This window comes from Copidosoma floridanum, unplaced genomic scaffold, assembly GCF_036245765.1.
Source record: "Copidosoma floridanum isolate Cflo_tuat_1 unplaced genomic scaffold, Cflo_Japanese_pri ptg000014l, whole genome shotgun sequence".
Lineage (NCBI taxonomy): Eukaryota > Metazoa > Arthropoda > Insecta > Hymenoptera > Encyrtidae > Copidosoma > Copidosoma floridanum.
In genome coordinates, this window is record NW_028321891.1 from 2,782,448 (window position 1) to 2,904,343 (window position 121,896).

Genomic DNA, 121,896 nt, shown 5'->3' on the forward strand with positions numbered 1-121,896 from the left:
GTGAGTCGAGTCGAAAAAAAAAAAAAAAAAAACCATTACTTGAGCGTCGTTAAATGTTATCGCTCTGCGCCAAATGCTTGACGAGAATATTAAATGAGCGACAAAGTCACAAGTACCGCGGATGGATAAAAATGTATGGAAGAAACAAAAACAAAAAAATGGTGTTTAGGCTTACCTAAACCGAGGAAAGAGGGTAGATTGCGCATCATGATTTTTATCTGGTTATTTTATTAACGTTGCCATGATGTTTTTTATAAAGCCTATTACAAGATATAATTAGACTTATATCATTGGTATCCACAAACTATGAAAAATATTTAGCCTTGCAAAATTCAACGACGTGTCCACCTAGAAGCATATAATTATACACTTCGTCACGTAAGACCGTTAAGTCGTTCCGGAAAAAAGCACAAATGATTATCAAGTAATTTTTTTTTTCTCGATGGAAAACCCTTAAAAGTTTGGAAAAAAATCTCCAACGGTACTTACGGGAAAGTCAGACGAGAATATACACACACGCAGTGCCGATCGAAACGTTGGGGCGTTAGAAAAGGAAAAGCAGCTAACGGCGCCGCGACGCGCGCATGCGGCCAATGCGTTACTCTCGACTCGCGGATAAGAGAAAGAAAGAGAGTCGGCGGCGCAGTCATCTCCGGGACTTTGTTCATGACAGTTACATTATAGGGTCGGCAACCTTTCTAGCCTAGCCTTTTTTTGTCTGTATGTACTCCGATGTGCGCGAAAGCTACGCCCATTTGTCTTATTTTTCTCCAATAGTACTTGTAAACCCTTTGTAAAATTATTCGTTATCGTCGCAATGAAGCTGCGTTTCATCGTTAACGAGGAGTATCAGAATCACGGTTGTTTTCCCTGCCTATACGTGCGCTAAACTATACTGGGGGAGGCGTAACGCGACGTACACATAAACACAGAGAGATATACCTTGGATACCGACTGATACGACAGCTGACACTGCTGGTCTTTCCGATCTTCGACTGAAGTAAGCCATGCATTTTTTTTTTGCAACTATTTTGCCGCAGCTTTTTTTTTCACGCGACAATTTCGAGTGAAAGTACAATTCAATGGTTTTTGTAACCGGAGACTGACAAAAACGCGCGTGTGTTATTCGCGTTTTTGCTTTGGCTCGCTTTTTCTCTCTCGGTTAACTGGGTCACTGGCCCATTGAAGACCGGTGAGCAATGCAGGGCCGGTGGTGTTCCGTTAGTGCAGCTGTCAGCCTATGATATACTTATTGTACTATATTTTGTGGGTAACCCTTTTTTTTTCTCTTCTAATCGAAGAATAACAAATGTCTCAAGTTTTGCTTGTTAACAAAATTAATGGTGTTCAATAATTTTTTTTTATACATGTGCACATGTTTCTATCGGCTCCAAATCACGTGATTGCGTTTCATCGATCGAGGAATTTTTTAAATATTGACCTAAGAAACCATGGTTTGTTATCTATAGGTGATGCTGCGAATTTTCTCAACTAAGGCTGTGTATACATGGAGTCTTGAACTTCCAGGACCAGCCATAAGCCCGTGTGAGTGCGAGTGAGAAGCAAGAACATATACTCTCTTTTTCGCACTCGCACAAGCATATGGGTGGTCCTAGTTATAATATAATATGCAGCCTTAGAGTTTAAGAAATGGGGGTTTTTTTTTTCAAAACTGCCGTGGTATTCCAATTCCTCTTTCCAACACAATAACATGGTTAAATGATTATGTAATTTTAATAATTCCATTTGTCATCTCAATGATTTAAAACTATCATTTCCATCGACGAGTTATTTCCAAAAACAATTTCAACAAAGAACCGCTCGTGCATTTATTCTTCCACACACAGTGATCCATCCACATTCGTATATAACGTATCTACATGTTTCACATTGACCGTTCAACTGTACACTTACCAAGTTTTTCCATGTTGTCTTTTGATTATCCGTGACCGCGCACAATTAAATTGATCGACAACATCGTGTTGCGTTTACTCTGTAACAACGGAAAATGTTCGATATCGCGCTTCAATGATTTACGACGAATCCATTTATCGTTGCAGCAATAACTTGTTCTTCAATGACTCGTACGTCTCGAATGGACCGAGTTCCATTGATTAATCAATTAACGCCATGTGTGTGTGTGTGTGTGTGTGTGTGTGTACATCACTTTTCAAGGCCGCGATAACCACTTGTAAGAATATTCTTATAATATTATTAATTACCACGAGGAGAGAGAAAAGTATGAAACGAGTTGCATCTGATTCTTGATTCCGAAATTTGAAAATTAAAAAGTTTTGCACGGCGAAAGTGTACGGTACTATGTGTACGTGGTTTGTTTTTTTTTTTTTTCGTTTCGCGCGAGTGTGTTACGGCGGGACGACGCCAAGGGGCGGGAGAGCAAAGAGGCAGGAGAAAGTCGATACTTACGCGCGCAAAAAAAAAGCTGTAAAAAAATTTTTGAAGAAAGCGTCGCTCTTTTTGCACTGGATTCGCGCGAGTGCGTTTGTCGACAGTTACGAGGGTATGTGTGATACAGTAATAGTTTTTCGTTTGATTTTTCGGTCAAAGGGATGTATATATCTGAACTAAAGACATTAGAGCTCATCGCTACAATTTGCTCATATACTCATACACGCGAGGTTATATATACATCATCTATAAATGTATTGAATAAAAAAATTAAAAAAAAAAAAATTCATACGAATGTAAATTCGTTACATTGGTGGCCGTTAAATTTGAGTGAAACTCGGACCCGTCACCAACAACCAAGCGATGCATCAGAGACGGCGCCTACATGTATATACCGATGAAAAGTAAAAGTATGGCCCGAGGCCTCATACGTATAATAAACGCACACACGGAGATGGACATAAACTCGAACATCCACTGCATAATTATACTTATATGTATACAAATCAAGCGTAACTGAAATAATGGCAAAATTGCACTTTCGTCGTTTATTGCCGTTACAGAATTCTTCATATCGGACATAAAGGCGTTAATAGCTCTTTCTAATTTTTATTCGCATGTACATGAAATGTACGTTCTCAAAAGTGCTTGAACGGAAAGTGCGTAATATCGAGAATCAAACTTGCGACAAGTGCACTCAACAGTTAACAAAAATGCTTTCAAAATTGGCATTGAAATTGTAAAAAAAAAAAAAAAAAAAAAAAAAGCGATTCCATCTTTGTTGTTATCAGAAATGTTTTTAGCCGTTGCGAAACGTATAGGTACGTATTATAATGTACTAATGCATTGTCGCATGTCACGCCAGTTGAAAAACAGGTTTTTTCTCACTGAGTATGGATTCGAAAAAAACGTACATCCTAATGCGCTTCAATGACACTTTGTATACACATATTTAAAATAACTACACCAAGTCGATTGAGCACAGGGGCCGCGTGAAAAGTTTTATAACCAGGTGGGTGAATGTTATTATTTTCTTTTTTATTGCACTAACTGTAATTTTTTTTTTTTTTTTTTTTTCTTTAGTCCTGCAATACGGAGTGTTAACCCTGCGCGTTGCGCATACTTGAGGACTTGGTGCTTTCAAAGTCTGCTGTCAAGGTTTCAACGATGCATTTTTTCCTTTAATTCTGATAATCGACAAAATTGAACAACAATTCTTTGGTTTGATTTTAATTATAGCAGGAAAAAAAGTACCATCGAAAAAATGAAGGAGTTAACACTTAATGCGTCAAATGTAATTACGTGCACTACTCGTTGCGGGTTTTATGTTGCCACGAAAACAGTGCAAAGTGGCAATTCATTTATATGACCTATAAAATTTCTTTTTGCAAAAATTACGCTCATATTCCTCATGACGTGCAAAGGATTGAAGCTAAACCTATTAGCCGTATCTGTATTTTCTTAATTTAAATTAGTTATAAATCGCCGTAGAGTTCAAAATGAATATTCGGTTTTTTAAGAGTTAGCAAGTTTATCTGGTTCATTGGTCTTTGGAAAAAAAAAGTATTTACTAATAACATTTTTATTTATTTAGATCAAGAAGTAAATACTACGCCTGAAATTAACAAAGACAATCGTTTTTAATGAAAACAGTGATATACAATTCCTACTTTGAAGTGCAAACACGTAACTGTAGTTAAAATAAAGTTAATGGAAGGTTAAAAATAAAGTTTTTTACTAAATAGCTAATTAATCGATTGAGTCATTGTACATTAAGAAATTTCAGTCACTGATAAAGTAAGAGTGACCAACGATATAAATATAAGTATAATGACATGCATGTAATACTATTAATTTAATATTTGAAAAATACAACTCAATGATTTATTAACAAGCTTTTTTAGAAAAATAGTTGCTCAAATGGTCTTTAAGGGGCCGCTCTCCTAGTCGGGAGCTAAAATTTCGATGAAATAATTGTTAAAGAACGAAAGCATTATTTCTTCTATTGCACCGCGATTATACAAAAACTGCAACCTCAGCCGTATAAAAATTCTCCCTGCCTTTATTACACAAAACTGCTGTTGTCTCAAAATCTGTCCAAAGCTCGTCCGGCATACCGAGTGTTGGCAAAAATAAAAAAATGAAGCCAAAGATTTTCTCGCTTACCCTCGACACAGCTCGTCATGTAATACATCGTATGCGGCTCTTCCATCAGCTACACGTGTACACCAACACGCGAGATCTCGCGAGCCAACTTCGAGATCTTTCGTTTCAACCTACTTAAAGATTTCGAAAGTTATAGGCAAGAGGCTTGCGCTCCGCGCTGCTCTTTCATCGTTTGCGGACGTATAGGTATGTTGTACAAGCGAACGCAAAGGAGGAGAGAACAAAAAAAGCCACTGTTCGAGCTGACTGTGCTAATGATGATTAATAAATCTATTGAAAAAAATAATTGAGAACGATGGAAAGGAAGATTTTTTATACCTATATACCTACTTTAGCTGGGGCTTATGTTTTCTTATGACACTCAGAGTGACTCACCCTACTGAATTAGACTTTTTCATTAGAGGCGTCATACAAACATAAAATATTACTTATGCCTGTACCTGGTTACTATAATGTTTGCTCGATTATTTAATTATAAGCATTTTCAAAACAAATAGTATTATTTTGATATCCATTAACATTTTTTAGTTACAAAAATGATTTTTTTAATATTTTTTTTTTTTTTTTAATTTTGTAGCGCACAACGGGCCGAGCGAATAATAATTCAGTGTCGGCGGTTAATTGAAAAATTTTTTTGTAAGAATTCGTCACTGCGAAAAGTCGTCATTGCGTTGCTCAACGTGCCAAATATGCGAGTGCGCGTGCGATAAAAATATGCGTGCGCGTGCACATTAAACATCGAAATTTTTGCGTCTATTTGTTCATTCTTTTATATTTCACTCTATTTCCCATCTCTGCCACTAACTCGAAAGTTACGCAATTTAATTACTACATATACATGACTTGAAATTTTACTATTTGCATGGGAAACGTACTCAAATCTGCGCCGAGATTTTGATGATCGTTTTTCGAAACCAAAAAATAATTTTACTCAGAATAATCGCATTGTTTCTCATCGTAAACTCTTATAAAAGAGCTATGCATTTGAATTGACAAATCTGGTCCACTTCGCTTGGCACTCTGTAAGAATAAAGAAACCTTTTTTTTAATAAAATAAATTTTTAAAAAAGGGCAAGACACTTTTACTGGTATAAGACAACGTAAGTATAATTAACAAAGATCCAAGGCCTACCAAATTAAAAATTTTATGTGAGTTACCGAACTAATACACAAATTAGATACAGTTAATGTATTTTCCTACATAAAATATTATGTAGGGGATATTTTTATTATAATTATTTTTCAACATAATTTTGTTACTTCGTGTCTAAAATAATTTTGAACGATGCATTACCACCCCATGTGCACAAGAAAATATATTATGCGAAAGTCACGAGTTGACGTGCTCATGCGACATGTGACCACTGTACCGTTCGTTCTTTGATTCACCAACTGAACGTGGACATGCCGTTTTTGGGGACTATAACTGCTTGGACAGGAATCAAGTGTGACGGATGTGCGAAATTTTCTTTTTAGCGCGTGCAGTTGTCAATCGTGAAAGTCTACCGACGAGTCAAACATTTTTTACTCGTTGCGAGCGAATTAGTGAGGAATGAGGAAGAAAAAAAAAAATTTTTACGAGTCGAGTCAGTTTTATGTTTCTATAAAGAAAAAAAGCTCGCAAAGAACAATGTTTCACAATATTAAACCTCATGAATTTTTAATCTCACTTCTAGCGAGGAAAGCACATTTTTGTTCTTGATTCACTTGAGGTTATTTGTATGATTCAATAAAAAAGGGCCAAATGCCATTCGTAGAATTAGTCTCTTTTTTTCTACATTGGGACAAACGTGCCCCTATATTTAACTGCTGTTTGTATTCTACGATCGACTCACCGCGTTTCAAAGATGCCCAATCGGATGGTCAAATTATAATTTTCGAATTGTACATGTATACCGTGGCAGAAAAAAATCAAAATATCCTCGAATGGCTAAAAAATTTAAAATAGTTAGACCCCTCCGATTCGATGCAATTGGTAGCCGAAACACGTGTGCAAAATGACATTTTCAAGTTAATTTAAAAGGACACACGCTTCGAGGGCAAACCACTGTACAAGCATGTATATTCTATAAAGCACGACCTCTATGCGCCTCGATCGAGAGAGGATTTATTTTATCAGAATTTGTTTAATTCTTTCATCTTCTCTCTGGGTTTTACAAAAAGTCATGTAAATTTTTCAAGATGATAAAATAATTCTTTGTTGATTCCATTATTTTCCAATACCTTACTTCTGTTAACGAAACACCCAAGAAAAAAAATTTTGTTTCGTTTATCTAGGAAAAGGTAAAATCGATTACAAATATCTGCAAACTCTAACGTGATTACAAAATCAACGTAGGCCAGCGCGTAAAGAATAATTACATTAATTACAATAGCGTCAGTATTTTGCTCTCCGCTCCGGCGCTGCTCCTTTCGAAATTGCGCAACGCCTTTTAATAAGTCGTCGATCTAGCTGTACTCGACCTTGACGTAAAAAGTTATGTCTTATAAACATACACGTGCAACCATACGAAAGAAATTCAAAGCGCGTTTCTTCGCATGTATGATGGATATTTTGTGTGATGCGGAAGTACCAGTGAGTTTCAGAAGGTATTTATGACAGGCAAAGACTTTTATTGTACACTTTTTGTGCCATCGAGTTTTTTTTTTTTTTTTTTTTACTGCGTTAACTTTAGTTGGAGGGCACGTATTTACCATATTAATACTGCACCATGTCGTAGGTGCGGGTGTGATATAAGTCCATTGTCTTTTGGAAATTTTTTTTTACCAATAGTTTCGGAGATGCACATTTAAACTGAAAAGCGATCCCTCATTAGGTTCATAATTATATATACTAATCTCGTCCAATGTACACAATATCGGATAAAACATTTGTGTGGGCCGAGTACAAATGTTTTGCGTAAGAAAATACCCCAAGTTGCAATGTAGAAGTATAATAATTGGTGTGGCTTGGCAAATTCACACAAAGGATTTAACCACGTGATTATGAAGATTTAGGACCTTTCGTATTGGAATTCCGGCGACTTTTATTGCGGCTCCTGGAATTCACAGGCAAAGAAGAGGAAACGCGAAATGTTTGACGTTAATGACGCGTCAGCTGTTATCTCACGTTCAGCCGTCGACTTTGACACTTTGCCATCGGTCAACTTCATTATTATTCCACGTTTTTTCAGTTCATTACGTATACGCGCGAGATTGTGATCTGAATATATGTTAACCTCATTTTAAAAGCACTTGAAATTTTTTTTTTTTTTTTTTTTGTAAGTACCTTTTTTTCCTGAATCAGTAGGAAAAAAAAAAAAAAAATTATTTTAGTCGAAAATGTTAAAGTGCATAAATATACCACCATATTATTGCATTATTATTAAAAAAATATAGCAAATATAAATCCTGACTTGATTCTGGCATAATACGTGACATTGTCTTTTTTTGTTGTCTTGAATATTTGACATTTATTTAAAGTAAACATTAAACTATGATTATCAACATAAAATTTTAATCGCGGCTACAATTAATGTTCTCGAAATTTTGTGACCTCACAGCCGTTGGGCACAAGTGCTCCCTTAACATTCAGTAGTAGCTCGGCACCAACACAAGACGCGCGTGTAAGTACGCGAGTTTTACTTTCAATATTATTTTAGGAATGTGGAAGCAGATTTGTTTATTAAAAAAATAAAAGCACAAAACAAGATAAAGTCGATGATATAATAATAAACTTTCCTTAGTTATGACTGCCAATAGTGCTTATTTAAAACGTTACTCAATGAAAACATTAGCTCATTTAAATTCATGGGCATTATTATTTCTTAAAAACGTGATATTTATTAATAGTCTAGAAAATTGTGTGAACGAGAAAAATTCAATAAATATTTATTCTAGTGAGACTTTATCATACATATATAAACTCTTATTTGAAGCCTCGTGTCAACGAGGTTGCGTCTAGTTTTAAATCTTACATCGTATGGAACAATTTGCGTTAAAATTTTTTTTTCGTTCACGAAGATCTATCGTGTAATTGATGGATCTCATTCACGGTGAAATTTTTTTTTTTTTTTTTTGTAAAAAATTTAGGTAATATTCGTCGTCTTGCACATGGACGTAGAGAAACACGTTTATGGCTGTCCAGAAAAATTCAACTAAGTAACAAATGCAAGTAGTAAGAATATGCTGCAACGAACGAGTATGTAAATAAAAGAGGCAATTAAAATGTTTAGGAAAGTTTACTATTATATCATCGACTTTATCTTGTTTTGTGCTTTGATAATGCGTTGGTTTGCACAAAAAATTTACATCTGTTAGCCTTTCAAATAATTGACTGTTTATGTGTTTATTATTCATTTACATGTGGGTTTTTTTAAACTGATCATACAATTTTAATTTATTTAAAAAAAATTTTTTTTTTAAATTTTTTTATTCGACAATAGAGATTTTTTAAAACGTTTTCGGTAAGTTTTTGTTGCGAATGGTTTTAAAAATCATTATCGATTTAAAGTTAAATTAATAATATTTAAAAACTCAAGGTGTGAAGAATTCAAGTAAGAGGTGTATTTACTCGAGATCAAAGTCTGGCTGCTGCGTTGGCAGAATTTTTTCAAAATCGTTAATTACGCAAAGGCGCAAGTACACAGATAACTGCGCTCGGCTCTAGTTAACTACAACTATGAGCTCATCGTCTTATTTCTCGATAAAAATTATTATCAAATTTTTTTTCTCTCATCAACGTAAAGATTTTCACTCGTTGTTTATGAACGTCTGTCGGACGAGAAAGCTGATTGATTAAAAAAAAAAAAAAAAAAAAAAAAAAAAACATCAATGTTTTTGCAACAAATGATGACAAAGCAAACGCTGCCCACCAAAAACTCGAGCGTACACGTGCATGCGACTCGTAGTGTGCGGAAGGATGTGCAAGATCGTTGACCCTCGCACACGTGCGTTTGGTCACGTAGGCCCTTCCGCTCAAAACGCGAAAGTCCTCTTCTCCCCCTTCACTGTGGAAATCAGAGATGCTGATAAAAAGAGGTTCTTCTTAGGCGACTCGGCTAACTCGTTTTCCACGGAGACAATGAAATTTCGAACAAAATTAAGTACGTTGCGCGACAATCAAGATTTATTGCGCTTTTTCGCAGCTGCAAAAAATAAGCAGAATGAGCGATGTCGGATTTTTAGATATCAGAATCTCTCGAAAGAGGAAAGAGGAGAAAGGAGGGGGGGGGGGTAAATGAGAGAAAAAGGCGATAAACGCGGGAGCAGAGGTCAGAAAAGTTTCTGAGCGCGCATACGTGCGTTGTCGTGGGTTCTCGAAAAAATTGCGATCTCGAGAAACGAATTTCCCCGCACGCGAACTCACGTTTTTCCGGTTGTGGCAATTTTTTGTATACATCAATCGGACACTCGTGATACGTTGCGAAACTTTAAATTTTACCGAGTTTGCAAGCAACCGTTTAGCGAAAAATCCTCTGTACATTTTTTTTATCGATGCGTAAAAAAATCAAATGTCAATATTTACGATTTTAGTGCGAACCAATGGCATTTGCAACACATCGCCTTTTTCTATATCGCATAATCAAACTTGGGTACAGGTAGTTGTTTCAATTTTTTGAAGTGTTATTTTTTGTCTGAAAATAATTCTGTTTATGGTAAAAAAAAAAAAAATGTTTTTCACTTCTGCCATAATATATTTCTTAGCAAACATTTTCCAGCTAAAACAATGTAGTACACATGAGAGAAAAAATAACTTAAAAAACAAACGCTTGACAATAAATGTTGGTGTACAAAATAAACTGCACTTATCTGTCGGAACCGCATTTTCTACATATTATGCTGAAAATAGTGACGAATAAAAAAATATACCGTAAAAAAGAAAAAAAGAAATTTTTTTCATGTACGATAATTCATAATATATAATCGAGCCAAGGTGTAAAAAATGTGTTTACAAAGGAAAAATCAACAGTTGATTGCGCATTAGAAGATTAGAAAATTTTACGCTAATCAAACGGAGATGAGCAATGCAACTCGCGGTCGCCGTCACGGAATTATGTCACGCACTCAATTCAACGCCAAAGATTTCGCAATAACATTATGTTACCGCGACCGGGTACAAGATAACGCGCCGCATTGTCAAGGTTCGTCAATTACATAGGAGACTATTGCACATTGCATCGTCGTATACACAAAGAGAAAAAGTCCAGTTGTCGTCATATCGCAATGTGTACTACACCACGGCGTTCGATGTGCTCACTTGTGCGACAACGTGAAATAAAGAGCGATTTATCAACGACGCGCGCGTGTGAGTCACTTCCCGACCTAACGCATCTCTCAAGCTTTGTTTGCCGAACGATGACAAAAAAAAGAGTTACCAAAATTTCTGGGCTAAAATCATTAACTGGTATATATCATTCCATCGTCCATACATGGACCAAATTTTTACCATTTCATTGCCGGACAGAAATTACCACTGTGCAATCAGTAAAAATTACTGTTTATAATAACAAAAATTTATTTAACAATGGATAAAAATCTCTGTACGACAGAGTAGTATGAATTTGGGGTGTCACTGTGGCACAATAATTTTCATAATTATTTTCTCTCAATGGACCTACGAAAAAAGTACAACTGTCCGTAGGACCGATAAGAAGCGATTAAAGACTCACTAGTTAAGTACATGTCAACGACTTACATTTTAGAGAGGTTTTTTCCTTTGAAAAATTCAGGCAAAAAAACTCTTGAAGGGGCATCATTGGTCCTTCAGCGCGCACATATCTGTATGGTCGCAGTAAAATCTACAAATACTGTTGTCCACGTGAACTTTTACAACGAGGTAACTGCGAGCACATAATGAAAATTTAATACACGGTAAGTATATCTCAAAAGGAAGAAGGAAAAAAAAAAAAAAAAAAAACATAATCGCGATGCACCTGACGATTAAGTATAAGCTCGAGCAGTTTACAATACACTGTGTGCACGCGGAGAAAAATAATTGAGGAGTCAAAGCACGTGCTGGTCTTTATTGTTGTTATTATTATTGTTATCATTTTTGTTTCTATACTTTGGAGCTTTTTTTTTTTTTTCTTTGTCGTGTGTTTTGTTTTTCTCTCTTTCCGTATATGAATTATCGGGAACACACACACACACCATCAATGTTGTGTCATATGTACGAGTAACAATGCATACGATAAATTTTTTTTTTTTTCCACGAGTCATAACATATTTTATTGTCACCAGAAGCGCGGTAGGTATATCTTTCAGCACGAGCGAATCGTGAAAATCGAGCACGTGAGATAAAGAAAAAAAAGAAAAAAATGTCAATCGACTCGGTGAGCGTTGGATACACCTAGTTTCGCACGGATTGTTATGCGGCATATTGGAGCAACGGTAAAACCCAATCTACGAAAACCCATTCGGTCACAACACCTCCTCTGCGTGATATTACACGTGTAGCACCGATGTATAGTAAACAGCAATTTTTTTTTTTTTTTTTTTTTTTTTTTTCAATTCATCGCGAGTCTCTGTTCTTAAACTTCACGTGCAAAGTTACGTCGAGCTGCAGCGGCAAAGCGTTATCGCAGACACACACACACACACAAGTCCCGCAGCAGCTGCACACACATAGCGAGCAAAGAGCGCGTAACTTAAAGTCGCGCGGGGCGCAGCGGCCAGAGAGTAAAAGACTCACCGTCGTCTCGGGCGCCCAGTGCCTCCGCGAGCGCCGACTCCTTCAGTTCGTTCTCGGAGCTCCGCTGGCCCGCTTCGCAAAACGAGGGCGCCTCCGCGGACTGTGTATTTCCCCCCCCCCCTTCGTTCCAACGAAAAAGTCCGCACTTTGGTACCCACCAAAAGTTTACTTACGCTTTCAGTCTCCGTGTTTCGTTAAGTCGTGACTTTTGCAAGCTCCCTTCGCTGGATCGGCTTCGGAGTTCAGAGGTGAGTCTTTTGCATCCGTTCCCACACACGAACCTTCATTATACCCACTTGCTCTCGTAAAATATACTTTATTCATACCGTTTACTCGTTCCCCGTACCCTGCAAATTTAATTTAATTTATTCCCAACGCTCGAGGTACGGTGAAAACATCGAAATCGGCAATAAAACAATAGAAAAAAAAAAAGAATCAATTTGCCACCGTTTGTGAATCACGTGAAAAAGCGTCACGCGTATATAAAAATTAAGCTCGCATCCTCGTCATATCACGTAGGTACATCCCCAATCGAGTTCATGTTTAAAGACGTCATGTGCACAATACACGTATACATATGTATATAATGCACAGTCATGTATAAAAGGTGGACGCTCGAGTCAACAAACACACACACACGCGCGCGCACGCATATGTTTTACAACAAATAACGCTGCTGCGGCGAACGACGTCCGTATCGATCGTTTGATTTTATTCGCCGAGCGTGCAAGCGCCCGAATGAATGTACACTACTTTTCTTCTCCGAGTTTTCAAAGTATATTTTGTCTTCTGCGTGTTCGTAGGTATATATGCTCGTGTGTACGTGCTTTTGTAACGGCGAACGTTTGAAGGTGACCCGCAATCACTGCAAGCTCCCTATAAAACCGAAAAAACCGTTTTTTTTTTTTTCTTTTCCCGTTCTCTTTTTGGCCATCGCGCTCGTTGTAGTGCGCCATGATTACGCAACTTATCGATACAGGTATAATGTGTGTCGATATTACAATAGCGACGATGCACGCGTTGCTTACCTCCGTTTGTATCTATATAATATGCTCCTCCGAGCGAAAATGCAAGCGCAGTACTTGTGCACGATACACTTACCGGTGTAATCACGCCTTTTGTTTTGCGGTACCATATAAATATACACTCGTTACGTTTACATTGCATATCGAGTGACCGATTTGGGGAAGAAAATTGACAAAAAAGCTTGAACGGAAGATCACCGATGTCTTACACACTGCAGTACTTTTTTCTTTTGTACACGCATGGGTGCGCGGTCTAGTGATTTTCCGAGAAACTCGAAAATCGATCGGCTCGATTAATGTATTGCTGCGCGCTTGAAATCGATTTTTTTTTTTTTAATCCGCACCTACGGATCGTCGTGTACTTTGGTACGTATACTCGAAACAAACGCGGCTTGCTGTTCCTTGTTAGTTCGTGCGCCTACTACCTTGGATGCGAGGTTGATTTTTCTCTCTTTCTCTCTCTCTTTTGCACGTATAAATATTTTTTTAATCGAGAAAACGTAAAACATGCACATGAACTATCATCGCGGCGATGCTTTCGGAGCGACGCAGTGCGAGCAAACAACAAAAATCAAAATAACAGCAGTGCCGAATTTTTCGGCGCAAAAACAAGCGCGTATACCTAATGCACGCATGAAAATCGGCATCGGCAAAACACAACGAAGCATAGATAACGAGTGTATAGTCTTTTCCCGGGGCCAATGAACTCTCTTGTCCTGTGATTTAAGTCTTTCCAATTAGAAACGGCGTAATCAGGGGACATTCTCGCGGAAATTTTTTTTTAAAGCTTTCGTGGGACTCGCGGAAGAAAAAAATCGGTTACTCGCCATACGCGTGCCTCGCGCCCTTGAAGCTCTCGTCATTCACTCTCTTCTTCGATAAAAGCCCCGAGAGACAGTCGGACGAGCAAATCTTGGTGCAGCGCGCGTGGAAACGCAGATTTCGCTGCTTATCTGTCTGTTTTTTCGCCGTCATATTTGGCAGAAGATTGTTTTATTTGACTCTCCGAGCACGCGCGACACGTAAATTTCTGGTGTATATATATATGTATGCGCCCGTAAGATGGACACCGGGAAACGCCGTGCGCGCAATCATTACCTCCGAGTGTCGACTTGTCTTTTTTTTTTCTTTTTTTTTTTTTTTTTTCTTTCTTGTGTGGTATCTGACGCAAAGTTGGAATTTTTGCGTGACGCGGAGTTGCACGCTTGTTTACTCGCTTTCTCCGTCTGACTGTTACAGATAAGCCCGAAGTTCCTTGTATATGGGTCATTTTGCGAAAACCGGCTCATTTCGAAGGCTAAGATATAGACACAAAGGGGGTTTTTCATTTTTCTAACAATTTTTTTTTTCTTTTATTGTTTTTTTTTTCAAAAAAATGAGTTTTAATTTTTTTGGTCCCATTGGAACTGCAATAAAATTTTTTTTCAATATTTTCGTTATGGGGTAGCGTTACACGGGCTCGGAGAAAATCCTTTTATCCACATCATGCACATATACCAGTTACATTTTTGGCGAAAGTATTACTTTTGTCATATTCCGGGGCCATTATTTAAACAGCGTGGTAGTCTTTTTTTGGTTTTCTAAAATGTATCAAAGTAATGCTAACATTGATGACTTTTGAAAATTACTATTAATTATTTAAAAGAAGTTTTTAAAACCAAAACTCTGTAAATGGCCTTTTCAATTGATTAGGAGACATGGGAAATGTTTCTGTTTTTTACAAAATGTCCCGTGTACAATACTGGCGCTGATAGCACTGACATTTGGGCGTCTGTGTCTCGAACGTGGCACATCGATAAAATTGTAACGCGTCACGCGTACATATATATGCAAGCTCTTGAGTGATGCGTATGTGACAGAGAAAAAAATTTAAATGGCCACTCGAACCTCTGGCGTATCCGTAACAGTTGTTTTACCATTTCAGGTAGAATAGCAGATAAAGCGCATCCAGCCCCACCATGGAACTTTGTACCTGATCTCTGCACGACCCTCTGGTGACGAGCAAAGCTCCCGATCCGCACACAGAATTTGAAGTGGTTTTTTCGCTTTCTTCGACCGAACCTCTCGATTCCGAGGCGAAAAAAAGGGTTTTGCGAAGATGTCGGGAAACGGAGCCTACTGTTCGCCGTCGCGCTCGTCGTTGAGCTGCTGTCAGGTCGAGAACAGCAGCCAAAACGACGTGAACGAGGTGTGCGCCAACGGCAATGCGCAGCTCAACAACAACTATTTTGTGCAGGAGAAGCACCAGTTTCCCAAGAGGCCGGAGGTGGATCTGCAGTTTCGGGACATCACCTACCGCGTCAGATCGTGGAACCTCAAGACTCTCAAGCCAGGTTGGTTTTTTTCCCTTTTCCTTTCGCCTTTTTTTTTTTTTTTTTTTTTTTCATCGGTGCAGTTTCATTTGTTGGAATAACAGTAAAATGAGGATCGGTAACAGTAAAGGCGTCGGAGCAGTTACCTTGACATGCGGTCGTTAAGCAAACCGTAAGTGGGGAACAAAAAGCCTAACGATGCGTATACGACGGAGGCAATGGGTATATTTTTTTTTCTTCCAAACGAGGAGGAGGTGAAAAAAAAAATTACGGAGTTTAGTGGGCAGTAAAATTAGCACCGCTTTTTTATGAACTCACGCGTTGGATAATTTTAGCACCGTGTGTCATACAACGGTATCTATGTTTATACTGGAGGCCAAAAAAATGGGATCCAAGATTAAGTTTGAAAGTAATTTTTTTACGAGCAAACGGTATTGTTTCCTCGTGTACCGAAATTTCGGTGAAGATATGAAGAAAACACGGGTCGTGTGACTAATCGTTGAATCAGCTTTTTCTTCCCTTCGTCGTCGCGTCCATTGCGTTTCCTCTGGTACAAGCCCGAAAACCAGTTCCTGTTTCATACGAAGGCTCGCTCTTTCGCTTCGGTTTCACTTCGAGCGGCTCAGTTGGGCTTTTTGTTCACTGTGAACTACTTTCCTCGCGTTTTCAACTAAGAATTTTTTTTTTTTTTTTTTGCAATTAGTCGAAGCACATCGCAAGCGATGACGGGTTCATCGAGTGAATCGATTGTTGATGGGCGATGGGTTGAATGTGTAATGATTTTACTACAAAGTGCGTGGAAAAATCGTTCAAAATTCCAAACACCAGAAAAGTGTAAAAGTATAAATTGCCGATGATTCTTATGAAAAAAAAAAAAATCTCAAAAGAAAAAGGAAATTAATACCAAGTGAAAGTGTCTTGTGCAAAAATAAATAGTAACCAAGGCTTGTTTTTTTTTTCTCGAGAAATATTCGCGTGAGGTTATCGAATTTCGCCCTATTGTATATTCATGAGCAAAATTGTGTCAAAAGTACATGGGAGCAGTCTTAATTTGTGTTACGCGCTATCATAATACACGTTGTTATGCAACATTTGTATTCAGTACGAATGACGAAATCGAGCGTGTAATAGGCAAAAAGTGATAGGCTATAAACTGTGCCGCAGGACCGGTTTCTCTCACGTGAGTTACAGCCTGTCAATTTACACGCGGCATTAAAATGTTTGACCACGATAATCGGGGTACACACACTTTTTTCGTTTTGAATATTTTTTTCTCGATCGCACGCGGTCTTATTTAAAATAACTTGGAAAAAATGAGATAACATTTTCTGACGTAGGTACACACATACGAGTTTATCGAGTTATTTTCCCGGTCGAAGCGAACTTTGAAAAAAACTTCCACAGTGTCCATCACCTGAATCCGCGAGCGCGTTTTCATCAAATGCATATAACGTTCAGTAGAGAAAGTAAAGGTAGGAGGTTGTGAGAAAAAAAAAAAATGCAAGAACCCTTTTTTCTTAAGGCAGTCTCTATTGTAACGATTTGTTGTTTGGCACTGTCGTATGTACATCACTCGATCTTCCCACGTATTTATCTGATACATCGTCTCATTGAAATGTTTGGCGGTGATGCATCTACATGCGATGGAGAGAGGAGATAGGCGTCTTTTTCGTATTTATATAAGAAAAAAAAAAAGGAGCGAATTTCGTTACACACTCATCACTTTGCGCGACGCAGCGACGAAATGAAAACGATCGGGCTCGGAATGGTCAATGCGATGCTCGCTTTTAACAGATTCTATTTGAACTCTTATAGAAAAGTGCTCCCTAAACTATGAGAATCGCATGGAATGCCCCTTATCGCGTTGTTAAAATGTTCCCATTCATTTTTTGCTCTTCCGCGTACACTCACCTTAGCAAATCTCGCGTCAATCAAAAACGATCGTCACCAAAATCGAGTCCTTTGATTTTTTAACACACACGCACACAAACTCGCCTTATGACGGGCTCGCGCATCCACTTCTCGGCGTCATTGAGTATACACATAACATATATATACGTACGTATCAGCTGTACACGTAGTCGGCTGTACTTATGGTTTATTCATCCAATCGCCAAAGACGAAGAAACAACAAGTATAAGTGTATAGAGAGGCCTTGCCATTGTCTCGGCAGCGGAAGCGTGAGAATTTTCGGCCTGTAAGTATATAGTCCACTCGGTACACGTAACCAAGCGCAACTCTTGCCGCTCTCCTCTCTCCAGCAGTCTGTGGAAAAATATTTTTTAGTTCTATACTCGATGGAAGATTCGCTCGTTATTTTTCGCTGTTTGCCGTACAAAGAGAACATTTCATTTTACATACTGTATCCGATACATACGTTTACTGGACACGTGATTAAAAAAAAAAAAACAAGTTCATACGTGCGAGTAATCCACTGTTCAACGCAAAAGAACATACCAACTCGACGGCAGGTAAATCACCGCTCTGTCAAACAATTACACTTTTCTCCTGATTGAAATTTCAGCGCAAAAGCAAAATCATCCAATTGCGTGTTTATGTAGGTGTACTTATTGACCCGCGCGCACAGGACGATTTTACGCACAAGCGCGACCATAATCTTCTTTTTTGTTTTCTCCTCGAGATGCATCAGGTAATATAGTAATTCGATGATCAAATGCGATCAACAAGAGCTACACATGGAGAAAAAGAGTCAAAGGCGTAATTATGGGTATTAAAAAAAATATAATTCAACGCTATTGTGTGCATGATGTTACGCGCGCGCGCCTACACTTGCGTCACTGCAGTGGCGTCTCCCACATGTGGGTATGATGTTGTCAATATCTATATATAATTTTTGAATGATTCACTGCTCGATCATCGAGTTTACGCACGATACAACATGTGTGTATGCTCCTCTTGAAGCGTGTCTGCGATTTTGTAGTTTTGAAGAACCAAAGTAAGAAATTGAGTCTTCGGGAAAACGCGACTTGAGACTCGATACAGGATCCCGAGCACTACATCATCTCTCACGTGTCAGCGTCAATTAATTCTTACCGACAGCGATGACTATAATCGCCGTCTAAAAACACGATTCTATCTCTATTATTATACATTTTCAAAACTTCCATTGTACATACCCGACCAGTTCTTTGTCTCGGGTTTTTTCACATCTCATCATCATCGTCTTTACTTTTGTTCCCAACGAGCGAGAGGATGGACTTTGATATCACGTTTCGTTTAACAATTGATTGCCCACAGGGGAATGCAAGTTTTTTTTTTTTTTTTTTTTTTTTTTTTTTTTTTTTTTTTTTTTTTTTTTTTTTTTTTAGGAATAGCCACAATTACGTCGTTTCTGATGCGCACATTGGCAACAATAAATGCACTCATCATTACCGACACGAGGATGTTCCAAGAAGTGTCTCTGGAGAGTGTCAGTTTGACGAGTACATCCATTCGAGCTATTGAGACGTGTCGCGTAAAAAGTTCGGATTCTCTGATTTTCCTTCTGCGTGTCGCGTGCGAGAAAAAAAAATCAAAGGTTACACACGCAAGCTCAAGCAAGCTTATCTTTGTAATTTCTTCTTTTTTTTCACGATCCTTCTTCACCGCGGTGACGAGTCTTTTTTTGCTCTTCTGTCGTTCGTTTCACTTAAATCAAAATTTTTTGCCGTTTTTATAAAGAAAAAAAAAAAAGAACCAGTAGCACTTTGGTTTACACGAGTACCTGCATGCATTACCTGTTGTTTCCTGGTGAACACACGATGTGTGACTTTCAGCGCGTTGTCAAAGTTTGGTTGGCGTTTTCACTCGAGGACGAAACAAAACGAGGATGTTGAAATCTTGACTTATCGCGATCCTTGATTTATTTTATTGGTGTCTCGAGAGTTTTCCCTACATCACCTCCTGAAAGGAAAAAAAAAAAAAAATATACATATTATCTTTATAAGCTATCAACTCTGAATTGTCGGTTGTAACATATTATTGACTTTATTCATAAGAAGGAAATTAAAACTTTTTGCGCAGTTTTGCAGTATTTTTATTTAAAATGCAGCTGAAAGCTTTTGCCGCAGTTACGCCATTGTCAAAGGTTCTATTGTGTCAATATTGATAATATCAAAGGATTATTTACATATTCAGAACTTTTTTTTTATTTTTCATTGAGAACAGTTTAAAGCTTTTCGGTAAATTTCGTCACAATAATCATCCGATATCATACACATTTTTCATCCAAGAAATGCGCGTGTGAGCCATGATGTTCCATAAAACTTCAAATCAGAGGATTTATTCTCAATGCTTTATTCAGATAGAACTATTTGTTAAAAAAACATTGACGTAACATTACAATGGCTGCACAACTAAGGCTTTTTATTTGTCTCCGATGAAGACGCGAGCCCAAGCTATTATTGCGCGTAAGTTCAAAGCGAGCTGTATGCAGTAAGGTAATCGGCTTTCTTTCCATTCGAAAAGCATAAGTACAGACATTGTGTACCACGAAGGCGGTAAAAAAAAAAAAAAAAAAAAAAAATCGAAGGATTCTGCCGGAGTCGGTATCGCGCTTTGAGAAGCGTTGGTCATTATACTTTTCCATGAACGAGAGAAAAGTTATCTTTCACTTTTTTTTTTTTTTTCCCCAACTGTTGCACATGTCTGCAAGCTTTTTAAATGCCTCGGCTAATTAGTCATACGAGCGATAGGGTGTAAGGTTTTCTCTCTCCCTCGCGCGTGAATGCACTTTGTCGATTCATTTTTTATGCTCGTGTATTATCGAACCGAGGCCCCGAGACATCAATCGCAGTCAAGTGCCAGAGGATTCCAAAGGCACAGCGAGTCTTGCGTGCTGGATAAGGATTTGCGGAAATAAATCTTATGGGGTTACAAATGAATAATAATACGGATATCCTGTCGATGGTATCTGTTTTGTGTGGAAATGATTGAATTTTTTCTTCTTTCACTACTGATTACCATATTACGTGATTTTTTTTTCTTACCTCCTTGTATACATTTGCATTTAATTTGTTTGTTTTTATCACACATTATAGATGTTATGGAAACAAATACAATATTATCAATACGTACATTTTTCTCAATATCAGCATAGTAGTTTCAACTACTTTGTATTTTCAAGGAAAATAAAAAGAAAAAGTTAGCATCAGCAGAGTATCATGCACTTGAGTCTACGAAAGTATCTAATACAATTTCAAAAAATTATACAATATTAAGAGTTAGGATTGTAGTTTATTTTTTTTTCAAAGCGATAAACAAAAGTTTAAAAAAGCTTTTATAATAATTCATCCGTATCTTGAAATGGTTTTTGCCGCCAAATTTTGTTCACGTTTTAGCTACAGTTTGGTCAATGCACGTCCACGCGCAAAAGATTCCTTAGCGTCATAACCCTGAGATTACAAAATCCAATGCACTTGCGCCAAGTTGTGGTATCACATCGCAGTATGCATCACCATTTAATTAAGACTTTTAAACAACAGCTTACAATCAAAGCGTTTGATTTTCGCTTTTTTTTTTTTTTTTTTTTTTTTTTCTGCCTCAACAAAAGTAATATCTAATCGCTGTCTGCTGCGTTGCACTTGCGTCAAAGTCGGGGGATTCACCGAAATTCATTGTTGCGATTGCTTACACCGAGCGACGAGTTATCGACAGAAAAGTCACTCGTCGAGTCGGTTTTAACGCAATTTTTTCAATCATCGATGCTCATTAAATTGTAACGAAAAATTTGTAATCATCATCGCAAGTCATACGAAACTGTAATTGAAAATCATCGAGTACTTTTTTTTCGTACTACAATTATTGATTTCGATTAAAAATGTATTTTTTCTCGATAAAACTGAAAATCCATATCAAAAGTGGCCGGCAAACAAAACGATCGATCAAAAGTCATTAATCGCAACGTGCGAAGCATGAAAAGGCCGATCGCTTCTTCTGATGGTTATTTTCAGAGCTGCACCGATCGCAGCAATTACTCGCCCCAACGAACCTTCATCCCAACCCATTGCCAATCAAGGCTGGAAGTCATTCCAGACTGATCGAAACAATAACTCATTTTTGGCCTGTCCAAACCAAACCAAGTAAAATCGATGTCAATCATGAAAAGACGCATCGCGTAGGTATCAACAAAGTACGTGTGTACTAGACCACACACGTGCTCCTGCAAAAATATAACACAAACTTTTCCACCCTCGAGTGTCATAACGACACGCATAAGTGCATAGCTCTACGCTCGTAAGTGTGAGTGCGTGTAACGAGTGACCGCAATTGATAAGCCCGTCTTGTGACCTTGACCTTTTCTCTCTCGGCTTATCACCGTACTCGATGCGTACTAGTAAGCTTCTTTTTCTTAGATATGGATGGACTTTTTTTGATTTTTCTACTACAGCTCGTGGTGTAAGTAGTATATATACTTTCGCAAGATATTCGAGCCAAAGCAATGTCAAAACTGACGCCCAATTGCGATGATTTTTTTCATATTTTCGCAATGACCAATCCACACAATCCAGTAAGTTGTCACGATGACCTTGTTTTTGGAACATCCACGTGTCCATAGCGAGTAGTTTTTTTTCGTTGACATCCAGTTACACGTACTCCGAAGATATTATGCCGCACGCGACCTTCTTCCTACAGCTTGCCACACTCTGCCTTCGTAGTATGCAACGTACGAGTCGAAATTCACCGAGTCCGGCAAATTCTTTAAGCGCGCGTAAAAAAAAGCCAGCAGCCGCTCGATACGGTAAACAGTTCCATCCTCTCCCGATAAGCTCGATTACTCAATCGTCGCGGAGTCACCCTTGAGGGCGGGAAAAAACAAGATCGCGGGATCGTTGCGCTCGGCTCAAGGCCCTCTCACTGTCGGTCGTTGTCCGCGCGAGAAAAATCTTCGTTGGCGTGGTTTTTTTTTTTTTTTTTTTTTTTCTTGTCTATACTTATCTTCTCAAAAAGTTCCTTTAATCGCGGAACGAGGGAAACTTCGACGTATATACAGATGCAAGCGTTTCTCGCGTTACGTTCTTATCGGAGCATAGTCGACACGCGCTGGTGTGGTGATCAATGTCCTATTTTTTTTTTTATTCGTCTTAAAGTATCGTGCAATGGGTATGACAATAATTTTTGAGTACAAGCCCATAGATGTATACATGTGCCATGAGTATATGAAGTTCAATTATCTTCGTGGAGGACAGACCCGCAGTGCACGTGCGAAATGTGTTTTTCAAAGGCACTCGCTCGAGAATACCACCAACCGAGAATTGTGTTTGACGAATCACGCACATTTTTCGCGCTTTTTTTTCTGTCACATCCTTCAACTCGCGGCTTTTGCAGTACCACCAAATCGACATCAGCCGTGGCGATCGTTGCAAACGCGCTTGTGTATACGGAAGTACACAAGTACAAGTATACGCTATTGTGGGCAAAAGAAGGAAACGATAATTAGCGATGACTAATGTAGTCGATGTAAGCGATCGTCGTTGCGTGAGAGGAAACAAAAATAACTAAAAGGATTGAACTTGAGCGAAGATAAAATGATGGTTGCAGTGTACGTATATACACACGCGTTGATATACGCGGATTTTTGTGCAGAAAAAAAGAAAGAAAAAAAAAACGACTTTGAAGTTCAACGGAAGTGACAGAGGTATCGCAAGCCATTGCCGGCGTCTGAAAATCTATACATGTCAAATATACGTGACTCGCGAGTTTATTTTTATTTTCGAGAGGCGTCGGTTTAAAATACAGATCGTCAAACGACAAGAATAGATCGATCCTTGTATCACTAACCTTCGATCTTTTTCGTTGCGAGCACCCCGGCGCTCCTTGGAAAAAGGAATTTCGGAATATTTTTGACGCTATGAGAAAACAAAAAAAAAAAAAAAAAAAAGAGTAGCTGATATATTGATGAATTAAGTATGCGATCGTTAATTTTTGCAGCTACGAAGGAGATCCTGCACGGCGTGAGCGGAGAATTCCGGGCCGGCGAGCTCACGGCGATCATGGGCCCGTCGGGCGCTGGCAAGTCTACTCTCCTCAACGTGATGGCCGGATTTACGTAAGTGTCTAAAACTTTTCCCCCCTTTTTTTTCTGCTCCTCTCGTGATTTTTCTACAATAAATTGGAGAAATTTTCGTTAGAGCTGCAAAGATGATTTTTTTTTTTTTTTTCTTGCTGTATTTACATTGATCGAATCAATCGAGAAAAAACCCGTATTTTCTCACCTGTACGTAAGAAAAAAAAAATTAAAATTTCAGTATAGAGACAGCTGTTTTTACGTCGCACGCTTTATTGACGCAAAAAGTGTAGAAGACGTGTCTTAAGCTATACTCATCGGGAAAGATCTCCGTGAACTCTCATTACTCCGCAATAGTGCAATCAATTAAGATTTTTTTCTACCTCGGTAATAAAAATACCAACCGTCACCTGCAAACAAGTAATCGCACGTGTGATGATTAAATACTCGTTAGTACGAAAAAAAGACCTTACAGCCCACTTTGCGTAGAAAGTATGCGTTTTCCGAATCTCTTAATCGAAAAAGCCCTCGCTTACTCGCGAGCGAGAAATAAAGATAAAATCGTCGCAAAAAGCTAAAACAGAGATCGTCGTCTAGATGCGAAATCTGACACCGGACTATTAATATCTCATTAGCTCGTTCGGTGAAGTATTAAAACACCATTTTTCTACAGCACTGGTGTATACCAGTTTGCCTTGGAAAGCAACCAAGTCTTTCTTTTTTTTTTTTTCTTTCTTTTATTTCTCGACCATTTAGTTTACACGGGGATGCGGTCAGTCCGTACGGTTGTGGTGACCTATATTTTTGCGAAATTTACCGCTAAGTCGAGAGAAACTTTCCTTTTTCATGGCACACTGATGTTATTGCATCGTAGACTCCAAAGTGGAGTATACAATTAAAATTGCGTTTTATCACATTTTTATGCTGTACACATTTGACTTTTACCGATTCACCAATTGTAGCGGGGTCCGAGAGGTTGAAAATTTCCAACGTTTCTAGGAAAGAAGAAAAAACTAGTATGGAAATTAATTGAATTAACAGCGCATTCGTCGGAAAATTTTCTTTGGGGGCTCCATTAGAAGTGTAATGCACAAAAATGACATTTAGTAGTTCTGCTTTAAATAATTTCACATGCACGTACAACACTTTTCATTGAGCAATACATTACACGCAGGTGATAGGGAAATCCAGCATTTTTTATTTACATTTCAATAAATAAATTTTTTTTTTTTTTTTTTCCACCACGAATGGCACATTGTTCGCGACTCACTTAATTGTTCTCCAAAACATTTTCAGCCGACTAATTTTCACGTAAGCCATTTCATTGCTGTCAATAGAATCGTGACTCGGGGAAATTCTCGAGCGTATCCAGTAAAAAAAAAAAAAAAAATCTAAAAGTGAACTTGGTCTTCTTGAACAACTGTTTCCAACGTCCGCAGTGACGGACAATAAAAACGAAAAATCACTTCTTTCCTTCTCCACTCGTGTCCGACGACTCGGTCTTATTCAATATTCGCGTGATGCAAAAAAACAGCAGGAAAGATGTTTCTTAAACCAAAGTAGGTAGGTATATAGGTTGGACGTACGAGTAGTGAAAAAAAAAAAAAAAAAAAAAAAAAAAAAAAAAAAAAAAAAAAAAAAAAATCGTCATCCAACGACGTACACGCAAATACTCTCCTCGAGTTGATTTCTCGTACTCATCGCGAAACCCGGCACTACATGACCTGATCAGATTTTCGTTTACACCGAGCGATCGGATGGAAATCGGTTTTCACTTTTCTCGGACACTTTTTCTCCTTCCTCCTTGTATTCCGTATACGCAACTTATTGACCGCCGCTGCTGGCAATCGCTGAAAAAACACAGCCAAGTTGCGACACGCGGAGAAATCAACACCACATAAATCGGAGAACCGCGTGATGCCGGACGATCATCGACTCGTGCCCCAATGGGGGGGGGTCATATACAGGAGAAAATAGTTTAGATGCACACTCTATATATACAGATGATATACATAATCTGATGGATCGCTTCGATGTGACAGGGTACAAGGTATGGGTGGCGAGATCCTCGTGAACGGAAAGACGAGGACGGCCAACAGCCAGAGCTGGCGACGCACCTCCTGCTACATCCAGCAGTACTCGCTGCAACGCACCAAACTCACGGTCGGCGAGGCGATGACCCTCGCGGCCCATCTTAAGCTTGGCTCTAGCATCAGTTCCGGCATCAAGCACACGCAGGTTTGTTTGTTTTTTTTTTTTGTACGCTTCTACATCGGTACGTGAGTTGCATTCGGCCTTGGAACTACGATTACTTTAGCACTGCACTTTTCATCTCGAAATTGAGGACTTTAACGGCTTTATCGTAGATGCATGGATTTTCACTGGTTTGACTTTGGGGCAATAATTAAAAATACTCGAGCCTTAATCGGTATTTTGTGTACGACATGGCGTATGTATATAACGCGAGGCCCCACAGTTGCAGAGGCAGACAGTGATACAAACTGCCGATTCAAGAAATTTTTATCGGCCATGAATGTTTCGTGAGCGACAACAAATTTTAATTTCACCGCAAATCTTGCGAGGATAAGTACTGCCGTCGTTGGCCAATTCAAAATGCTCCGCTTGACGCAATAATTGTAAACCGTATGTACGTAATTAGACCGATTTCTCGCAAACTCTCGGAACAATTGAGAAATATGGCATGCGCGTGCGCGGCTCTGTTGCAACGGCCTGTTTACCATTTTTTTTTATCATCGAGGAAAAATATACTTAATGTTTAAGCTTTTTTTTTTTTTCATTTTTCGTCTGATGGTTTTGAGGTTGAATTTTTATTGGGCCTTGGGTGCGTAGGTAAACGAGATTCTCCGGAAAAAAATCGTGAAATTCGAAACAATTTGCTTAGGAAATTATGACGTTTTGAAGAAAAAAAAAAAAAAAAAAAAAAAAAAAAAAAAAACAAAAAAAAAACAAAAGAATGAAATCGCCGTACGTATGAATAAAAGTGCAGTTACAAGATCACGAGCGTTCATTGAAACTTTCGCTGATAACGCGCCGATGCAACATTCGGATTTTTCACTTGTTTCATGTGCGCGTTTACAATGTCCATTTCTCAAGCGCGATGCGATTGCGAATCGAGGAAAATTATTGTTTTTTCCGACGTCAATTGGTTTTTACTTCGACGATATCATAGTGACCCTCGCCTAGAAACGGCTTTTTGATAACAATAAAAAAAAAAAATACACAGACAAAAAAAGTAAAGTTTTTTGATAAGCCTTTACTAGTTTCCACAGTTCAATCGAGCCATTGCATAACTTAACGATGCATATGTGTTTCAGGTCTTGGAGCTGCTCGAAATTTTAGGATTAAGTCACTGTTACGACACGCTGTGCGGCAAATTATCCGGGGGCCAGAAAAAACGGCTCGACGTCGCTCTCGAGCTGCTCAGCAATCCTTCAGTATTATTCCTCGACGAACCCACGACAGGTATATATTAGAAAATCTCCGTCATACCGATTTTCCCGATGATCACACGCCGATCTCCGCGCTTTCAGGTCTCGACTCGGCGTCTTGCAGCCAATGCATAGCCCTTCTGCGACGACTTGCCCGCATCGAGCGTCGCACGGTAGTCTGCACGATCCACCAGCCCAGTGCCCTCCAGTTCGAGATGTTCGACTCGCTGTACGCCCTCGCCGCTGGACACTGCATCTACAACGGCCCCGTCGGCGGTCTCCTGCCGCACTTTAACTCCCTCGGCGTGCACTGCCCCCCTTACCACAATCCTGCCGATTTTCGTAAGTTGTTTTATTCCTTTTCTTTTTTTTTTTTTTTCCCCTCACTGTAAATTACAAACGACAGACGCTTACATGGACTCCCTCTCTTTGCACTCGTAGTTTTGGAAGTGGCGATCGGCGATTACGGGATCACGACCGACAAACTGATCGCGGCGGTGGACAAGTGCAACGAGAACCAGAAGACGATCGCCCCGCCCATCAAGCCGCTCCTGGATTCCAAACGTAAGCCTATAAGCACAGAACCGCTTCTGTTATGGATTCGAACGCGAGTGAAAACTAAAAAAAAAAATACCCACGTGTATCTTACAGCTAAAAAAGTCGATAGCAGCGAGGAAGACGACCAGCTGAGCAAAGAGGAGCCACCCCCGGTGCCCGCGAGCTTCTTGTACCAGTGCTACCTGCTGTACAAGCGCCAACTGATGAGCCTGAAGCGCGACTACTTCCTACTGGCGGTCCGGTTGATGTGTCACCTGCTGATCGGTATAATATTCGGTTACCTATACATGGGCAGCGGCTACCGGGCGAACGGCGTGCTCGCCAACTACGTATACCTGTACGGCTCGCTGCTGCTCCTCGTCTACACCGGCAAAATGGCAGTGACGCTGGCCTGTGAGTGAACAACCATCGACACGCGCCCTTCAACCGTTCGGTTATTTAAAATTTTTCTTTCTTCTTTTTTTTTTCCTCCAGTTCCACTGGAGATGCAGATACTGTCGAGGGAGCACTTCAACCGCTGGTACAGGCTGGCGCCCTACTACATAAGCATGCTCCTTATCGAGGTCCCGTTCCAGGCTGCCTGCGCGGCCACGTACCTCGCGGTCAGTTACTGGCTCACCGGCCAGCCCCTCGAGGCCGAGAGGATATTCATGTTCATGATCGTGAGCATCGCGGCGAGCTTGTGCGCCCAGGCGTGGGGCTTCTTCATCGGCGCGACCACTCCGGTCAAGGTAATTTTGGTGCTTCCACCAAACTGGAAGCGGATTTTTTTTTGTGGATTCCTGCGTTACCGGTGGTCGATGAGGTTGCAAATTTTGAATTTTCAAATCGTAGATTGCCGTGTTCGCTGGGCCGATCATAGCCGTGCTCTTCTCGGTGTTTGGCTTTTGCATTCGTTACTACGACACACCCAAGGGCTTTCGTTGGATATTCCACATCTCGTACTTCCGGGCGGGCTTCCACAGCCTCCTGATGACCGTCTACGGCCACAACAGAACTAACCTCTACTGCGAACAGTTGCCCGACGATCTGAGCTACTGCCACTACATGCAGCCGACCAAGTTCCTCAAGGAGATGGAGATACTCAACACTAACGTCGTTGAGAATCTGACCCTCATCGTCAGCATGGGTGTGCTCATGCATCTGCTCACGGCTAGCGCCCTCTGGTGCAAGCTCAATCGCCGGTGAGCTCAGTGAATGAGTTACTGCAGGTTTTTTTTTTTTTTTTTTTTTTTTTTTTTTTTTTGAACAATTTTTTGCTTGCCTAGTGTAAATTTTGTACATATACAAAGTGCCGTCGGAGTGGAGAAAAGCGAGAGTCGAGTTTTTTGTTTTCAACCTTACTTTTAACGAGCATGAGTGACTTTTTATAAATTTTTATCGCGAGTTTCGTTTTTCAGTCCACTGGTGTGTGTGTGTGTGTGTGTGTGTGTGACTTTTCGAGAGTTTCGATACAAACAGGTTTTTCCGATCGTTACCACTGTTAGGACTTCCTTATTGTTCCCGATGAATTTTTAATGGCCTTTTTTCATGTGCGTTAAATTATGTAAGTTTGAACCCTGACACAGAGTTTTTCGCTCTTTTTTATTGATGGCGCAAAGATTACTATTTATTATACCTAAGGTGGTATGCATAGTTACAGAAAATCACCATAGAAATCAATTGAAAACGAGAGGTTGAATTTTTGTACAGCAGCGTTGGTCGTTATTTTACCGTATATGATTCTGGATAGAAGAAGAGTAATTAAGGTTCTTCTTCAACAATCATACTCTCCAGCTCTCTTTACTTATGTATACATAGATATTTTATAGCTATTGTAAAAATTTGTTGATATCGTACTATAATATGTTTTTTGTGGCGTCAGCTTTAAATTATTGGCGATTATTCTAGTTCATAAGGTAAAAACACATCATTCGTGATTTGTATTGTAAATTATCGTCTTGTAGTTTTTTGACAACACTTTATGATTATTATTATGTGTAAATAGAAAAGAGAAGTGATGTCTCAATCGATTTTTTTAATATTAATGATAAAAAAGTGAAAATATAAAGATTGGGAAAACTATGGATTTTTATGATATTTTACATTTATCTAAAATCAATTAGAATATTAATACACGTTTGTAAGATTTATTTTTCTTTCTTCATATAAATAATTATCCTTAGATTTTGCGCGGTGTGCAAGTATTTCAGTATTTATCATGAGTTAAAAATAATTTCTATGGTTAAGGACAAAATATCTCGTGGACCTTTTCATTTGCCACTTGTTATACTTATTGTAGAAAAAGTAAAATAGATTTTGACTTTAAGTTATGAGAATTTAAAAATTGTAAATAAAAACTCGAAAGAGATACTTGTCAGAATGTATTGGTGAAACAAGTTAGTAAAGTACTAGTCGTAAATTAATCAAAAAATTGTATACTACGTAGATGCGTAAGTGAATTTTCTGGGTTTTATCAAACCTTTTTGTAATTACTAAATAAACATTTAAATTATTTGATAGTAAAAAGTTGTTATTCATTATTTTATCATATAATGATGTATTATTAAGTATATAAAATTAGCTTATAAAGTCTGTTATAACTAGGTAATCTCGAGAGAGATAGTGGCCATTTTCGCATAAGAAAAAATATTTCATTTGTAAAACGCATTATTAGAGTGTAGTAAAATAAGTGAGCACACCATTTACGAGAAATGAATGGCGTGGTTTATATATACGTAACAAAAATTTCTCTAAAAGTAATTATACATTTGGTGTTTGTGTTATACAAAAAATGAAATTAAAATTTTCAAACTAAATTCTTACCAACGATGAATATGTGTCACCTGAAAAAATATTATATTAAGGGAGGGAAGTCAGTTTTCTCCTTTATACAAGCTATAAAACTAATAAAAAAGATTCCACGTGCAATTTGCGACGTTTGAAAACATTTGATCGCAATTTACAGGATACAAAAAGAAGTTGTACTTTACATAAATGCGTAAGATTGTAAAAAAAATTTATTCATAGATTTAATATACATAATATAAATATCGTTTATTTATAATAGAAAAGGCTGTTCAGGTCACAACTGCATGCAACGAAAGTAATTCAATTAGCTTAGTAGTGGTGTTACAATAATTTGAAACATACATGGTTTACAAACAAGATCACAATATGTCCATGCTAGAAAGAGCATTACAAATAAGGAGATACAACTGGAATTCGATAATTTTATTTTAAGAAGTGATTAAAGCAGATACATAAAAATTTTTGATTAAAAAATCACTAGGTAACTTGGTTGAAATTCTTACGGCTGTTTCAACCAAATCCAAATTACGATTGACATATTCTTACATCTAATTGTTCAAAGAACTTGGCAGTTGCGCGAGTTTACTTCATTATAAATAGCTGAAAGGTGAAGATAATAAAACTTGTTAGAACAATAAAATGTATTATTTCATTTACATGGAGGTCCATGTATACGTGTAAATTAAATATATTAAGACACACATGTCCGCAATAGCCCCGGTCAAGCACAAGGCTGCGAGTGCATGCATGATATAACTATGACTATCTGTTACTTGTACTTGATAAGTATAGAGGTACGAGTAGTGTTGAAATTACTTTTTAACGATTTTACTTTTTTACTTTCAAGTTTAGGATATTATGGAGTATGCACATTTATAGCACCTGATTTTCTTTCGCTCGCAATATGTATTCAACAAAAAAAAAAAAAAAAAATTAAATTTAACGGTATTGCGCGAAAAGGACAACCTTAGTTTTACAAATTAAAAATTAGAAAAAAAAGAAAAGATACAGCAGAAGGAAGCTGCGAGATTGGCAAAAAGAGTTTCTTGCAACCTTGAAAACTCTGCACTTCGAGAACACCTACACCCACAAGAGACATAAAGAAAACGCACTTTTTTTGAAAACCCCGCATCTAAAAAGCGCAAACGGCCCGGGCGTCTAATACTTACTTATCTCCACGAGGACCTTGACTAATTGACTAATCGGCGAATTGCAACCAACCAGCCGGCCGTCGCTACGATGTGCGCGCCTATATACGTGCACTTGTTCCGTTCGAACTGCAGCAGCTATATAGCTTGGGATGAGGGCGTGTATTTATAGTATACGTACGGCCGGTGAAGCGAAGCGGACGAGCGATTATTTATAATATTCCGACGGACTACTGCCAAGTGGCTGATAAGATCGATACTGTATACATTGACTATACTTTTGCGCTATAATTGTATGCATGTGGTTACACCAAAGGGTAAGGGTCGAACAAAGTTGATATTGTCTTTAGGGCGCGAGAATTGGATTTGCGAAATTAACGAGTATACGTACTTTTTTCTTTCATACCCTCGCAGTGTGTAGTATTCGCGGTACGATCAGTTCGCTGGTGATAGTTTTAAAAATAATTATTTTTTTTTCCTTCTGTATTTTCATTCTGATGCGAGAAATAAGTAATCGGGACTACGAAGCGTGAAAAAATGCACTCGGCCGTGGCGTGGATGACGTGTAATTAATTAAAGTTAAGTATAACGAGCGAACGCGTCTCAAAGGTGAATCGATGATGGATGAAGCGGTTCGCGAGAAACGTTTTTTTTTTTTTATTTTTTATTATATTCCCTTTAATCGTTCATCGTCCTGAGCTTATCTTGATGTTTATCTCCATCCGAGGGCGAATTAATTTCGACGCGCGGTTATTCAACCGCGTCAGCTGCGGCTACTATTGTTTGCAAGGAAAAGATTGCACCTCAGCATCAGAGTCACTGAACGATTGCAATATAAATTCTACGACTCGATCATACCTACAAAGGTCAGGCTCGGTCGACACTCGAAGAAATCGGTGATAAATTTAACGAAAAAAAAAGAGAACGGCCCCAAAAATCTCAACGGATCCGAACGAGATACGAGCAATTAAAAAAACAAAAAAAAGAATCTCAGCTGACATCGAACCCCCTCGCTCGCAAATACCGAGAGAGAAAGAGCTCTCACTCCCACACCTCCGCACGAGCGTAGACGATAACAGCTGTTCATTTTTTTTTTTTTTTTTCATCTCCTCCAATGTACGCACATCACGGGCAAATGAACAAGCGCGTAACGTATCGGTACTATAATTGTGCGCGTAGACAACCGGCTGGCTGCGCGCACACACACATTTGCGCGCATACGATTTGTTCTCGCGCTGTGATAGTACAGCGCTATAACGCGCGTATGACGACAGTAGCTAGACCCGACGGATGCCAGGGAGCAACTTTGTCCGTGGGCATCGGTTGCACTTTGTTTCCAGTCGACTCCGCGTAGCCGAGCCAGCCGCTCGACTCTTGCCACGTGCTTCGTGACAGATATAAGTTCGCGCTTTTTTCACCCCCGTTTTACTAGTGCGTCGATCTATAAAGTGTGCAACTCGCTGACGCCGCGAGAGTTTTCGCGATGGCCACTTTGTCTTAGGGAAACGAGCGTTATGTGCTTTGTTTGGTGGTGACGGTTGTAAATGTGCGAGCGATCGGTGAAAAATCGGTAGCAAAACGGCCATGGGTCGGGAGTCCCGGCTCTGCAGGTGAGAGCCTCCCTTTGGGCCATTCCCCTGTAACACGGGTGAATGAAACAAAAATATTCCAAATTCAGAAGGGCCAAGGGGTACTTGTACTGGTGAGAAGAGAGAAAGCGAGACTCCCCCGAGGATGTCGTCGCCCGGCGCGGCTCCCCTGGGCCGGGCCAACCAGCTCAATCTCACCTTCGACGATCTCACCTACGTCGTGCGCAACCGGATCTTCCACGAGGGACGATTTTCCTTCCGCTTTCAAGGTTCGTCCTCGCGGTGTGTCTATATGTACAGGGGACGCGAGGGTGTGTCAACTGGGACTGATATTCCGAGGAATTCCTTGCATCAAGTGCTTTTATCGTCGCGCTGCTTGCGGCAGTCATTTGGGAATCCATATCAATAACAAAAAAAAAATCAACTGTACAAAAAGCAATTAACAGTGTCACGATAAGATAATTCTTTTTTTTTTTTTTTTTTTTTTTTTTTTAATGCTCGATTATTTTGTACGATTGGTATGCTTTATGTTCCGCGATGAAATTTGTCGAGCGTTCGAGTCCTGGAATTATTTTCAATTGTACACCACGAGTGTACCCTACCGTATACGTGCGATATTCAGAAAAAAAGCGGTGTAACGATGACAACAAGCCGTGCAGTTTTTTGAGTATTCAGGCAAACAAAATTTTCGCCACGTCGGATGAAAATTTTTTTCTTGTACGCTCGTGTGGTGTGTACCCTAATAGCGTTTTATTGTCCGAGCCGCGGAATGACACGCAGACTCGATGTAAACTGTTTTAATTTCGTGGATTCACTTTCGGCACAGCGCAGCAATAATTAATGGGGGGAAGCCCGAATTGATGATCGGGTTTTTTCTTTTGTTCATTAGCGTCCGTGCGTGGAATTTATAGAGCGGTCACTATCAATGAGGTCGTATCGATAAGAATTCGGTCGCTGACTTTTTTTTTTAAATTTAATCTTTACCCACACTTCGTACGAACAGAGGGGCGATTAACTCCAAAGTGTAAGAGAGCGGGTGGGCGAAACACTTGAACACAAAATCTCACTAGATATATTCAGAGATTCGCGCTTCAAATTACCGCGTCTTTTTTTACTACAGCAATACTTGTATCAATAGGTTCATTGTATAAATGCAGTACTTACAGTATTTAAATTCAAGTTATTCTGTACTAGTATTTCAATCCGCATAAATGAGCCATTTTTTTTTTTTTAAAGACTATATATAAAAAAACGATGCATTTTCTGTGTAAACCACTGTATTTATAAGTTATTGACTGATAGTACTTTACTTGAAAATGTATCATTTTTTAATGGGGTATTTATACGTACTCGTTTAAAATTAGTTAAGGTAATCGATGTGACGAAAATCAAATAGCTATATCGATGCTTCGATAGATAAGGGTCGTATCTAGATTTTTAGTTTGATATAGAGATATAATACAAGGAAAAAAGTGTTGCACAACAAATTACTATTTTGTTCAAAAAAGTAGGGACATATTTATATAGTTGTATAAAAAAGATAAATTTTCACCATTCAAGCACATCCCCTACTTTCCAGAATAAAACGCACGTAGCATCTTCTTTCTAGCTTTTCAATGAAAAAAAAAAAAAAAAAACAAATTATCTTTTTTTAAATGAAATCACCTTTAATTCCGACGTAAATGTAATCAAACGATTCTTCTTTCATCACGTTAAAGTATACAAAAGTAGCATACTTATTACACGTACATAATTAGCTGTCTGAAAAAGACTCTCGTTATACATCGAAATAGATCACGCGTATCCCCATAAAAATATCAAAATAACCCACCCAAGCTAGAGCCGCAGCACATGGCATCGTACAAGTAACTCTGCTATTACTATACAAATATAGCTGTTATATATATATAACCAACACAGCCCGTCACGTGAGCGTCATTAAACGCTATTATGCATACATCATGTTATACTCGCGAGCCGAAGTTGTAGTGGTCACCTCGTAAGTACCGCCTCAAAAGGGAGAAGATGCCATCATTTCTCTGTCTCTTTCTCGCTCTGCTCGCGCTTCGCAGCTTATCACCTCGAGATGATCGTCGCTCGAGAGTGACCAAAAAATACAGAAAAAACAGAAAAAAAAGAGATGTCACGCGGAACGAGTACTACACCCATATAGTTCCTTATCACCTTGCCCGCTCGATGATGTTGCGATTCGAAGTTCCCTTTACTCGAGATGCGTCGGTATAGGTATACGTACTGTTCGGATCGCAATACTTCTTGCGGAAACTGTTCTTACTACAATTTGCGTTACTCAATCCGAAATGGTGTCGTTTTATTTTTGTTTTTCCAGCCATCAGTGCTTGCATCTTGGACATGAACCATGTATACCCATAAATATAGAAATCGAGAAAAACAAAGCAAAAGATAGCCGTTCGCATTGGCTCTAATGGGATTACATGTTGAAATACAATAAGTCAATTGGGTCCGCGCCGGGCAATTGGGTTTAATTTCAACAAGATCGAGGTATTTTATTTTTATTGACTCGACCGCGACGAAACGTCTTTTTCTCGTCCACTGCGGGCTCGTCTTTAATTTACATTACCCACACGTACTGCGCACGTATTATCGTTGTCATTCTAGTCGCATATATAGTATACACTATGTATATACGCTTTTGGCGTACGTACGTATATTTTACTATATAGTAATGCTCAAATGCAAAACGAGTTTGGCCAATGATTTATGTGCAATTACAGGTATGTCCACATGCTGCGCACACCTGTAACGTGCGTTTTTACCTCTGTACTTTTGATGGACGTTCCGTGAGTTAATGTACGGTTACCGTTGCGGAGTGCCATTGGAAAAAAGAAAAAATGTATGTCACAATCGTAGGAAATTTATTAGTATGGTTTCTTTCTTACTCAAATTTGTGACAAACGTGGAAAGCGTTCGGTTCAAGTGTCGAATTAAATTCAAAAAAATCATAAGTAATCGAATCAACTAATAAAATAATGACGACACAAAGACATATGATTATATTGTAGGAGTTACTTGCGCGAGTTTCGCGACGAGTTAAAAACAATGTTGCTTAGCGGCTCCTTGTTGATCATAGCGAATTCTGATATGTTATTTGGACAAGTTGGAAATTTTACTTTTACGAAATTTCCCAAATCAACCTAAAGTTGGGAACGGGTAGGTAGTGCGTCAATCACACCACAGTATATTTTCAGCAAATCTTTGAGAAACTACTGAATCGATAAAATATTAATCGGACGAACAAACGCTAGACTTGATAAAGCCTCATTGAAATTAAAACTTTTTCAAGTAAAAAAACACCTTGTTATGAAACACGAAAAAAAAAAAAAAAACACATGATTTTCCAAGCGAAGAACAAATAGCTGACAATATGGTTTAGGATACACTTTGTTTTTTTTCAGAGAGGAAGAAACTACTGACAAACGTAAGCGGGGAATTTCGAGCGGGAGAATTGACGGCGATCATCGGCCCGTCCGGAGCTGGCAAGTCCAAGCTGATGGATATCCTGGCCGGGTTCAGGTAAACTCTCGAATGATATAAACCAAAAATTCCCCCATGTTGAGATCGATGATCCCCAACGTTTGCGCAGAAAGTCCAACGTGACGGGCGAAGTGCGGGTGAACGGCAGAGTGCGGACCTTGGCTGCCTTTCGCCGCTCCTCGGCCTACATAATGCAAGACGGGAACCTGCAGCCTCTGCTCACCGTCGAGGAATCCATGAGGATAGCGGCAGACCTCAAGCTCGACTCCTCGGCAGCCGCCAAGCACCACAGCGTAAGCCAAAAAACAATCATCATTTTAGCAACGGCTCCATTGTTTGCCGGGTGTCCCGAAACTTTTACGCAATTGATTGACCTTCCGACGGTTCGCTCCTTTTATCAATCCCGGAGAGAATACAAGCAACACAAAGGAGCCACGAGAAGCTCGCTGAATAATTTTCTCATTTCGGAGATAACTGGTCGGTTCAAATGGCGCACGAGTGAAATGAGAAAATTGCCCTGAGATATGGACGGGCAGACTTGCATACACATACGTATTATAGCCTCGCGCACTGAACTTGGCAGCGAGAGTCAACGTATTTTTTCACCAAAGTTTTAAATTTCCACGACTCCATTGTTCGAACACCGCGTTCGAATCAATTGCGTCACAAACGACCGACAATTGTGTGTGTCCGATACCGCCGACTATACTTCAGGTACAGCGCCGAGGTACCAACGGTTGCATACGTGGTAGGCGCGCAAAACTTGACTGAGGTGACGCCGAATGTAATACAAAGTACAATCAGCGCCACCACAGTCAAATTGAACTTTGAACTCTCGAAAGTCTGGAGAGTCGAATTGAGACACGTTTGTTTTTTCAATTAAAGATCGACGTCATAATAAAGGAGCTGGGTCTGGAGGCGGTGCGAGCGTCGAGGACGAAGAACCTGAGCGGTGGCGAAAAAAAGCGACTGGCGATAGCACTGGAGCTCATCGGCAACCCGCCAATCATGTTCTTCGACGAGCCCACCAGGTATACCAAAATATATATATACCATCGTTCACTTGGAAGGAAATAAATGAAAAAAAAAAAAAAAAATTGTTGTTTTAAATACAGCGGCCTCGACAGCGTAGCTTCGCGTCAATGCATCGGCATTCTAAAGTCCCTGGCGCGGGAGGGCCGCACCATAGTCTGCATCCTCCACCAGCCAAGCGGTGTCCTGTTCGACGTGATCGACCACTTGTACGTCGTGGCCGACAGCTGCTGCGTTTACTCCGGCGGCTCGCGGAACCTCGTCCCCTACCTCCGAAGCTTGGGCCTCCACTGCCCCACCTACCACAACCCGGCCGATTACCGTGAGTACATATACCTATAGCCACGTCCCAATGGGTCCGCGTTACCGATCCTCCGATCAGTTCTAGAGATCATAAACGGCGAGCACGGCGAGCACGTGCCCCGGATGATCGAGGCCGCGCAGAACGGACGCTCGCAACGCTGGCGGGGCACGCGCGAGGACGCGCCGAACCTCGACCGCAAACTCGCTTCCCTGGGGATAGATCGGCTGCCAAAGCTGCCCATAAACGCCGTTCTCCACGAGATCGGCGCCTCGAGCTCGGCGTACTACGCCAGGGGCTCCTTCAAGCAACTGTGCATTTTGCTCAGGCGCAACGCGCTCAAACTCTCCAGGGACAGGGTCGGTATATTATATATATATCTACGTGTAAAATTGAATCGACAATTTGTATCGATGGTTTGTACACGCTTCAGGTGCTTGTTTACTCGAGGCTTGCGGTGCACTTTTTGCTGTCGTTCCTCGTCGGTTGTTTATTCTACAAGATCGGCCAAGACGCGGCCTACGCCATCGACAACTTCAACTTGATATTCTTCAACACGATGACCTTGATGTACAACGCCTTCAACACCACGATAATAACCTGTGAGTTGTTGCATCGTTATGTTTGATGCAAGTGCGTGTATGGGTCGACTGATGGTTGGTTGTTTTTTTTTTTTTTTTCCAGTCCCGGAAGAGTTGCCGATTTTGGCGCGCGAGCACTTCAACCGCTGGTACAAGCTGCCCGCGTATTACGTGGCCAACAAACTGATCGACCTCCCGGTGCAGATAGTCGCCGTGTCGACGTACACGTTGATTTTCTACCAGATGAGCGGCCAGATACCGGAGCTCAGGAGGCTGGGACTGTGTCTGCTGATATACTTGCTCGCCAGTCTCGTCGCCCAGATGGTCGGGCTGATTTTGGGCACCATCTTCAACGTACAGGTGAGAGACTAAAACCGTCAGTTTGACAGTTTCAAGAGAATTTTCATCGCATGGTTGGGTCATTTTGTTTCAGAACGGGGTGATATTTGGGCCTTTCGCCATACTGCCCTTCGTCGTTTTTAGCGGATTTTTCGTGCACATACGGGACGCGCACCCCTACCTACAGTGGCTCTTTCACGCGTCGTTCTTCAAGTATGCCTTCGAAGGCGCCATGGTTGCGATTTACGGGTACTACTCGATTGGCTTCGATCATTTGTTTGATCGTCATTAGTTCTGGATAATAATAAAATGGTGTTTAAATGTATACGTTTCAGGTACGACAGACCAAAGATGAAGTGCTCCAAGGATTATTGTCATTACACTTCGCCAAAGACGCTCTTGGACGCGGTGGACATGAAGAACTCGAATTACTTGGTGTCTGTGCTGTTCCTCGTCGGATTGTACGTTGTTCTGGATGTGATGGCTTACTCGGTCATACGCTTGAAAATGAAGCTGCGATAACGATCGCGATACAAGCAGTGTTTGCTTGCAAAAGATGTTACTTCAAGATAACCTTCACCGTAGAGTTTGAATGAGTCTGTTGATGAAAAAGTGGTATAAAAGTGGTTCGAGTGAAAGTGCGTAAAAGAACAGAAATGCCAGTGAAAACTACTGACGATAAAATAATTTTTATGCATACGATCACCAGTAAGAGCTAGTTGGTATCATGACGCTTATTATCATTGTTTGCTTTTTTTTGTTTTTTCGTAATTTTATAGCTCATGCATCATTTAAAAATTGATGGAAGTATTCTTGAAAAATTCTGAAAATTAAAAATGATAGAAGACTGGGAAATATTGTCAATATTTCTTGTGTTCATTAAAGAAAGTTAGCTTAAATTCTAACAAAATTTTATAAATACTTGTACTAAACAATTTATTGCACAGATGATTAAAGGTACATAAAATAATATGTTGTAGATATATTATTTTTATGCTTATGTTTTAAAATAGTAACTTTGTAATGAATAAATAAAAAGTAAACAAGTTACTGATGCAAAATTAATTATGTGTAAAAAGTATATATCGTTTGAAAAAATAATTTCTGACCAGTACAACACAGTACATTCATAAAGATAAGCTTTTAATAAGAAAGGACAAAAAATATTCGTCAGCGATAAAAAGTAATAAAGTGCAGAAATTACCAAAGAGTCATAAAAGTGCAAAAGTTGGTACCATGGGCTAGAAGAAACAAGTTAAACTAATTTAACCAGTAAAGATGAATGATTAAAATGCATTTGTAAAATCAAAATGTTATAAAGAGATGTAGAAATTAATACAGATGATTTTAACAAATATTTACTTTGAAACTTTTGCATGTACATAATGTAGTAAGCAATAAATTTTTGAACGAATCAAAATTATTCACATAAATATTAGTGCTAAGAACTGAATACTGTAATCAACTCCAGAGCTCTGGTTTGGTAACTTTTTTAAATTGAAATTTTGGTAATGTTTTAATGTATAATATATAAAAAGCCATGCAATAATATATGACACGAGTAGTTGAATTATTTGATATAGTTTTTTCACTTATCTGTATATTAACAGAAAAGTACGTGTCATACAATAAAATGAAAATGAAAAAAAATTGTTTGCGATAGCAGATCGTTGAATAAGATTTTTTCGATTAAATCAACTCAGTGAATGTGTCCTAGTAATTTAATGAAAAAATCATATAGAATGTAGATAAACTATACTTAAATTCACATGTCACGGTGCCGAACGGAAAATCTTTTCTACATGTAATTATACAATATAATATTACAATGTAATATCGTGAGGTACTATGTGACTCACAATATTTAGGCTATGAAAGTGCAAAGCATTTAACTGAAATGCCAAGTCAGAGAAAAAAAAAAAACACAAAGAAGTTGAACAGCAATAAACAAAATGTATTTATCTTTATTTCTATCGTTTGTATTTTAATTGTGAAAACAACATAAATAAATATAACTATTTTGTGTAAATCTGTTTTAATTCTTTTAACAATTGTATATGCCACAAAGATGTTTAAGAACAATGGATTAGCAATGTTTAAGTCAGCCGAGATTTTTTCAAGTACATTGACAAATTTGCATTAAAGGTAGAAGGAGCAGTATGGATGTGTCAATCAATATTTGGACAAACCCATGTGCCCGGGCTGCTTCATGCTAAATAATTATTGGCATTGATAGTTTTGAAGACGGTGAATAAAGATGTTACTGCCACGTTTTCCTTGATACTTCCTTTAGTTAGTTGGATTAACAATTATTTTTATAATTTAAACTAGTTGCGTCCCTTATTGACACTTGTTTTTTTTATAAATAACGAATAAATATTTAATAGAATTGCAAAAAAAAAAAAAAAAATGTGTACTCACCAGCAAGCCGACCAACGTTCAACTTACCTTTTACTTACCTTATACTTACCTGTGTGAGAACGGTCCCAGTGGGCTACTTACTACACGTCTTTCAACAGTAGAAAACCATTCAAACCGAGCCGTACACGTGGGTGAGTCAGAGCCAGTGTGCACACATCTCTGACGAAAAAATGTTGATTCGTCTATTTATATTAACCAAACACTTTTTTCGCCACTTGCGGGAGCCAACCTTAATGATATTTATGAATTATTGGACTCATTGCCGCCACGCGGTCGGAGGCTCAATCATGGCAGCGTTGTCTATTCGTTATCGATAACCAATTAGTAAGTGTATAATAGTATTTGCTTTCCATTGATAATGTAGGTAATCGGTAACCACCAAAATAGAATACAATAGTATACCTGTATGTGGCAAAAGGCAAGACGTACAAACTTCCCAATGAAGTCAAACATCGACGGCCAATCAAATCGCGATTTAAAACAGCGACCCATAACTTTTTTCAGGAGGTTCGGAAGAGTCTTTCCGGTGGGTGAACGGCACATGCAATTTCTTTTTTAAATAAATTAGTTGTGCTGAAGACGCGCTTCGTTTCAAACTCTTTTATACAATCCAATAAGCATACCACATTACATAAGGAGCACACCATTTCGTTCATTCTTTTTGTCTTTATTAACGTATACACATAGTTTAAATCTTACTTTTGAAAACATTCATGTTACCAAGAATTACACTAATGCTTTTTTCAAGACAATTTTCAGTTTTAATGACATATCGTCGTGTGAATATAATTGAGTATTAATTTATAAATATTTTTTCTAAAAAAATCTATACGACAAAGTATAATTTATGTAAGGGACATTCCAAAACTACATGCAATTTTATTTTGTCTTAACCAAAAACGAATAAAGTTTTTGGCATAAATGTATTTTTTCAGAGTATAAAAAAAAATAAGTAGTTTTAAACTTAATTACATTTGTATTACTTTTGATTATATTTGTTTGATAAGCTAATTCCATTTTAAATTTTCTTTGTATTTTATAGTGCAATTGATTTATGAAAAATCCCGCCAAACAACGCAATCGACCTGTGTCAATTACATACGAAGAATAAAAAGGCTTCAGCCACGTGACAATTAATCTTTTAAAATATAGGATAAAAACCAAAGGGAAAAGTGAGTTACTTGCATTTACGGAAATAAATAGTGCTGTTGATTATATATCCCTGCTTGTGGTATAGTAGAGAGTAAAAAATTAATCAAAATTTGCATAATTTCAGAATGATAATTATTATTTTCAAAACTCCATCTCTAGATTTGTTTTTACATCGAGCATGTTTTTTTAAATGTCTAACCATCTGGTTGTTGTTTTTTTGTCACCACGGCACTCTGTGTTTAAATGACTTATATAATTTTCTAGCAAGAATCGTCTATTAGGATTCAGAGAAAGAAACATCTATTTCCCGGTGGCAGTTTTCGCGTGCACGCGAGTCAGAATGATCGGCTCATACATGGCATTGCAGTTGCATTCGACACTCGCGGACGATAGGATTGCGGGTATTTAGACTTGCGTTTTGTTGGCTTGTTGCTGAAAATAACTCAAATTCGTGAGGGTAAGTTTTGAAAACTTTTTTTTTGTAGGTGTCACCAAGAAAACGTTTTTTAATAAATATTAATGCTTGATAGTTGCAAATTCCAAGTTAATGCAATCAACTTAGTCATCAGTGTAACTATCAAAATCTATTGCTTCAACTTGTTTGTAATAATTAAAATTTATAAATTTGCTATTTCTACCGAATACAAGCGTATCATTGTTTTTTTTCGCCGATCTTCCTTTAAAAAACTAAAAATATTTATTATCCTTAATTTTTTGAAATATTGTATCGTGAATGTTTTAGTTGAACTGGGCGAGTTGATGAATATCAATGAATCGCAGGACAAAAACAGTCTAAAAATCGATGATGGACGTTTCAAAGGCAGATCTAGCCTTGGAGGTGGACGCCAAAGTGATCAATAATCGCGACGATGGGAAACTTGTTACCTTCAATAACGCAAAGCGCCTCGATTTGTCTTTCAGTGAAATAAGCTACAGTGTCAGATCTTCGTTGTTTTCGTCTGGTAAACGATGCACATTTCATTCAAAGACGCACCCGTAATTATGAATCAGAAAAAATAAATCAAATCAAATAAAAAAATCTTATCGTATTTAATTGAAAATCTCTTCAACGATTGATGGATAATCCACCTGTACCGTGCGCTCGTATATTATTTAAGTTTTATTCCACCAAAAGATTACGCACCGAAATGACGATGCTGTTGTTATCAAACCAATTGCAACAGATTCTAAGTCATCATCCGATGACATATCACTCGCGGTGTTTTTTTTTTTACAGAACGGAAAAAATTACTGTCCAACGTGAGCGGCAATTTCCGAGCGGGAGAGCTCACGGCCATCATGGGACCTTCTGGTGCCGGAAAAACCATGCTCATGGATATTTTGGCCGGATTCGTGTGAGTCCCTCGTCCGAGCACTAATTTCATTCCTTTTGTCCCACTCGATAAATATTTAAAAAAATATATATAAATAATTCACAACGCAAGAACCACATGTGTGAGCGGCGACATCATGATTAACGGGAGCCTCCGGAATCGGAGCGCCTTCCGCCGATCGCAGGCTTACATTATGCAAAATCACGTGATGCACGATCTGCTGACCGTCCAGGAGTCCATGCACGTAGCGGCTGAGCTCAAACTCCGTGCATCCTCGTCGGACAAGAGGAAAAGAGTACGTGCAGCCTTTGCAATACACTCTGCTTATCGTCATGGAATGAACTTTAAAACAATTGAAAAAAAAAAAAAAAAAAAAAAAATCATTACCATTTTTTCAGATAAACGTGCTGCTGAGAGATCTGGGCTTGCACGAAGTCCGATCGACGTATGCGGGCAGTCTCAGCACCGGGCAGAAAAAACGGCTCGCCATCGCTATGGAATTAGTGAGCGATGTGCCGATCATGTTTTTTGATGAACCCACGAGGTCAGTTATACCTATATAAAAAAAAAAAAAAAAAAAAAAAAATCCCAATGCTAATGAATTCTTGGACGGGTTAACTGAAAAATTTACGTTAAACTTCACGTTTGAATAACACGTTCGAAGTGTAATGAGTATCATTGAAATTCAACCACTTCGCTAGCTCTACCGTAATTTTTTTGACCTACAGAATGATCCACAACATTTTACCTAACGGATTCAATGCACTAAATGCAATTTATCACGAGTCTCGCGTATACATCTTTTCTACATTGTTTTTTTTTTTACATGTCCAAAAGTATTTACTTCGGTGAAATATAAATGATCATGAGGTGATTTGATTGCTTATATAAAATTATTCACATTGCCGAGGATCATTTGAATAACACGGATGTTATTTCCTAGTCCAGAGAGATTTCGATGCCTGAAATGAAATAGTACTTTATTAAACTTTTTTTCTTTTTTTTTTTTTTTTTTTTTTTCTTGCACGATCCAACGCAGCTTTGCCACCTCGAGATTTTGTTAATTTATTGTTCGAAAGGTAAAAAAAAAATTTGTTTATCATTGAAACCCATATTCTCGTAAGTGAAAACCTACTTCCAAGGCGTTAAAATCGCCATGAAAAAAACACACCGCGTACTCGCGTTGTCCAGTTATACCGTTTTCAAATCGCTCCACCCGGCGAATGTATTGCGTATACATAGTGGCTTGGACAGCGTCACTACAAGGCAGTGCGTCGAGCTGCTCAAGTCCCTGGCGTACTCCGGTCGCACCATCATCTGCACGATCCACCAGCCGAGCGCCAGTCTGTTTGCCCTACTCGACAACCTTTACGTGATCGCCAAAGGCCACTGCGTCTACACGGGCAGTCCGGACAACGTGCGGCCGTACCTCAACGCGCTTGGCCTATGTTGCCCCAACTACCACAACCCCGCCGATTTCCGTGAGTTTGACGAGCGCGACCGCGAATGAGTATACGTATACACGCATAAAAGTGTGCGTTTTGTGTCCCACGCAGTGCTGGAGGCGGCGAGCGGGGAGTACGGTGACCACACAGCCAGGATGTCGCAGGCCATCAAGAACGGGAGCAGCTCGAGGTACCGGAACCCCGGGGCGGACGCTCGGTTGGTGTTAGACTCGCCGAAATCGGCACTGCTCGAGATGAGCGGAGGGAAGGAGTCGGGCAGGCGCTACGCGAGCGGTACTTTGGCGCAGATTCGCGTGCTGCTCTGGCGGTACATGCGGGTCACCTACCGCGACAGGGTAACTATTTTTTTTCCCCCATCAGGTGGTCCCTAATCACTGAGGCTTTGTTGGTCGGTTCGCAGATGTACATAATGGAGATTCTGGTGGCGCATCTCGTCATGGCGATCGTCACTGGGTTGACGTTTCAAAAGGTGGGACGAGACGCGGCGCGGTCTCTGGAAAACGTCAAGCAGATGAACTTCAACTTGATATTCATCTCGTTCTGCGCCATCAACGCGGCGCTGATCACATGTAGGGTGTACAGTTATGTTGGTTTTGGGAAAGAAAAACTTTGATCGAGGGTTTTTTTTTTTCGGGGACAAAAGTTACGAGTCGAGATTTATCGATCACGATGTTACACAGTTGTTTGTACGAGGAGCAAAAATTCACCTTTGACAACAAAGTACAACCAATCAATGTAGCTTCATAGACCTGGTATTTTTATGTTTCATGATTGAGGTACTTCTGGTATTTATGAGTTTCACAATTGAGATGATAAATGTTTATTTGCCGCGGTAACCGAGATGTTGCACTTTACAAATCCATAATGCAATAAATTGTCGCGCTTCACTTATCACCACCGATACGTATAAATATCCGCGAGACTGCGAAAACTCGATTGAAAATTCTTCCAACTCATTGTAAGTCGCATGAATATTTCATAACTTTGACAGTGATTTTCATACCTTTCGTTTAAACGCCTCGGAGTCACGAGACAAGTACCAATGTCTTGAATATTTATTGGACAAGTGCGGATAAATAGGTCTTGTTCCGGCATCAATTGCTTTCAGTCCCGGAGGAGCTGCCAAAAATAACCAGGGAACACTTCAACAAGTGGTACAAGTTGCACTCGATATACATAGCGACAAAAATTATGGGCTTCATTTTGGTGTCGATCGCCGTCTCGGGTTACACCGTCATAACCTGGCACATGAGCGATCAGCTACCCGAGTACCACAGGCTCGGCTACCTTGTGTTCAACAGCGTTGCCATAGCCCTCGTCAATCAGGCCATGGGGCTACTGATAAGCGTCCTACTCAACGTCAGGGTAAGGATGGTCTTACACCTTTTGACGTATCTACTCCACATTTTTTTTTTTACAAATTTTTCCTTTTTTTTCGTCGTAGAACGTGGTGTTCATTGGTCCGTATTCAATAATGCCCCCCGTGCTGTTCAGCGGGATGTTCATGCGCAGGGCGGATGTACTGCCCATACTGGACTGGACGTACGATGTTTCCATATTCAAGTACGCCTACGACACTTTCATGATATCCATATTCGGGTGAGCTAGGTGTTTCAAAGGTGTATTTTTGCTGTAAAAAAAAAAATCGGTAACCATACAACAATGATTGTGTTTCAGGTTCGACAGACCGCGCATGAAATGCTTGTCCGATTATTGTCACCTGTCGTCGCCAAAGGCGACTTTGTCGATGCTCAATGTCAGCCCAACGAGTTACTGGTCATCGCCGTTGGTCTTGGTCAGCACTTACGTCGTTTTGCACGTCATCACTTACTTTTGTTTGCGATACAAGCTCAAGATTTACAAGTTCCGGTGATCCACCCCTGCATGTGTGTTCAAATATTTTTGTTGTTTTTTTTCTCTCTCTCTCTAGGAGTTTTTTAATCAATGCATGAAAAAAAAAAAACAGGTTAATTGTCTAGGAGTCGATGTACAACTGGCAGCAGTTTGCTTATACGTTTTTTTTTTTTTTTTTTTTTCCATTCTTATCTTGTTTTTCAACGCGATAAAACATTACGATCGAGTTTTTTTTTTTTTTTTTATCGGGAGAGCAAATGTTTAATCTTCTTTTTTAAGAAAACATGTTTGCAGTAGGTAGTGAGCTTTCGGTTCGGCCGTGAGTACCTGTTGTTGCAAAACAGAGGAAGAGAGTACGAGTTGAAGGTTGATGCACATTGTAAACGATTTTTTCATCAGTTTGCGATTAAATTACCCTAAAAAATGTACAAAAGGAATAAAACAAAAGGAACAGTAATTTGCGCATTTTTCTTGTAAGTACGTATCACACAATCCTCAAACATCCCAATCATTGGTTGGTACAGTAATACTTAGGTACATAGACACAGCCAATATGCTACACCGAATGCTAATCGTCGACACTCACGTAATCGGTACACGAGAGAAGCCCAGGCTCCATAACGATCGCGATACGTTCCTGTATTGTACAAAGTATACATCTGATGTACACATAATATATACGTATACATGTAGCGCGAAAAAGCTCCGCGTCGGCGAGTCACGATCGAACTCCACATTATGCGCTTGCGCCCCTCTATACATCCTAAATGCATGCCATTACCTCGCTCTATATGCTATATATATACCTTTACCGGGCGGGAATCCAGTTTGCATTATTTTTGCACTCCGTGTATATATATATATCTTACTAATATATAAAGCAAAGTCGCTAAAACCGTTGTAATCGCTAACCGCGAAAACTACTGAACCGATTTTGCTGAAATTTTGCACACTGATTCATGATACTTCCTAGATGGTTTTAGTATAGTTTTTATCTTAAAAAATTTAATAACAATAGCAATAAATGAGCTCAAAGTTTTGCAAAAATACGCCAGCTTTTCATTTTAGTTCAGTAAAATCCGCTAGGTGGCGTCGACATAAAATCGAAGCTACCTGCAACATAATTAAACAAGTGTGGTTATAATAGGCCGGAGCGTATCGAAAGCTGTATAGTCGAGCTTCGGCAGCTCACCAAGCTGTTCAGACAATGCTGGTGATAGTCCTGCAGCTGGGTATCCCGGTTACGGACGACACTCTTCTCTATGGGGGAAGAAACCCAAGTGTCTCTTCACCCTGAATCTCGCCGAGTGCGATCAAAAAAAAAAAAAAAAATTCCAACCGATGCCGTCTCTTCCACAATACCAGGAGACATATGTAGCCAGAGCACAATCTGGATCCAACTCATCAGAGTTGTGAGGGAGTCCCACCATCCCACCTGGTGTAGTTAAAGAATTTGTGGCTACAAATGTAAGCAAGGAAAAACAGCTCTGATGGGCACGGGAAGCCACAACGGCTACCTTCTTGGTAGTCGCGTCCCCAACGCGCTTACCCACATGTTCCCGTCTAAAGATGAGCAATTGAGCAGTTGGTTATCCGGGGAACGACCCGAGACGAGATATTCTTTGGTCAGCGGCGTACCTCCCTCTGGGAAACCCGGTGACCGACGACTCTATATTACCCTCTCGACTCTAAGCATTCAACCAGGAATCACTGATCCTCTCCAAGGTCTGCGCTGGGCAAACCTATAACAGCTAAGGTAAAGGGCCCATCTATGAGACAATTTTAAAATCGGTACCTATGCATGAGACACCCAGTTTAATTTATATACGTAATACTTAAACATGAAAAGAAATTTTTTTTAATATCATTATAATATAATCTTTTGAATAAACAAATATTTTAAAGAACTTCAAACGTTATTAAATAATAAAGAATTTTATTGTAAGACCCTGTCTCATACATAGGTACAATGTGAAAACATAACCTCAAACATGTGTTGTCCCTATTAAGAGACACTCAAGACGCATTTAAATAACATGGGTGTCTCATAGTAACGGACGTGTGTCTCATACACAGGGCCCTACAGATTCAATGTGTCTCATTAATAGGTGCATTTCCATCCTGTTTATATTTGTTTATAAAATTATTTTTTAACGTTTTATTTGAATTTAAAAATTATAATATTATTCGTAATGATCTAATGCTTTCATTGATACCAAAACTTGATATATTTCCGCTCATAGAGAGTGTACATTAATTTAATAGCAAAAAAAGTGGTAAAAAACTGTCTCATAGATGGGCCCTTTACCTTATAAAGGAAAAAAAAACTTGAGCCAACGGGACAGCCTCCACTGGACAAGTATCACTAACCAATCTCCCCATCTAAGATCACCAAAACAACTGAATCTGCAAATAAAAAAGTTGCTTTAGACACCAACGTCTTCGACGTTATACCGGGAGACGTTGGAAAAGAGCACTACAACTAGCCCCAAAGCTTCGGACTTTGTAATTTTTCTCCCAATCAGTCTGGGTCTTCAACAGTAAGCCAGAGAAGATCACCCTGAGGTATCCAGGCAGTCACAATTGCTGTTAACTGCAGTCAAGAAAGAGTTAAATTAAGAAGCTCACCGGTCTTTTTTAGGGCCATCGGACGTCGAACTTCCTTGCCAACAAATGTATTAAAATTAACAAAGTTGACTGAAAGTAGCCTTTAGGGGTCATAAAAGTCGTTAGCATGCCAATAGTCGCAAAAGGGTATATAGGAAAGAAAACCTCAAATGTATCTAATGAATACAATTTGAGGCGTCAAAAAACTGACGCAGAAAAATTATCGAGATTGAAACAGCAGCGTCAAAATCGTCAACTTAAGAGTCCATTACGTGAGAGATCAGCTTTTCATTGTACCCTCACAGCAATCTCTGAAATCTTTAAAGATCCTACTTCAGATTTTTTAATGAGTAGAAAATGTATTTGTGTTTTTGTGTCAATAAAAATGTTGGGTTTAAGGTCCAGGACTTTGTTGCTCTGGTAATAAAATTGTCAGATATGAGAAAAAACAATTTTTTTTTAATGTAAATTTTTTGGGGGTTTTAAATCTTAACAGCTTTAAAAAATAGCCCTTTTCGTGAATTACACAGAAGAAACCAAATCAACAACTTCTTATAGCCATCGATTATTTTATGGCATAAAGAACGCACAGTACTTTTCTGCATAATTATTTTTTTGAATTTGTACACCTTATTATTTGACCAAATAAACTATATGGATTCCGAAAAAATATGTTTTTAATAAGAAGATTTTTGTTCTGAGATGTATCGGGAATATGTGTAAAATTTTCTAACTAAAAATGTTTCACATTACGTGTCAACACACTACAGGCTTTTATTTAGTAAGTCTCGGGCGAAGCCGAGACGGGGGGCTGCTAGTATATATATATATATATATATATATATATATATATATATATATATATATATATATATGTGCGTACTGTCCACCCACGCTCACTCGCGGTTTCGATGTTATTGTCCACGTTCGTATGATCTTTGCATTGAACCCAATACAAAAACGGGTGAAATCGGTTGGCAGATCGGTAGTGCGTCACTTATCCAAAAAACGCGCAAAATGGCTTTTCAATGGGTGTAAATTCAGCACGTATCGATCGCTGAATCGATCAGACCGCTATAGTGGAAAGGCATTCATCCGTGGAGAGCTTGAGTGGCGGAGCAGCCCAACACGTTCCACTCGAAAGAGAGAGCGAAAGGCAGATCGGAGCGCCTCACGGTGCATCCATCCCGGCAGCTCCAAAATGAGAGTGGGGATTGAATCGGAGAGGAGATCGGCGACACACACAGACACGTCACGTCGTTCGTTTTAGCTTCGCGTGTTCGCCCGCACGTGAAACACAGAGGGCGCCCCCTTTCGAAAACTCGAAGCGCGCGTACGTATTATATATGTGTGTGGGTATACGAGCCAACTTTGGCTGTTGTGGCCACACGGCTCACTTACCTACTCACGTTCACGGATCATTGCTCGCTCGGCTAGCGACGTTCTGTTTTTGCGCTCTGTGCATTTTGGAGCACTCGTTGTATAAACACACAAATCGTACCGATTTTCAACTGAAAATCGGTAACGCGCGTCTGTGACCCCACAAGTGCGCGAGTGACGGGTCTTCCATATACCAGCGGGTATAATATACATTATATACGCGTCCAATGCACACATCTATCGTGAGATAAGGAGTGTATAATATTACTTATCCATATACCTATCCATTGCCATGGAACACAGGTAATCGTGTGGGGCGCGCGCGCGTGCGCTCGCGACAAAAATATATAATGTGTATACCTTTGCGACGGCTATACCCGACGACGCGAAGTAGTAGGAGTCGGATGATGGAACCGGTGAGCCGCTGAGGCCGCTCGGTTGTGTGTCCTTATAATTATTATACACTGTTTATCCGAGAAGACGTTGCTGTACATGTATATATATTATACGCCGATCGAAGCTACATAAGCTCTTTCTCTGTGCGGTGGAGTGCTCCCCGAGTGTGGGGATCTTTGGGGAAAGTGATGTAAAAAAAATACATGTCTCAAGTGCGTGACAACTTTCTGTCATCTCTCGATCTCGTGTTGTGATATATTATATTGCAGTCGAGGATCTATTGAGAAAGTTTTGTGTGTCCATATACAATACAACATATATACATATACGGAGGAGGAGTGAGTCGGTTGCACTGGCCGGTGTGTTGTTTGATCGTGGTATATATATATAGAGAAGAGGATCCGGGGAAGCTGGGCGTAATATGAGGCAAGCATGAACGTCCCGATCGTCGCCGGCGACTTTGACGATGGGACTTACGTCCGGAGATTCGTCAGGGTGAGTGGTGTTTTTCTTCAATTTTTATGAATACTAATAGTGTGTCTTGAGTGACGATGAGGAAAATCCTTCTTTTTTTTTGTTTTTTTTTTTCTTCATCCATCGATCGAAATCGGTGTGGATTCTGGAGAGTATAACGTGTGTTTTTTATGCCCGTTTGGCGCTGGAAAATTTAGCTCGAGGTAAAAAGAAGGTGGTTATTATATACATCGTCGCGTCATTGTATCCTCCTATATTATGTCTAATTGCCCTGTTGTTTACTTAAGATTGGAGATTCCCGGTGCAGGTGTAAAAAGCAGGATGACGTTCAATAATACGAGAGGAAAAAAAACGCCGAGATTTTTTTGCGATGTTTTTCGCGGAAATTTTTTTTTCTCGTCCCAACTGCCCATCGGCTGCGGACGTCGTTTTGTTTGGCATTGTTTTTTTTTTTCGAATTCACACGTATGTGTGGCTAGTCCTGATTGAAAGAAAAGCTTCCCAAAGTCGATTAAAGAGCCGATTCGTGCGTCAGCCTTGTGCACCGCGAATGGCGTAAGTATTTTAAATGTTGTTAAATCCACCGGAGCGAGAGGTTTTCCTTGCTCGCGTCACTCGTTACGTGACTTTGCTGCTAATTTCGTTGTTTTTGGAGTAAAAAAAAAAAAAAAAAAAAAAAAAAAAATTGGTTTAAACAGGTGCGATTGCAAGCGCGAGATAGAGTTAATGAGTTTTTAATGATGGAGACATATTTGGTGATTGACGCTCATCACGTGGTGTTTGACATACAAGAACCCGTTGAATAAAATTTTTTTTTCACGAGACAACGTCGTTTGTGTGTTTCCTTACATTTTCCAACGTTTTAGTTTTTTCACGCGTTATAGTATAACACTCGAACGATGTGTCACATTCATAGAGTTAAACGTAAGAGCTTTGCGAATTTGTTCTACCCATTGTGAAAAAACCCTCAATGAAAAATCTACATTAAATATTTGAAAAAATATATCAACAATGAGTAGCGTACAATGATACTATAAGCGAACGTTAAGCGAACTTTTCTGCAAAATGTTATAACAGCAACTGGATATAAAATACCACATTGTGATACGTGTATGATAATTCTTTACTATAAAAAAAGTGGCTACGTATACCACCATAAAGTAATTAACCACACCACTGATGTCACAACCTGTAGTATACTATATTATGTACTCAGTTGGAATGGGTCATACGTGTGTCCTATATCATATGTAATGATCAACCGTTAATTGCCCTGGTTAGAAATTACTTAACGCGTGTGTAAAATCACAAGAAAAGTCAAGCCAAAGAAAGTTGATGAGCATTCTTTGGAAAAAAAAGTAGAGTTTGGTTCGATGCGCAAAGTGTGCATGATTCAAATGTGTGCATACGAGTGTCGATACCCGCTTAAAATGACTAAAATTTGAGATGAAAGAATTGGCGAGGGTATTTTTTCTTCGATCATTGAATCACATTTTTTTTTTTTACTCCAACCGCCTGGCATAAACTCGATTAAAAATACACCGCCACAAAGCAATTGTGCTCACAACATTTCTTGTTTCCAACTTTGATCAATCGGTTATATTCACGCCGAGTTATCAGTCGCAATCGATAACAATATCTTTCCACTACGTTCGCAGTCTCGATAAGCCAACCTTTTTATTGTAATATTTTCAACGCGCGCCGCACGAGGTATACGAAAGACAATTTTTTCTATATTCTTAGCTATTGAAAAAAAAAAAAAAAAAAAAAAAAAAAAACATCGGTAATATCGATCAATGGGATATCTCCGTATACGGTATAAATATGACATCGCTATTCAAAGTCAATAAAAATTTATCGACTCTCTTGCCGTAAATAATTGTACTTACTCTGCACAATACATGACAAAAATGTACGTTCGAAATGGTAGTGACTTATGCACACACACATATGTAATCTACGAAACGTTATCTGATGTATTCCGCGAAACTCAGGACGCGTTATTCAAAGTTTTCTTCCTCGTTTCACTAGATCATCACTCAGAAACCAACCAAAAGTCCTCGTTTGTAAGTACTTTTATTTTTTGATTCCCCCCTCGTCGGCAAAGCTGCACCATCGGAATTTCCATAGTGGGAAGGCAACGGCAACCATCACCGCCAAAGAAAGAAAGAAACGAACAATGAACACACCTTGCGAGCGCCGTGGGCAAACACAGACATGGCTCAATAAGGAGGAAACGGGCTTTTCTCGTGTCCACGTCGCGCGATCGTGACGAAAGTATCCGGGAGGTGGGCTATCCGCAGCATCCACGCGAACCTATATAGTGCTCTTTCGCCTTTGGTGTATAACGCATACGTCAAATAATAATGTGGTCAGAGGAGGAGGGAGGGACGAGGTGAATGGAACCTATGAGCGTGGGCGCGCAAATGAACGGGGGAGAGAGAGAGAGAGAGGAGATTACGAAAGGCCGCGAGCAATGCGCGCGGGACCATATACATTTCCTTCAAGTGCATCCCATGCGCGGTGCAAAAGGTCAATCGAACAACAAGTACGGGTGATGCGCATTCCTCGAGAGCATATTCAACATTTTCTCTCTCAAAAAGGTTGCAAGAACGCGTATTGGTATACACTCGGGTGTCCCAATGAGATAAATCTTTGAGATGGAAGATCTGTGCAATCAAAGTGTATCGATGTACCCATTGTGTGGGGGCGATGAAATTAATTTCTCGGCAAAGATGCGAATCGTATTATACAGGCACCTGTGGGTACACGTAATCGGTTCTTTTATACGTGTATAGTTTATCGCCGATACATCTGATCGAAACTGTCGAGTATTACATAAACGTGACTGGCTCTTTGCAGATTTTTGAACGACAAGGAATACAAAATTGTTCTTTTCGATTCGATGGGTTTTTACGCATAAGCAAAGAAAAAAAAAAAAAAAAAAAAAAAAAAATCTCTTTGTTCCTAAGCGCGTGATGATCCTTCGGCGACGTTCTCCGCGCAGGCGTTTACGGGAGAAACTCGTAGCTCACGGCTGAGATTCGTGGTGCAGTACTCGCGTGAAAGCGACGGAATCTCGCGACTAATTATATCGGCTTTGCTCTCGGCGGGAAAGAAAGAAAGAAAGAAAAAAAAAAAAAAAAAAAAAAAAAAACGTACAGTAGGGATCGAGAAAACTTGAAATTAACGACCCGCGAGCGAGCGCTTATACGCGCATTTGTTTGAACATTTTTCAGGGAAAAGGAGAGGGTGTTGGAAAATGATACTTAATTTTACGCTCCGGCGTGAGCTGTTTCAGAAGTTTTCTCCTTCGTGAAGATATTTCGTACATGGAGAGATACACGGCGTGTCAACTTATAAACGCCGTGCCAGCGTTACCTCGTTTAACGTACACATTATAATTTTTCTTTATACGGAGAGTAAATAAACGTGCGACCAGCTGTCACTGCTTTTGTTCGGTGTACAATGTACCCAAAATTTTTCGGTCTCAGGTACACCAACCAATGATATCCGAGCTTCCTTGGCAAGGTCCCCGAGCATACGGATGTACGTGCATCAGCTGAAAAAACAAAAATAACCTTCTCTCGGGCTTGAATTTTTTTTTTTTTTTTTTTCGTTCTCCCGAACGTGTGTTTGTTTGCAATACAAGTGCTCGGCGACGCAAGGAATATTTTACAAAGTAAATAAATTTCATCTCCGAGCGGTGAGATGTCGTTAATCGAAAGAATCATCAACATATAATATACCAAACATCTAGTCTCATCTTGCGTCAACTTAAAACGTTGATATATATCCCTCGTTCTCACATAGTTGGGTACATGGCAAAGGGGGGGGGGAAACCCGGCAGTAACGACCAAATTTGCCGGCATGACGCAAGACAAGATTGCGCCTCCCATCGCTTCCTGCCTATACACCGCTGATGTAAATTTTGTTTGCGTGAAAGACGACATTTCGAAGGGGATGGAAAAAAAAAAAAAAAAAAAAAAGAGAACCAACAGGGGGGGGGGGAAAGGAAGTGCGCGACGGGAGTCGATGATAAAGACGCTGTACACGTATAACTCGGCAGCTGAGCCCTGCACGTATACATATACCGTGTAGTGCGCCGAAAAGGAACGGGTTCACTTTCGTGGAGTGCAAGTATTGTACCAGCGGCCCCGTGAGAATAATTGTACTTATATACTAACACATATTATATGCAGCGCAGTGGGTACGGCATTGTTTCGTTTTCGGCTGGGATGTGTATCCCCCCCCTACGGGTTTCTCCCTCAGCCCCTTTTCCCTCGCAATTTTTCTCTTTCGCTCGCGAATTTCACGCTCACTCTCCGTGTATGTATGTACGCGTGTGCGTACGTCTTGAAGCGATTTTTTTTTTCCCTCCGTCTTGACACTCTCGCTGCAGTTGAGGAGCGTCTTTTGTCTTTTGATATTCAAATTTGTAGCCTCGTGAGTGGAGGTGATGGCGAATAGGGTGAGAAGAGATTTTTCTCAGACTGTTTAAACGAAAAATATACCGAAAAACTCTTATTTTCGGTGGGATGATGAGAAAGGGAGGTAGAATTTTTCTACTCGATCAATACGTGAGTACAAGAAGCAGTGGCACGTAAAACAAAGTCAGGGGTTACTCACTTGCGTTGAAAGCATATAGACGTCGTGAGCCAATGGCGTATAGGGTGAAAAAAAGGGGGGGCATTTACATCGCCGCTATGCGTTTGCTCCATGATTTTTCTCTTCGTGTACTACTTGTTACCCGGTGACTTGTTGTGCTTTGGCGCATGAGTCACAAGTACACGTAAGGAAGTGGAAATGCAACGCACCACAATAACTTCCTCGAGACTTGTTGCGCAATCTTTTGTACACGTGACATCCGTTCCTAAATAAATTTTCCTTTCTTTTCCATTGGAATGTTAGCGTTTGCTCCTATTTTCAGCCTTACGTGATTGTACACTCAGCTATACCCATGAAGGAACTATGAACAACACGATTTTTTCTTCACACTTTGGTGAATACTATAGCATAGCATACATTAGGATTAATTATTCACTTCTGAGCCGTGTGTGATTATTAAAATTTCTTACTTGTATACACAACTTACTTACCTTCGATCACCTTCGATCTTCAATATTAAAAATAAGCTAAAAGTGTCTGATCATCTATCAACTTTTTCCTCTTAGGAAATAGAGCTGATGTCAGTGAATGACGCAGGTTGTAAAAAAAAAAAATTAGCAAAATAAATGACACAAACGCGTTTTCGTTTCTCAAAAGATTCACCCGACCTCGTGGCGTTGAAATGAGATTCAGCACTCATCGATCGAAAAAGCGTCCCGCGCCATTGATAACGAAGGCGCGAGGTCGCAAGAGCTCGAGATTTTTTTTTTTATTGCCACTGTTTGCTAGCTGTCAAGGGTATATACTTTTGGTATATACGTTATACGCACTTACTTTCGATGATGCAGCCGATGTTGTTTGAGAAAAGAAGAAGGAAAAAAAAAGCCCGTTCATTATATCCTTGCCAAAGCGGGGATTAGCTGGCCTTTTTTTCCCCTCCATCTTCGTAGAAGTTGTTAAATATACCAGCGATTCACTCCCGAGCGTCAATAGCTTGTAAAAACAATATAATATCTGACGATCCTCTCTCCTCGCGACCCGTGCACCTTTTCCCATCGGACAATCGCACCTGCTATAAAAAAAAAAAATCACAGCTCCTCGCAACTATCAATATTAAAACAATGCCCCCCGAGAGAGGTATATACATAACACGTATATATACATACAAGTGGCTGCATTCAATGCGCAGGTTTCAATGTCGAACGCGCGCCTTTCGAATTCCTCCTATCCTCTTCATATCTTATACCATATAATAATATACACCTGTACGTGCTCATACAACGTACTCTGCACGTAAAAAGCAACACAATTTGCATTGGGTATACAATATATCATATGCATGTATATATAGCTCCAAGGCACCAAATCGTCAGCAAAAAAATGTATTGTACATCGTCGTTCTTTCGAAAGTCGCAAAAAGGCGTATACTTATATATTTTTACTCCATCTCGTTTTTTTTTTCACATAGTATGCGAGTATAGTTTGCTTACATATATACGTGGATGCGCGAAAGGTCTTTTGCGAGGTTTCTCCGATGCACACGTAAACTGCGGGACGCGACGTGTACTATATACGTGATGTCTTATTGGATTTCACCCAAAGTGTAAATAGGGTACATTTATGCACGTTGGTATACGACTGCTGTAAGTTGTTCTCCGTTGATGCGCGAGAGATTTGCGGTTAGCTCAGCTTATTACATATTATATACATGCATGTACATAATACAGGAAATTCCAGAGATCTGGGCTTTTGACCGGAGCCCGGAGTGTCTTCTTATACGTTGCGTGTGTTATGTAGACTTGTAGGTTGTACGTGAATGTAATCTGTGAATAAATTCCGTCCTCTATGTATATAGGGTTACAGACTCGTTTGTTTGTCAAACAAATGCGAAAGAAAAGTCTCCGTTTCCCCACACTTTTTGTCTCCTGTTTCGTGCAACAAAGCAAACGAGTATAATATACCCAACACAGTTTAAAGAAATGAAATAAAATAACGCCCAGTAATCAGTAGCCATATAATAGAAGAAAGCGATTAGATTGATGTACCTCGAGCTGAGGAAGATTAATGCACGTGTTGGTATATATATATATATATATATATATATATATATATATATATATATATATATATGTGTACAACGTATCCACTCCACGAACGCATTTATATGTGCACCTGAAAGTAATATATAAATACATGTATGTGAAGTGGAAAAAGAGCCGACGACGAAAGTGAAACCTATATATGCATGGCGAAAAACAAAAGTCGGGGCACTTGTATAATAACAGGGCAATTATGGTTAAACGGGGGGAGAATGGCACATAAGTATCCCAAGGTTGGCGAAAAATGTTTCAACGCCAAGATATGGCCCTCGATTGCGTTACTTGTTATTAATACCATATCCATACATAGAGTTTGTTCCATCGCCCCTCTTTTTTTTTTTTTTAGTACACGCGCACTCGGTAGATATACTCGTATGAATCGAGTTGTGGGTTTTTCATTTTGCTCGACGGGGAGAAAAAAGAAGGGAGTCGTTGAAACCATCCGAACTATACCGTATCCATCGCTCGGTTTGAAAAACCGTTACGGTGCAATTTTCGAGAGGGGCGATAGGAGGGGGTTCCCGTAGATAATATATGGCAGGCTACCTATACCCAAGGTTCCACTCGGCCAAATGAGATGCGCCGAGCGGAGCTCAATTAAATCCCACCAAGGACGCCAAGGATGCGCGACCAGCGTGTAATATTCTTTCACTCTCCCAAGTATTTCTTACCTCCCCCCCTTGGCTGACAGAGATTGCGTATGTATTCTCCCAAGCCTTGCATTGGCAACCCATATGGGTGTATACAGGGAAAACGAAGCTCTGGTAAATACAATCGATGAGCTCACCTATATTATACGTTAGGTCATACGAACCAAATATTCATATGCTTGAGTAAAAAAAAAAAAAATAAACATTATTATAACACTACAAATCGATCGCCATAGATGGGGAACACTTTAACCAATGATGGTTGTGTTGGGAGGGCACTTTTCGTGTTCGACGATAATTATTAATATTAGCGCGTGAGAAATGCAGCATTCAATTTTTTTTTCTTTCTCGGATCGTGCAAATAGGACGCTCCGCGTTGACGATTAATTGCTCGTGTATTTATATATGTATGTTTATCCGCAGATCGAAATCGGCTGTGTATATATAGTTACTCGCTCGTTAATCGGTATACGCTCGAGCGAGTGCTTGCAACCTTAATGAAAAAAAAAAAAAAAAAAAAAGAGAGAGACAATAATCGTTCTTCCCTCCACCTGTACATGTAATAAAGAAAAAAAAACCGCACAAATTACAGAGCGCGTGATTTTCGATAAAACGCGCACTGGAAGCTTCACCGCGGAGCATATATATATTGCCTCCTTCTTTTTTTTTTTGTTATTGTCGCTGCCCCTGGTGGTTTCGAAACGCGACTTTCCAACGGATTATACCGAACGCGCTAATAATCCGACATCGGACAAACGGACCTCCATCCGCAACACCGAGCATCAATTAGCGCAGTGATTGCAACGCCGCGTTTTCGATCGATACACGCAATGAAAAAAAAAAAAAAAAAGGATTGTCGCGAGTTCAGCAAACTCGAGCAATGTCCAAGGCAGCTTACTTGTACAGACAGCAAAAAAAAAGATAGGAGGCGCGTGCGCTCGTTTTCGCGCGAAAGGAGACCGACGCGCGGAGCTGACGAAACGAAACGGACGAAAAAAAATACGAAGGATAAAAGTGTGTAACGAAGAACGCGAGGGAATAAGGATATAGCTGAATGGGAGCATAATGCGCGCTAAAAGACTGTCTATAGAGCGCAGCTGAAAGTGCCATGCGCGATTCCCATATATGCATTTTATATATATACCATGCAGATAGACAGATAGACGGGGTGTATGGATGGATGTCTTTTGTATATATATACTTATACGTCGAGTGCATTGTGTGCTGCTCGCGAGGAGGAGTAGAAAGTTCCTGTGTGAATTTCGCCGGGTACAGAGTGCACCGTGTACGGTCGGAGTATATAGGAGACAATGCCGAACCAGCCCTATTGTTGCACTTCACACACGCGCGCGCGACTGTTTGCGATCTGGAGCGATTTCTGTTGGCGCAACTTTTGCGCCTTTTTGTTTCTGCCTAGCTCCATTTGGATTGCTCTTTTGGCGATTAGGGGAAAGGGCCGGGGTTTTCGGTATAACGAAGGATTTTTCCTTGCGATTTTCGTACCGCTGCCATTTTTTTATCCAAACCAACCATCTTACACGCGGATTCTCTATAACACGGGGCACACAAAAATATCGTTAGATATGTACGACACGACGTGACAAATCAAAGCAGGTGCCATGTATGCGCATGTGTGCAAACACAGATCGATAAACGAACATCTGTCGCAAGGAAAAATTTTGTTGTCGCGTGTGCACAACGGTCTTATCTTTCGCTTCTTATTTTTTTATTTTTCAGCGTTTTCGTTACACAATTCACCGCATAAACGATCTTAATCGGTTTTCTCCGTGTTTTCGTACGTCTCGTCAGGCCTCGCTCATTACTGATAATGTACCTATAGCAAATCGACACGAGCAAACAGTTATCACTGTAAAATTACATTTTACGAGATACCCGTTATCGCCTCTGCTTCGTGTAATCAAATGTACCAACAAAAAAAAAAACATCTCATCACCCACGATGATTCATCGCGCTAAAAAAAATATCCTATAGAACGGAATTGGAAAATCACTAGATTAAAATTAAACAAGAGGAAAACGTATATACATATACACATAAATGCGTACTATATAGCGACCTCGAGTGAACACTATATATATAATACCAGGTTATATATATACTTTGGCCGTGCAGCCGTGAGCCGATAAAGCGATCGATGATGAAGTAAGTAAGTACAATATGAAACGGGGGGAAGCGACGCGTATATACAATATTGTACCGTCTGTCTGGTAGGCGCGTGTGTCCGTTTTAATGAGTTGTAGGTTGTAGTTGTATACAGGTATAGGGGGTTGATCAACCTTATACAGCGCGTGCGAGCACCTTTGATCGTGCACGTGAAACCCCCCTGGTGCACCCGATGATCGACGTCACACGAGAAACAGGTGTCCGACTCTGTCTGGCACAAGGGGTGTATTGGGATATAGAAATATATATATATATGGTATACTTCCGCTCGGCGCGTCACGCTTCAATGAGATGCACGTTCACGCCATGCACACCCCCGTAGGTATATATATATGTACTTATTGCGTATATTTACCATTTGGACACTGCATGATCGTGCTCTTTATCTCTACTCGCAAAGTTGTTGATGTTGAGTGACTCATCTGTATGTGTTGGAAATCTGTTGGGTTTATCCTATCTATAAAAATTTATACGTCATAATGGGACGTGTATCCTAAAAAAATAAATCATTAAAAAAAAAAAAAATATTAATATTAAAATGAGTTTTTCTATTGGTTTTGGTTTTGACCATTAACGTACTTTTACTTGTATCAGAGGAATTGCAGTTGTTTTTAACCACATCACAACTTACTTATATCCCCTTTACAGGTATGTCATGATGTATATACCGATGTTACCACTGAACACCTGCCAAGGGGTTGAGGCAAAGTTTTACCAAAGGTTACACGTTAGTTGTATATGCCATGAACTTCCGATACGCCGTACCTATACTTAATCGCGCATCGTCATACATATACCTATACGTAATACTTATCTCCCAGTTTAGAAAATTGCACAACTTTACGGATACTACAGCTTTGATGGCTGTATAACGGTCCCCCCGCCAACTGCACGGGGGAACGTGAATTATTATACCCCGATGATAAAATCGTCCATTCGATACCCCAATATATTTTATACCAATGCCAATAAAACACTCCATCATCGTCATTGTCATCGCTTTATCTCTCGTAAATACCAACATGACAAAATAATATATAAAAAAAAAAATACATATTACGGACTATATATAGTTGATCAAATCACCTGTTATCTCTTTAGCGGATCCACCTGTCGTTTCCTACGGATGCGAGCCGATGGCAATCGAGGCAATAAAAAAGTCGATCGCCAATACAATACCAACGATGTCCATCACGCTTGCTGACTCGAAAAAGTGTGGGCGAGCCGATTGTATATGGCACATGTAAAGGCATCTCGATTTTTGATCGTCGATCGTTATTACAATACGCACAAAAGGGTAAAAGTCTCTATACGTGGTACAAAAGCAATTTCACGCTGCGCCGAGCTCACTCGTTTTCGGAAAATTTCGATCAAGAGAGGGGGCCTACATTACACGGTAGACGCTCACGTTCAAGGTCTCGTTGGGTTGCAGTGCATTATGGTGTAATTTTCGTGAATTACCGATTACCATAGGCTGTACATAATAGTTACGTAACCTAAAGAGCGATCGTTATAATACGTGGGAACAGCGATAATTGGAGGGCTCAAAGTGCGATGAATACGCAATTTGTTTTTCTTTCTTTTTTTTTTTTTCCTTTTTTTATTTATACGAGGAATAAAGCGTCGATCTCTACCGAGCCTACCGATTTTCGCGTTCTTGATTTTCCATACGTCTTAAGGGTTAAGGTTGAAGAAAAAAAAAAAAAAAAATGTATATATATTTCCTCGCAAAAACTGTCAGTCCTTGGCTATGAATCGATCGGTCTTGAAAAAAAAGTCATCCAAAGCCACACATCGAACGGAAGAGGCGAGGCAAATCTCATTTGTGCCATTCGTGTCCAAACAGTATAATAAAAATACAATCACAAACAAGTCGGGTGTAGGTAACCATTTCAATTCTCGGGAGCAAATGAGTATAAATATGTGGTCAGATTTTTTCCACCAGACGTGTAGATGCACAAAGTAGGAAAGTGGCAGGTACAACAACAGCTACTATATAGGTTGGACGCGGAGAGAAGCTTTGCGCTGGGAACGCCGTGTCCGAGGTAATACCTCCGGATCCGCGGAATTAAATTACAGACCGAGAGTTGTACACTCTCGTATACACACATGTACGTAGCGCATTGTCCGAAGCTTCATTTGCCGCGAAACTTCTTCACCCGTGCGGATGTGGAGTGAGCACACGTGATGACCGTGGATTACGAAACAATGAATATTCCATCCACGCCGATTGTCTATACCCCCCCCCTTCCTCTCCCTAGCACGGTGAGATACAAGTAACATTTTGTTGCTCCGACGACCGCACGCGGAACTCAGGATTCACGCGTCAGTTCTAATTGTGTACGTAACAAGACCTTGCCAAGGTTGCTTTTTTTCATCGGAGATTAAATAGTTGCTGTTAAAATTGTTTTCCTCCAAAAAATACACAATCACAGCGACGAGCAAAAGAAAAAAAAAAAAAATGTAAGGCAGGTCTTGTATACGCCACTTGCCGATGACCTCGGACAATCAGAGGAGGATGTAAGGGCAGGCAAAGGAAAATTGAGGGGCAGCAGAGGCGTAATAGTATACCCATACATACGTGCATGCAACGAGCTGACCCGAGCGCCAGGTATGAATTTCCATTGCGATTTTACGCACAGACGCGACGCGCGAGACAAAGAAAAAAAAAAAAAAATACGCGCAGAGAAGGAAGGAGCGTGTCGAGGGTAAAATGTGTGTTGTACGGGCGCACGAGTTACGCATGCGTTAAGAGACTTATCATTAGCCGCTGACCCCTCTCGAAGCCGGCGTGTCCGTCGAGGGGCCTTTAACGCTTGGTTCAACGCAGGTTCAAGGGACCCGGGAGGGTAGACCGGCAAGTGCCTCCGACGCTTCTTCGTTCTCTTTTGTTTCCTGGCGCGTGTTTTTTTGGAGGAGAGGCGCGATAGGACTTCTCCGACATCCGGCTGTCATCGTGCGTGCGTGGGTCTTTTTTTTTTTTTTTTTTTTTTTTTTTCGTCGACCCATCGCTACAACTCCGTGCGCATTGGGTTTCTTTTTTCTTTTCAAATCGACCTTGGGATATCGGGGAAAAATCGAAAATTCCCCTACCCAGAACGACATTAATAATTATTTTTTTTTTTTGGTTTGCGAAGGAAACGAAAGTTTTGAAAGACAATAAACTCTCTCTCTCTCTCTCTTTCTCGGTGATTCTTACGAAATGAAAGATCTTCGCTCTAATTTCTTTCAGTGAAACTCTACTTTTTAATAAATACCCATGTGTCATCATACCTGATATACCACGATGGTGTATATATTTACTGGAACCATCGAAGCAAGATAAATTATATCTTACGTGTGCAGAGGCCCTTGATTTTTTTTCCTTTTTTTTTCGTAAATTTATTCGTAAGCAAAAAAATGGCGCCTACTTGGTATTGGGATGATGAAAAAATTATCTTCGGTAGACGCATGTCGGAGAAGCCATTCAACTTTCTTGCACCTTTTCGTCGATATTCATTTCCGTTCCCCTTCCCCGCCGCAGTTCGATTGTATCAGCTCTTCGTCACACGCCTCCCCAACTATTATGTATTCCCCCGCACTTTTGTCTCTCTTTTTCATCGGTGGCTCATTGTCCCTCGCTGTGTAGGTACACACCACGAAATTCGATCCAAAAGTTTTGTAAGCCGAGTTTTTCCGTGACACGCGTATGAGTCATCAAGGATATAAATATATACAAAGTGACAGATGTGCGTGTGTGTTGAATGGGTTGAGGAGAGTGTATTTTTTTTTTTTTTTTTTTTTTCATGCATTGTGAAAATTTTACGAAATGCTACTGTAATTTATGCTGGTGACGCGCTGCCTCGTGATTTTTCAATAAATATAGGAAAACTTGCTGCAACTCTTAGTGAAACGATGCGTAGGCTTTTTGCGCACAGGTGAGCCTAAGATCTCCGGTAATTTGTTTTAACTGTTCCCTCATATATCGTGTATGAATATTTATGAAATTAACGCTCAAGTTCTATTAAAAACCAGTTTTTGTGCCGTTTGCGCGTGTGCGATGGTTTCCCGAGGAAGTGGAGCTTTTGAATTTTTTTTCGTAGCTGATGTTAAATTGGAGGAGTCTTAACTGTACTTTGAGTTTCATGAAAATCAAGCCTATTAGATTCTCGAAAAAAGTCATGTGTTTACACCACTTGTCGACTTATCTCTTACGTTTCAAATTATTTCTGTTTTCTGTATTAAAAATTTTACAGTTACACCTTACTACTTTGAATTTTCCATAAAAGCAGAGAATATGGAAAAAAGTAAAAAAAAGTTCTACCTCTGAACCAATGACTATACAGATCGGCTATGAGATTATGTGGAATTTGGTGAGGTGCTCCTGCATAAGCTTTTGATATGCATGTTGAGAAAAATTAATGTAAAACTTTTTTTTATAGTGTCATTACCGATATTTTCTCAATTAATTGTAGTTTAGACAAGTTTTTCAGTAGTTTCGCATCAAAAATCAGTAATGTATAGGATACTAATAATCAGGCATTTCGCCGTGCTGTTTGGAAGGTAATAGTTATCAGCATTTATGGGTAAGTTACCCGGTTGTCCCCCGACACTAACGCCGCCTGCCTTATAAAGAGAAAATACTGCGGACGCTAAAACGGCCGATCTGGCCTTCTATGCAAGAAGAGTATATTCTATACTCTCTGATAAAAGTACACTAGTGATGATGAGAGGTATGCTAATTCGCAATAAATTTGTGAATACTTGAAGTAAAATTTTCAAAGAGCATGTGTTTCTATTACATCGCTCATAAAATCAATTTTAAAATGTACTTTTCTGAAAATAAAGAATGTTCGATTAAACTACTGAACAACATATACAGATATGGTTGAATCTTCCTCGTCAACTTGGAATATGATTTTACTTCGGATTATAGTGATGAAATCAAAATGAAATTTTCTAATTAAAAAAATTGTATTCTCAATTATGTAGCCTTTTCCAAAAACCTTCGAACTTCTTCCTTCTCTCTTCCCAATTTATTCTACCTTTTTAAAAATCTTATTCCACTGTAGTACAACAAAGAGTATTAAAATTTTTTTTTTTCTAGCAGTTCCAAGAGAATTACAAGAAGAAGAAAAAAATCTGCTGTCAAAAAGCACTTTGCAATTAGCATCGAACAAATTACTAAACAAAAGAGTCACTGCTTCCAGAATAGGCAATGATAATAAAAAAAAAAATCATAGCAATCAGTCGACAGTTTCTTTTATAACCTCCCTGCGACAACGCGTTAATCTTTCAAGGAGTTCTTGTACGTGTGTTACCTTGTAAATTTCTAGCAACATAAAATATGCTTGCTTTGCTCCCGAGAAAAGGTCACCAGATAAGCTGCACGCAAAAATTGCTAAAGACATTATCCTGCGAGCAGAAAAAAAAAACCATCGAGTATGATATCAAGTGCACATTGGTATACACAATCAACCCGATAAATTCAAATCACGTAACTCGGATAGCATTGCCGTCAAGAGTCAGACCTCGGGAGTACATCCTTTGCGCCACGAAAGTAAAATATGGCCAAAGAATCCCTCTTTCGACGGAAAATCCTTGCACGTGCTCGCCTATAACATTTAACCACGTAGCGATGGCACAACTACGCGCGCTTTTTCCCTTTTTTTTTTTTTTTTTTTTTATCCACGTCGCGTCAATCAGAAATTCCACTCTCGTGCACCCCGGAGCCACTCACCGCGTTTCGTCATTTTTCTCTTCCACGGAAATTTTCCCCGAGCGCGTTCGCCTCGGGTCGCGCGAAAAATTCCCCTCCAACTTTTTTTCTTGGGAGGGTCGTCGACCCGACCCCCGGGGACTCGTTGATTATGCCCGCGAACGAGATCGAAAGCATATATATATACCATTCGGCCCCGCACCTGTCCCTCACTCTTCGGCTCCGTGTCAAGCGTGGACGCGAGCTCGGAATTTTTATCGCCCCTTTGTTATTTCGGCACGCCGGCGCTTTTGCGTGCTAAGCGCTTTCGATCAGAGCACACGCGCCAACAGCTTTTTCGATGACATTAGGATAATGAGCCTTTTTTTTTTATGGCAAAACAGTTTTTTAACTCTGCGAGGACTGCCGGAGGAAAAAAATCTGTACATATAGCCTCGGTTGCGATTCATTCCGCGTGCTCATCAGCACGAGTAAGGTGAATTTGTTATTCTTAGAGCAGCGGCAAACTAGTCTGTAATGCTATATGAAATAAATCCGATAGCTCAATGTACAGGCAAACATACACTTATTGCCTGTAGGCTCGCGGTATACATGCAAAACGAAAGTGTCAATATTTACATGAATGTTGCACGCACATTATATTTTCGAATTTCGCGCTGAATTTCCAATATACATACGATTCGTTGACGAACACGAAGTTTTCTCTCTCTTATGCTTCTTTCTTTTTATACATTCGTTGCGGTGACGTGAGAGCGATAATTAACGACAAGACCCACTTTTCTCTGCATACCAAGCAAATATTTATACTTACATATTTTAGGCATGAGTACCCAGACAGGTGAATTCTATGAATCTCCGCGGTAAAGTGAACAAGGCGAGAGTTCGCACTCCATGAAAATTAGGAATACCTGTACATGAGCGCGCGGTACAATATATTTATATGTGGGTAAATGTGTACTATTATTGTGCGGAGCCGAAGAGAAACGGGCACGCAACACACTTTATACGTGAATATGTATATATAACTGTGCAAATATATACATAATGGCGCTATAGGCGAGGTGTACAAACATTTTTACCTTACCAAAGTTGAGTCTAACGAGGCGAGAGAAGGAAAGTTTTTGAAACACTCAACTGGATTTTCGGTACAAGTACTGGCCACAACACAAATAAAATTGGTTACGAGCGCGTATAGGTGTTTTCGAAAAGCTGCGCACATCTGTACGTGGCCGCGTCAAAGTCGTGTGCGTGCGATTGTTGTTTGATCCATTGATTTCCATCTGGGTCTAAAGGAATCCGGATCGCGATAAGCCTGGAAATAACGAGTTTTTGCATGAACATTCCCCGCGCGGAAAAGGGGGAAAAATGTAACACAATATAATATATACTCGCGCGACCTCGTTCTCTCCCCGCATACTTTCGGTATCTCTGGCTCTGATTGACTTTGTTCGCGCAACGGTATATTATATGCCTATACCCACAGACCTTCGGGAAAAGACCGCGTCGCGTGTTGTATACACCTACATCACAATGACATGTAACATTATACCTACACGTGGTATACACGACGTCACTGCAACAAAATCGAATCCATAAAAATAACACTTATACTTATTTCTGTACAGCGGATTAACTCGCAAATTACATGCTCTGCAGCAGCCGAGGCTCATTTCTCTCTCTCTCTCTCTCTCTCTCCCTTCCTCTAGATCGAATATAATTGGAATCAATAGAGCCGCTATATTATGACGTTAGCTCATTTGTTATTTCACATCCGAGGTACAAAGCGCGCGAGTTATGCAGTTCCGTGTTTACTAATAATAAACTATATTGTACGTATACCTAATAACGAGAGTTTTCCATTGCTCACACATGACGCGTGTGTGTGTGTGCGCGTGTTACGAAACACACATAATACCTGTATACGTATATGTATAAAAATGTTGGGTAATTTTTGTAACGCAACATCACGGATGTGTATTCGCGATTAAAGCCCCAAGCGTCTCGTTAAAACGCAGCGTGTGTGTATAATATATTGTAACGCATTGAAATCAATAAAAAGAGGTTCTTTCGCTCGTAAGACTCACGACCAAAAAAGGGTTAAACGCTCTTAAATGAGGAGCCACCACGAGCTGTACTCCGTGTATGCCTCTCGCATCCTCGCTGTGCGTTTATTATACACAGCCGGCAATTCGATCTTATTGCGGTATAAATCAAAGGTGCTATGGTATCGGCAATTGGCGAGTCTGCCGTGTATATATACATTCGTATAGGTAGCAAGTGTGTAATAATGTTCAACTTAACTATATCGGCAGCACAACTACTGAGATGATTCGGATGGGGATATATTACTGATCAGATGTATATATATGTTGCATGTAAGTACTTGCAGTAGTTGGCATGCAATTGCAATTTTTCGAAAGTCCAGCCTCCGTATCGGCTACTATGGGTGTTTCTATTAATGGCGAGAGTCTGGAATGCGATCTTACACGTATACATTATAAGTATTGCGATTTATATAATGTATATACCTTCTCGTGCTCACGACAACAATTTATTTTCCACGTAGACACAGACATTAGATACGGGTAAACGTATATCCTATACACGGTCGGTGAAAGGTGTTTAGGAATGTAGTGTGTGCGGTGGTCCAGTTGCTTATATACACTACCATGTACCTGAATTATTTTCTATGTATGCGCACCTTTGGGTATACACACGGGAAATGGGATGGATGCTGCTGCCGAGCCGGTATCACGAGCTCGGGATGTAAACAGGAGATCGGCATGACTGCCGGTTTTCCTTTCGATCCGTGCGATTTCTTACCGATCCGCGACCAGCTCTCGAGTTTCTGGTTACCATCAGCGCCGGTTTTGTCGTCCCATACCGCTTGGGACGTGGGGTAATATCATCTATATGAACTATGTTGCTCGGGTGCACGAACCGCGGGTATTTCGGGTGCGTTCGTGGATATGAAGCTCGTAGACGCGCGAGTGAACTGATTACGTGCACTTGGATTGAGGGTTGATGAAAAAGTTTTTTTTTTGTTTTTTGATAAAACTCCTACTATGGAGTTGCAGTTGCGATCGGATAAAATGTTACAGCTACTGTGTCTCAGGTTCTTAATAATTGTAGAGTTGCTTCTCTTGGCAATGTACAATAGTACGAATTGCGAGAAAGTAAAATAATAATTTTTCGTTCATAGCTCGTTTTTATTCCCAGAGACTTTCTTGTCCCGAGTAGCGATATAGAATGAATTACCATTAGATGTTCCAAGGAAAGAGCCACGTAAGTATCACGAGCGATCAGTTGCATAAAAATAGGGCTCTCCGTAACATGTACAATATATGTATATACATCCATATGATTATGATACCTGTATTATGCGTGCTTGTGTACATACACACACACAGAGGTACACGTGTTATCATCGTTATGTAAAAAGGAAAAAATCGCATCTCGGAGAGATATTCGTAACGCGGCCCACTTTCACTGATAAAAAAGGAAAAAAAAGAAATAATAATACTGACCCAGCGAATTTTTCTCTCCTTCGAAACAAACTCAACCAACGCGTGGGTGCATTCATGCTACACGTATAAGGTATGTACACACGAGAGCGTATATCATATACGTACCAACTGCGCACAATTACGCTCTAAATCAAAAAAAGAAAGAAAGAGAGAAAGGCCGAGCGAACAACGTGGGAGAAATTTGCGGTGGCTGTTGTTGCCGGATTAAATTTAACACGAGCGTTTTACAGATTGTACACGCGATCTTTCGCTCGATTCGGGAGATTTTCTTTTCAAAAGCGGTATCTCCTCTAAACAGTTGTTTGTTTGTTTTTTTCTTTTTCTTGTCTCTTTAACTCGGAGCGCCGGTATGTATGCGACTTGGGCTTTTTTAACGACTGCAATTAATTGGATTTATATTTACGATTGGACTATTTTGTAGGTGACGTGAAAACTTTGCTGCATCGTTAAAATGTCATTATCAAGCAATTCGAGGTGATACTCGTAGGACAGGTTGTAGTATGCGTTATTGCCGCATGATGATTTTTCAAATTATAAAATGGCGCTAAATTGGCGCTCTTTTTTTTTTTGAACAAGTCAAATAGGACAGGTTTTAATTTTAACTTTGGCCACTTCATTTGTTTTTGTATAGGCTATTCGGCGCTAGTAGTCGCGTCTCGCCTCGAATTACTGAAATCTGACATTTTTAAAGAATAAATAAGCATTTTGATGTTCATGTTTTTACGATACTTTGGAAGTTTAATGCTATCCTGTATATCTTGTTTGCCACTTTTGCGTCATCAGCAATTAGTTCTAATAAAGTATTTGTAAATTTTCTAGTTGATAGTTTTATTTTTTTTGTGTGATTGATGATTATTAGTTTTATATTAACTCAAGATAGATATCACAAAAGGATTTAACAAATAAATGATCCAATCTAATCTGTATGTATAAGTAATATACTTTGATCCACTATGGAAAAAATTAGATTAACATACTCCCGTGAAAACTCATAAAGTTTTCTTGTTGACTGACTTGATGGCATGTTCACTGACAATTGACATACTTAAACTTTAAAGTTTGCAGGTTTAGAGCAAAGAAAATTCTCACAAAAATGTGTGGTATCTAAAGACAGTGTGACTCGTATTTCCTCAGAAAATCAATGACTTATGACACTTGAACATAAAAAAATATTAGCTGAAACACTGGACAATCCAAGTTATCATTTGTTATCATCTTCGTCGGTGTAGGTACACAATACACTGAACACGACTGCGATAACGTTGTCCATCTCAGTCAAAAAGTATAAGGGCACACTGTGAGTGTACACTTTACTGATGTACGAAGGTGTCGAGATAATTCAATGGAGGAGAAAGAAAAATCGATAAAAACATGTACGTGTCGATAAACAGTAGCCGATAGAATATAGGACAAGATGAGATAAGATAACCTCATTTGGACCATGTGATGCAACCACGTCTTGCTATCCAACTGATTCCCTGCAGATTTAAATATTCATACGAGAAGATGATTTACGCTTAATTTTTTTTGAGAAAAATTACAGAGAAATGACATTTGTAAAGTCGCACGATTAGTAGTGGTAGAATAACGACGCAATAAAAAGATATACCTATCGTGACTAGAAATTCTTGTTAATTTGCGAGTTAAATATACGAACACAAAGATGTCCTTGCAACAAAACGAGGAATTAGAACATCATATCCTCTCCTACGCAGTACTTATCAATTGAAAACCCAACAATGACGCTTTGGTTGAACCACTGTATGGGATGAACGATTGGTATAGTATACTTGTAGCAAACCAGTTACGTTAGATTAACAGAAGTGTACTAGATTATGATTGATAAAAAAAGCACGTACTCGTGTCGTGTTGGTAATAATTAAAGCCCAAAAGGGTAGTCGTAAGCGAGGGATGTGACAGCTTATTGTCAGTGGCGAAGAAACAACTATAGTGCAACCGTACTGAAACATGATACCTCAAGGAGACAAGTGTGTTAACTCTCTCTCTCTCTATAAGCCATTGCATCACTGGAGACTCGTGGAGAGCAAACAATTTCAAAAACCCATACACCTCCATCATGTTCAGTCAGTCACGTTTGTGGATACACGTACAATACCAGAAGGGTTCCAAACGAGCCTTGGATTTAGCGTTTCTCAACAAGAACAAATAACTCTTGGGATATTGGTGGTGTGTATATGCCATATGCCCATAGGGGCGAAGGATGAGCAGAAGGAGAGCACAGACACGCGATAGGGCATACTACATGAGCAATAACAGAACCCACAGGGATTGGCTACCTACCGTAGGGATACCCATATGCACACATGGACGACACGCTGATACACCTGTCCCGCTAAGGACGATAAAAGAGGGAGCGAGTAGGTGCATGTGTGTGTGAAAAGGGAGCACCGCGGCACCGCCTGCAGCGGCTCTCCTACTCGCACATATGGCCATCTCACTTGTATCCTATATGTACGTGCACGAGCACTTGTCTCCTTCATCCCCATGTATACCCATGTGTGGCTTGACGAGGCTGTCGGTGTGCGTGTGGATGTCGGAATATCCCCACCACATGGATAGTACGCGTTCCTCCTTTTTTTTTTCTTTTTTTTTTCTTTCTTTCTTTCTTTTCGACGTCTCTTCCTCTTCTGTCAGTGTATACCATATACCCGCTCGCGCTTCTCTCCGCGCACAGTAGTATATACGCGACTCGCGAAAGCCGAGCTCCACTTTTCCACGAGAGGCACCCGACGCGTCCTTTTCATCGCGGTTATTACTTCAGTCTCTTTTCTTATTTGTAAGCCCGTGCATGGTGCGCTCAAAAGGTTTCGCCGGAGGTGGGGGTTTTCGTTTAACGCAAGTGTGAATTTTGGTGCACCTATATTTATGTTTACTGTGAGAGAGTTTTTTTTGTTCTTCGAGTGATTCCTATTAAAAATAAGTGCAAAGTGCGAGAAATCGGTACTTTATGAGAGGTAACGAGAGAGATTTTTTCGCTCGTTGGTGTTGTTTTTTACTTCCACGTCTTTCCGGCTTACCGATGAAAAGTAATGTCCATTGCAACAACCACTGCAACGGTGACAGCAACAATTCATCACCGATTGCGATTTACTGATGTAAATTAAGGATTGCTCGAAGTTTTAGCTAAAAAAATTAAACGAGAAACTATACACGTATTTTTTAAGAAGTTTGGTTTTGGTGTCGTACATAGGGCTCTGACACATCTATACAACAAGTTGCTCTGGTGTCTTTACATACTGTTGATAAAAATCAGAATCGTATACAAAAGTGGTCCCGGACCCGAACTTTCGAACGTGTTTGTAATTACGGACACTTCTCTCGATCCTTTTACTTAAAAAAAAAATTTCTACCAAACCTGTCTTTTTACAACTAGCAAAAAAATCTCTCTCGTTTGCCCCAAGTCGAAATCTCTCTTTGGAAACTCGTACAAAAAAAAAAAAATCTGCGATTATTAGTGAAACAAAAAAACGAAAACAAAGAACAATAACAACTCACGAAGAGGACTCTGTCGCGTTACTCCTGTATATTATATCCTTACACTTGTTGCATTGCAGTAACTTCGGCTATACTACATAATATATATACATATATACCTATACACGTACACCTGTAGACACGATACACGAGTAGCTCGACAAAACGCAGCAGAGAGCGCGTTTCCGGTTGTTGTCTGTTTCTCCTCTTCCTCACAAGTGCACCTCTCGCGCGTATATATAAGTATACACACCGACTTCTTTATTTTCTTCGACAAAGCGAGGAGGGTCAACGGGCGCGAGCGAGGGCAAGAGCTTCACCATTACAACCGCTGCACAGCCAAGGGAGATGCTCATCCTGCCGGACATCAAGCTGCAGGTGAGTCTCGCCCGTGCGATTGATGAATTCCCCCCCCCCACACTTACAGGATGCCATGGTTATCTTTGGTCGGAGGGAGATGGTGCACATATGTATATCCACACGTATATACTTATATACCAGAGAACGTCGCTCTCGCACCGGGGGGTCGTGTAGGTAGGAGAACGAGGGGGTTCTCGCAATCTCGGCCTTTGAATGGCAATTAAAAACTCGATCCAATCGGCCGTGATTGTACCTCACAAAGGGAAAAGACACCAACGAGCCGATTCATACAATCGACTCTCTCATTGTACATGTATATGGTTGTTACACAAAAAAAAAAAAACGCATTTTTTCACGCGAACAATAACCCTCGCGTTTCATAACGTAACATGTTATCTGACAAATGGGTGCATTCATGTGTGTATATGTGAACAAAAATACACCACCAATGCGGCTTACGTATTACGACACATAATTCCATTATGTGGAGAGAGTTATAAGCTTGTTCATCTAAAAAAAAACACTAAAATCGAAAGACCAACACTAGTTTGCGCCTCCTCGTGTGTATAGGTATACCTACTACCTCAGTCCTCGATCGTAATTACGGCCATAAGAATGTAATATGGTAGCAAGTGATGCGCGCTTAGCACGCATCGCGTATATATATATATAATATGTTATGCGCGAGTTGCCGGTTACAATGCCTATACACCCTATATACATAATGTACAGTGTGTACGCGTGACGATGATGTTGTACCATCTTTCCCGCAACAGCCGTGTACCGTTACAGCCCCGTGTTGTAATTAATGCGCGCTAGACATTGATTGTGAATTTTTTTTTTTTTTCTCTCGCATTTCCGCGATCCTCCGTGCGATGCAGTCATAACATATTTCGTTCAATGGGGGATGTGCTTTGACGTCCGTGGACGTTTACGAGGAGATAAGCGCTCGTTCTCAGCCGGTCTTTTGTTCCCTTGCGTGCGATCGGCTGATTCATTTCCATTTTCGAAGATAATATTCAGTAAGAGGGCCGATCTCGATACATGTACCAGAGCTGGGCCTGTCCATGGGAAACTGCACAAGTATTGTTCCCCCTGGCGCGGTGCGTGTTTGCTTTTTCAAAGGCGCCCGTGTATATATAATATAACGTATCGGTAACTGTACACGTATGACTATTCATCTCTCGGAAGCGATTCAATTAGGTGCAGCGTGCGATGCTTTTTTTTTTTTTTTTTTTCTTACGTACGTGTACGGTAAGGTAGACCGTGCCATTTTTTCAATTGAAACGGGTGGTGGGTACAGTGTACCCGCGGTAATTAAAATTAATTGAAAAGTATCGTTAAAAAAAAGGAAAAATAACAGTTTTAACGCCGCCGTCAGCGCGAGTTGATGAGGTTACTAAATTCGTGTTAATTCACGAGCTAATTTAGAGTTTATTTTACAGTCCATATAGGCTTAAGAAACAGTAAAAATTAAGGGTCGATTTCAGGCCGCGCATCGCTTCCTTCCAACGTGAAAGAAGAAAAAGGAAAAGAAAAAAAAAGATGGTAGGTATATACCACAAAAATGTCGCGTCACTTAGGAGCGCCTAGCGGGTAACAACTGTTAATAAATGAGACACGCATAGGTCGCCGTTGCGGTGACAATGGGAAAAGAAAGGAACAAAAAAAAACAAAACAAAACAAAAATTACAAAAACCAAGAAGAAGAAGACCCTTTCCCTGAAAAAGGAGTGCGCGCGCGAGTCCTTTGTTAGCATCCTTGATTGCGCGAGTGCTCATCGCTTCCATATATATATACACGTACGTATACATCAGCGTTTGCACGCATCGCTTGACACGAGTATTATAATAGGTGTACCACGGACACACGACTGAGGGTATATTATATACATGTAAGCGGAAGTGGGAAGGCACATCGGACAAGTACGTATACAGGGAGAGAAAAAAAAACCGTAATTCAGCGGGCGTGTTCCGCGAAAAAGTGGAAAGACAGTAAAAATAAAAAATAAAACTGCCGATGATACTTTTAATGTACGACTCTGGGATCTTTTTTTTTACCGATAGACTCCTCTGCGAGAGCGGGAAGGACGTTGGTTGTTTTTTTTTTGCAACGGCACTGCTACCGCGGCTCTTTTTGCCCGATTATGAAAGTGAAGATTAGAAAGTTCGGCCGATGGTCTTTCGTGGCTTTTTTTTTTTTTTTTTCCTTTTTGTTGTTTTGGTTTCGATCAAAGATTAAATTCATGGATGAAACGATGTAATTTACTGTTTGATCGTTATGTTGCTGTTAACCGCGGGATTGTCCCGCAATGGGATGATTTTACGTTTCAATTTACTGTTCGACAACACGTACTTTGGATATAAATAAACACGGAAAGCCGAGAAAACGCGAGAGAGGATGATGATATTGTAGACCTCGTGTGTATGTGTACACTCACTTACGTGGAAAGGAAGAAATTACACGCGCGAGTACCGTACGTTTGCTCGTGACATTTGTTTGGCTTCTTATCGTTGCGTCATAGGTAACGTTACGGCCTTATTTTTCCCCCATGTATACCTATTGTATACACACGCACACACGTGCAAGCAAGTACTCGCGTGTCATCGTGAAATCGCGGTTTGATTACGGGTTTCCCGACGCGCGGACATTTACGATCATTGAATTTTCCCTGTCTCCGTGGCGTGCATGTGTTTCTTGCGTACACTTGGATCTACATTACGGGGTATTATCAAATCGCAGTTAGCATTGCATTTATTCTACACTCGAGGTTAGAAATTGAAATCCAACAGAGATGGATTGTATTTTTGCTCGAATCCCTGGACGCAAGGTTTTGTTTTTTTCTTCCATTTCGCGGCAAAATAATTTTTTCAAGAGAGAAGTGCTCGCGTGTTGTATTAATACAGTCATAGCTTTCTAAAATCATATATACGAGCTAATTCGAGCAATAGATACACCAGCAGCGATTCATTCATTGTACTCGTTCAACTTTCATATCTCACTGACCTGATTAATATACTCATGCTTGAGTATACGGGTCTAGCACGGGTTGTGGCAAATATTTTATAGATGTACACACCCACCTGATCATCATAGGGACGTGACATCTATACACTGTACAACTTGGTAACGTAGACGATTAAATGTCATATGGAGGCGATGTATCGTTTTGCGACAGTGTAATCTTATACTTGAAAGTAGGGAGTTTTCTGCTGTACTCATAGTAAGAATCAAGTGCCGATACTTACGCGTCGCACCTCCGAGTTTGTATTGTAAGACCGTCCAACTTGAAGTTCAATAAATTTTGAAATTTCTCGGTCCCGGCAAGGAGTTGTAAATATAGCTGAAAAGAAAAAAAAATTTTTTTTCACTCAACAAACGTACCATCTGACAATATTCATCATTCTCACAAGTAATTCTTCACAGATTCCCGGGGGTTTCCCACTTTCAAGGGAACAAGATAAAATTTTTGCAAAAAATTTCATCGCAAAAGCTCGGAGCTTCTTACGCTTCCAAATTCCCCCTTCCTCCGAGCTACGTAGGATCGTTAACCAGCTGCAACTAAAATCGTACGTGATAGCGAGCGCTCGAGCGGTCAGTCTTAATTAAAAGTAAGATAAATTAAGGGGAGCAAAACACGAAGCGGAGAGGAATATACGGAGAAAGATGGATAGTAGAAGCAGAGCGAGTGTTTTGAGCCGATTATACGGCGTGCCCCATACATATATATACATGTACACACATACACACATATTTATATATATGTATGTATGTGCCCATGGACGAGTTCTTATTAAAATTATCTTAGCTCATCGCTCCTCTCCGGCGAATCGTGTTCGCGTACCCACACACATACATATATAAGTATGGATTTCATGTATAATGCTCGCGTCGCTCTGGTGTTTAAACACACCGCGGTTAGGCGATAAATAATGCATCTCTCGGAGCCAGCAACGCGGAAGCACCGTTGAACCAATTTTCCTGTTTGTTCCTTACTCCTTTTTTTTTTTTTTTTTTTTTTTTTTCCTTCTTTCTTTCCTCTTCCACATGGAAGATGAGCCCTGCAGCCGTGCACGCGAGCGCGTAAAAATTACCTCCTGTTGATCGCTTCTTCTTTTTTCCTCGCGCCGCTGCACTTAGGAGAAAAATTTATGCACGAGCCTTGTTGCATTGTTGGCGGGTGAGGCTTCGGTAAATCTGATTACCGGCGGATTATTGGATGCACGCGAGAGGGTCGTGCTGTTGATAAAGTTAATTGAACCTGTGTATATAATAGCTCATAACGTGTACCTGTACACATTATATATTATGCCATACCGTTGACTCTGCAATCACTTGCATTTACGTATTATATTCGTTTCAAATGTAATAGACTCGTGTGTTCCGTGATTGTATTTTGTTTTTTTCGTCTCGTCTTGGGCAAGTAAAAAAAATGTCCCGTACCCGCTTCGAGGTCTCGTATTGTTTATTTACGGAGACCATCTTGTCTCGTCCCCAAGCGGGTATAGGACACTTTTCATTTACACTCATTTTACATGGATGCACCCGAAGATGACTCATCATTTGGTGACATATACAATTGGCAAACAATAACGCTTGAAAAACGTCACCTTACTTCCTGTAATCTTCATTTTCCAACCGAATGGAGCTGCTGTTGCTCTAAAACTGAAAATCATCGGGTGTCCACCTCAGTTTCGCACGAGCTCTGTTTACCGGAGACCCCCAGAAGGGACAATGAATAAAAAAAAAAAAAGAAAAAAAAAAGAAAAGAAAAGAAAACTCGAGAGAGAGGGGAAAAAAAGGTGAAATCTGCATGATCGGTTTACCACCACCGTACGGTCATCATCATCTCCCGTGGCGTACCGTCAGTTCCACTGTCCCCCCCGGTTTTCTCCCGCGACGATATATAGTCCGCGGCCGCTCTCGCGGTGAAATCGAAAATCGCCTTGGTCGTCTCCGCGACTCTTGACTCGCCGCCGATGCTTTCGTGCGCGGCTCGCAAGGGGCACCGTACAAACAACCCGCGAGCATTGCGGTACATTGCTCCCTCTCTTTCCCCGTTTTTTTTTTCCTCCTCTCCCTCCATTGACGACTTCGACGGAGTTGGACATACTAGAAAAGCCAGCTTCGGAGGAACGGCGTTGATTGCTTTTTTCCCCCAATTAGCCATTGTCTAATCTGCCCTGATACACCTCATTGGGCTTTCCCCGTGAATTCCTGCAGCGACGCTTGCACGACCAATTAACGATCTCCAAAGATCGGAACGTCCACCAAAGTATATACGTACATAGAGGGAAAGAGCGAGGCGATAGGAATATCGCGTTATGCAAGGAGATCGGAAGAACGCGGACACAGCTAGAGGAGAGAAAAAAAAGGATAGAGACGAGGGGACGGCCGCCGAGGAGCAAAGAGCAGAGAAAAAGCCGGGGAGAGGAGGAGGATGGAAAAGCGAGCTCGTAATTGCGGAAGCCTCGGCTCTTTGCCCGCAATTGCATAAATCGGCTGCCGGGAGCTCGATAACTCAGGTCCCTGCTCCTGCCGGTCGGTTCGCTCCGACGTTGATGCACTGCTGCCGTGCAGGGGGGGTAGCTTTAATCTCCTTTCTTTCCCGACGAGCCGGGTTGCTTTATTTTAGCGTCCGGTTGACTTGTCGCCGAGACCGGCGAGGGACGGGAGAGAGAGAAAGAGAGGATGAAGCCCTTCCGTGCTCGCTGAAGAAGGGACTTGAAATTCATTTCCGCGAATCTTGGAAATAACGCACATACACGCGCGTTACGGAGGGGTTGTTTCTTTTACGCGAGCGAAATCGGTATGTAAAGCCGTGGGTTATCGACCGACGTCAAGATCGGTGCGTATCGACCGAGCGCTCGTGGCTTTTGCGTGAGCGCGTTTTGCGCGACTGGATGGCGTATCAGAGACTATACACACATATACCGGTCTCCATACCGATCGATCGCTCAGATCCCTGCGATTGCCGATTTACCTACCATTTGATTTATTACACTACAACACTTTTGCAATTGGTATAATTGATCATTCCTTTTTCCTTTTTCTGTTTCAGGTACGTACAGTTACAGAAACTTTTGACTCTTTAACCATCCACCAGATTCGTAAGTTTTTGACGTTCATTACAAAACATATGTTACCACGTACAAGTAGTGCTGTCTGATGTTACTATCTTTGATTTCGCAAACGATTTTTCAACGGTTATTGCAAGATGTGGTCAAGCAATGACAATAAAAAAATAATCGTTTTCCGCTTAACCAATCGCTCATTTCCATCGAGTCGAACAGGACGATATCGATCTTTCGTAACAAAGCAAAAAATACATTTGTCTGCGAACGCGTAAATATTGTTACCAATAAGCCACTGGGGCTGCCAATATTCCCGGAATACAACAGCTCACCTGTTCGTCGCACTTTTACCTTTTGCATCCTTTCGATTTCTCGTGTCCCGACCTTACGCAACTGTCCCTCTTACACACACGCACATGAGTCAATGGAGCCACGCGCGTATTCCGGATTGTTGCGATGGAAAAGCGTTTTTTATATATTGTCACGGTTGCGAAAACCGAACGCCAACCGGAAAAAAATATCCCGAGCGAAGGACTTACCGAACGGAGCGGAACGAAAGTCGCCGGTGCATTGCCTTATTATGTACATACGCGCAGGAAAATTCGACGCGCTTTAACCGGAATCTGGTTTTGGGGGGGTACGTATATAACGAGCAAACGGGTTTCAATCGGCGATCTAACGATAATGAGAGGGAGAGACTTTTTTCTTTTACTCCACGCGGACTTATCTCGTTTTGCGCGTAATCTTTTCTGGACCGGTTGCCGTGGTGGCTTTAGAATTTGAAAGGGGACACGAAACGGTTTGCTCTCTAATGCCCGAGCGAGCAATTGAAATCGAGTTTAGTCGGTACCGATTGGTATGCATCTCTCGTGGAAATCAGCTCTTTGAGTTGGTTTTCATGATTATTAATATTTCCATACGATTGTATCACGTGGGTTGGATGGTACAGAAAGAAACTCTTCTCAGATCGGCGATTTTTGAGGTTCGATTCTTCGTACCTGCTGTTACGTATACCTATACGGTCTTTTCAGGCCAGAAGCGACGTTAAATTAATATATGTATAAAAATACATTCGGTTGTAAATGGATTTTTTTTTTTTTTTTCAAACGATCGTATACCGTTATACCGCTTCAAGTTATCGCACATTACACCGTAAAATCGTCCGTAATGACAGGTAGTGATGTGTTAATGTCCATTAAATTCTTCGTTCTCAACATTATATTTTCATGATTCAGCAAGGGAGAAAAAATAATCGAAAATCAATATGAAATAAAAAAAAAAGTATTAATTTTCGAAAGCACGATTATTTAAAATCGGTAAATTAGAAAGTATAAATCGGCAAGACATAAGTATCCTTTACCGGATGTCGCGGGTTCTTTTTATACAAAACCCGCCTCTTTCTCGTGTATTACTACGCACGAGAGTTTGCGTAATAATATTGAAGAGTCAGTTGTACTTGTACGAAAACAAAGCGATTGTCAGGCTGAAAAGACATCGAGGAGAGAAGGAAAAATACATAATTACAGACCGTAGCGAGCGAACACGCTGGTTATTTTTCATCGAACCACTAGTGCTGGGGAAAATACACCGACTGTACGGTCACCATGTTCTATTGAACGTTGAGTAACGTAAAATAAAGACTTTTTTTTTTTTTTTTACTAAAACACTGCTTGGAGGTACTCTGAAGCCTCCACGGCTATCAATACATTAACACACATTTAAATGTAGAGCTATGTACTATTAGAGGCGTTCGAGCTCCTCCGACCTAATATTCGAATATTCTTAGGTAACACTACATCCGAATATGGGTCGAATATATAATATCGAAAAATACAGTAGTACTAAAAGGATTTCGGACTCTTTAAATTTCAGAGATTGAATCTCCATCCCTCCTGAACATTAGGACTGACAACTAAGTAAAAGAGCCTTAGAGTCTGTAACTAAATGATATACAGAAGCCATCCAGCTATGTATGATCTTATTGTAGTATCCCATTTTATTGTTTTGTTTACTAAAACATTTTTTTTTATCATTGCAATGTCTATACTAATATAAGCTATTTAAAATAAAACAAAAATTTCATCAATAAAAACAAAAATCGCGCGCCAGAGCTATATACCTTGACTCTCTCGGGCACGTAATGTAACAAGCTCATACACAACGGGGATCACTTTTTATCCAATTACACCATAGAAGTTCGTAAAATATTGTGAAAAAAAAAAAAAAAAGGCAACAATACCTTTATCACACACGCGTACACAAGTGCTAAAAACACATGATGTACACCGGTTCGTCCTTTTCTACACGGATGGACGACAAGAACGAAGGAAAGATGATCAGGAAACGCTCCTCGGAGGGCGATTACGGGCGCGCTTGTGCGCGCGTAAGCGTAACATTAACCCGGTAATTTTGCGTTGCGGATGGTTGTTGCGGCTCCGGCGGTATAATATACACAGAGAAAGAAATAAGACCTACCTCACGTATTTATTATTATATATATACGGAAAAACGTCGGAGCGCCAGTCATTTGTTTCTCGTCACGCTACCACATCGCTTGCACTCGTCTCCCATTCTCGTAGGCGCACTTATGCAGGGCGTGTGTATACACATATATATTTATATATTATGCAAAGGCCGAGATAGGAAAAATAATAATGGGGGTGCTATATATGGGTATACGTGTATATTATAATATACGTGCAGTGCGAGAGAAAAGAGACCCGTAAGGTGCACCTCTGCTGTATTATATGTATATAATATATTCCTATACCTACGGTGTCATTGGCCTTTTTCATCCACGGGTATAATATTTTAATATAAGGTCGGGGATTACAGTACGCGGACACGCTTGGGCGTTCATATATACGTTTACAATGCCCGCGAGTTAGCGTGATCCCCCGTTCCGGTCCGCAATGGGATCGAGCAACACTCGTTTTTGCCCCAATGGTCCTTTTGGTCCTCTATATTTGTGACGCGTGTGTTTTATGGTACACAGCTGGATGCGAGCTCGCGCATTTAATTCGAGCAAAGAGTGCGCCTCGATTCACACGAGATAAGATTTGTAGAGCGACTTTCATGCGTCCCATTCATTCGGTTCAATGTAAGCGTAGACGCACAATTGTGAAATCAATGCCACTCCGTAGACGCGGATATACATCGTCATTTGCGATTTCTTTTTTTTTTTCTCTGCTCAAATGTATACATCAGGTAGCAATTAGCGAGCGGCTTCGATCACTCGACACTTTGTATAATATTATACATCAAGTGGGTCAAAAAGTGCGTATACGAGGGCGAGAAGAAGGAAAATGTGCGGACACGGCGACGGAAAGTTAAGTAGGATACATATAGGGCGTGGCAGTGGTTCAAAAACGAAAATCACAAAAATCACGCTTTACTGGTCCATCGCGTATACTCTTCATTTTCTCTCTCTCTCTCTCTCTCGATTTCTATTGCTATTTACTTGTGCGATCGAAGATCGATGGAGGACATTAAGCGTGTCCGACTGCGGATGTGTACACCTATGGTAATGACTAGCTGTAATGGGAAAGAGAGCGCGAGCTAATGGGTGTGTATTTATTTTTATTCGAGTGTAATTGCCCAGTAGTCCGGCGAACTCTTTGGTATATCAATGCTTAATCGATTCGTACAAAATGGCATCGAGACTTTTCATAGGAATTTCACAGCGCGAAAGATAATTTGAAAAGGCGATTTTTACAGGATTTGTTTTTTATTTGTCAAAACAAATGTTTCGGATCTGGCCGAATAATGGCTCTCCCGACAAGAAGGGCCATATCATTTGATTCTCAAAGTGAAAACAATGCATTCACAATTTTTATTTCGAGCTATATAACATTTATATATTATTCGTGGGTGTTTTGCATACCAAAGATGCTTTTAATGACTTTCGAATTTGAATTAGTGATCCACTGACTACAGTAGTTACACTTTGACGTTCCAACAACATCGCGTGTCACATATTCGTCGCATTTCACGAGCTGTGTAGATAAGTATATATGTATGTGCCGTATAAAATTCGCTGTCTTTCTCGGTTGTCGTGGGCGTATTGATGCTGCCGTCGCTGTCATTAAACGTATATATGTGCGCCAAGGCCACAGTATAACATGATTCGCGTGAGGTGTGCTGCGGAGGAGGAGGAGGAGGTGATGTTATGCGCCCAGCGTGGCTTTTATCGCAAAGATGGGATCTCTCATTGTGAAGAAGCCGAGGATATCGTATGATTTATTGTTGGGATGCGCGCCATAGGGCTCACGGCGATTTCATACATGATGATTTTTTTTTCTCTTTCTCGCTCGATAGTACAAGCGGGCTTTTGCGGCGGTGTGTTTTCCATGGCTTTTTTGCCATGTGTCTTTGTTGCATCGATTGGATCGCTTTGTTTCGAGCCGCATGAATATTCATTTTTAGCCACGACTGATCCATAGGGGTGCCTTGTATACGTTTTTACCAGAGTAAACCCAGGCTAAGAAGTCGTCCTTATTTGGTGTGGGAAAATTTCAATTGTCTAATGAGTGTGAGATATTTAAAAAAACCGAGATTATTTTATACTTTTGTTGTTTTATAAAAATGAGTATTTTTAGGGACTGAAAACAAAATTATTGCATTTCTTAATTATTAGTAATAAATTACATCTTACCAACTTGAAGTAGTTGAAGTGAACTGTAGCAATCGTGCACGACATAAAATTTTGTTCTCTATAAAATTCATTTACGTACTAATAAACTATTTTTTCATACTCCAAAAGATGCTAAAGAAAAAACGTATACCCCCCTACCATCCAAATGATAAAGGAACGTATCATCATTTCACATGCCCCGTGTGTTTATCGCACGCGAATCGAAGCTGCGATGGCGCGCACACACTTGTATCGTGCACTTCGCGCCGAACTAATATTTATAATGAAATGATAAAACATAAAACACATCGCGATATCCAATCAGTAGATACAGCACACAACGGCATTAAAGGCACTTAAGCATCGCGATACAAAAGCCACGCGTATATATACGTGCAATAAAATGGCTCAGCGGTGGTGTGGGTACACGTATGATATCGTCGATGAAGTACCAAACCAAAGAAGAAAACAAATGAGTCAAGGTCTATCGCAGCCGCCAATAAAACACACACACACACGCTATATATATATACAGCGTCCCTGTCTACGCGTATATGTGTTTATAACAGTACAACAAGCCGGTAAATAAACGCAAACTCAATGGTGCGTGGTTATTTTTACTATTGTCCGTTCGTTCATCTCATTCTTTATGGAGAAGAATAAAAGTGCAGTGCACGAGGACTCGACCGAAGTACCTGTGCTCCCGTTACGGTTTATTCGACCCTTTCTTCTTCCCCGCTGCGTTTAAAGTGCACACTTTTTACGTCCCCGGCTTTTTTAGCCGACAGCAGGGAAAACGGGCATTAAATATTATGATGAGATTAAAAAAGACAGCAAGAGGAAGAGGAGGAGGAAGAGATGGGCGGTAGTTTTCACTTTTTGCCCGAGACGATTTTTGAGAAAGTGATCGGCTATCGCCGCGACCCCGTATCCTACAAGTGTGCCACACTCCTTTTTTTTTTTAGTTTTAAAATCGCCGAGTCCTGTCTGCTGGGAAAAAGAATTATTTTTCGATAAATATTGCAAGCACACGCGAGAACCGCCCATACACTGTACATATTAGCGTACACATACGGACATGTCGAGTCAATACAACGATTTAAAAGATTAAACACTCGAGCGGTGGATTATAATCTGCGCCAAGTCGCTTAAGTATAATACACTTACATCCTCTCTTTTATTACACGTTAGCTCTAACTTTGTAATATGATGATGTACATCACCGGCGAGTGGCTCTTTAATCGGCCGCGAAGCATGTATTATAATTTTTTTTTTCTTTCTTTTATTTATTTGCTTTTATTGGTGGTTTAACTCCTTTCGCTAAAAGAGAGGGGGAAAAAGAATATCATCGAAACAATGAGCCGATAATGAGTGCGGTTTTACGTGCGAATACAACTTTCTCACGCCCTTCTTTCACTCATTGCCTTTCGACTTTCGACTGCGATATTAAAGTAAAACATCTCACGCTGTAAACGGTATTTAACGGTCTACATACTCACGTGTATATTATTATATATTGTATGGGTGTACTCTTGCAGTAATCGTACATATAGACTTTTTGCACGCACCTGCTGTTTGGCATTCCGCTGTTGCTAATGGCGTGTGTTTCATTGTTACGATTACTTTTTACTTTTCTACGTATCGTGTGGGATCAATAATAAAGTGTCTATTTGGATCTGTTATTCGTACATAGATTTTGCAGTGAGACAAATAATATTGAAGGAAAAAAGTTGGGAAATCGTGTGCAAATCCAAACAAGAACAATAACCCTTAAATTTGTCAACTGATTGATAAGTAAGTAATTTTGAACACACCCTGACATTATCACGCTTTACATAGCCTTTAAAATGAGTTTTTGATTATTGTAATAGTTGATTTTGTCCATGGCCATCGAGGCTATTTTTACGAAAATACTTAACCGAGCAAATATCGATATGACTCGGTTACCCTGCCAATATCTCGCACTTGGCTATGGCAAACGGTGATCTCACTTGTTTCAACCATGAATACCTTATACTACGAAATATTTTGCACTGAAACTTGCGGGTAACTTTTTTTTTTTTTTCCTTTATACACCATACTTTGAACTACTTCACAAGCAACTAACAGGGTGTTATCTTAAGATACATCTCCCCCGAACCCCAAAAAAAAAAGAACTTTCGAATAGATAGTGGAGGAATCGGTACGCGTGCGCAGCGTAACTTCTGAGCTCTGCACCTGTATAAGTTCGTATATGATATCGAACGTGTTTTTATACCAGCTTCTCGGGATCATAATGTTACGGAGAAGATCTAGGGGTGAACGTACCCCCCTTGTTCTCAGGAAAATGAAACAGTGATAATGTCCCCTCGAGCCGTACTATATACGTTAAGGTGATGATTTATACCGACGATGCGAGCCCTTATTGGCGTTTATCCGGAATCCTCGTGGTACACGCGTTTACACGAGGATACACGGACATGTACGCATGCGTTTTATTTTTCCGGGTGCGCTCTGACGGTTGAGGAAATTATAAAATCGTATCGATCGAGCGGAGCGTGCAGCTGTGGTGTCTTTGTTTACACTCGAGGCCGCGCGGGCGACAGTTGCCCACAGCTGCACCAGTAACTAGTATATACCTACATGTATACATGGAAAAAAAAAAAAAGGGTCTGCATCAGCCAGCGCGGTGCGCCATATATATATACACGTATTTATAACGTGGTCCTTGGCGTGTTCGTTGGTGCGTCTCTTTCTCCACTTCCTTTCACCGGCCACTGGGGGGATTGTGTACGGGCAACAGCAGCGAGCCGGTCACAGGAGCGCGAACAGAGTAGGGACGAGGGAAACCTGATGGTGTCTCTCTCTCCGTCCGGACCACGCGATACCGGTCAGTTTGCGCCGCGCGGACCTCACGGCCGGTCGCTCTTTTCGCGGATTTTTATATACGCAACGCGTCCATACATTACAACGAGGATTTTTACGCGATCGGCTCGCTTGTGACTGTTTTTTTTTTTTTTTTCAATTGCTCGACTCGCTGTGGTGTTGGAGTATAGTGTCTGTGTCTGTGTCTGTGGAGATTTTTCGAAAAGGCTAATTATGAAGGTTTTTCATTATTTTCACCTCGATCTTATTGGGCTACGGGGTGATGTATGGAGGTTGGGAAATTTATCGGAGTTGCCAATACGTGTCCCAGGATGCTTCGTTTCGTCGTTTTACACGGTTAAAAAAAAAAAAACAAAAAAAAAAAAACAGAAAAACATGGAAACTCCCACGAAAATAAGAGCGATTTTATCGGCCAGCTGATGATTTCACGAATTACAAAAACACCTCGAACAATAAAGGCGGGCGTGTGAAAAAAAAAAAAATATATATATATATATATATATAGAATCCATGGCCAAAAAATAAAAAAACAGAGATCGCACCGAAAACAGGCGATACGTTATAATAGTCATCGCGAAAAAGGGTAGAGACAAACAAAATAACTCGCGTGCCGCGGTGTATAATCCTCGAAACCTCCGGAGCGTCCGAGATTTTTCATTAACGACTCGGTGAGTTTAATTGCGACAGCGGAGCTTTATATATATATATATTGCATATAGCCATGTCCGGTGCAGTGTAATAACAACGTGCAATTTGCGCACTGTCGCGTATAGTGGGTATACATAAGTACACATGACGCATGTGCGTATGTATGTATGTATATAACACACGGAGGAAAACTTACTCTTTCAATCTACCGCTTAGGTAGGGGAGGGAAAAAAAACATTTTTCTCTCGTTTTCCGAGGATGTGACTCCGGAGAAACGGAAGGGTTGCGCAACGCCAGCTTAGGGTATTACACTGCACTTATACCCACGGTGCGACGCACAAGGAGCCTTCGGAGTAATTGGATATCAAGTCCCTTTTGATACGCGCGTGGTTGTTTTTTTTGTCTCTTTCTCTGCAATTGGTCTGTTTTTGATTCCCACGAAACGCGGACAGATACCACGTTGGTATAATGTAAATCTCGCTTCCCTTTCGACTTGCCTATAATCGCGCGTTCACTTGGAGCAAATGAAATCAGCTCTTTACCAATAAAATAAACGCAGTTTTCATACATCAAGAGCTTGGAAAGCAAAAACATTAGAACCCAAAAAATAAGATAGGTATATTTATACACACGAGACGAGAGTAATAATGTATAATACGAGTGCATTAGCGGTGGGGGTCCCTGCAAATGGGCTGTCGTTAAAACGCATGATCCACTCGTGAGATGGACCTTGCAGCTTGTATACACCTCCGGAGAACATCCCCTCGAAATATTGCCGTATCCCAATACCCCCTCCCGTAAAAGCGCAAATGGCCAGGTCGATTAAAAAGCGATTTCCCCGTCATAGGATCTCAACGTATCGTAACAAGCTCGTCGATCGGTGCCCCACGTTTACTTCCCGAAGCGTCTCCTCTCATCGATCGCTCATCCTCCTCGTGGGAATGGTCTCTCTCTCTCTCTCGGCTTCATTGCTTATTTTGCCGCAACGCAAACTTGCGGATTTGATTTATGAAGCTGTATACTCTTCCCCGAGCCTAATCCGCGATCGGTAATGACCCCAGGGGTGTAATTTTACGCGTGTTCCAACAGTTTGGTCTTTCATCGTTTGCTCGGCCGGGAAACACACTAATCGGCGTTTATGGCCCGTGAATTTATTCACACTCGAAAAGAGTCGCGACTGCCCGTACAAAAATCGGACAAAAGTGAAAAAGAAACGGCGTACACGAGTATCGGTACCAAATTGAAGAAGGAAAGAAAAGCAAGGCCTTGTGATTCTTTTCTTTTCGAGCTGCGACAAAGTCCCGAAAAATATGAGCCTCTTGGATGAATGTCGTACGGAGGAAAGAGAGCTCTTTTGGGTGAATATACACAATTGAGGGCGATGCAAAAATTGCCGCGGTCGATTTTCATTTTTGGTTTTCTCTCTCCGAACTCTTTCAATTGAGCTTACAGTCAACTGGAAATTCCGCACAGCGCACCAGGTGACAAATCACTCGGGAGCGACTCTTTAATGATTTACTCCGAAAAACTAATTCTTATTTTCAGGCGTGACTCGCACGTTCGGTTCGGCAATCGAAAAAAAAAACTCTTGCTTACAGTTTTTACAGCTATAAAAAAAAAAAAAGTAACGTTTAACCCTCTCCCCCCCCAATTAGCCCACGTATAAGATATTCAATCGAGGAGCAACCGTATAGGTATTACATAAAACGCGCGGCAACGAGGGCGTCAACTAATCAGCACCTCGTCCCGCCACATCTAAGCTCAGCTCGGAATCAATTATAGAAAACCTGTAATCCGTCTCCGCGACCAATTATACATACGTATAACGCGTACGTCGATTAATAACGAGCTTTCGCGCCGTATGAAACATCAACACGGCTAAATGCAGCTTGTTTTACGGCGATGAGCGGCGCGAAAAATATATCAAAAAATAATTAATGAAAACTCAACTCATCTGTCCCATGTGTATACGTGTCTGCTAGTGTGCCTCGAGCGCGTGCAGATGTTGAGGGAGGGGGGGGAGGAGTCCCGTTTTAAAATAATAATAATTACAACAAACACGGCAGTAGCAACAAAAAAAAAAGTATGGCAAAAGCGGGTAATGGTCGGAGCTCCGTATAGACTTAGTTAATCATGATTCTCGTTACCCATTTCAAAATATATATTATATTGGTGTTTTATAAATATATACATATACATATATAAGCTATAAAGATGGATCTGCAGATGCATAGGTAACTAAGTATATATAATATATAATATTATAATGTATACACGTGTAAACACCTCAGACGGTAAAGCGTGCCCAATCCATATCAATGCGGGGGCTCTCTCATGCACCAACGTATACTATACATACAGGTGCACTTGATGCACAGTGTACCTATGTATATACAGGTAACATAACGCAAACGCGCGATAGAAAGAACGGGGCCCCGGAGAGGTTTCAGCGATGCGTGACGTTTTTCTCTCTCCCTCTTGGTGTACATATATATATATAAATTCGTTTATTTCTCTGTCTGCGTGCATAATATATACGTTTATAGTTTCGTTGCGAGTTGCGATGCTCTGCTTCCTCCGGGTGTATCATATTATAATCTAATACCAGCAAATTGGAGAACGCGCACATATACCTATATAATACGTAGGTATGCACTTGTAATACCTACCCCTCGGTATAGTATCTATATAAATGTATACCTATATACTCTGCACTCCGATCGCGATGGTCCCTTGTGTATATTATTATATGTGTATACATGTCCATTCGTGCACGAGATTCGTTGCAATTTTTATGATTGATCCGCGATCGAGTTTTACAACTGGCGCGCGGGCTCGACTTGCTGAGAGTTAACACATGGGTATACAAAATATACATGGCATGTAGAACTCACCCCCACTTTTGGTTCGCTTATTTTTTTTTTATTTTTTTTTTATTTTTTTATTTTTTTTAGTTTTATACAGCTATCAAAAAATTTCGTCTATTGTATTAGAAGGGGTAATGAAAAAAATGTGATTAAAACCCTACAATGTAGTTTAAAAACCAATGGATTATCAATTATTTCGGTATAAAAAACAATTTTAACTCGTATCCCGATGCACCAAATGTACGTACCTGTGGTAAATTGTGTGTGTGTGTTGTGCAAAGTTTTACGTCGACGCAGTGGTGAAATTTTTCATTAAAAAGTAGACGAGGGAAATACAAAAAAAATTCATAAATAAAAAGGAATCATTTTTACGGGTACCTGAGCACCAAAAACCCCTCAAGCAAGAAGACGCGCATACCCTCGAGTGCACTATCGCGTACACAAGCGCACAATGGTAATATATAATATATAAAATAAAATCATCGAGCTCGCACGCGCGAATCGCCCGTTACAAACAAACAGTGCGCGTAACTATATTTATACACATATATATGTATTATAAGATGAAGATCCGCTCGCGTTTGGGTGCAGTATACATGTACACCTTTTTATGTTTGTATCCTAAAACATGACCGCGTACACCTACTCGTATTTACAATGCATGTACATGAACATACATGGTAGAATATAGGTATGCATACACGCAATACTGAACTGAACGTAACAAGATACATCTATAGAACTCATCACGTGTTATGTATATAGGTACGTGTATACAATACACATTCGTTGATTGGTACTACTGTGGGTATCATAATAGGGTATATATATATATATATATATAATATAATATACTAGTACTGTAAGACGAAGGAAAAAAAAAGCACGATGAGTTGCACGAAAACTACTTAGTAATCCAAGAGCATCACCTCCCCTCGCGCGTTCCACTTTTGTGCGCATAACATCATATGAATACATATAGATGCGAGGTAGCTAGATCTCCTACATGTATTACCATTAGGCGTATAAGTTCGAGTTTCCCGCGAGGGGCGTGCTTACGAATAGCCCATTCGATCAGAGAGCGCTTATACGTGTCTCTTTCCAGAAAAATACCACCTGCCGTATAGTCATACAATCTTGCGATGATCTTATACCTGCGCGTGTATATATTTAGGTTAGCACGGCCAAGAGGGACGCGGAAAATTGACTCACACGACCGGAAAATCCGGATGATACTACTCCGCGTTTGTTGGTTATCGACACGAAAATCGGCGCGTCGCCTACATAATATTACATTACATGCATCATTACACGACGAGCGTAAACACATTTATTCAAACGAGCGGTACACCCTATATAGGTTACACTCGCAAATCGTACTCTTCTTCTTGCTTCCAATGTGATCGTCGCATGGCGCCCTGATTTTCCTATTCCGGAGCAACGAGTAGCCAAACTGGTTTTTTTTTTTTGTACCGGCTACATCGGTACGTGAAAAATCGGGAAAATTAAAATTAATCCATAAGCTCCATAAGCATCAGGTATATACAAGCTCTAGATCCTGCATCCTCGAGCACATATTTCGCCCATCAGCGACAGACTGTACTGTCTTCTTCCATTACCGATCTACTAGTAAGAAAGAGGGGATACTATTAACAGGGTGTTATGTTTCGCGCACCGATAACGCGCACTTACGTATATACTTGTAACGTCGGACGCGCAAAAACGGACGTTTACACGGTATATTATACATATACATATATACGTACTTACAATCACGCTCTGAATCGTAATGGCTATACCAACTAACGAGTCGTACATGTGCATCCCCTAGCGCAAAAAAACACCTCTCTGTACGAGGAAATTCCGCTCGAGCGATGTAAAGTATGCGCGAGCCGTCCGCGGATCGCATTAAGGAGGCTTGGGCGATTTTGAATTAAATGTTGGCTAGGTCTGAAATTCAGAGATTATATAGATAAAGTTTGCTAGATTTTTTTAGGAAAACAAAATAGGTAGGTCAACACATTTATTTTCGAGAAAATCGCTTGTGAAAATTCGTCATTTTAACACGCAACCTTACGGAACCCGAAATTCAATAGACTACCGTACCGCAATAAAAAGCTGTGGGCCCACACATTATATTGGTACATGTACTTGAAAGTATAAAGAATCTATTATTTAAAAAAAAGAATAGGATCAACACGTTAAATTTTGAGAAAATAGCGAGGAAAACATCGAACATGAGAATTGTTTTGTTCAGATACTGTAAGTGCGCATGCGCTGTACATTCATAAACATACAAGCATGAAAATTTAAGTCTAACACAAGTATAGGTATATAATAGCAGATGAGAGCAAGAGAGTACAGTGTTGTCAGCTTTATCGTGGCAGGGCCGTCGTCTTTACACAAGGTACCTCGGGAAAACTAATAAATTTTTTAATATCGGTTTTCCCAATGACTTTTCCGCGTATTATTGCTATTTTGTTCACACATGTGTATAATCAAAATGATTATAAAAAAAATATTACAAAGAATCATTTGTATGACAAGTACCCCTCAGGGGCCCTTCAATAGATACGACACCAAACGCCCAAGCCTCCTTAATGGAAAAAAAGAAGAAGAAAAGCTCCATCTGTACATGTATATGTGTATACGTTAGGTATGCCGCGTGCCTCTTAGGGCCGGAAGTACGGAGGTTGCGCAATCAGTCCAGGCTACGACCAATTACGGGCGCTGTACGTTTATAGTTTGCACGTACATATATATATGTGTGCAGAAGCAATACACACGCAGCATATATTATACACGTATAGGCGAGGGAGAGGATGACGGGGAGAGCTGTCTTTCTACGAAGAGGATAGATTGAAAGAACAGAGGGAGAAATAATAATAAGTATATATACATCGTATCACAGCTGCGTGGCTGTCTCTATATGGTACATATGCGTACAGATTGCACGGGATATAATGTATATATATATGATTGATGTTGTTGTTGAACCGAGAGACGTGTACGATTGTTATTTGCTCTGTTCTGGATGTATACATACATGTCTAACTTGGACGTCTGAATCACGCGATTCGCAATGTTACGTGTATCGAAACGCAATAGTTATATATATATACGTACGATTTCACGCTGTACGACGGAGGCCTGTACAAAACACATACCTATGCGAGGGATTACATTGTAGGTAATATTGTTTCAATTTGATGTGCTACTTGACGGAGTCTATTATGTACAGGCAGTATATATAAGTACTCGCGAGGTAACGATCACGAAACGCGTACTTATTGTCCAGACAAGCACGAGGGCGAATGGCAATCGAAATTTTAAAAAATGGGGGAGGGGGAGAAGGATCAAAGTCACCGTAGCCGAGCCGGGAAATTTCCGTATCCGGAAATGCGTGAAAAAGTACTAGCGAGAGCAAGAAAAAGGATGCAATGGCCGTGAACAGGGACCAAAGGTATACAGGACGGGGGGGGGGAGGCGATCGTACGGAGCGATTAAAAGCTATAGAGCGCCGAGATTAGCGGTCGTGAATCAGCGCCTCGGGGTCTCTTCCCCCCCCCCCCATGGTATGCCCACTTACACATCCGCCTTGCGCTCGCTTCCTCCTCCTCCTCTTAATCGCCGTCCTTTCCTTTTTCCTCTTCCTCTCTCAACTCTAACCCCCTCCAAGGTATTACAGTATGGGGAGGATTTTTTGGTTTGGAGGATGAGTTACGATGGTGCATTACGTGTGTACGATCGGAGGGCCCCATTAGATCCGGCGGGTATTATAATCCAAGTGCCAGTCCCTCCGACTCCACGGGGAGATTAGGATCCCCTGTATATATATATACATACACACCTACGCTTATAAATATTACGTGTACTACCTAATAACACACCCGTTCATGGCTCTATCGGCCGTATAAAGCTCCAAGTATATTTATACCTACGTGCTACCTGCTCAATATTCTCGTCATTTCTCCACACCCCACCGTCTCTTCGACTTTTTGTTCCGTGGCGCTCGAGCTCTGCTCGTTATTCTATATTTTTACACGTTAGCTATAGAAGTCATCGAGGTGTTGTATATTTATATACGCAGATGATTTGGGGGATTTCACAAACTCACACGCTTATTCTCATCGAAACTATAATTATTGTTCACGAGGCGGAGGACAATTATTTTACACCGCAAAAGGACAGGTATACAGGTAGTATTTACCTGTTATATGTACTCCGACGACACCTCTATCGATCACCTTGCTCTCCCTTTTTTTCAATATACGTACATAATATATATCAAGTGTTGAGGTTAACGATCGTTAACGTGTACACGTATAAAAGTGTATACCAATAACCAAGGAAAACCATTTACAGCGCAAATAAAAAAACGAGCACAGCGAATCACCGAGAGCAAAGAGCCGAAACTATATTTATATATGTGTACTAAAACAAAACCATTGATGATGCGACGGAATAAAAGGATAAATAACGGCAATGATAAAAACCCTCAGAGAGAGAGAGAGAAAAAAATCCACTCGAGCGTTTAATTAAAATTCAACCACCGCAGCTATACGTATGTATAACGCGCGCGGCATCTTCACGACACTCTCGTTACCCGCCTGGACTCACGTTATAATATACGGGCGTGAAAACGGCGCACGCGACGCGCTAACTCGATACTCGCAAAATGCGGGGTGGGGGGGGGGTTGAGGAAGAGACCCTCGAGGGTAGTTTTTCCTCTTTCCAAAGAGCACACGCACGCGCGCTCACAATAGGAGATTATCTATATGAGGATAATTGCTAACGGTGCCGAGTTGGGACGGATCCCCTGTGGGTGAAACTTTGCTCTCGAACTGTCGCTGTAGCGTATAGTGTACACTTAACGACGGGGTTGTTCCCACATCCGAATGTTGCAACGCATGTGAGTTTCACAGTCACGCTGCAGTACAGAGTTGTAGGTATATATGTGCCTAATATAGTGACGAGTGCGAATTCCGCGTGTATTTTAATGTAGGCTACCGTTACGAGCGCGTAAAAAGGGGCCGCGGGTCCACCTATAATGCACCTACCCAAGCTTCCACTGTTTCGTTGATTCACCGTATACGCTGGTATATATATATATATATATATATATATATATATATACGCGATGTTATTATGGGCTTACAAGGTAATACTGCCCACACAAGGGAGGCACGTACGCGTTGTACCTCTCCGCACGATTGAGTTTTGATCTTGTTTATCGCTGCGATTAATCGGACAAACGGGGCAGAGGAAGCCGTATAATAGAGAGCTCGCGCGTGCGATGCATGTGATGTTATACATTATTATAAATTATGTGTTTATACCTATATATATGCGCTACGGTAATCGATAGCTCCGTTGGACAAGCGTAGCGCCGACTTGGCACGACTCAATAACATTAATGTATGTTCTCATACACACACACTATTGTTAACGGTATGTATAATATATACGAGTCCATATTCGATGAGTAACTATTTTAAATATATGTAACATCGGATGCATGTGTATTGTACGAGAGCGCGTGAAAAAATTTGCTGGCCACTATGGAATGACCAACCCAGTGGGAAAAAAGAGTGTATAGGCATCATCGTCGCAGTGATACATATATAGTTGCACCGATGCGTTGTTTGATCAAACCTTTCTCTCGCAACGCTTTCTACCTCGCAAAACGATAGTACTAAATAGAAAATCGGAGAGCACGTAGTGTGGCTCGCGTTGTGGCATTGGGTTTCGATTTTAATCGGATGATGCTGGGATAGCACCGATGTGCCGTTACGGAAGTACGAGGGATCCTCTTTTTTTTTTTTTTTTCTATTTGTTCGATGTGGGTCGCTGTTTTTCGTTTGGTTTTGTGGGGTTTCTGTACGCAGGATGGACTCTCTTTTTTCTATACGTATGATTGTACAATCGAGGGGTACAATGGACTCTTTGTGTTGTACACACGCGTGTGGGTTTGGTAGCTTTCCTCTGGTGTGCTTAACAATGGATTTTGGGGAATCGCTCGACAGATAATTTTACCGTTTACGAAAGAGATGGTAGTTGCCAAAAAATGTATATTAAAACAAAACCTGACAGTATGAATCGAACTCAACTTTTGGTGCTTATAATGATGAATCGAAACAAAAAAAAAAAACGATAACGAAAGTACGTAATATATTTGAAAAATCTCGACGCGATTCTCCCTATTCGATAAATCACACGCAACAATAAAAATATAACCGTACCCTCGTACCCAACGAACCATCGCGTAGCAAAAACACGTGTACGACCGAGGCTCTGAAAATCTAGCCTCGCGATCGCGATGCAAACGCCACGCGCATCCACCACTGCATAATATAGGACGATAAAAATGCATCATTAGATAAGTTAAACTTGTGTACGCGAGTACAGAAAAGCCATTTGCACGCCAAACGACTTCCCAGCGAGTAGAAAGAGAGAGAGAGAGCCCAACGGCCAGTATATATCCTTTTACTCCGTGTACAGCTCTGACAAACACACGGATAAGTAGCCGAAGCAAAAAGAAGAAGAAGAAGAAGAAAAAGTGCAGGAGATTGGCAAACAAACGAGCGGGGGTGGCCTCTCTTATCTAGAGCCATTTTGCCATTGAATAACCCTTATCCACCGTCCGAGCTCGCGAGGCACGCGGATACCACGCGCTGATTTTCATCGATACTCCCATCAATGCGCGAGTAATTAAAATTAAATCGGTGAAAAAAAAAACGCACCGGAAGACGAGATTCCTCAAAATCGCAATAGTGCCATCGCGCGACAATGAACCAATCCTGGGGAGAATATAGATACGCGAGCCATACATCACTCCAACGACAGCCACCAGCCGTGCGTTGCAATAAACTTAACCGTATTTACATGTGTAGCATCTCGTGTAAACACGAACTCTGTGACCACAGGTAAAGTAATTGTATTAATTAAACCGACCACTGCGTCTCGGAGCCAAAGTAAAAAGGAACAGCCACGAGGATGCGTCGAGCATGTTGAAGTGGGTGCACCACCAGACGCCGCTGCCAAAGAGCCACGCGGCCCCAGCCTTATCCTCGTCCTCTTGCACCTCCTCCTCCTCCGCGTCGTCGTCCTCGTCTTCCTCGCCGAGCAGCAGCTCTTCGACGGAAAGAAGCAACATCGGAGCGGCCGAGGAGACGCGGATCGGTAGCGATGAGGCGCCGACGACAGCGACCGGTTCGTCCGAGCATTCTAGGAGACGCATCGGGGTAAGAGGATATGCTGCACGCTCAGACCGGACGCGCGAGTGGTTATCTAATTAACTGATTAGGCCCGTGGATGGGAAGTTTGTGCAGCTTCGGTGACAGAATGGGGGTATCGGTATCAGATGGACCTTTCTTTTTCTTTTTCTTTTTTTTTTTTCGGGATCGGTTGTTTTAACGGTGCGCGCCCGCTGACGTTTCCGGGATATTTATAGGTTGTTTGCTTGTTTTTCGAGCTTTCTTTTGGGCCCGTGCGCATGTGGATTTCTCAAGTTTTGCAAAAATTTGTAGCTCAGTGGATCACGGGCGTCATGGTGCGCATGGAGGTGGAAAATGAATTTGATTAACCTAGTCGCGACGAATGACGTTATGCATAAGATGCACGCGAGCAACAGCGATTTTGACGCAATTAGGGCGCCTCGAAAGTTTACAAACTTTGCGCTACCGCGTCGTAAATCACAAGAGCGGTGTGAAGCGGAGGCCGTTTGTCAAGAGCTCTGTATGACGAAGGAGGGCGAGAAACTTAGAAAGTCGCGACGATTTTCACGTGTGAGTGTATACACTAGCGATAAAATCAGTCTCTCGCTAAATACATATGAATAAACATGCGTGTGCCAGTAGGTGTGAAGAAAAAATTGGACCAAGCGTCGGGGACAAATTGCTTCGAGTGTGCGCGATCGCTTCATCGGTGTGGGTCAAAGTGGGATTTATCCCACGATTAATAGTGGGACATTTTTTCGTTATATTAATTTATTTCTGTGGAGCATAAGAAGTTTTTCTTTTTATTAAATAATAGTTAAAAAATGGGGTCAGCTGATTTCAACTTGTATTATGGCTGATAATTAATTTTTTATTTAAAAATTCAACAATATATATTTTACATCCGTTAAATGTTAGAGCAAATGTTTTAACAACCAATAATATAATTTATGTTGTAATTTATTTATTTAAAACTTTGTTTTTTTTTGTTAAATTTTAATTGAAACAAGGTATAAAAAAAAATTTTACTAAATAAAAATTTTAAATGTTCAAAAGTGAAAAAAATGTAAATGTGTTTAATCTATTTTAAATGTGCATAACAAAGTATATACCACTGGTACATACAAAGTTAAAGACAATAGTAGCCCGTCACCGTGACTGTCATTTTTTCCCATCACTCGTGAGATCAGCTACAGAAAAGAAACGAGAAGAAAGAGGAGGAGAGGAAAGGTACAAATGAGCCGCGAAAAATCTAAAGTAATGAAATAAAAAACGTCTTGGCCATCACAAGCGCTTAGACTAAACCTATGGACACCAGCGCATTCATTATTACCGTCTAGTCTCTTCGTCCCGTGGATTATTATTACGCGGCTTTTTGCACTTGTTCGCTAGAGTACAGACTGTTTCATCTCACTATGGACTTTGTGGCAACACCAGCCACGGCTCCGTGACTTTAATTTCGCTCGTACTTATACTAATATTTTTATTTTTCATTTTCTAAGTGGCGCTGCACTTATTTTCTACGTACATAAACATATATACACTACTCTCTCGTCGAAATTATGGCGCAGTTGTACGTATACTCTTTTACCTGCGCCAAGAAGTGTAAAAAAATAAGACCCAAGAAAAAGAGGAGCGAAGGGGGAAAGGGAGAGAGTCAAGGTCGTTGGTCGTTTCAAGTGAGAATAAGCGCTTGAAAGCCAAAGTTTGAATTAAAAATATTTTCCTGCAGTGACAAGTGCACGCGTTCTGTGTCTGACTTATTATGGACGTATATAGGCAGTGTGTCAGTGTTAAAAATGCTTGCATGGTCATTGTTGCCGGAATCAATGAACTGCGATGTCGTACAAAAAATAATTCACTAGGTCAACTATTATCGCGTTTTAATTGCTATTTGAAATGACATTTATTTATCAAGAAGATAGCGAGAAAATGCTTAGAATAAAAAAAAAAAATAGTCACATTATAAAAAAATATGCTCATCATCTACTTGTTAAAATCGAAAATGCATTGCAGAGTGCAGTAAACTATTGGTAGTAAATTAAACTTTGGCGAGATTGGTCACTCGCAAGTTTTCACGAAAAAAAAGCTTCTTAAAAATTCCAGTAATTTCGTTCGTGCCAAACTTGCATAGTACTAATTTTTTGTGTATATAAATCCCTGATTAAAAAAATGTAATTGGGCTGTATTCTAGATAAGGCAGTAACTATCACTCCTTCTCTTCGTGAAATGTATAATTTGCATTCATGAAACAACACAATATTAACTTTAAATTTGCTACTGTAAAATTTCGAGAGCAACTGCAAAATGCATTCCATGTCACATTTTGCATATCGTCTACGGTACATTGCGGGTTATTACTAAGTTTTTTTTTTTCAACTCAAAATTGAACAAGCTGTTTCTTTTACCTATCCACCAAGTCGTAGATACATTCAAGAATTTGTAGTGATACGGTGTTTTGACCTAAAATGTTATTACAAATGCTACTGGAAGATTATTCGACAGAGTAAATTTTTAACCACCCCGAAATTCCCTATAGAAGACATCGGTAGTTTTTTTTTCGGTATGACTAGGTTATTGGTTATTAGTCGATTAAATATTCGTAAAAAGATGACTTTATGCTTAAAAATAGTCAACGAACAATTTGCAAATCTCGGTTGTTTACTTCAACTTTCTAATAATATCGAACTCGATAAAGATGACCTGAACATGAGTATATATTGCTAGTTTAAATCTTACGCATTTAGTTTGTTAGCTAAACAACAAGAAGAATTAAAGTGACTCGTTCAGTACAAGAAAATGGCTGCTACTTCCAAAATAAATATTTGCATAGCTTTGATTCTAATAGCGAGTATACTAGTTGTTGGTGGTACGTACCTTTTTTTCGCTCAATATTTCGATAAGGTTACTTGTTTCGTAATACTTTCTTAACATAAAGCTATCAAGAAAATGTTTTTGAAAAAGTCATAATGAGAAATTGACTGTAACGTAAAATTCTGCCTCCTTTTGATTGCAGTACTTAGTAATAACCCGCAATGTACTAAAGACGATGCAGATTCGTGTGACAGGAAATGCAAAGCAGTAAACGCAACAGAGGGCCGTTGTGTCGCAAAATATGAGCGTCTTATTCAGCTTCCAGGATGGTGGAACAAAAAAATGGCATACAAATCAAACTGCCAGTGCATCGTCTATTGATATCTGAAATAAATATATTAAAAGCTCATTCTTCAACTATCACTTGATTTTTCAGACATTTAATAAATAAGTGTGAAATTATAATTCTTCCAATAATTAAATAAATCGATTGTATCTAAACTTGTGTTTAATCTTTTTGTTATTCATGGAATATATCTTACACTTTCTTTCAATTTAAAACATTTGAATTTAATACTATGTTGTTCCATAATTGCAAATCACATACTTCACTGAAGAGAAGGAATAATAGTTACTGCCTTATCCAGAATATTTAACGGCAAAATACGTATTTTTAATCAGTGATTTATATTTACTAAAAAAATCGTAAATTAAGCAAGTTTTACAGGGGCAACATTAGTGGAATTTTCACATCGATATTTACCCTTTAAAAAACTTAAATGTATTAATGAAAACTTAAGTGTAACATTGAATAAATGTATTAATTATCTTCCGAGGCAAGAATACCTGAGGAAAGGTTAAGAGTATTTTTATCTGTCAACTTGAATGGGGCAAAATATCGTCCGTGCATAAGTTTACACGCGAAATAAAAAGGTGGCAATATAACCGGATAATGTCCTCACCGTCTTCTGGCGTATACATGTGTATAAAAAAATAAAGCGTCACTTGTGGCTCTAATTGATGGAAAAAAAGTCACACTCTACCCTATACCGTTATTATTTAATTAAACATAAAAGTATTCATTGCCACTAAAACGGATAAACAGTTATAGTTGGAAGATTTCTGGTGCGGAGCCGATTTGCTCATCGAAAAACAGTTGTGGGCTGCAAAAATCTTTTAAAAATTATACGCATAAATTTATATATTATTTACAGTGTAGATAATATAAGTTTGCATTTCATTGGTAAAAATTAACTGGCTGCAGAATCCAAGGGTACACCTATACCTCAGCATTTTTCCCTATACACTATATAACACCCGAGATCAAAATTTCAACCGCACCGTAAAAGTGCGTCTTAAAAAATTATCATTTCACCGTATGCCAAGCAGCACTTGAACTTTTTCGATTTGCTACTCTAAATCCTGTAATACACAGGAGTCGCAGAATGTTTGTAATGAAAAAAAAAAAATGATGCAAGAAACGTGATACGAGGCAGCTCAGACAGCGTCGATATTTCACTTTAATCTAGGCCGTCGAGTGCAAATAACGCGTATAGATTTCTATAACGAGCACAGCTCGATTTTCGCGCCCACTCTTGATCAATAGTCTTCTAATTAAAAGCATCTACCGCTCGCAGTCCTCGAATGTAATTTCATAAACTAGTAGTGAAAAATCGAAGAGACGTGAGTTATTTTTTAATGCAAAGTAAATATGATATATGTCGTAGATAAGTGTTTTCCCTCGTGAATTTTCTTCAAAGTATACAATCTCTTGGGCGGAGCAACCGGTTTCGAGCGCAATTTTATATTTTGTCATTCGCGTACTGTACAAGGGTCTTAATATACATTTACATGAAATGCAGCAGTGTTTGCACGACTTACAGGTAGAGACAATGGCTCGTAAGTGTATGAAATCGGTCGACCGGGTCTCCTGTGAGTATATACATGTACTCAGTATTAATCAACATGCACTTGTGTGTATTATGAATTCAGAAAGTTTTTACAAGCTAACACGTTTAAAGGGAAGAAAGAGAAAGACGTCCCGGATAGCGGGGGATTTCGGGTTTCTTCCTCTTGCGGTGCGCATCGATGGAAATCAAAGCACAACATCTACTAGAGTATAGAATCGAAAGTTTACCCTTTTTTTTTTTTTTTTTTTTTACTACCTCGTGGTAGAACAGTTGTTTGGATTTACTGATGCGTGTAGTACGGTGCAGTAGAGTTTACATATAGTATACCGAAGCGTGTCGAAATTGGATTACGTTGTACAGCTCGCGTTGAATTGTAAAAGTACTGCAACACGTGTAAAGCACTCGTTGCGCGAAATGTAGGGCAACTATTTATTTTCAAAAGTGCGTATTTTGTCGCAATGAATCGGTTGCACAGACCCATGCACGAACACTCCCCATACTTACATATGTATAAATCATGTTCATATTGTTCATGGTATTAAACATTATTTTTTTCAATCTATATATTAAATTCTTGTGTACTGATAAGACATACTTGGCTGTCCTTGCAGGGTTCGGACCCACGAGTCGCCACTTGCAGGGGCAAACTTCAGAACAAGAGGAGCAAGCTCAACCAGGAGATCAACAAGGAGCTGCGACTCAGAGCTGGCGCCGAGAACCTATACAAGTACGCCCGTGCATGTAATATACACACGAGTGTATTTATCATTCATATAATGTTAAATCTTGCGCTCGTTTCAGGGCGACGACGAACCGCAAGCTCAAGGAGACCGTGGCCCTGGAATTGAGCTTCGTCAACTCGAACTTGCAGCTGCTCAAGGAACAGCTCGCGGAGCTCAACAGCTGCGTCGAGGCCTATCAGAATGACACAAAGTAAGAAAAAAAAAAAAAAAAAAAAAAAAAAACATCTCCGGTGATCGAACGGCATCGCTTGCGTGCGTATATCGCAAAACCGTACAACGACCTCGCCCAGGTATGCACGCGTAACAAAACAAAGGGGGAGGGGGTGAGTCGTGTACGTCCACAAACCGTGTGCGCAATGGCAAGGTCGCGGGCGAGTCGTGACGCAACCGCGAGCCGTGAATCGGCTCTTGTATAAATGCACCATCCTTCCGCTTTCTTCTCGCGGAGCATCACCTACACATACGTATACTTTATGTACGCCGTACAAACGCCTATATCTCGAGCTTCGATCTATCGCGCGCACCGATGATACTATTGCGGTGGTGGTGGTGGTCAAAGGGTCAGCGCCCCCCAACCCGTAGAATGTCCTCCCTAATGGGACCTCGTTCTCTCGGTGTATTTCCTCTAACGACGAGAAACGTTGCGAGGCTTTCTTCTGCATACAGCTTACTTATATCTATTGAGTGCACATCGCGAATCGTTCGTTTTGTTGCGCAACTCGACGACATTCGGGCTGTTGATGGGATGCTTTACGAGAATTTTTTTTTTTTTTTATAATATATTTTTGCCTGCCAAGTACACACACATTGCACATTGCAGGTACACCGTTTATACATGTACATAGTCGTTGCCGTGTAATAATATGTATAGGTGTTTGCCATCACCGCACGGTTCATAAATCGCGTGAGACGCGCCGTTTTTAACTGTAACGCCGCTTTGCTTCTATACACATGCGTATGTATACGATATCTCGTACGTAGGTACATTTTATTTATGATGACGGTGGGAAGCCTCCGAATCTGTTTGTGCGCAGTATGTGTACGGTTTTATTCCCTTCTTTAGTTGCTTCCCACCTGTGTCGTTTACCCGCACGCGCGCCTCGAAGAAAATTATGATGACTAATCCCGTGGCAACGGGTATACAATGTACTCCCGCGAAGGTGTACAATACAAACGATGAAGGGCACATCACGTAGGTTGTGAGCGAAAATTTTTTTTTTACAATTTTCACACATACCCCTCCTTGGAAAATGATGTTTGCGTCGATTCGAGTAATGACTTGGAGGAGCGTATACATTGGACCGATTTTGCGCGGTAGATACATCGGTAATTACAGGCGTTCTCAAATCAGCCTTTCCTAAACTGTATCGCTTATTCAATGCCACGGGGATAATAAACCACGAAAAGGAAATAAAGAGCGAAATCGCGGCATTTTTACCGGTTGGCACGCGATAAATTATTATTATTGTTGTTGTTGTACGCGAGTTCCACCCGCGACGGTAACGCAGTATACGTACACGCCCGCCCAGCTACTCGATCATAATACTCATGTAGGTACATAATATATATATATACCGATCCCTATCGTCGTGGCAATGATTATCCTCATAACGATAATTCAACTTCTCCTAATGGCAGGGATATTACGCTCGGTGGTGTAGCGAAACGCGATTAGTACAGTGGAAGTGCCTTTTCTGATTTTTTTTTCTTAATGGCATTAGAATTGCCACGGATAAGAATCTCATCTCCGATTATTTATTATCATCGCAAAGCGGCGCAGCGCACAAAGATCATACATAAATATAGGTGCGTGTTGTCGGTGCTACCGCTTCTTCTCTATTTGGAGGCGTGAAAGTGCCGAATCGTGCCATTTCTCGAGCGTGTTATTTATGAAAAAAAAAAAAAAAAAAAAAACTACAGGGAAGGGTTGGAAAACATTTTCCGAAAAACCCCAAGAATCTTTTAATTAACGTCGCGTATTTCCATCCCCGTCGAGAATATTTTTTCTAAAACCAAAAAATTCACACGCGGCTCGGCGACATAATACGTATACAAGTAAACGGCTAAAGATCGTACCGTGCGATAACGCGAAATTGAGCCTCTCTCTGTGGCGCGCAGAATGCGGCGACACCGGCACGCGCGCGTACATAATATATACACAGAGGAATGACCGATTTTTTTCTTTTTTTTTTTTCCTCCCCACGTCATCGGGAATTTCCTCCCTTTTGCACCCCGTAAGTTTTCCTCAAAGCAAGAATCACGGAGTCTCTTTCGCTCTTTTCGAACAAAGGATTTCCAAAAGTGTTTCTCAAATCCGGAACGATACCGCACGTGGGACCAAAAAAACCGGTGAGCCCCGAATGCAAGTAACCCGGGGATTCCCACAAAAAGTGATAGTACACACAATGAAGACGTCGCTTCCGTCCATACCGTACCAAAAATACCTTGTAATAAACCCCGGAGCTCGTGTAATGGCATGCACATCAGCTGTGGTGACGGTGTACACACGGTAAAAGGACACGACTAACGGACATCACCTCTATACTGCTACACATGCCCCGAAGGACAAAGATTTACCGCTCGCGTAAACGCTAGGTTATACCCGCGCTCTCTGCCCTCCCTTACTCGGCATCTTTTGCCGCGCATCTGGTAAGGCAGCTCGGCAAAGATCTTATATTGGCGAGCGAACCACAGCCGCGCCGATTTATGGGCCGATAAATCCTCCCGATGCTTTGGCGACGACCGGCCGCTTCTCTCCCGGGCATTGTCGAGGCAAAGCTTTATGGGCGTAAGTACATGCAGCGCGCGGGTTACGAGAGAAAGTAGCTTCTTTCGGAAGTAGCTCGATGGGCTTACGGTTCTTCTTTCACCCTTTGGCAGGCGTGGTTTTTCATGCCTCCGCTTGAACCGCCACTTGATATAGATACAATGCATAGATATACTTTTGGGAGGCGTAAGTAATGGTACCCCGCAATGTTTTGCAATTCATTTTTTCGTGTTTGTATTATTTATTTGTACGCGTTGTATATATTACAATAAAAATAACTTTCATTGCAGCGATGAAGTATCCATGCCGCTCATCCCTCTGGGACTCAAGGAGACGAAGGACATCGACTTCCGAGATCCCTTCAAAGTAAGTACATGTGAGCCACAAAATTTGATTGCACCTTCACTCCAACGGCGGTACGCTCGGGTCGTCCACGAAATCGTCGTGGACCGGCTCGACCGAGTGGGTTTTCCTCTTCCCGACGATCCGCAACAAGTCGTCCAGCTCCTCCCGAGGCGGTCCGATTTCCAAAAACTCGCGCTTAGGCACCTCCGGCGCTGCCCTGACGCTCCGCTCGCACCTCTGTCTCGGCTTGGCCGGGGGCACGGCTAGCCGGTCCAGCTTAGCGATCCTCGGCATCGTCAACAGCAGAGCGCCCGTGGTGACGTTGCGCTGAACCACACTGCTGTCCGTGGCCACCTCGCACGGCAGCACCAGCTGGAGAATCTTGCCCTTTATCGTCACTCGCACGTACCAGGGCTGCACGTCCACGTCGACCAGGGCCGTGTCGAGGTGTCTGGAAATCGTTGCACCTCCATCATCTCGAGTCGACCCAACATTTGATCGTTGGTTACCTGTACAGGGCGACCTCCAGCGTCACGTTGTCGCGGTCGTCCTCGTCGTTGAGTCTGAACCCGATTTTCGGCTGGTTGACGTTGTAGGGCTTCCCCTCGGGACTGAACAACTTTGGCACGTACTTATCCGGCCGCTTATCCGAGTGCTTGTTCTCGCGCCGTTCCCCCTGCTCTATCGTTTTCCGGGCAATGGCCACCCGGTCCTCGGGCGTGTGGTAACTGGGGGCGTTCCAAAACTGCGCGTCCTCGACATCCCCTTCCTTGACCCCCTTCAAAGAACCAACTTCCTAAAGTGTCCATCATCAAGCTGCCCAACCGTGACTCTTTACCTTCTCATCATCGAGGACTTCGGTGATGGTGGCGTTGCAGCGCTGCCTCTCGCGAAACTGGACCTTCTGCGTCTCCCTGAACCTGGAGTAGCTCCGGTAGGCGCGTATGACGTCGCCCTCGGCCTCGGCGTACCTCTGCAGCGCCCCGATGCGCTCCGAGCGCTCGATCGTCGCCATGTCGAGTTCGCGTATCTGCGGCAGCGTCGCTATCACGTAGTCCCGGTAGCCCTCGTAGTCGCAGCAGGGGTTGCCCGAGAGGATGAGCTGCTCGAGGTGCTCGTTGTGCCTGTGCCACCACGACACAGCCAGGGATGAAGAAGAAAGAAACCAAAGTACACGCGTTGTAGGTTACTCTACTCACCTGAGGGTCTTGACGCCACGCAGGTCGCCGATGAAGTTGACGGTGAGGTCGAGCTTCCTGAGGCTCTCCAGGCCCTCGAGGTTCTCGACGACCTCGATGTTGTTGAGCGCCAAGTTGAGGTACTCGAGCCGCTTGAGCTTGTGCAGGTTCTCGATCCGCGATATGAGGTTGTACTGCAGGAGCAGGATCTTCAAGTCCCGGCAGGCCTGGTTGAGCAGCTCGATCCGCTCGATGTTCTCCTGGTGGAGCGACAACTCCTCCAGGGTCGAGATCTCGCCCTCGTTGTGCTCCGAGCGCTTGCGCAACAGCTCCATCGTTATCCGTGGCATCCTCCCGAGTACTTTTCCAAACGATGCACCCCACCTCGAGTGGTGAACAGGTTATGGCTTTGGGCACTATACACGTCTATCGATTTAACAGTGGGACACCCCATAGCAACACCTATACGGGGGGGGAAGAAAAAAAAAAAAAAAAAAAAAAAAAAAAAAAACGACGAAAGTTGACTTGAAAAATGGTTTCAGGATTTCATCCTCGAGCATTACAGCGAGGACGGGGAGAACTACGAGGAGTCGATAGCGGAGCTGATGGAGACGAGGTTGGCGACGCGGACGCCGACGCGGGACGCCGCCGGGATAAGCTTGCTGTTGCGCTACTACAATCAGCTGTACTACATCGAGAGGCGCTTCTTCCCGCCGGACCGGAGTCTCGGGATCTACTTTGAGTGGTACGACTCGTTGACGGGAGTGCCGAGCTGCCAGCGCACGGTGGCCTTCGAGAAGGCCTCGATACTCTTCAACGCGGGAGCCTTGTACACCCAGGTGGCTGCCAAGCAGGACCGCAGGACGGAGCGGGGCTTGGATCAGGCGGTCGACGCTTTTCTCAGGTCGGCCGGTACCTTTAGGTACATACACGAGAACTTCACCAATGCCCCGAGCATGGATCTTGGGCCCGAAATGCTCGACATGCTGGTGCAGCTCATGCTGGTACGTGGACGAATTTCTCGTCGTTTTTTGTTTTTACGTGTACCCAACAAGTGTTTCATTGTGTAAACAATTTTTTTTAACCATTTTAAGTGATTGCCACGCGATTGAGCTCTGATGTTTTATACGCTTTGTAATACAACTTTGGCGTGTTTTGCCTCTTTCTGTAAAATATGGATGAGTAGAGCATATTATTTATGTACGATCGACGAAAAGTCGTTGCAACAATCTAACAGGAGTACATCTGGAATTTTACGAGATCCCAGAAAAAAAAGTACCGTGTAATTTTAACCATACAATGTCGCGTCAACGCTTCGAATGAAAAATATCGTAAAGCGTCGTAGCATGAAGATTTTTACATTTTGATTTGACGTTGTAGCAGGTAATATAAATTAAAAGCCTTAATGAGTTCCCTTATACTTTTGTACGAAAAGTAATTGATTTTTAAAACATTTCATTATAAAATATTAGTAACGTCTAAGACGCAAACATCATGTACAGTGTTTCGTATCAGTTCAGCAGCGTAATTTACTGATGTTTACTATCCTCTGCTCAATTCCATAGGCACAAGCAAGGGAGTGTCTGTTCGAGAAACTCGAGCTGCAATCGAGGGAGCAGAGGGACATCGACGTCTCGCTGGACCTCGCCCAAGAGGCCGCTCAGGTATACCATACAAATGAACAACATTTTTCTGAAAAAAAAAAAAAAAAAAAAAAAGTACTGTGAAAAATAACGAGTGCCGATGTGTTCTCCAGGTGTCGGCCGTATACAGCGACGTACACGCGCTGATATCCCGCGAGCCCGTGCGCGACTACGTCCCAGAGTCGTGGATCTCCCTCGTGTCGGTGAAGCGCGAGCACTACCTGGCCGTGTCCCACAGGCACGTGGCCGCGGGTCTGCTCGACCACCCGATGAGCGACTTCCGCCCGGAGACCAGGGTCATCCTCGAGAGGATCCAGCGAAGCGACTCAAAGACCCAACTCGAGGTCATGGTGCCCAAATCCGAGAGCGAACGGCAACTCCTCGGCCGGGCCCACGTCAGGGAGGCCCTCGTCCTCCACGAGGAGAGCCAACGGCTCCAGCGCATGTGCCGCGAGCTCAAGGCCAAGCAAGCCCTTGTCAAAGCTCTGAGGAGGGCCCAGGACGCCACCCTCGACATCTACGGAAGATCCGGCGACGACGAGGACATCAGGGAGCTGCTCGACGCCCCGAGCATCATCGGTAATTTTCCCTCTATCCTTTTTTTTCTCCTCTCGTATATACTGAGACCCTCGAATTTTGCAGTAGCCACCAAGTTCCAGCTGAGTCTGACGCACCCGGACTTTACCCAGCACGGTGGTGACGACCTCTTCCACGGGCTCGGACCCATCGCCATATTCTCGGCAAAGCGACACTGGACGGCACCGCGGCTCGTGCAACTACAACGCGGCCCCAACGGCGAGGGCTTTGGCTTTAGCGTTCGGGGCGACGCGCCCGTCATCGTCGCCGGCGTCGAGCACAACTCCCTGGCTGACGTAGGAATTTCTTTTTTTTTTTTCCAACAAAGAACTGAAACGAATAGAAAAAAACAACAACTTTGATGCACGTGTGTTACAGCTGGCTGGTATGAAGGAGGGCGACTTTATAGTGAGCATCGGCGACAAAGACGTCAAGTGGGCGTCGCACGAGCAGGTGGTCAGACTGACCAAGCAGTCGGGTCACTCGATAAGCATGAAAATCGTCACGCCGATGGACAGAAATTACCTGAAGGTGAGCGAAGCGGGAGATTTTTTTTCTTCTCATTGTTAACCGGAGATACCGTCGTTGTTGTCAACGGTTGTAACGATTTTTCGCAGAAACCAATAAAATCAAACGGTCGCGACAAGGGTAGCGTTTCGGCGAGCAGCTCCTCGGGGGTGTCGTCGGGTCAGCCGAGTCCGGCCGGTTCGGTGACCACGGCTCACGTGGCTCGACGCCTGCCTTGGAACCCCTTCAAAAAATCCAACGGCCAGAGGGACAGTCGGGACCTCACCTTCGACAACGTCATTCTCAGATGATTCGAACGCCCACTCGTTCAAACACCATAATAATAATAATACACATGTATATGCAGTCGAGTCGATCAAACGCAAAATATTGTCATCACCGTATAATATTTACGTTGTGTACATATAAATGTGACTAATCGAGCGTTCGGAGGAGGAACGCCGTTGGTGTGGTTTCTCTCGATTAATGACCGTTGCCAAACTATGTAAATTTACCTGGTTGTAGTTGTAGATATATATATATACATGCCGGTAAATGAGTATTGAGCGTGGATAAGTCGTCGAAAGAATGTTTATATACTTTGGCTGTAGGGAATCAAAGTTTGTCCAATATTTTTCAAACGTTCGATATTGTAAATATTTGCGTTGATAAAATTATTGAAGCTTTTTTTTTTTTTTTTGCAATGAAAATCTGTTATCCCGACGGATGGTATTGGCCAAAACTAAGCTTCGTTGTAATGAGTTGATCATTATTGTTTAGTCGCAAGTTTAGTTGACGGTTCGTCGTTTTGACTCCTTATCGCGATCACGACTCTTGCTCGTTTCGTTAAATATGTATTTAATTTATATCATCTAAGGAATGTGAATATTAACAATGATTGTAAGAGTAGAGGGATTACGTGTTTTTTTTAAATACGTAAATTATTGCCATATATTATGTATCTTTTTCTTTCAAGAATATAATATGTACTTTGTAATTTTTCGAACAAAATAAATTTTTCGACAAAATTGGTATTTGTTTACCGTGTGAGTAACACGATGGTTACGATAAGATTTAAATTATTCCAAGACGTTTTTTCTTTTCATCGAGGAAAAAAAGAATTGTTATTTGTTTCTTTTGTATTCGATGTATAAAATACATCGAACGAACGTAGGTATATATATATAGCTAGTGCTGGATTTTCCGTAAGTTCGTTTGCACTTGAATTTATAAAATTGTAGTTTGGAAGCTGTATGCGAACATAAATTATTCACGTAAAATCATAAAACTGTTGACATTTTTTTTCTCTATTTAGTAAGCCTACTTTACTGTTGTTACTTGTGTACTGAATATTAATACACAATAAATTTTTGTATATGACATTTATTTTTTTTTTTTTTAAATCAGTAGTAAATATCATAAGAGAGATAAAATAAATGGTTTTTCCTTTCAAGCAACCCTTACCAAAAAACAATCCACATCCCCTTTACTGAACAACTTAGGGGCAATGCAAAAGCACAGCATGTCATTTCTTATACCATCATACACGCCAACCAAACTCCCGTATCTTTTATACGTTAATTATAGTAGTGGCGAATAATAATGCTCTCATGGGATGGCCATTAGAGCTTCTGTGGAAAAACCACGACCAACTGGAGTGATAACTGCCAATGGGCGCGTCAAACGTGCCGGTGATTCGATCGACACGGAGACATTGAACCGAATCAGTAATTACATACACATCTGGTGCGTTACTCAACCGAATTTACCGCGAAGGTGAAAATGAACACGCGATATTAAACCTCAAGGAAACAAAGCCCACTTGCCGGTTGCAAAGAAACCCGCGCAAAAAAGACTCGTTAAAATTCAGACGAGCAGAGGGTATACCGAAATATTACGCAACACCGGCGTATAATCGATCGGCCCGGCTGGTATATCGGCGCCTAAAAGCGTTATAATCGCGAAAGGAGCCTCTCTCGAGCGAGACGCGTTGTGCAAGCCGGAGGCTCCTCTTCGTTCGGTGAAAGTCGCTCTATACAGACCTGATGTATATATATATACGCTCGGCTTTTTTCTCCTCGCTCGGAGGGCCCGCGACTTGGTTTTGGCATCCAAGTCGTGCTTGCGGCCATTCGAATGTTCCACCCACGAGGCTTGGAAGAGCTTGCTTTTCGGTCATTTCCGTTTCACTAGAGCTTTCTTTCTCGGTGTGGTATAACCCGGTGGTTTCGGTTCTACACGAGCATTTCAAAGATGGGGACTTTCATACCGATTGTCTTCGAATAAAGAAATCATCGGCTATTACGCAACGCACCGTTAATACAATGCTAATCACGTACGTATATATATATATATGGTTGAGCATGTAACGCGCTTACGTAAAAATTAACAACTTTCTATGCTTGCGTGTGTGTATGTATTTTCAATTAATCGTGCAAGCTGATACGGATAAAACTCGTGCAACGGTATATATTATAATTAACGGGAAAAATTCGTGCTCGCAGCTATTATTTAAAAAATACGTATCCGTAAGTTGCGTAAATGGACATGGATTTGTTTCAACCGTAGCTGGCTTTTAAATCACCCCAAATGAAATTAATGCAGAGTTTTCTTTAATTGAGTCGATTATAGGATAAGGAAATATTATACATTGAAAACCCGACGCTTTGTACTTTTCAACTATTTTCCGGTTTCCAATAGTATTGGTACAAAGCACTACTATCGCGAATTTCCTGGCAAATACCACAAAGTTACCGAAACTCGCTAGAGTTGCCATTTCGAAACGATCATCTTACCCTTGCGTGTTTGGAAAAAAAAGTCGAGGATTAACTCCAAAATGACGAGGATGTATGGAAAAAGCCTCCCGTCAAACATTAGCCAATCCTCCTGTCTGCACACCATATTATGTCCACGTACAGTCGAGCCGAGAAGGAAGTCTGTTGTGCTGTTGCTAAAGTAACACATAAGTACGCGGTACAGCACGACTTGCCCCGGCAGTGGAGAGAAAGCCCTGTGTATACATACACGCGAGTGTACAGATAATACACGCGGAGAGAGAAAGAGAAGGTCGAGGCGAAAGAAAGCGAATCCCAACCGGCTGTTGCGAATCTCTCATGTGTATTTTTGTATTTACATGTGTATATACGGTACACACGGGCACGGGTTTAAAAAACCTATCGCGTATGAGTCACGGCGCGGGAAATATACATACTTGGGCCTGCGAAAAGAATTTTATGGTTGATTTCGCCGCTGCTTTTTTTCCATTACTAGGTGCTGGGAGGATTTTTTTTTTTTTTTTTTCTGTAGCGCACGAGCTTTTATGGCGCGCTCGGAGAGACACGCCGCTGCGGTGCGTAATGGACAGGAAGATAGGAAGTGGTGCGCGACCGTGCCTTCACGTACGAGTTATCCAATCGAGGATTGCGTAATTGTTGCATCGGTTCAATTGGGTATCGTGTTTTTTTTATATACTCTTACGGGTTGCGTACCTGAAAAAAGGGTGACCTTTTCAAAATACCCTGTTTTATTCAATGTCTTGTAATGATCTACCGTCAGGTATGGCATATAACTCGGTCGAATATTACTTAGGTGAATAAGCTTCCGAAAATATCAAAACTCGAGCTTTACCATAAAACCGTGTGTGTCAAAGGGCATCGACAGCAAATGTGGTGTTGATACAAATGACGTAACTGCATGAACAATGAACAAAACTTAGACGTTGATACATGTCTTAAATTTTTTTTTTTTTTTTTTTTTTTTTTTTTTTCATAAAAGTTAAGGAAATTTCTCAATTGTAACTAAGCTTATAAAAGTGCTTTACTATTTACTATAGGTTTTTTGCATTAGACGATAATTTTCTCCATCGGACCTATCGTTAATTTCAAGCGAAGTCACCTGATTGTAAATATCATGTACAATTGAGCTATATTTTTGTGATATTTTATTTTAGACACTGGAGTGTCAACTCCAAAAATCGTGAACAATTTCTCTGATTTCTTACAGTCGCAGCTGTATTTCCACAAAATTTTTTCATCAAACCCAAAAATTACTAGACAAAAATCCATACTCAACTTCCATAAACTTGTTGATAGCCAAACTCGTTTCATATCCCAATTGTCGGCTCGAGAATAAAAAAAAAAAGAGGTTTTCATACATTCGTCCAAGGTTAGCCAAGTATAAGCGTAGAAATAACACACAAAACGACATTACGTGTGCCCATGTGTGCTCGTAGAATTTTTTTCCATAAATCATAACTCGCCGATCCATCAGCGCAGTACATTTCTATACGCGTCTTTATTGGACCCAAAAGCACGAGCGAGTCTCACCTGACAATAAGTCGAGTGTTTGCACATGCCACGCGGGTTTTTGAGTAATTTGTCATGTGTCCCACCGCGCGGATGACCTCTCAAATGACATCCTTCACCTGTTAACGAAGACAAAAACCCATTGAAAAACCAATTTTCAAAAGATGTTCCGCAAAACAAAAAAAAATCGTATGTGCAAACAGTGACAATATCGTTGCACATCGAAAATAAAGCCCTCAGAAATATTGTATAACACCATCGAGCGAAAAAAAAAAAAAAAAAATTGAAGGAAAATGAAAGAAGGTGCAAGGAGCAACAACAAAAACATGTTGGTTGAATGAAAAAAAAAAGAAGGTGTAAAAATACCTATACAGGAGGAGGGTACAACCAAAGAAAGTCAGGAAGGAGGTGTGTATAAGCACGGGCCTCTCTATATCTCCCCCTACTGCGTGTTAAATTGATCAGTCGGCCGGCCGCGCGGGCTTACTCCGCCGTGGCTTGTCCAGCAGTCAGCACCTCACAGCTACAGTCGCTCGGACGCGTCTTTTTCCCTCTTCTTGCTTTCTCGCAGCGAGAACATCTTACGACAAACAGAAGCAAAAGTACTCGTCGCCGTGTGACTTGACAGCTCAACAGGTGTGTGAAGTTGTGTGTGCGTGTGTGTCCCAGTTGTGCGGCTTTTGTTGTATTAATTACATACAATCACCTCTGTGTAGCCCCCCCCCTCTCTATCTCTTTGTGCCGAGGATCGTAGCGACGTTGTCTTTTTTTTTTTTCAATTGGTGGATATAGGTACAGATGTAAGAGCCATAATGTATGTGCGTTGGGTTGTCACTGGTTTATTCGGAAAAACTCGATGATGCGAAGATTAAATATTTGCGCAGATCTCGTTGCGTAATTTTTACCTCTTTATTTCTTTTTGCACGTTACTTGTTCATTCTTCGTGGGCAAATACCAGCCGAGTTGAACCATCGGTATAATATGAAAAGTGTGACATAAAGTATACCGGTATATCCTCGTGTGAGGCCGAGCTTGAATACGAGATTCCACCGTTACTTCCTTCGATCTTCGTTTGTAATGGCATTCCTCCATAATTTTATTCGAACGAGGAGTTGCGCAAAAGCTCATAGAATCGGTTTATTTGGGTGTTGGAGGAAATAAAAAAAAAAATAAAATAAAATAAAATAAAATAAAATGTTTTGCAGAGTGCGAAAAGTTGAAAATCGAGTGATTAGACCATAAAGTATAAGCGGCCGAGTGATAAAACAGTTTTACGGATGGGGGTGAAAGTGGTTGCACGGGCGAGCGGGGAAAGTGGTTTCTCTTCCGGCGACCATACGCGCGCACGGGAAGCAAATCGCGAAAAGGGATTTTACGAAAATCGGATCCGCGTGATGTAACGCGTTTGCTCGGGCGTGTATATAATATATATATATATATATATATATAATATGTGTGCGGGCCTGCTCCTCCCTGTGCAAAAGTGAAAGCGCGAGCGCGCCTTATTTCTGTGGTGGTTTGAGTTCTTGCCTTGTTTTTTTTTTTTTTTTTTTTCAATCCGATTACTCAACGTCTCTGGTGTGATTGAACAAAAATGTACTAACGATTTACGTTCAAATGCAGTGGTTTTTCTCTTTTTTGTTTATTCCAGAATTTTTATTTTTGGGTGGGCACGATTATTTTACGGTTTTCTGATTTAAGTGTATTGTTGATGCTGAGAAAATATTTTATTCATCACTATTCACAATAACTACTCCATAATATTGAAACAAGTGCAATAAATTTTAGACAGTCAAGTATTTTGTATTTTTTTTTATATAATTGATTTATAATTGAAATTTAAACACATTGTTTTGGTTGGAAAAAATTATTTTCAGCGCAAGCGATGCACTAGGTATGATTTTAGAAGAAAATTATTACAAAAAATTGAAAAAAAGATTCGTGTCTAAGCATGTTGGTTTGACGAAAAAAAAAAAAAACCTTGAAATAAAATCAGCTTTTCATCGATTTAACCTTTTTACAACAGTAAAGTGCACTTTGCTCGTTAGGTAGCGGATATACATCAGCGTATATTCAACCGGGACTGCTTTCACCACCTAACTTTTTGCACCTCGTTGCAGTACTATACTTGCCGTGAGTGTGCACCGAGAGAAGATTTCATACTGTCACAGATAGGTTTCATGTATCGTGTTGATGGACGCGTCCGAGAGCACGGATTTTTTCAACAAGTGGCTAAAATTAAAAAAAATAAATAAAAATGAATCCTCAAACACGCAATTGGGAAATTTTTCTTCCCAAGTGTATAACAGTGAAGGGAAAAATAATAGGCGCTATGCTCTCTGTCGAGTCATTACATTTCGAAATATGCCTGCGCGTACCGTACACATACGTACATAATATTATGTATACCTACATGCATAGAAAGCAACCGTGAAAAGAGATTTCAATGCCTCCTGCGGCCTGAACAAACAAACGCGCGTACGAAGGTTCTAACGCTTCTCATAAAATCATTATTAGCCCACATAAGCTACGCGCGACTGAAAGGAAAAAAATCACTTTTTTTTCGAAATCATCTCTCGGATAGTTTTACATTATCCCACCATGTCGCAACGACAATCATTTTATTCCGCGCGGGTCAAAGTGCGTATACATACACGCAAAGAAAAACCACGCCGTTCGGAATCACGCCCAATTGCGTAAAAACGCCCGAGGCTCTCCCGACACGCGCATTTCTCGTCTCGATGTGCATGTAATTATGGAAGGGAAAAAAAAAAAGCCAGCTCATAGAAAATTACGTTCGAGCGCGCCTTCGATACACGGCAATAAAAATCAAAGCGAGAGTATATATTACAATATAACGTAGCGCCAACGATTTTTCAAAACGCGCTTCCAACTCCTCCGTCCGAAGGCCGCGAGAATTTCCTTTCGCTCCTATATGTGCACGGACCGCCGCTCCAATTACACTTCACCGGGCGACCTCGCCGGCGGCTCTCCGAAACAAAACATTGTTCGCTCAGCTCGTTCAAATGTCTCCGTCGCAACGATCGAAACTAATGGCTCCTTAGAACCGGTAATTAGTTTTTCCCGACAAGATTACCCACAATATATTATAATGTCAGCGAGTTCGCGGGTAATGTAAGACGGCAGCCGCGTGATTACGGAAAATTGAATGGGAGACACATCGACCGCAAAGTATCCTCTCCAGAAAGATCTCGTTTCCGGCAGCTATTGCGCAAGGCCTCCGTGTATGCAATAAAGCAAAGTGCGCCCGAAAAGACGAGAAAACGTGTAATGATGGGCTCGAAGCGATTTTTTCCCCCTTGAGCCAAAGAGAAACAGTGTTCGTTCAGTTGCGGCGTTTGGTTTCAGACGCGAGGATGGGAGGCCAGGAGCACGAGGACGAGTACAAGTGCAGCTTGAGCTCGCAGGCGAGGGCCGTGGCCAAGCTTGAGTTGCGCGAGGACGAGCGCACGCGGGAGCAAAGTCTCGAGCGGTTTCGCGAGTGGATCGCCAAGCACCCGAGCATCAAGCGCTGCCGCACCGACTCGGTATTTCTCCTGCGCTTCCTGCGGACGAAAAAGTTCAGCCTACCCCTGGCCCAGGACATGCTCGAGCGCTACTTGAGCATCAGGCAACTGTACCCCGACTGGTTTCGCAACCTCGACATCGACGACCCGGAGATCGAGGCCATCCTCGACGCCGGATACTTGGTGCCGCTCATCAAGCGCGACTCCCATGGCAGGAAGGTCATACTGTCCTGTGCTGGTTCGTCCCCTTTCTCCCTTACATGTTTTTCTATATGCGTGTAGATATCCATAATTTACATGGAACCGCATGTGTCTCTGGTGTATACCGTGCCACACGACGTTGTTATCCAAGACTCCCCCCCAAGATTGTACACAACAAAATTTGTGTGATTTTGTGACTTTTGGCAGGTCGCTTCGACCCGTACAAGTACACGTCGGCGCAGATGGTGAGGGTGCACTCGTTGGTGGTCGAGGCGCTGATGGACGACGAGGAGAGCCAAGTGCACGGTTATACGCACCTGAACGACGAGTCCGGTCTGACGATGGGCCACTTGAGCTCTTGGTCGTTGACCGACATTCGCAACATGCTCGCCTGCATACAAAACTCGACGCCTATGAGACACAAGTCGACGCACCTATTGAACGTACCCGCTGGCTGTGCCAAGATCATCGAGATCGCCCTTACCTTTCTCAACGAGAAGCTGCGCTCGCGCGTCGTGGTGAGTGTGGGAATTTTTCTTTCGAAATGTTTTCGATTTTGTGTTTAAGTACGTGCCGAACGAGCTAGTTTTTTTTTCCCCAAAAAAAAAAAAAAAATTTTTCCTTCAAAAAGTAGTGAAAGAGACATCATTTTTTTCTTACATAATTCGACAGGAAAAAAAAAGGTCAAGTTACGCATATGTATATTGGGTGTCGTCACAACCCTTGTGACGTCATACTCTCCCATCTACTCGTTTTTGAACTTCGGCGTCATCCATCACCGTCGATATTTTTTTTATGAGAAAAAAAAAACAACGTGTATTCATTACTTTAAAACGATTCACACCTTGATGGAGCGAAGGAATTTTTTCATGGTAACGCTGAATGAGAGAGAGAAAAAGAAACTTGAAGCATATACCGTTCGAAGATTGTATCGATAAATACCGCGAGCAAAATTATCTTGTATCTGATATTCATAAAAGAATAAGAAAAAAAAATTTGCTTTCGAATAGCCGGTTTGTAGAATAGAATTAGAAATGAGACTTTGCGTGCGATTAGAGAACGAGCTCAATTAGGCACTCGCTGGGATTCTCGCGATGATTAATATAAAGGGTATAATTGTGCGCTTCGCTCTTGACACAAATTTCATTTCTCACGAACGATTGTACTGCCGCTAACAAAGGAGCTGCTCTTTGTACCGATGCGTGCTCGCGAATAGCATGTAAACACGTGCGGATCTTGAAACATTTTTCCGCATTGTGTTTCCCAACGATACTATAAATTATTTCTTTTCAGCTTCACAAGTCCCTGAGTGACCTGCAGCAAACGGTGGACCCGAAAATCTTGCCCAAAGAGTACGGCGGTGATATCCCTCTGGCGGAAATGATTGGTGAGTTTGTACTTCAACTCTAATACCCTACAAACAATTTTTTTTAAACTAAATTTTTTTGTTTTTGTTTTTTGTTTAAAAAGCCGAATTCAAGAAAACACTTCGAGCTAAGAGGGAAGAAATCAAGGCTCTGGACGACATGTACATAGAAATCGCGCCAAAGGATACCTGTTCAGCATCCGAGGGCCTTGGCGGGCTCTCTGGTAGCTTTCGCAAGCTCGAAGTCGATTAAATCCACAATTATCTTCTATAGTTTATATTTATGCAGCGTTGCGCGTCCATGAGTTTTTATACTTACAATAATTTACTTTACTTCGTTTTATTTGGTGTTTTAATTTTAATTTAAATTCTAAAACGCCGAGCGTATATTTTGGGCTTGGTTTGTTCAGATACACGGTTAAAAAATATAAAATTCCTGATTGTTATGTACATTTAAATGTTTTTGTAATATACAAGGTTATTTAGTACGTGTGTCTGCATTTTTCTCTCGTGAATACAGAAACAAGTTGATAACTGTACAGTCAATGTAATTATTAGTCTCTTTAAGTGTTGTTTTTTTCTTCTTTTTTTTTAAAGAAACCATTGGTGGTATAAGTTACCCACAGACATAAATGTTTGATAAATCGCAAAGGTTCACGATGCTGTGATATCGCGAGCTATCATAATTAACATGACAATTTTCGTTGGATCATTATTGCTGTAGTTGTAATTTAAGTGCGTTGATTTTTATTGCGTAACAATCGAAAAAAAAAAAAAAAAAAAAAAAAAAGATACAATATACCTATGTAGTGTTATGTTACAGTGTAATTTTCTTTGCGAATAAAATATAAGGTGTGGCGGATATGAAAAAAAAAAAAATAACTGTTGATATCAAAATAAAATTCATTAATTTTTTGTAAAAATTTGAGAAAGCTTTATTTGAATGCAAAAGATAGTAGATGAAGTATTACATACTATTGGATTTTTCGTTATTGGCTTCAAAGTACACGTCAGACTTGGTATCAACTACTGCGGGTGTCACAGTCCGGGACTCGAAATCCACGATGCTCGTGTGACACTTTTCAAAGTCTGTCTCTCTGCCATTCTACCCACACAG

General features: G+C 40.8%; 6 protein-coding genes and 1 long non-coding RNA gene across 12 annotated transcripts; 5 read left to right on the forward strand and 2 right to left on the reverse strand.

Moving 5' to 3' along the window:
- Window positions 1-664: 664 nt before the first annotated feature.
- On the forward strand, window positions 665-28,813 carry LOC106638246 (ATP-binding cassette sub-family G member 1). Of its 2 annotated transcripts, none has more exons than XM_014351328.2 (10): window positions 665-1,000; window positions 15,197-15,605; window positions 23,514-23,631; window positions 25,632-25,827; window positions 26,925-27,072; window positions 27,141-27,380; window positions 27,480-27,602; window positions 27,690-27,989; window positions 28,071-28,327; window positions 28,431-28,813. In XM_014351328.2, exons 2-10 carry the CDS (start codon window positions 15,371-15,373, stop codon window positions 28,782-28,784), a joined length of 1,971 nt encoding a protein of 656 aa, XP_014206814.2. In that variant the 5' UTR covers window positions 665-1,000; window positions 15,197-15,370; the 3' UTR covers window positions 28,785-28,813. The 2 variants fall into 2 exon arrangements, with proteins under 2 accessions (XP_014206814.2, XP_014206812.2); XM_014351326.2 differs by lacking the exon at window positions 665-1,000 and adding an exon at window positions 12,253-12,495.
- Window positions 28,814-30,586: 1,773 nt separating this feature from the next.
- Window positions 30,587-31,632, reverse strand: LOC106638248 (uncharacterized). The gene is made up of 2 exons (XR_001338942.2): window positions 31,556-31,632; window positions 30,587-30,986 (listed from the first exon to the last, which is right to left on the reverse strand). It is a non-coding gene; the product is annotated as an uncharacterized LOC106638248 (long non-coding RNA).
- Window positions 31,633-33,004: 1,372 nt separating this feature from the next.
- On the forward strand, window positions 33,005-40,806 carry LOC106638204 (ATP-binding cassette sub-family G member 4-like). The gene is made up of 10 exons (XM_014351274.2): window positions 33,005-33,392; window positions 36,558-36,675; window positions 36,746-36,929; window positions 37,522-37,667; window positions 37,752-37,990; window positions 38,051-38,328; window positions 38,403-38,571; window positions 38,654-38,910; window positions 38,984-39,138; window positions 39,225-40,806. The coding sequence occupies exons 1-10, from the start codon at window positions 33,269-33,271 to the stop codon at window positions 39,409-39,411; spliced, it is 1,857 nt and encodes a 618-aa protein (XP_014206760.2). The 5' UTR covers window positions 33,005-33,268; the 3' UTR covers window positions 39,412-40,806.
- A 2,403-nt stretch (window positions 40,807-43,209) lies between these two features.
- LOC106638212 (ATP-binding cassette sub-family G member 1-like) lies at window positions 43,210-47,249 on the forward strand. Its single transcript, XM_014351282.2, has 10 exons — window positions 43,210-43,424; window positions 43,700-43,817; window positions 43,908-44,091; window positions 44,195-44,340; window positions 45,039-45,277; window positions 45,353-45,597; window positions 45,663-45,831; window positions 46,371-46,627; window positions 46,707-46,861; window positions 46,940-47,249. The coding sequence occupies exons 1-10, from the start codon at window positions 43,265-43,267 to the stop codon at window positions 47,133-47,135; spliced, it is 1,869 nt and encodes a 622-aa protein (XP_014206768.2). The 5' UTR covers window positions 43,210-43,264; the 3' UTR covers window positions 47,136-47,249.
- A 4,156-nt stretch (window positions 47,250-51,405) lies between these two features.
- Rhp (GTP-Rho-binding protein rhophilin) lies at window positions 51,406-112,086 on the forward strand. Of its 4 annotated transcripts, none has more exons than XM_089591859.1 (11): window positions 88,301-88,385; window positions 98,575-98,925; window positions 104,234-104,349; window positions 104,424-104,555; window positions 107,423-107,498; window positions 109,198-109,659; window positions 110,221-110,319; window positions 110,412-110,877; window positions 110,941-111,170; window positions 111,253-111,405; window positions 111,492-112,086. In XM_089591859.1, the coding sequence occupies exons 2-11, from the start codon at window positions 98,689-98,691 to the stop codon at window positions 111,690-111,692; spliced, it is 2,172 nt and encodes a 723-aa protein (XP_089447985.1). In that variant the 5' UTR covers window positions 88,301-88,385; window positions 98,575-98,688; the 3' UTR covers window positions 111,693-112,086. The 4 variants fall into 4 exon arrangements, with proteins under 4 accessions (XP_014206837.1, XP_089447985.1, XP_089447984.1 ...); XM_089591858.1 differs by having other exon boundaries at window positions 88,335-88,385; window positions 98,608-98,925; XM_089591860.1 differs by having other exon boundaries at window positions 88,335-88,385; window positions 98,608-98,925; window positions 110,944-111,170.
- Window positions 107,535-109,005, reverse strand: tilB (touch insensitive larva B). Its single transcript, XM_023392770.2, has 4 exons — window positions 108,677-109,005; window positions 108,303-108,601; window positions 107,987-108,242; window positions 107,535-107,928 (listed from the first exon to the last, which is right to left on the reverse strand). The coding sequence occupies exons 1-4, from the start codon at window positions 109,003-109,005 to the stop codon at window positions 107,535-107,537; spliced, it is 1,278 nt and encodes a 425-aa protein (XP_023248538.2).
- Window positions 112,087-116,209: 4,123 nt separating the features above from the next.
- On the forward strand, window positions 116,210-121,571 carry LOC106646515 (clavesin-1). Of its 2 annotated transcripts, none has more exons than XM_014362555.2 (5): window positions 116,210-116,321; window positions 119,055-119,450; window positions 119,621-119,931; window positions 120,707-120,800; window positions 120,884-121,571. In XM_014362555.2, exons 2-5 carry the CDS (start codon window positions 119,063-119,065, stop codon window positions 121,030-121,032), a joined length of 942 nt encoding a protein of 313 aa, XP_014218041.2. In that variant the 5' UTR covers window positions 116,210-116,321; window positions 119,055-119,062; the 3' UTR covers window positions 121,033-121,571. The 2 variants fall into 2 exon arrangements, with proteins under 2 accessions (XP_014218041.2, XP_014218042.2); XM_014362556.2 differs by lacking the exon at window positions 116,210-116,321 and adding an exon at window positions 118,912-118,973.
- The last annotated feature ends 325 nt before the right edge of the window (window positions 121,572-121,896 follow it).

Excerpts from the sequence above, each read along its gene's own strand:
- tilB (XM_023392770.2), bottom strand. The coding sequence starts at position 109,005 with ATGCCACGGATAACGATGGAGCTGTTGCGCAAGCGCTCGGAGCACAAC. Across the intron at positions 108,243-108,302 it reads TGAGAAGGTAAAGAGTCACG|GGGATGTCGAGGACGCGCAG; the intron begins GTTGGGCAGCTT and ends GGGTCAAGGAAG. Across the intron at positions 107,929-107,986 it reads CTGGAGGTCGCCCTGTACAG|ACACCTCGACACGGCCCTGG; the intron begins GTAACCAACGAT and ends AACGATTTCCAG.
- LOC106646515 (XM_014362555.2), top strand. The coding sequence starts at position 119,063 with ATGGGAGGCCAGGAGCACGAGGACGAGTACAAGTGCAGCTTGAGCTCG. Across the intron at positions 119,932-120,706 it reads AGCTGCGCTCGCGCGTCGTG|CTTCACAAGTCCCTGAGTGA; the intron begins GTGAGTGTGGGA and ends ATTTCTTTTCAG. Across the intron at positions 120,801-120,883 it reads CCCTCTGGCGGAAATGATTG|CCGAATTCAAGAAAACACTT; the intron begins GTGAGTTTGTAC and ends TTGTTTAAAAAG.
- LOC106638246 (XM_014351328.2), top strand. The coding sequence starts at position 15,371 with ATGTCGGGAAACGGAGCCTACTGTTCGCCGTCGCGCTCGTCGTTGAGC. Across the intron at positions 15,606-23,513 it reads CCTCAAGACTCTCAAGCCAG|CTACGAAGGAGATCCTGCAC; the intron begins GTTGGTTTTTTT and ends TAATTTTTGCAG. Across the intron at positions 27,990-28,070 it reads AATGGCAGTGACGCTGGCCT|TTCCACTGGAGATGCAGATA; the intron begins GTGAGTGAACAA and ends TTTTTCCTCCAG.
- LOC106638204 (XM_014351274.2), top strand. The coding sequence starts at position 33,269 with ATGTCGTCGCCCGGCGCGGCTCCCCTGGGCCGGGCCAACCAGCTCAAT. Across the intron at positions 36,676-36,745 it reads GATATCCTGGCCGGGTTCAG|AAAGTCCAACGTGACGGGCG; the intron begins GTAAACTCTCGA and ends ACGTTTGCGCAG. Across the intron at positions 37,991-38,050 it reads CCACAACCCGGCCGATTACC|TTCTAGAGATCATAAACGGC; the intron begins GTGAGTACATAT and ends TCCTCCGATCAG.
- Rhp (XM_089591859.1), top strand. The coding sequence starts at position 98,689 with ATGTTGAAGTGGGTGCACCACCAGACGCCGCTGCCAAAGAGCCACGCG. Across the intron at positions 107,499-109,197 it reads ACTTCCGAGATCCCTTCAAA|GATTTCATCCTCGAGCATTA; the intron begins GTAAGTACATGT and ends AAATGGTTTCAG. Across the intron at positions 109,660-110,220 it reads TGCTGGTGCAGCTCATGCTG|GCACAAGCAAGGGAGTGTCT; the intron begins GTACGTGGACGA and ends TCAATTCCATAG.
- LOC106638212 (XM_014351282.2), top strand. The coding sequence starts at position 43,265 with ATGATGGACGTTTCAAAGGCAGATCTAGCCTTGGAGGTGGACGCCAAA. Across the intron at positions 45,598-45,662 it reads GGGTCACCTACCGCGACAGG|ATGTACATAATGGAGATTCT; the intron begins GTAACTATTTTT and ends GTCGGTTCGCAG. Across the intron at positions 46,628-46,706 it reads GCGTCCTACTCAACGTCAGG|AACGTGGTGTTCATTGGTCC; the intron begins GTAAGGATGGTC and ends TTTTCGTCGTAG.